The following is a 144,179-nucleotide window of genomic DNA, read 5'->3' as shown; positions in this document are numbered from 1 at the left end:
TCTTGTGTTTTAGGAAAAATTCAGCACAGCAAATATGTATTCTAGAGACATTCATGTCAAAGAGGATGCTCAGATAGTCATTTAGATTTACTTTTCTAAATGAGTTCATTAGATAAAAACAAATTATGGTACAGATTTTTACACACTCCTGGCAAAAAGTCTTGTAGAAGTTTGTTAGCTATACAGATAATACTAGAAATCATATATTTATACATGTTTAAGTAAATTAAACTCACTCTTTTAATTTGTTAAGTAGATAACTTTTCAACTGTCCTTCAGTAGCCCTTCATCTTAACCTATTTAAAATAAAGGTTTCTATTTGTCAGAACCACAGACAGATGAAGCCAACAGTCTCTATCAGGCGGCAGAAAGAGTCTATTACTGAGTAACTGCTGGGAGCCAGTCACTGGGCAGTTAAAAAGTACTTGCTGAGGACTCAGCCTTGGGCCGCTCGGTCCTGCATCTAATAGAGGGGGAGGCAGACGCAACCCCCGCCCTTGGGGAGCTGACAGTCAGGAGGGTAAGACAGACATTAACTGAATACTTACCCAAACAAATACGCAGTTATTGCAACTGAGGTAAACAGAAAAATAACGGGCAGCAAGCTGGGATCTGATGCACACGGGAAAATGTATCTTTATTTTCTGTAACAAGCCCTGGAGTTGGTGGGGTGGGCAGATGAGAGGATGTGCAGAAATAAATGTACAGCTTGCTCCTTAAGGTATCTCTGTCTCTTCTGGTTTAAATGCAGCCTCTTTGGGTTCAAAATAGTGTCTTTCAAGTGAACCTCAAAGACGTGTCTCTGAAGTAGAGATCCACACCGTGGGAATGAACTATAGCCCTGTCACGCCCTCACTGTGAGATTTGGGGCGAGTCATTCAGGCCCCCGAACCCCAGCTCCCAGTCTGTAAATGGGGCGTAGGGCTGGTGATGCCTGCTCCTCACTGCAGTGTGGGTGGTGAGAGGTATATTCTCTTTCCGTCAGAGCTCTTCAGCGGCAAGCAACAACAACCGTTAGGCCACCCTTGTTCGGCCAGCAAAAGCAAAAAGGAAACGCACTGGAAGGAGATCTGGGAGTCTCCAGAATTTATGGGGAGGCTACAGAAGCGGGCGCGAACAAAGGTCAGGACCCAGGCAGGAGCTCAAGCAGAACCTCAGACAGGGGTCATTGCCTTTGGACCCTCTTTGCATCTCTGAGTCACTTCGCTCACAATTCAAAGTCCAGGGTTAAGAGAGTCTGATTTACTGACCTTAGTTCACTTGTCCACCCTCGCCTGCCCTGGAATAATAAGAAGTTTCTACCTCTTTGGCCTCTATAGTGGGAAGTGTGAAGGCTTTGATTGACCATGCTCATGAGGGAAAGATAATTTCTAAAAATGAAAACAGGATCCTGTTGAAAGAGGGGAAAAGTACTGGGAAAGTACATAAAAGGTCACCGGAATGTAAAGTGGTGCTTATTCCATCTTTCTTAGCTTTAGTGGAAGCCTTGTCTGTCCACGCACTTGTGGCAGAGGGCGCTGGGGAGGGAGCATCTACTCCCCTCAAGGGCTTCTTCACACTCTTGTTCCCAGCGTTACAGCAAAAATATAGACACTTAATGGCAAACCTAGGTGCTGAGTTTCAATTTATACTAAATTCAAATTCTTCTCCCAAAAGCATCAACCATAAATAGCAAAAAGATAAATAAGAGTATGTGACGTGTGAGGAAATCCATGGGCTTCATGATTTGTGTATGAAATTACTGATGATAAAAACATGATCAGATTATCATGCATTTTCAAGGCAAAAATAGTAGGTCATGGGGCTAGGATAAATGTGAGGCATAACCATTTGGTTGGGAAAGAAATCTTTTTTAGGTTCAAAATAGAGTGAATCATGACTGGACAGTCCAAGAACATAAATTTTACCATCATCATTTACAAAATATTACTATTGAAACTAGGCCATTATGCAAAAAATACAGGTAGTTCCTCAAGAGAAAATACTTCAAACATTAATGTAAATAATAATGTTTTAAAGTTTAAAAAATATAACCACAAATGCAAGAGTTATAGACATAATATTTGACTCTCTTTTTGTTTAAATGCTGTTTCAGGAAAAAATATCTTCTCTTGGGCACATACATAAAGGTTAAGAAATATTAATATTAGCAGATCATTTGTATATACTAGTTTTGTTTTTCTACCATAAAACAAGGAAAAAAATGCAGGACAAATTTAAAAAATTTTAATGCTTCATCCAAATGATATGTTGAAATATGCCAGAAAGAAAATTTTTTTTCTTTTATTTCTTGGCCACACCATTAGGCATTTGGGATCTTAGTTCCCCTACCAGAGATGGAACCCACACCCCCTGCCTTGGAAGCTTGGAGTCTTAATCACTGAACCACCAGGGAAGTCCCCAAAATTTTTTTAAATAAGCAATAAAGTTAATATAGAAGTTCTCCTACTTCGTGAATTTGTTGAAGGAAGAAGAGGGAGGGGAAAACAAAAAAAGAAAGTGAAAAAGAACAAAAAGAACCCAGATTGGTAATGCTAAAAGAACAACTTTACAGCTCAGAAAACTCATGTTTGGTTACACCATAAGTGCAACACTAGAACCAAGCCGGAGCAAGTCACCTCTGAGAATTTTTTTTAATGTTTCCTTGACAGTATTTGAATGATCTATTTAACAAACACCAGTTGAATTTCAAAGTGATTCAACACTGCATGAGGCAAAACTGTAAGAGGGACTTACCATTTAAATTATCTGATATGTTACTGTCAACATAAGTGTATCCGACATGTGACTAAATTTTGCCTACACAGTTAGAAAATCACAGATAACAAAAGCTTCTAAGAAACACACATTTGTATAAGCTCCATTTTCTATTATCTGTTGATCCTGTATCTCATGTTCTAATACACTGGTTGTTTTGAAGACACAAATTACACAGAAGCTCACTATCCGCCCCCCCCCCCCAAATTTTACCCATCATTCAAATTCCAAGGCAGAGAAAAATTTCATCTAAATGAATTTGAGGACCCCCTTCTCCTTCTGTTAATTTTTTTAATGCATTAGGCACCTAACACACAAAAAAATACATTCTAAGCATTTTAGAGTTGTTTGCAAATATTATGCTAGTGGAAGAAGCCATACAGTACTATTTTTTAAGTCTATATCAATAAACATCACCCAGTGTAAAAACCACAGTGCTTTATCTATAATGCTTTGACGGGAGGAACTGGCATAAGATTTGTTGAGTAAAATCTCCACAAAGAATATTACTCTGGATAAGATTTGGTGTATATGAGTTAATAAATTTTTTGTCAGGCTGGCCCTTAGGATTACTCTTCTGTCTGAATTTTGGTTTTGTTTTCTCTCTTGTTCTTCCCTCATGGAGTTGAACCTGGAAATAGCATCACTCTTGAGCTCGTTAGTTTGATAAACTGGCCTAAGTGTACAGCGACAATGGGTACCTCCAGCACAGAAGCTTTTACAGGTCTCCAGGGAATTCTGAAAAACACCAGGAAGTGTTTAGGTACTGAATCACAGCCAAGTATTCTGAATCTTTAATTTTTTTTCCTATGAGGATGTCAGCATTAAAATATAGAACCTGCTTTTCCCACTTGGTTTCTATTACTTGTAAAGCATTCAAGAGCTCATAGGCTAGAATTACTTCCTTCCCAGACAAGAGAACAGGCAAAAATTTGAAAATGCGTTAACAGTTCCTCTGCTGGTCTTCTTTTACATTTTTGAGCCAACAATATAATAAAAATGACTAAATACTAAACCTGAGCATTGTGCTTCTAAATCCATCATGTTTATCCATGCAGTGTTCTCATCTTTGGTGGTTTAGATAATGCATGTTGAAATAAATTTCACACGATAACTAGTTTGTTTTCAGATATGACGCATCCATCATTTGAATAACCAGGCAATTATGACATGGCAAACCTGTGGGATTAATGATTTGTTTTAAAGGTTGTTTAGGTTACAGTTAAAAATTAAGCTTTACTACAAAGGCAGCAAGAAATAAGATAAAATTAATGCTTGTAAATAAGAATTTAAACTGAAATTTGGGTGGAAATAACTTGTTGTTTTTACTAATTAAGCACATGTATTATATTAGAATACCTCCGACAACCCCTTGTGGGGGGGGTGGGAACTAGAGGTAACTGCATTTCCTCAAATCTTAGCTTATTTATCTTTGCTTACTGACTGCTTTAGCATTTTAAAGAAATCATCCCAACCATTGAACATTGAGATATTTATCTACAAACAAACAAGCAAAAATATAGGTACAGAGATGCTGAATGCACCAAAATGTAATATTAACAAGTTGGAGACAAGTGTCCATCAATAGGGAATGACTAATAAATATTGATTAGAGTCATATAATTGGGATATAGAACGCTTTGCAGACATTTTGAAAAATTGAGGTGATCTGTGTACACCAGTGTGGAAGTTTATGCATGACTTAGTGTCGAAGGCAAAGAGTGTTCTACATTCAGTAAGAAGAGTAAGATGTCATTTTTAAATAAGCATTCATAAAAAAAAATAAATAAATAAGCATTCATAGATATATCTGAACATTGCTTGCATTTTTACAGCAAGAATATATTATTTGCTCTCTTTATTATTTTTCAAATGATTATTTAAAGGGTCCAGAAGATACTGAAAAGCCTGTTAACAGTTAGTGTAGTGAGCGAGCACTCACTTTTCACCTGTGTCCGTTTCACTCACTTTAAACAGAAGACCCCACATCGCTTTAAACAGTACTCACTTTGTCTGTGCACTGGTTCCGCAAACAATGAAAAAAAATTGTATTTTTGTGAGGTATAAGGGGATAATATTAAAATAAGTGCAAATGTCAGCAACTAGAGAAGGAAAAAGACATGAATGTCTAATGAAAGAAATGTAAACTAATAATAATCATAGTGTCCAACATGGCAAAAAGGATATTTAAAATATTTCAGCTGATGGTGGGAACAGAAATCGGCATCGCCTTTATAGAAAGCATGTCTGCATTATATAGCTTGGCTTCACAAATGTTTGCGTTCTTAAATCCAATATTTCAACTTGTAAAAATTTAACCTAAGAAAAGAGTTGATGCTAACAGCACCACTTGAAAAAGCAAAGAGCAGGAAACAGCCTAAACATCTGGTCAGAGAGGATTAGATGACTTATTATTTTTATTAATCTTACCTTGATGGATTAGAGCTAGGCATTAGGACTATGGATTAGAACTGGGCATTGTTCCATTATGTTCCAAGGGCTTAATAAACATTCTGTCCTGTACTCTTAGAACAACCCTATAAGATACACACAGTTTATTTCTACTTTTGCAGGTAAGAAAATGAAGAAAAGAGTTGTTTCATCACTTGTCTAAGATCTGCGACTAGTAAAGAGGAATGGAGGGATCAGTACAGATGGACAAGCTGCCAAAACCTGTGTTCCTAACCAGCACCTCAATCTGTGTTCATCCGATGGGACACAGGTAGCCATTAAAGATCACGGAATATCACCGACATAGAAAAATACTCGTGATTTCTTGTTCCCTAAAAATATATAATTCAACATAGGATTTATAGTATGATGGTTCTTCAGAAGCGCACATTCACATGCAAACATAGAATTTTCTAAAATTAACATGTTCTTTTTATATGAATAGAACATGTACACATAAAAGAGAATTAGACATAAAAGAGGTTAGTTTTAATCACTCTGTGAATGTTTAATGCCATAAATTGGTAAGCAAAAGTAGAAGGTGCTGGAATTCCCTGGCGGTCCAGTGATTAGGACTCCATGTTTTCACTGCCAAGGGTGTGGGTTCAGTTCCTGGTCAGGGAACAAGTCTCATGGTGTAGCAAAAAAAAAAAAAAAATGCTTTTTTTAATACTAAGAAAGTGCCCTGGGACTTCCCTGGTGATCCAGTCGCTAAGACTCTGTGCTCCTAATGCATGGGGCCTGGGTTTGATCTCTGGTCAAGAAACTAGATGCCCCATGCCACAGCTAAGACCCTGTATGGCCAAATAAATAAATAAACATTCTTTAAAAAAGAAAGGGCAGGGGAACCCCAGTGCTCACTGCAGCACTGTTTACAATAGCCAAGTCTTGGCAACAACCCACGTGTCCATCGACAGAGGAGTGGATAAAGAAGGTGTGGTGTATATTTATACACCTGGGAAGCCCCCCCACACACGTGCACAATATAGGACTGCAATATAGGAAAACATTGTCAGGGATCCTGAGAGATGAGATTTAATCTTTTTCATTATACTTGCAAAGATACTTTCCAAATTTTTACAATATAAATGTGGAACTTTAAGAAAAAATGTTATAATTAATGCTTAACATTTATATGCATGATAGCTTCCCTGCTGACTCAGATAGTAAAAAATTCACCTGCAATGTGGGAGACCTGGGTACGATCCCTGGGTTGGGAAGATCCCCTGGAGAAGGAAACGGCTACCCACTCCAGTATTCTTGCCTGGAGAATTCCACGGACAGAGGAGCCTGGCAGGCTACAGTCCATGGTGTTGTGAAGAGTCGGACATGACTGAGTGACTTTCACTTTTCACATACGTAATGTGTAAGTGAAGCGATACAGCAAAGCTTCTCTGTTGCACATATATTAGTATTTGTATTATGTTTGTAAAGTTGTGTGTTTTATTGGAAAATTCAAGATACACGATAGTCTGACATTCCGTAAACTCATTATCCAAATTCAAGAATTACCAAGAATCGGTAAGACTGTGCTGCCTTTACTACAAGTTATCAGGAGAGAGCTTGGAAGCAGGGCCAAGTCTAGAATGAGGCGAGACACTCATCTCAGGTAAAACATTTAAGGAGGCAACAAAAAGGTCAGTAATCAAGATAAGAAATATTTTAATGCAATATTTTGTGCCTTCAGGAAAATCGTGCCAAACATTGCAACCTTGTAATTTCTAGTAAGAAACTTTGCAATACTACCGTATCACAGGAGAGAGGAGTTTGAGACCTAACTTCAATCTGCCAGGGCCCTTGTTTACATCTACAGACCCCGTTGATATCCACAATGTTTTTCACCAAATCCACCTTCCATTAGGAAGTACTGTGGGGCCACATCTATCTACAGATAGATGCGGGGACCCAGGGGGCTGCAGGGCTCCGTGCTGTCTCTCTGGAGGCTCAGCCCGGAGTAATTAAGCCTGCGTTTGGCGCAGGGTGGCGGAGTAGAAGGACGTGCACTCATCTTCTCCTGTGAGGACTCCAAAACTGCAACTCGCTGCTGATCAACCGTCGACTGGAGAATGTTGGAGCCCACCAAAAAAGGGTATCCCACGTCCAAGGGCAAAGGAGAAGCCCCAGCAAGATGGGAGGAGGGGTGACATCGTGTTTAGAATCAAAGCCCTTCCCCACCAGAGACGCTCAGGGCGCTCAAACAGACCTGTGTGCACAGGGCCCGGGGACCCCGCAGAGACTGGGCCAGCGCCGTGTCTGAGCGTCTCCTGCGGAGGTCCGCGTCAGCAGTGGCCCGCCGCAGGGGCGGGGGCTCCGGGTGCAGCAGACCTGGGTGTGGCATGAGCCCTCCTGGAGGAGGTCGCCACTAACCCACCACAGAGCCGCCAGAACTTACCCAGGACCGGGAGACAGACCCCTGGAGGGGGCAGCAGAAATTTGTGCACCAGGACCCAGGGGAAAGGAGCAGTGACCCCACAAGAGACTGACCTGGACTTGCCCGGGAGTGTCCAGGAGTCTCCGGGGGAGGCGTGGGTCGGCGGGGGCCTGCTGCAGGGCCGGGGGCACTGAGCGTAGCAGTGCGTGCCTGGGACCTTTTGAAGGAGGTCGCCGTTATCATCACTGCCTGAGTGAAAAAGTTGACTTAAAGCTTAACATTCAGAAAACTAAGATCACGGCATCTGGTCCCATCACTTCATGGGAAATAGATGGGGAGACAGTGGAAACAGTGTCAGACTTTATTTTGGGGGGCTCCAAAATCACTGCAGATGGTGACTGTAGCCATGAAATTAAAAGACGCTTACTCCTTGGAAGGAAAGTTATGACCAACCTAGACAGCATATTAAAAGCAGAGACATTACTTTGCCAACAAAGGGCCATCTAGTCAAGGCTATGGTTTTTCCAGTGGTCATGTATGGATGTGAGAGATGGACTATGAAGAAAGCTGAGCACCAAAAAAATTGATGCTTTTGAAACTGTGGTGTTGGAGAAGACTCTTGAGAGTCCCTTGGATTGCAAGGAGATCCAACCAGTCCATCCTAAAGGAGATCAGTCCTGGGTGTTCATTGGAAGGACTGATGCTGAAGCTGAAACTCCAGTACTTTGGCCACCTCATGCGAAGAGTTGACTCGTTGGAAAAGACCTGATGCTGGGAGGGATTGGGGGCAGGAGGAGAAGGGGACGACAGAGGATGAGATGGCTGGATGGCATCACCGACTCGATGGGCATGAGTTTGAGTAAACTCCAGGAGTTGGTGATGGACAGGGAGGCCTGGTGTGCTGTGATTCATGGGGTTGCAAAGAGTCAGACACAACTGAGCGACTGAACTGAACTGAACTGAAATAGCAGGGAGGGAACACAGCCCCACCCTCAACAGAAAATCGGATTAAAGATCTACTGAGCATGGCTCCGCCCCTCAGAACAAGACCCAGTTTCCCCTCAGTCAGTCTCTCCCATCAGGAAGCTTCCATCAGCCTCTTACCCTTCTCCATTAGAGGGCAGACAGACTGAAAACCACAATCACAGAAAACTAACCAATCTAATCACATGGACCACAGCCTTGTATAACTCAGAGAAACTATGAGCCATGCCGTGTGGGGCCACCCAAGATGGACGGGTCGTAGTGGAGAGTTCTGACAGAATGTGGTCCATTGGAGAAGGGAATGGCAAACCACTTCGGTATTCTCGCCTTGAGAACCCAATGAACAGTATGAAAAGGCAAAAAGATAAGACACTGAAAGATGAACTCCCCAGGTCAGTAGGTGCCCAATATGCTACAGGAGATCATGTCCAAACTACTGCACAATTGTACTCATCTCACATGCTAGCAAAGTGATGCTCAAAATTCTCCAAGCCAGGCTTCAACAGTATATGAACCATGAACTTCCAGATGTTCAAGCTGGATTAAGAAAAGAGATCAAATTGCCAACATCCGTTGGATCATCAAAAAAGCAAGAGAGTTCCAGAAAAACATCTGCTTTATTGACTACGCCAAAGCCTCTGACTATGTGGATCACAACAAACTGTGGAAAATTCTTCAAGAGATGGGAATACCAGACCACCTGACCTACCTCCTGAGAAATCTGTATTTGGGTCAAGAGCCAGACACAGGACAACATGGTTCCAAATAGGAAAAGGAGTATGTCAAGGCTGTATATTGTCACCCTGCTTATTTAACTTATATGCAGAGTACATCATGCTAAATGCTGGGCTGGATGAAGCACAAGCTGGAATCAAGATTGCCAGGAGAAATATCAATAACCTCAGATGGGCAGATAATACCTCCCTTATGGCAGAAACCGAAGAGGAACTAAAATGCTTCTTGATGAAAGTAAAAGAGGAGAGTGAAAAAGCTGGCTTAAAACTCAACATTCAAAAAACTAAGATCATGGCATCTGGTCCCATCACTTCATGGCAAATAGACAGGGAAACAATGGAAACAGTGACAGACTTTATTTTCTTGGGCTCCAAAATCACTGCAAATGATGACTGCAGCCACGAAATTAACCCTTGCTCCTTGGAAGAAGAGCTATGACAAACCTAGATAGCATATTAAAAAGCAGTAACATTACTTTGCCAACAAAGGGCCATCTAGTCCAAGTCATGGTTTTTCCAGTGGTCATGTATGGATGTGAGAGTTAGACTATGAAGAAAGCTGAGCACTGAAGAATTGATGCTTTTGAACTGTGGTGTTGGAGAAGACTCTTGAGAGTACCTTGGACTGCAAGGAGATCCAACCAGTCCATCCTAAAGGAGATCAGTCCTGGGTGTTCATCGGAAGGACTGATGCTGAAGCTGAAACTCCAGTACTTTGGCCACCTCATGCGAAGAGCTGACTCATTGGAAAAGATCCTGATGCTGGGAGGGATTGTGGGCAGGAGGAGAAGGGGATGACAGAGGATGAGATGGCTGGATGGCATCACCGACTCGATGGACATGGGTTTGAGTAAACTCCGGGAGGTGGTCATGGGCAGGGAGGCCTGGCGTGCTGCAGTTCATGGGGTTGCAAAGAGTCAGACACGACTCAGTAACTGAACTGAACTGATAGGAATGCACACATGAAAAATTATTTGTGTATAAGTTATAAACTAAATATAATTACCAAAACAAGAGAGAGGTTCAGTTTATATCATTTTAGATGATGGCAACATACACTATCAAAAGTGTTAAGACCAAATTGGGAAGAATTCATTGAGGATAGACATTCAAGGTAATATTTAAAGAGTGAAGAGAAGCACATATGTTTTCTATGTTTAGCCCCATAGGTGTTCCGGCAAACAAACAAAATTAGAAGATGGTATAATTTTTATCATGACAGAAAAAAAAACCCTGCCTCTTCTCCCACTGAAAAAATACCACAAAGTTTTCATGAACAGAAAGTTCTGGTAATATTGCCATTGACATGTCCTAGCCACTGGTTTGAAACCTAAGGCATTGTCTGGAATTTCCCTAGAACTTATTGACCACCAAGTAACAGATTTGGACAAAAAGGAAGCTCCCACATAATACATTTCAGAAGAAAAAGTAAACACCACTTCAGAGGTTGATCCTCAGCTCTGACAATGTACTTAATATTTCCTTCACACTTCCCCCCAAATTAATAATTATACATATTAGAAAGGAAGCAGACAAATTGCTATTTTAACATAATTAATTTGACATTTATTCATTGTTGTGAAATTATTATTGTCACACAGTCATACTTTAATGTGCACATGTCAATAAGGCAGGCCAAGGATGAGGATTTTAAACAGTTTCAAGAAGGAAGAGAATTAATTTTTATGATTGTTTCATAAACACTGAGTTAAGTGTCAAAGTAGCACATTGGAAGAATTCAAATGGCTTTGTAAAATGGAAGAGAAGGAAAGCCATAATTAAACATATCAGAGAATGACTAACTATTCTTTCAAAAGAATTCCTTTGCTGAAGATTAGCAAACTTGGTTTCTGCCAGAATGTTCCAAAATGTGCACCTTCAGTGGGATGGGAGATAACTATGATTCTATTTTAATTGTTATTTTAATGTACCCTAGAAATGTCACTAACGTGACAAGCCTGTGATACCCCAGTAGTATTGCTCATGATGAACTTTTGTTTTAAAGGAAGTTCTTATAAATGAAAGTAAAACTAAGCCACAGTGTAAGTACTGCACAGATGAGAACAGGTGGTGTGAGTACGTCGTGTCCCTGAGCATCTTTTTCCCATTTTCCTGCACACAGACTCCCAGCAGGCACCTACTTCTAGCAGCCCCACACTTGGGCTCTTTCCATTTCAAGCTGCCCGAGCCAGTCTTGCCTGGGATTAGGCAGAGCTAGAAATGTCTTGGGCTTCTCTAGTGGGTGAGATGGTAAAGAATCCCCCTGCAATGCAGGAGACCAGGGTTCCATCCCTGGGTCAGGAAGATCCCCTGGAGAAGGGAATGGCTACCCACACCAGTATTTTTGCCTGGGCTACAATCCATGGGGTCGCAAAGAGCTGGACATGACTGAGGGACTAACACACACAGAAAAACGCCTTAACCAATCCCCTTCACTGATGACCAAGTGCAAGGATGTAAACCTGCTTCGTCCAATAGAAACATAATGCAATCCATCTCTGTCACTTGAAATTTTCTACTGGCTACTTTTTACAAAAGTAAAAATAAACAGGTGGAAATAATTTTGATTATGCATTTCATTTAGTCCATTACAGCAAAAATATACCATTTCATCATGTAGTCAATGTTAAAAATTACTAGTGAGGTATTTCACAATCTTTTTTTGGTACTAAGGGTTCAAAATTTAGTGTGCATTTCACACTTACAGTGTATTTCAATTTGGAGTCACCACATTTCAATGGCTCAATGGCCACATGTGGCTCGGGGCTGCCATCTTGAACAGAGCAGATCTAGACAGCCATTATGCGCTCAATGTTTCTGTCTTCCTGTTCTCTCTCTCTCTCTGCAATGTGAGAATTCAGCAAGAAGACATCTACTTATTTACGAACCAGACGGACAGCTCTCATGAGGAACCATATTGGCCAGCACCTTGATCTTGGATATCCCAACTTCTAAGAGTGTGAAGGACAAACTGATGTTGTTGAAGTCTCCCCAGGCTATAGCATTTTTATTATAGCAGCCCAACTGCCTTCAGTCAAACCAGTCCATCCTAAAGGAAATCAGCCCTGAATATTCATTGAAAGGACTGATGCTGAAGCTGAAACTCCAATACTTTGGCCACCTGACTCATTGGAAAAGACCCTGATGCTGGCAAAGGTTGAAGTCAGGGACGACAGAGGATGAGATGGTTGGATGGCACCATCAACTCAATGGGCATTAGTTTGAGCAAGCTCTGGGAGTTGGTGATGGACAGGGAAGCCTGGCGTGCTGCAGTCCATGGGGTCGCAAAGAGTTGGACATGACTGAGGGACTGAACTGTCTCCAGAGCTCCCTGGGGGACTCAACCAACATAACTTTTGGGGCGTACACATTCAACTCACAATGGAAATGGTGCCCTAAACGAAGTTCTCTGTGTGCCTCTTTAAGCGTTTCCCAGGTTGGAAGGCTTTAAGAAAAAAAAAATACATGAAATGTGTGCCAGAAATGAGCTGTTATGAGACCTTATTGAAATCTTCTTGGTCAGTTCTGCTCACTTTTCTTTTCCCTTTTTACTCTAGGCCTGGTCAGCCAAGTACACTCACCAAAGTCATCCTTTTTTAAAACTTGAGCCAAATATGCTAGGACGCAGGACTAAAGAATAACGACACCTTGAAGTGCTGAATAAGTTTCTTGGAAAAAATATGTCACATATCTGCCAACAAAAAAAAAATGAAGCGAACAATGAAATCGCTGGTAAAAATCAAAAAGGAAGTCAGTTGTGATGTTTCAACCATCAAGTCATCTTTGCAATGTGGTAAAAGAGATTAAAGTCAGTGGCCGTCCCTGTATAACTCTCTTCTGCCTCTGACACCTTCTGGACATGGCCTCATTAACACCAGCTTTGTTTCTTATGACCATAGGAGCTCTCCGGAACCTTTTATGTACTACGGTCAGACAGAAATGCTGACCCAAGGAGATCCTTGTTTCTCATTCTTTTAGTTGAATTTCTGTTACAGTAAGAGAAGTTTGGGGGCTTGAATGCCTTTTGAAAACCGCATGAGAGATCCTGATGCAGAAGCTTACTTTAATTCAGGCTGCAGGGTTCGCTTTAAGTTATTAGGTTGGTGAGCTGTGGACGCACTTCTCCACACCCACCTCTCCATCTCAGGCACTGACACTCATGTTCCCTCTGTGTCCTGAAGCAGAGGAAAGATTCCCCTCGCTGCTGTACCAAATTACCACAAACCCAGTGGCTGGAAGCATCACAAACATATTATCTCACAGCAAGAGAGGTCACAAGTCCAAACTCAGTCTCACCGGACTAAATTCAAGGTATTGGCAGGTCTGGCTCCTTGTGGAGGTATTAGAACCCGTTCAAAGGAGGATCCAAAGAAACCAGGAATATTGAATGAGTGTATGAATAGAGGGGTATCGGTTTCCTAATTCTGCTGTAACGAATCACCACCATCTAGTGGCTTTGGAACACTAAGTGGGGACTTCCCTGGTGGCCCAGTGGTTAAGAATCCGGTCCTGCAGGGGACAAGGGTTCAATCCCTGGTCCCAGAAGATCCCCATGCCACGGAGCAACTAAACCCGTGAGTTACAATGATACTGATCCCATGTACTGCGGTTCCTGAAGCCTGTGAATCTAGAGCCTGTGCTCCGAAACAAGAGAAGCCCCTGCAGTGGGGAACCCACGCACCACAACAGAGAGAGTAGACCCCACTCGCCACAACTGGAGAAGGCCCACACACAGCCAGCAAAGACCCAGCGCAGCCTTAAACAAGCAAATAAAAATATTTAAAAATCCGAAGTGGCTTGTTATCTTACAGTTCTGGAGATCAGAAATCCTAGAACCAAGGTGTCGGCAAGGCAGCGTTCTTTCTGAAGATTCAGTGGAAGAATCCATTTCCTAGGCTTTTCTAGTCTCTAGAGGCTGCCTGCACTCCTGGGCTCATGGCCCCTTCCTCCATCTTCAAATCCAGTAGTGTAGCATCTTCAAATCTCTCTCTTTCTCTACCTTTTCTTCTGTTACCATATCTTCTCCCACCTCCCTTATTTAAAGACCCTTGTGGTTACACTGGACCCACCCAGACAGTCCAGGGTCATCTCCCCAGCTCAAGATCCTTCATTTCATCGCACCTGCAAAGTCCCTTTTGCCAAGTAAGGTAACAGGTCCACAGTTTCCAGGAATCAGGACATCTCAGAAGGGTCCATTCTGAGCATTACTGTAGCATTACTCAGACTGCACAGGAGGAGAAACGGGAAATTAGAAACTGACTTGCCCCCAGTACAGTGTCAGAGAAGGAGGGGCGTATGGAAGCTCCATCAGCACACTCTCTCTGAACCTCAATCTCACCTCCACAGAGCCCAGTTCTAGGGGTTCAGATTATACACCTTTTAAGCCTTCCCTATAAAGAAAGCTGAGTGCTGAAGAATTGATGCTGTTGAACTGTGGTGTTGGGGGAGACTCTTGAGAGTCCCTTGGACTGCAAGGAGATCCAACCAGCCCATCCTAAAGGAGATCAGTCCTGAATATTCATTGGAAGGACTGATGCTGAAGCTGAAACTCCAGTACTTTGGCCACCTCATGCGAAGAACTGACTCACTGGAAAAGACCCTGATGCTGGGAGGGATTGAGGGCAGGAAGAGAAGGGGACAACAGAGGATGAAAGAGATGGTTAGATGGCATCACCAACTCGATGGGCATTAGTTTGAGTAAGCTCCGGGAGTTGGTGATGGGCAGGGAGGCCTGGCGTGCTGCAGTCCATGGGGTTGCAAAGAGTCAGACACAACTGAACAACTGAACTGAACTGAACTGAAGTCTTCCCTTAAATTATTCACTAATTCATTTTTTTAATGTAAAATACAGATAACTTGATGTTTTCTCATTAGATGTACAATCCTATAAATGTTATCTCACATATAAATTTGTATAACCTACACCACAATCAGGACACAGAAAGAGTCATGATTTTACCTTTTTAGAGGATTCTCTTCTGCGTGCGTGTGTGCAGAGTCACGTCCAACTCTTCACGACTCCATGGACTGTAGCCCACCAGGCTCCTCTGTCCATGGGATTTTCCAGGCAACAAAGCCACAGCAAAGCCAAATTTTAAAAATAAAGAAATAAATAATTTAAAATAAAACAGAAAAGGAGAAGTGCAGGACAGGAGTTCCAATGCCAAATGCTGGGAGTTCCAGGACGAGAACAGAGGAGACAGTGGGGACAGGAAAAATCCAGTAAAATATCCTGGAACCAGAGGACATGCATTACTCAATAATTAGACAGCCAAGATCCATGCAGTGAGTAGAAATAGACCCAAACAATAAATATCATCATTAAAATTCAGGTTACAAAGGGACAACGGAAGGTAGCTGAAAGCTGGTGGGAAAAAAATACGGACTTTTCATCTAAAAGTACAACAATCGTAATGGTATCAGACATGGGATCATCAGTGCGGGAAACCCAAGGACCGTGGAGCTGCCTTGCGCCTTGTGGCTGCCTTTGGCATGGTATGGAAACTTGGCTTAGGTCTAGGAGCTTGGTGGGCTGCAGTCCATGGGGTCGTGAAGAGTCGGACACGACTGAGCGACTTCACTTTCACTTTTCACTTTCATGCATTGGAGAAGGAAGTGGCAACCCACTCCAGTGTTCTCGCCTGGAGAATCCCAGGGACAGAGGAGCCTGGTGGGCTACAGTCCATAATATCACAAAGAGCTGGACTCGACTGAAGCGACTTAGCGCTCACACATGGACAGTTAACAGTTGGCAGAGTTCGGTGCTAATGCATTAACAGTATATAAGCTGTCTTTCGATAGAAACACATACACTACGGTTATGTGTCAATGTGTTGATGAAAACATCACGGCTAGGGGCTCAAAGGAACCCGACTCTGCGTTTCCCCTGGAAGCAGGGGTTCGGTATTCACGAATTTGGTGGTCATGGTGACTGCAGGACACACCACCTCCCACAAGAAGAATCAGTTAGAATTATAACTTAGAATGTTCCTGTTGTTTTTGTTTATAATAGAGATAATGACTGCTTTCTGTCCGTGTGCAGGCCTGTGAGTTTACTTATGCGTTGTCGGCTGCGCTGGGTCTGCGTTGCTTGGCGTGTGCTGTCCGCACTCGCGGGACCGACTCTGCTGTGTGCAGACTCCTCACCGCAGCGGCCTTCCTCGTCGTGGGGCACAGGCCCTGGAGTCAAGAGCGGCAGCTCACAGGCCCTGGAGTCGGGAGCGGCAGCTCACAGGCCCTGGAGTCAAGAGCGGCAGCTCACAGGCCCTGGAGTCAGGAGCGGCAGCTCACAGGCCCTAGCGCGCGGCCTCATTGCCCTGTGGCATGCGGGATCTTCCCAGACCTGGGACCAAACCCATCTGCCCTGCAGTGGCAGACAGATTCTTGGCCCCTGAACCGCCAGGAAAGTCCAGGCCTATGAATTTTAACACATGTATAGACTTCGGTGACCAGCGCCACAATCAGGACACCGAAGATTTCCATCCCCCTCTAAGTCTCCCTGGTGTTGCCCGTTTGTACTCACAGCTTCCCCTCACTCTTAAACCCTGGCACTCACTGAGCTGTTCTCCATCACTGCCGTTTTGTCTTTTAGAGAGTGTCATATAAATGGACTCCTACAACATGTAACATTTTGAGACTGGCTTCCCTCACTCACTCAACCTAGTGTCTTTGGGATTCACCCAAGTTTGTTTTTTGTTTTTTTTTTTTTCATTTAATATGCATTTACTTATTTGGTTGCACTGGTTCTTAGTTGTGGCCCACAGGATCTTTAGTTTGGGTGTACAGACTCTTAGTTGCGGCATGTGGGATCTAGTTCCCTGACCAGGCATGGGACTCACACCCTCTACTTTGGGAGTGTAGAGCCTTAGCCACTGGGCCAACAGGGAAGTCCCCAAAACTCCCCGCAGTTTTCACATGTATCCATCATTTGTTCCTTTTCCCTGCTGAGTCATAGTCTGCCCAGCCTAGAATTTTAAACTCAAATCAATAAAGTAGGAGGATACACAAATCTTAAAATGTACTTTCCTTCTACCTTGTCATAGGAATCTACTATACCAAAAAAAGTGGAAGGTGGGGAATAAACCAGGAAGTGAAGACATAAGATCTGTAAAACCAGGGGCTCTGCCATGAGGAAGAAACATAAGAAAGCCCCAGGATGGTGTGAAGACGTCTTCAGACAGGAGCTCCTCAGCGGCTCCAGTCTGCATTGAAGAACTTCTTCAGAGGGTAAAATCAATAGGACTTGTCAAGTGTTTGAATTCACTGAGGAGAGACTTACAGAACTGGTGGTAATTCATTCAGATGAATTAATACACAGATAAGTAAGTACACAGACAGAAAAGGAAAACTTTTAACTCTAATGAAAACAAAAGGTTGTGCAGAACAGGAACGGTAATCAGAATAGCCTATGGTGCAACAACGACTGCTAAATATTTGTCTAAACATAATTACACCGCAATTCCTTTGGGGTCTGGGAAATAGGAGTGGGGAGATCACTCTCATTGATAACAAGCCTTGCAGAATTATCTAGCTCTTTAATATATGTGCCTTAATAACACAGATAAAAAAAAGTTAAACTTAAAATGTTAGCTTGATGAAATAAATTTTTCCCTAAATCCGACCAGAGAGCGAGAGAGAGAGCCGTTCCTGGTAACACCATCCTTGAAGCGGAAGTCATTCGTTCCCTTCTTTGTTTAAAGCCCGTTCAAATTTGGATTTCTCTCTTTAACGACCAAGAGATGGCGGACAAATACCAGCGCCGTGGACCCTCCGCACCAGGAAGCGCCGGGTCCTCACTCTGTCCTCCGCTGAGCAGCCCGGACGGCGCGGGAGGTGCTGCGTGTGGTCAGGAAGGCGCCGCTCGCGGCTGCGGACAGTGACCAGGGCGTGCTGGATGCTGGCAGAGCCCGTGTCCCTGATGCCCGGGAACACCGTGCCCTGGCCGACCAGCGTGGAGCTGACGGGGGTCTGGCCAGAACTACTGGCGGGTCCGTTTCCAGGTACACAGCGGCCCTGACCTGCCCTTCTATAAGCTGGGTGCTTCACGTCATCCTCAGCTGTACCTTTTAGTGGGTGCAGACCACCTGCAGGGCACTGCTTGAACCACACCTCTGTGTTCTGCTGTGGGAGTTCATCATGATTATAAAATATATGATATTTTACCTCTAAGTCTGACTGGACGTGAAAGCCATTTGTACTACCACAAGAAATTCCAGCATTTACCAATGACAGGAAAGGATATGGACGCTGGCTGCTATACCCTTTTTAAAAAATGTTATTATTGGAAATTTCTGAAAGTTTGTTATAAAAATAGTATGTTAAGTTTGTTATAAAAAATAGTATGTTTTTACCCAGCTTCCTTGTGCTAACAGAGCTTTTCATGGATGGCTCTTCTCACATATGTAACAGAGTGCTAAGAACTGAACTGAACTGAACTGAAGTTGCTTCAGTCATGTCTGACTGTTTGCGACCCCGTGGACTATAGCCTGCCAGGCTCCTCTGTCCATAGAATTTTCCAAAGCAAGAATACCAGAGTGGATTGCCATTTCCTCCTTCAGGGAATCTTCCTAACCCAGGGATCAAAGCTGCGTCTCCTATATTGGCAGGCAGGTTCTTTACCACTAGGGCCAAAAGAGAAGTGACCATACGTAACATGTTGTTGTTCAGTCGCCCAGTCGTGTCCGACTCTTTGTGACCCCATGGACTGCAGCACACCAGGCCTCCCTGTCCCTCACCCTCTCCCGGAGTTTGCCCAAGCTTCCCTGCTCCCCTTGAATTCACGGCCAGATGTTCACCAGCCCAGACGCTGTCTGCAGCCTGTCCTTTTGGGTTTTCAAGGAGGCTCCCTTACCCTGGCAGTGTTGATTAAATCCCCGGCCATTGGTGGTAAAACCAATCTCTAGCCCCTCTCTCCTCCCTGGAAGTGGGGGGAGAAGGGCAAGGAGAGACTGAAGTTCCAACTAGGGCTAAACACAGCTGGGTTTCCCTGGCAACCAGCACCCGTGCTTAGGTGACTGGGGCCTTCCAAAAGTCACCTCATTAACATAACAAAAGACACTTTCATCACCATCATCTCCGAGGAAACGCCAAGGGGTTTTAGGAGCTTCAAGCCAAGAAAGGTGGAAAACCAGGCCCATGTGTCTCATTATTAATCAAAGCATCACACATGTCCACTGTGGACTTGTCACTAGAGAAAGGAAACGAGTCTTTTCACGTATAGCTTAGACTGAGGCTAGGCACCCAGACCAAAGCTGGTCTCGGCCACTGTAACCAGCCCAGGAGCTCCAGGAAACCCATTTCTGTCCATCTGCTGATAGGGTTGCAGTGACCTGTGTCTGAGGCATAACTGAGAAAGACTCCGTGTAAGACGCTGGCAGCCGGAGGCATCCTAGCTGAGACCGGCCAACGACCAACCAGCACAAAACGCTCCCGGGTGCCTCAGCTGGTAAAGGATCTGCCTGCAATGCAGGGGACCCTGCTTAGATTCCTGGGTCAGGAAGATCCCCTGGAGAAGGGACAGGCTACCCACGCCAGTATTCTTGGGCTTCCCTGGTGGCGCAGCTGGTAAAGAATCTCCCTGCAATGCGGGAGACCTGGCTTCGACCCCTGGGTTGGGACGATCCCCTGGAGGAGGGCATGGCAACCCTCTCCAGTATTCTGGCCTGAGAATCCCCATGGACAGAGGAGCCTGGCAGGCTGCAGTCCATGGACTTGCAAAGAGTCGGACGTGACTGAGCAACTAAGCACGTAAGTGCTAGGATACGGCCACACAGAGGGACCTGTAGGAGGAGGCTCCTAAATGAACTGAGATTTTAAAAGAGTTCCGTAGAAGAGGACCTTGAGCTCGAATCAAAGGAGGCATGATCCTGATAAAGTGAGAAACAGAATTTCAGATGGGAAACAGACAGAATGTATACAGTAGGGAAGCTTGGAGGAGCTTCAGATAATTCAGGATCACAGGAGACGCTGTCTCGGTCTGGATCACATGACCATTTTGGTTGACAACTGGGCTGGGGAGAGGGGGGGTGGCTGTGATTTCCTTTATGTGGAGTTAGGGCAATCATTCTCAAGGGAAGTCACAGAAAGAAGTAGTCCTATTATCAGAAGTAAGAAAGAGATACTAGGAAGACCAAAACGATAGCTCCTCCATCCATAGCGTTCTCCAGGCAAGAATACTGGAGTGATTTGCTGTTTCCTCCTCCAGGGGAGCTTCTCAACCCCGGGATCGAACCCAGGTCTCCTGCATTGCAGGTAGATTCTCTGCCATCTGAGCCACCGGGGAAGCCCCTAAATAACAACAGACTGAACTAAACCCTAGGTGCCCCAATCCCCTGGGTGATACACCATCTGAGAAAGAGCAGAATCCTTTCTGTGGTGGACAAGCTACTTGTACATCAAAAATACACCTCCTCCAGTCTAGAGGGTCCTCATTTCTTTAAAGGCGACCCCCTTCCATGGACGGGAACACCCATCTTAGACTGCAGAGAATGAGAAATTAGTTTCCATGTCTTTGAACCCTTGTATCTTGGGGACTATTGATTTCAACCACACATGTGGCCCTAACTAAAATATTAATACTTCCTGGGACATCTTAATGAAAATCTGGGTTATCAGTATAATTGTGATTTGACTACCTTCTGAATTGGCTGTGATCTTGGATGGGTAAAAAGCATTTAAAATTAATAAACATTTCAAGTGTTTTTGGGGGGGTAACTCAAAAAGAATGTGCTGCTGTCACTGGAGAGAGGGTAATAAAAGAATTATACTGTTTTCACAACTTTTTGTGAATCTTAAATGATTCCAAAATTAAAAGGTAATTTAAAAGATATTCAAAAAGGTAAAAAAAAAAAAGTTTTCTAATTTTCACCAACAGTTTTGGATTCCTACAAGGGAAGCGTCTCAGTTTTGCATTCTGTAAAATGAGGGTTTTTGTTGTTAAGTCCCGAAGTCATGTCTGACTTTTGCAATCCTGTAGACTATAGTCCACCAGGCTCCTCTGTCCATGGGATTTCCCAGGGCAGAACACTGGAATGGGTTGCCATTTCCTCCTCCAGGGGATCTTCCTGACCCAAGGATCAAACTCGCAGCCCCTGAGTGCATGTGGATTCTTTACCACTGAGCCACCTGGGAAGCCCAAAATGAGGACTAGCTCAGCGGTTTTCAAACCATACCATCATTTAGGGTTTCAAGATCTTAGCAAATAACTGATTGGAATTTTCTGTCACATATTAAAACCATTTGAAAACACACAAGCTAAAGTATTACCTGCTAATTTTTAACACCCTGGGGACCCCAGCAAGCTGAGAGCTAACCCCAGCAGGTTAGCTCTTCGACAGTCACATTCTGGGACAAAGTGTCTCCCTTGCATTGATGCATTATGTCTGAACCCGTCTGAACTCATACAGATTGTAGCTGCATTATTCTGTTTTGTTGGAGACAGGTGTTGAGTTTGCCTTCCTTTGATTAAATTCAGAAGTATATCATAATTAGAGAAATGCAAATTAAATCTTCGACACAGCATTTTTTTTACCCACCAGATTGACAGAGATCAGAAACCTGATTACTGTGTGAGTTAGAATGTAGGAAAGAGATGCCCTAACAAGTTATCGATGGGCATTCTAAGTCCCATTGGAGCATCAAAATTCGAAAGGCAGAGTTGTCCCTGGTGGTCCAGTGGTTAAGAGTTCCCCTTCCACAAAAAAAAAAAAGAGTTCCCCTTCCAATGTAGGGGATGTGGCTTCAATCTCTGGTCGGGGAGCAGAGATCATACATGCCTCCAGGCCAAAAAAACCGAAACATAAAAGAGAAACAGTATTGTGACAAATTCAGTAAAGACTTTAAAAATGGTCCATATCCCAAAAAAAAACAACCCCACTAAATGCCCATACCCACTGACTTAGCAATTCTATTTTAGGAAAGTATGCTACAGATATATACTCTCCCCTGTACAGACATAGATACAGCTATAGATACTCATTGCAGCTTTGTCTGTGGTAACAAAACCCTTGAAACAAACTAAGTGTTCATTAACAGGGATTGTTTAAGTAAATTTTAGTATATGTATATACATAATGAAAAACTGAACTCTTCCTAAGGCAAGGAGGAAAACCTAGGTTCACTTACAAGCAATATTTTCCAAGATACATTGTTATGCAAAAAAAGCAGGGTATAGAGTGTTGTTTACATTGTATTTTCATTTGGAAGAAAAAGAAATGGTGGGAGATATATATAGAGATATGTATAGATATACTGTTCTGAAGAACACCCCAGAAACTGGCAGTAATGACTGTTCCTTGGAAAGGAGACTGGGGGCTGTGAGAGGCTGAAGGGGCACGCCCTTTTTACTACACACCTTCTTAGTATTGAGCATTCTCGCATTCTCGCAGTTCAGACAGTAACTACCCAAAAGAGTGAAAAAAATCAGGCGTGTGTGTGCTTGCTCGTATGGAATTATCCACGTGCGGCTTCTCTGAAAGCACAGGTGTGCCACCCTCAGACGCCAGACAGGACTCAGAGCCAGCTCTCATCAAAATGACCGGTTGTATAATCACCACTTAATGCCCAACAGGTTGAGTCTTGACTATATCCTATTACAGAAGGTTTCAGTGGTTATTTTAACTTTCAAGTGTTTCTTCATTGACTTTTATGTTTATGTAAAGATTGCAGGCCGTCATCAAATACTGTTGGCAAATCAGTTCTGGAATATAAAAAATGCCCCCCTGGTCTGCTTCCAAGATTTTAGGTCAGGTTTCACTGAGAAAGTCAGGAGGGGCCAGCTCGTGTCACCCACGACGGTTCCCCAGGCTTGGCGCCTGGAGCTCCAGGCCTCCAGATTCTGTTCCCGTGCGGCTGGGCGTTGCCTGGGTGTGTGTGTTCTCGGCAAGCTCCCTTGGAGACTTTACGGCACTCTCCAATTGAGAATCACCTGCCGTGTCCAGAAAAGCCAGAAGAAAATTATAAGCCCCACACACCTTAATCCAAGCCTTAAATCAGAGCCCAACCAGGAAAAGAAAGCAAGTCTGAGGATTTCAGTTAAGCTGACACCAGGAATTGATAGCTGAAAGGCCAAATGGGAATGTGTAGGTAACCAGAGACTATAGCATCAGCTGGAAGTCACCGGCCGGTGCTCCCCAGGGAGGAGGCTGTTTTTTCAGAGACCAGGAACCATCTGGTCAGAGCCACCTGCCTGAGGCCACGGTGGGCCCATCTGGGATCTGAGGCCAGAGCAGAGATGCAGACCCTGCCACCCAGAGAGGAAGACCTGGGAAAAGACTCTGGCTGCTTCTCCCGCTTCCTTCCACCCATTAGCAAACTCGACAGGAAGCTAGAAGCCCCAGAAGCCTGGAAGACACAGACAGGGGTCAGCTCCCCTGCAGAGCTGAGCAGGGGATGCAGGGAAGGGATCAGATGACAAGAGGCTCAGAGCCAGCTCACCCACCTTGGGTAAGTTTATGGGTGGAACCTGAGACCAGAATTTTCTGTAGTACTTTTGAGAAATGGAGAAGTGGAGAGGTTGCTGACACAAGTACTTTTGAAAACCGCAAAACCCTGGGTTAGCCATTCTTGTTAGCCTTTATCTAGAAAAATAAGGAAGGCTAAAAGGAATTTGCATATCAGTGACCGTACAACTTAAATGAAATCTATAATTTTTCTAGATTCTGTCACTGTATCACACTTTTGTCTGTACATTTTACTGAAAAGAGAAGAATGCTTTCCTATGATTGTCAAAGATTTGCTTTAAAAGTTGTCTTCCAAAGTAACCATGATTCTTTGGAATCCATCCATCCATCCATCCATCCATCCTTCACCCATCCATCCATCTGTCTGTTCATCATCCATCTATCCATCCCTTTTTAGATGCCAGACACTATTATAGATACTGGTGAGCAGCAGGGAAGAAAATGAACAAAATTTTCTGCCCTGAGAACTTCAATTTTAGTGAACTGTGCATGGTTGCTATAGGAAACTAAATCTGTTAAAATGGTTACTGTCAAAAAAAATTTGATCACTTGAAATTATAAACTATTTTGTTAGGATAAGGATATCTTTGCTTGCAGAACCTACAACAATCAAGCCAGTGGCTGTGACCTCATTATTCTTGTTATAATTAATAAATACTACCAGCGTAAAAATAGTGTGTTTTCTTTTTTATTCCTTTTTGGCTGCACTGGCCCTCCGTCGCCGTGTTCAGGCTTTCTCTAGTTGCAGCAAGCAGGGGCTGCAGAAGGCTCAGTAGTTGTGGCACATGGGCTTTAGTTGCTCCAAGCATGCGGGATCTTAGTTCCCCAACCAGAGATCGAACTCATGTCCCCGGCATTGGCAGGTGGATTCTTAACCACTGGACCACCAGGAAGGGTCCTATGTATTTTCTTAACAATTGAAGAAATATCTGAAAATCTCCTGCCAGAAATCACTGAAAGAAGGATATAATTCTAATTGATTGACTGTAACACATGCAAGTCTCCATTCTTCTTACTGTTTCAGTTACTTGTCCTCAAGGATTCTTAACTTCACTGGTCCTTTATTGGCCTTCCGTGTGGATGAAATTTATTTAACTTTTAGGAGACTCAGTTTCTGCATCTATAAACTAGTATGATAGTGTCTACCTATGTGTTGTTCTAAGGATTAAATGACATAGCACAAGCAGTATAAGTAATTCCAGGCAAGAATCCTGGCGTGGGTTGCCCGGCCCTCCTCCAGGGGATCTTCCCACCTCAGGGATCGAAGGCGCTTCTCTTATGCCTCCTGCATCGACAGGCAGGTTCTTTACCACTAGCGCCACCTGGCAAGCCCACATACACATGCAAACATACACCAAAAGAAGACTTTAGGTATATTCATCAACCGAAAAGTTATTTCTGGGTAGTGAATTATATACGGGTTTTCTTTTCTTATATTATTGTGCTTTTTCTAAATTACTAACCAAGAACTTGTAATACTCTTATAATAAGAAGTACATGTATAGAAAGAAAAAAAAGAAATTAAAAAAGGATATTTTAAGACCTGAAAAAAAAAAAAAAACCACTGCAGTGACCTACATGTGAAGTAGAGAACGTCTGGCTGAGCACAGTAGCAAGTGGTTAATACGCAGCTGGTGGAAACATAAGTGAATTCATTCAGCAGCAAAAAAATGTACTGAGGTCCCATGTGCCAGGCCCTGTTGGAGGCTCCAGAGATGCAGGGTTAGTGAAAGAAATCAGGCCCATGCTCTCCAGGAGCTTACAGTCTGGAGAGGAGACGGCAACCAAGAACAGATAATAATAACAAGAACTAGGATTTGGACTTCCCTGGTGGTCCAGTGGTTGAGAATCTGCTTGCCAATGCACGGGTCACAGGTTTGATCCCTGGTCTGGGAAGATCCCACATGCCGCGGAGCAACGAAGTCCAGTGCCGTACCGAGGGAAGCCTGCGGGCCTAGAGCCTGCGCTCCACGGGATGGGAGGCCCCAGGGAGAGGCCGGGCGCCACGACCAGGGGGAGCCCCACACGCTGCAGCAAGGAAGAGCCTGCGCGCAGCAGGGGAGGCCCGGCACAACCAAAACTAAGTGATTTTTAGATATGTAAATATTAATTTCAGCTCAGTTCAGTTCAGTCACTCAGTCATCCGACTCTTTGCAAGCCCATGGAGTACAGCAGGCCAGGCCTCCCTGTCCTTCACCAACTCCCAGAGTCCACCCAAACTCATGTCTATTGAGTCGGTGATGCCATCCAGCCATCTCATCCTCTGTCGTCCCCTTCTCCTCCTGCCCTCAATCTTTCCCAGCATCAGGGTCTTTTCCAATGAGTAAGTTTCTTTGCATCAGGTGCCAAAGTGTTGGAGTTTCAGCTTCAGCATCAGTCCTTTCAATGAACACCCAGGACTGATCTCCTTCAGGATGGACTGGTTGGATCTCCTTGCAGACCAAGGGACTCTCAAGAGTCTTCTCCAACACCACAGTTCAAAAGCATCAATTCTTCTGTGCTCAACTTTCTTTATAGTCCAATTCTCACATCCATACATGACCACTGGAAAAACCATAGCCTTGACCAGATGGACCTTTGTTGGCAAAGTAACGTCTCTGCTTTTTAATAAACTGTCTAGGCTGGTCACAGCTTTTCTTCCAAGGAGTAAGCGTCTTTTAATTTCATGGCAGCAATCACCATCTTCAGTGATTTTGGAGCCCAGAAAAATAAAGTCAGTCACTGTTTCCACTGTATCTCCATCTATTTGCCATGAAGTGATGGGACCAGATGCCATAATCTTCGTTTTCTGAATATTGAGCTTTAAGCCAACTTTTTCACTCTCCTCTTTCACTTTCGTCAAGAGGCTCTTTAGTTCTTCTTCACTCTCTGCCATAAGGGTGGTGTCATCTGCATATCTGAGGTTATTGGTATTTCTCCTGGCAATCTTGATTCTGGCTTGTGCTTCTTCCAGCCTAGTGTTTCTCATGATGTACTCTGCATATAAGTTAAATAAGCAGGGTAACAATATACAGCCTTGACATACTCCTTTTCCTATTTGGAGCCAGTCTGTTGTTCCATGTCCAGTTCTAACTGTTGCTTCCTGACCTGCATACAGATTTCTCAAAAGGCAGATCACATGGTCTGGTATTCCCATCTCTTGAAGAATTTTCCACAGCTTATTGTGATCCACACAGTCAAAGTCTTTGGCATAGTCAATAAAGCAGAAATAGATTTTTTCCTGGAACTCTCTTGCTTTTTCGATGATCCAAAGGATGTTGGCAATTTGATCTCTGGGTCCTCTGCCTTTTCTAAAACCAGCTTGAACATCTGGAAGTTCACAGTTCACATATTGTTCAAGCCTAGCTTGAAGAATGTTGAGCATTACTTTACTAGTGTGTGAGATGAGTGCAATTGTGCGGTAGTTTGAGCATTCTTTGGCATTGCCTTTCTTTGGGATTGGAACGAAAACTGACCTTTTCCAGCCCTGTGGCCACTACTGAGTTTTCCAAATTTGCTGGCATATTGAGTGCAGCACTTTCACAGCATCATCTTTTAGGATTTGAAATAGCTCAACTGGAATTCCATCACCTCCACTTGCTTTGTTCATAGTGAAGCTTCCTAGGGCCCACTTGACCTCACATTTCAGGATGTCTGGCTCTAGGTGAGTGATCACACCATCATGATTATCTGGGTTGTGAAGATCTTTATTGTACAGTTCTTCTGTGTATTCTTGCCACCTCTTCTTAATATCTTCTGCTTCTGTTAGGTCCATACCATTTCTGTCCTTTATTGAGCCCATCTTTGCACGAAATGTTCCCTTGGTATCTCTGATTTTCTTGAAGAGATCTCTAGTCTTTCCCATTCTATTGTTTTCCTCTATTTCTTTGCACTGATCACTGAGGAAGGCTTTCTTATCTCTCCTTGCTATTCTTTGGAACTCTGCATTCAAATGGGAATATAATTCCTTTTCTCCTTTGCTTCTTGCTTCTCTTCTTTTCACAGCTATTTGTAAGGCCTCTTCAGCAGCCATTTTGCCTTTTTTGCATTTCTTTTTCTTGGGGATGGTCTTGCTCCCTGTCTCCTGTACAATGTCACGAACCTCTGTCCATAGCTCATCAGGCTCTCTGTCTATCAGATCTAGTCCCTTAAATCTATTTCTCACTTCCACTGTATAATTGTTAGGGATTTGATTTAGGTCATATCTGAATGGTCTAGTGGTTTTCCCTGCTTTCTTCAATTTTAGTCTGAATTTGGCAATAAGGAGTTCATGATCTGAGCCACAGTCAGTTCCCGGTCTTGTTTTTGCTGACTGTATAGAGCTTCTCCATCTTTGGCGAATAAGAATATAATCAATCTGATTTCAGTATTGACCATCTGGTGATGTCCATGTGTAGAGTCTTCTCTTATGTTGTTGGAAGAGGGTGTTTGCTATGACCAGTGCGTTCTCTTGGCAAAACTCTATTAGCCTTTGCCCTGCTTCATTCTGTACTCCAAGGCCAAATTTGCCTGTTACTCCAGGTGTTTCTTGACTTCCTACTTTTGCATTCCAGTCCCCTATGATGAAAAGGACATCTTTTTTGGGTGTTAGTTCTAGAAGGTCTTGTAGGTCTTCATAGAACCATACAACTTCAGCTTCTTCAGCATTACAGGTTGGGGCATAGACTTGGATTATCATGATATTGAATGCTTTGCTTTGGAAACGAACAGAGATCATTCTGTCATCTTTGAGATTGCATCCAAGTACTGAATTTCAGACTATTTTGTTGACCATGACGGCTACTCCATTTCTTCTAAGGGATTCTTGCCCATGGTAGTAGATATAATGGTCATTTGAGTTAAATACACCCATTCCAGTCCATTTTACTTCACTGATTCCTAAAATGTTGACTTTCACTCTTGCCATCTCCTGTTCGACCACTTCCAGTTTGCCTTGATTCGTGGACCTAACATTCCAGGTTCCTATGCATCACCAGTCACATCCATAACTGGGTGTTGTTTTGCTTTGGCTCAATCTCTTCATTCTTTCTGGAGTTATTTCTCCACTGATCTCCAGTAGCATATTGGGCACCTACCGAACTGGGGAGTTCATCTTTCAGTGTCCTATCTTTTTGCATTTTCATAGTGTTCATGAGGTTCTCAAGGCAAGAATACTGAAGTGGTTTGCCATTCCTTTCTCTAATGGACCACATTTGTCAGAACTCTCCACCACGACCCGTCCATCTTGGGTGGCCCCACACGGCATGGCTCATAGTTTCTCTGAGTTATACAAGGCTGTGGTCCATGTGATTAGATTGGTTAGTTTTCTGTGATTGTGGTTTTCAGTCTGTCTGCCCTCTAATGGAGAAGGGTAAGAGGCTGATGGAAGCTTCCTGATGGGAGAGACTGACTGAGGGGGAAACTGGGTCTTGTTCTGAGGGGCGTGGCCATGCTCAGTAGATCTTTAATCCGATTTTCTGTTTAAGGGTGGGGCTGTGTTCCCTCCCTGCTCCTTACCTGGGTCCAAACCATGGTGGAGGTGATGAAGATAACGGCGACCTCCTTCAAAAGGTCCCAGGCACGCACTGCTACGCTCAGTGCCCCCGGCCCTGCAGCAGGCCCTCGCCGACCCACCTCTCCCCTGGAGACTCCTGGACACTCCCGGGCAAGTCCAGGTCAGTCTCTTGTGGGGTCACTGCTCCTTCCCCCTGGGTCCTGGCTCACAAGTTTCTGCTGCGTCCTCCGGGGGTCTGTCTCCCCGTCCTGGGTAAGTTCTGGTGGCTCTGTGGCGGATGAATGGCGACCTCCTCCAGGAGGGCTCATGCCACACCCAGGTCTGCTGCACCCGGAGCCCCCGCCCCTGCGGCGGGCCACTGCTGACGGACCTCTGCAGGAGACGCTCAGACACGGCGCTGGCCCAGTCTCTGCGGGGTCCCTGGGCCCTGTGCACACAAGGTCTGTTTGAGCCCCCTGAGCGTCTCTGGTGGGGAAGGGCTTTGATTCTAAACACGATGTCACCCCTCCTCCCATCTTGCTGGGGCTTCTCCTTTGCCCTTGGACATGGGGTAAACATTTAAATTCTCTCAAGCATTCGTTGCCCAGTCATGCTAACATTGCCCTGGCAGTATTCTAAGCACTTTATATATACTGACTCCGAGGTGGCTCAGATGGTCAAGTGTCTGCCTGCAATGTGGGAGACCCGGGTTCAATCCCTGGTCGGGAGGATCCCGTGGAGAAGGAAATAGCAGTACTCCAGTACTCTAGCCTGGAAAACTCCATGGACTGAGGAGCCTGATAGGCTATAGTCCATGGGGTGGCAAACAGTCGGACCAACTGAAGGACTCCACTTTCACGTTCCTCTGAAAAGACCTTAGGGAAGTAGGTACCATTACTATCTCCAGATTATAGATAAGTGAGGCAGAAAGCAGTTGAATCTCCCATGCAGGTCACCTGACTAGTTACAGTGAAACAGCTCCAGGGTTTACATCACCTTGGAATAGTGTGTGTCCAGGCCGGGCTGACTTTTTTGATAGTGGAGTGCAGTTTATTACACCGGCGGGCCCAAGGCAGAGTCTCCTCTTAGCCAAGGACCCCGACCGGCATTTGTGAAAATCTTTTATATCCCATGTGTACGTGTCCAAACCCACCACCTCAAATCCCTTGAGGCTTACAAAGGAAGAGTAAATACAATCACAATAACCCCATCATTCACGTGTTATGTGTTCAAACAGTTAATAATCAATAAGCCCACGGTTACATTCCAACCAGTTAATAACCGATAAGCCTGTGGTTACATTCCGATAGATACTGTCTGGAGGCAGGGGTGATTAGTGCCTGTTTTCTCTTAGGTGATGAGTAATCTGGATATGACAGGTTCCCCTGTCTGGAGGGGTCTTATCCTTCCGTTGTCGTTCCCACAGGCACTAAGCAGAGAGTTCAGAGCCCACTGGAGAGGTGACCGAGCACGATCAGCTAGGACAGGCCTCAGATGGAGCCCAGGCCCTGTGAATTCCTTCTTCATTCCCCCCTTTTGATGCTCTTAATTCATATTATGAGCATTATTCATAGAGATATATTGCACCCTGGCTCTCCAACTGCCACTTAGGGAGAATGACATCAACCTTCGGGTTACAAAGTTCGTAATACATTGTAAAATTCAGGGTCCACAAAGCACTGATTCGTAAGGCCCCTAATTACATCGTGGTAAGAATTACCTGAAGCACTTGTGAAATACATGCAAATTACCAGGTCTTGCCTTAGGAAATTTGGGTGCAGTTGGGTCTGGATTGGAACTTTAGAATTTGTTCCTTAGCAAGCCCCCTTGGTATTTCTCCTCTTCCAACAAAAATAAAAAATACTGCTCTCAACAAAAGGAATCTGCAGCAACAGAATTCTGTATGGTGTGTACCTCTCTGGACTTGGGGAGCTGGGGTAACAGTGACTGGGAAGGGGCATGAGGCTGGAAATGTTCATCCAGGTGGGGATTCATTTATCAAGCGTTAAAAAAGTAAATATCGCCCTATGCTGCAGTGCCTTTCTGGATCATACTGACCAGGAGTAGGTGTGATGAAGCCGATGTACACAGTGTACCAAGCGGGGGGTAAGTACTTCAGATAAGAGAGAGAAAAGGCCTTCCCCACAAAGTGACCTTCTGTCTGGCCCTGGATGACAGAAAGAAGCTAGTCCTGCAAAGACCAGGGGAAGGCAATCCAGGCAGAAGGAGGAGGAAATGCAGAGCTGGGCGTGTCTGAGCAGCAGCAGTGAGGGGGTCTGGCCGACCTGAGCGGCTGGGGGAGAGCAGTGAGACTCGCGGTAGGACTGGTGGGCGGGGGGGCCTGTCCCCGTCTAGCGCATTGTCACGCAGGACTGTAGCACCTGCCAGTCCCCCAGGCTGGAACTGCCCCCGACGCCGCGGCCTCATTCAAACATTGCTTGCTCAGATAGGCCAAGAAGCCACTATCACAGCCTTGTTTCATGTCTTCTGAGATCATGTCACTCTCAAGAAACTACACTGCTGATCTAACTGTTTAGTGTGGACTGCATCGCTAGCCACCATCCAAGTTCTATCAGAGCAGGAAGTAAATAGTCAGGATCACCCTTGTACCTCCAGGGGCTAGCACGCTGCCCTGCAGGTGGCAGACGCTTGTAAGTAAATCGCTGCTGGAGGAATGAGCAAACCCTCAACGGAAACCGCAGGATAATTCCATCAGTCATACTCGCCCTATTTACTTGGGCCTACTATGTGCCGGGCACCAGGCCAAGTCACTGGGGCTAGATACATCAGCGAGGCAAAGAGGTTTTTATTAATTCCAGTTTCTCGAGGATTTATTGAATGTAAGGGGCAAGGGAAAACAGGTAATAAATGAATAAATCTGTATATCTGTCTGTGAAGTGAAGTGAAGTTGCTCAGTCCTGTCCGACTCTTTGCGACCCCATGGACTGTAGCCCACCAGGCTCCTCCGTCCATGGGATTCTCCAGGCAAGAATACTGGAGTGGGTTGCCATTTCCTTCTCCAGGGAATCTTCCCAACCCAGGGGTCAAACCCAGGTCTCCCGCATTGCAGGCAGGCGCTTTAACCTCTGAGCCACCAGGCAAGTGCTATATCTGTCTGTAGAGATAGACAAATTAGATAGATCTACAGATAGAAGGACAGACTGGTAGATACAGGTAGAGATACTCCAGATGACCATGTTAGATTTGATAAATTCTAAGAAGATAAAGCAGACCAGAAAGTAACAGGGGGAGCCACTGGATGGAGGGACAGCAGGATTAGAACAGGGGGGCTAGCCAAGAAGGGCCTCTCTGTGCATGGCATTTGAAATCAAGACCTGAGGGCGTTAGGCAGGGTGGCAGGTGGATACAGAGGGAACAGGAAGCACAAAAGCCTTGAGGCTGGAAAGAGCTTGGGGCTGGCGCCTGAGGGGAGAGGGAACAGCAGGTGAAGTCAGACGAGCGCGGGGTCAGATCGTGGGGAGCAGCGCCCACGGCATCAGGAACTTCACCTTGTCACTTAGAAGGCTGGTCCTCGGGCCTCCCCCCGGACCCACCGAGTCAGAAACTCTGGGCTGGCCCCGCGGCCTCCGTCCTAACAAGCTCTCCGGGTGGTTGTGACGCACACAAGAGTTGGCGGACCCCCGGGGCCAGGGGTCTTGCCCCAGAGACCGATCCCAGTTGCCACCCAAGCACGTGAGCACGGTCCTCTTTATTTCACTCCTGGGCAGGGGGCCCGCCCCACGCACCCAGCCAGCTGCTGCCGGCTCGGTCGTCTTCTGCAAACCACTGGGGCGACCCGGCTGCCCGGACTCGGCGGGGACCAGGCGCCCAGAGCGGCAGGTGCAAAGGCGCCAGAGCCGGGGTGGGGGTGCCAAACGCGCCGGCCCAGCCCTCCTGGGCGCGGACAGGGGGCCTGCTGCTGCAGCCCCGCGGGGTGGGGGGCGCATCCCTCGCTACCCGCGGCCGCCCCACCGCGTGAGCGCCTTCCGGACCCCGGGGGGACCCCGCGGCCCGGGGCGTCGGGATTGGCCGGCTGCTTCCCCCGGGAGCCGCAGCGGCGAAGCCAGGTTGGTGCGGCCGGGCCGGGCCAGCGCCCTCTAGGCAGCGGAAGTGGCGCTCGCTGTACATCCGTCCTCCCCGCCTCGCGGAGTTGGGAGAAGGAAGGCTGGGGGGGTGGAAAAATAAAAGGAAAAGTCCCTGCACCATGTAGACCCGCGCGCCCCGCGCCCTGGCACCCCGGCCGGCCGGGGACCCCCCTCGCCCCCCAGCCTGCGGCCATGAACGCGAGCAGCGAGGCCGAGAGCTTCCCGGGCTCGGTGCAAAGTAAGTGCTTTTCCGGGCGCAGTGCGCGCTCCGGGGCCCGGGCCCAAGCACGCCTGCGACGCAGCGGGCAGGCCCGGGGCCCCGAAATCGGGGTGACGGCCCGGAGCCGGCGTCTCGGGGACCGCGGCGGGCGCGCCGGGCTGGAGGCGCCGGGGTGGGCCGGGGGCGGGCGCTCCCGACCCGGCGCGAGGCGGGGGCGCTCGCCAGCCTCCAGAGAGCCCCCCGGCAGGGGGCGGTGGGGGAGGGCTGGCGGCTCCGACCATCGCCCACCCGCTCGCGGCTTTCCCCGCCCCCGGCGCAGCCTGGAGGTGGATTTGGGGTAACCGCGGCCACGCTGATGGGAAAACTTCTGTCTCGGTGGCCCCGAATCCTTGAAGTCTGGGGTTCGGAGGACTGCACGAGGTCTGGCTGGCTGGGCTTGCCGGCTTCCTGGAAAGCCTTGTCCACGTTCAAGGTGGAGATCTGAATGGGGAAAGGGGCCGTGGGCGTGTTCTTTGCGTTTTGAGTTTGGGGTTCGTTTTCATTATGATGACAGCCTTTTTCAAGCCCGTGGTGTCGCCGGGCTCCTTGATTCCTTAAGTGTAGACCAGGGGCTGAGCGCGAACCAGCCACCTGGGAGCTCCAGCGCTTATTTTTTAAAAAGGAGGCGGGGGGGGGGGGTGGTGAGGAAGCTCTCTGGGCCCCACCTACCAGGCGGTGGGGCCGGGGTTGAGCGGAGGAGGTTGGCCTTGCCCTGGGCGATTCGGAGGCACAGGAAGTTTGAGAACCCCTGGCACTTGTTAGATGTGACTGTTAACGACTTGGAAGACTCTGGCTCCCAAACTTGTCTATGTGTTCCCTGCATAACTTGGGAAAAGCGCAGATTTCCCTAAACCTCAGTCCCCATTCACCCCACCTCCAATAGACTCGGTATCTCCGAAGTGGGGCTCGGACGTGTCCGTGTTTAAACAACCCACCCCAGCCCTTATTCTGATGCCCAGACAGGTTTGGAGAACTTTGCAAGGATAAAGAGGCTCCTCAGGCGGCGCCAGGGGTAAAGAACCCGCCTCCCAATGCTGGAGACGGAAGAGTCACAGGTTCAATCCCTGGCTTGGGAAGACACCCTGGAGAAGGGCACAGCAACCCACTCCAGTGTCCTTGCCTGGAGACACCCATGGACAGAGGAGGCTGGCAAAGATAAAGGAATTCTTTTTGTTGATGATGCAAAAAAAAAAAAAAAATTAGACCCAGTGTTTTCTATTGGGTCTCAGTTCATTACAGATTTTCATAGGGGATATTTTCAAATTCAAATAGGACCCCTCAGTAATAACCCCATCACGTGACACGCTGGGGACCCCTGTGCTGGCCTTTTACAAGCACCATCTCATTTAATTCTCCTAACCATCCTATGAAGCAGAAACTTCACCACATCTCCTCCCGGATAGCAGTCCTCCCATTACGGAATCTCAGCGATGCAGGCATTACGTCTCTTGATTCCTTGTCTTCCTCTTAGCTTGGGCACCTCAGTAGCTACAGGAAGACAGTGTTCCAGAGAAGAGAAATGTCACATCCTTCTATCCATTGATTTCAGTGTTTGCAAGATGGCTTATAAAACCACCATGCTCAGTGCAAAGTATCTTTTCTTAGAAGTCAACCAAATTGTCTTTCTGCACAGAGATGTCTTGTCTTGGTTGTAATGGGACATTGGACATAATGCAAATATTTTATAATTTTTTTTAAAAATTATGAAGGAAGGATGTCAACTGTATATGCACAAAGGTAGTTTTCATACTATTTAGACTCAGGGAAAATTGGCAATACTATACAAACCTTATAGTTAGAAATTATGAGGCTTAGAAAATATGGAATAATGTGTTATCATTAAATAATTATATACATATATATATATAAAGAGATTTCAGTGATAGAGCACAATGCTTGTACCACAGTATTGGGGGAAAGATTAATTTACAATGCACTCTGATATAAACAATTTTTAATTGAAAATGAATGGAAGAAAATATTTTGTAATGTTCATGGTAGCCATAGGTGGGAAGACTGTAATTTTCCCTCCTTGCTTCCTCTCTCCCAAATTTTCTGTTATCAACATGAATTTCCTTGTAATAAGGCAAAGAAAACTTTTAATATAAAAATTCAGTTTGTCTTATTAGTTAGAGACTTAGTCATTGTATTTCTTTATTTAATAAACATTTATATAGCGGTTTCTAATATAGTGCCAGGACTATGGTAAGCACTTTGCAAGTGTTAAATACAGTATTAATTCTTGATATTGTTTACTATAGTGAAATAATGTCTGTCAGGAATTAATTTTGCTTACAAGTAACTAAACTGAACTATACTGGCCTAATTAGAAGTCTGGAATTGATTGATTCTAGGGTTGATTTAGGGGATCAGTGAAGTAAAGTTTTGTAGAGATCTTACTGTTTACCTCATGTTACAATATGGCTGCAGAAGCACCTGGCATCACATCTGCATTCAAGGCTGAAGGGAGATGAACAGTGCCAACCATGTCAGCTCCCTTTTTATCATGTTTTTCCCTGAAGCTCCTCCAGCACTGTGCTGGAGGGATTCCCAAGTTTGTCATGAACCAAAATTATTCAGGCTAGTGGTTCTCATGATGAGGGAGAGGGTTGGAATAGTGGGAGCATTAGTTTTCATAATGACTGAGAAGTACAATTACATTTTATCTGAGATAGGAGATGGTCCTTTGAAGTGCAAGGTAGCCTCTTGAAGTGCAGGGAAGAACCTTCTTGCATGAAATACCACTAGTGCCCCCACAGGGAATAATCAGGAGCATTACTTGGGTGGGTGTGTTGCTGCTGGGCAGAACTGAGGTTCTGTGTGCAAGAAGAGGAGAGTGGAATAGATATTGGGCCAGCAGCTAGCCACGTCTGCCACCGTGCCCGTTTTTCTTACGTGGGTCTGGTGTGTGTTGTCATTCCAAGCTGTCTGAAATTAACCTGTGGCTCCCCCTTTGTCCCATGGAGTTCCAGGTGGCACAACAGTGCTGGTGGAGCTGACTCCCGACATCCACATCTGTGGCATCTGCAAGCAGCAGTTTAACAATTTGGACGCCTTTGTAGCTCACAAGCAGAGTGGCTGCCAGCTGACCAGCACGTCTGGGGCGGCGCCCAGCACGGTCCAGTTTGTATCGGAGGAAACGGTGCCTGCCACCCAGACCCAGACCACCACTCGAACCATCACCTCCGAGACCCAGACGATCACAGGTATGGTTGGGGGGTGGGGTAGTCACTTAGGGTTGGCCTGGCTGTGTCCCAGACGCCTCTACAGATCTTGTTAAAAATATAGACATCCAGGGCCCACCCCCTAGGATTGCTGATTCATTATTTTTAACAAGCTCCATGGGGAAGCTAGCTGCCTGGCTAGGTTTGGGAACTGCTAGGTTAAAACATTAAGTGGTAGCAGTTATAAATTGTCACATGCTAAACAAAACTGCCAGACAAAAACCAGGTTTTTAAAACAAAACCAAAAAAAACCCCTATATACCAAGAAAAAAATACTTGCAGGAAATGGTAAAAAAGGAAAAAGTGGTTATTTGGGGTGGTGGAAATAAGTGTGTGATTCCTGAATTTGCATTATTTGTGTAAAGGACAAAAAAATGTTTAAGAAATTTTTTAAATCTATAAACAAGTATTGATGACTCCCCTTCCCTGTGCCGCCAACCAGAAAAACAGAAAAGTTCATCCAAGTTCTTGGTCGTGTCCAAAAGAAACCGCAGATGGATCCAAAAGTTAAATGTGCACAATGAAACCGTCAAAGTTGTAGGAAAAAAACTATACACACGCGGAGACACCCACTCACTCACACACCCCTATGCTTACTCCTTTCTAATCTGCCTTAAGGGACAAGACAGATCACTTTAAATATAGTAAGTCACCCATTTATGAGATAGTTGGTAGACACACTGTTGGATCCTGTGGGAAAATAGAGAATGTATTTGATAGCTAAAGGCATTCACATTTTTAAATCAAAAAATATATTTATTAGTACAGTGCCTTCCAAAGAAAGCAGATTATAGGATTGCCCCCCCCCAAAAGAAAAAGAATTGTTATGTAGTTGCAAATAAAGTTACCATTTTTCCAAAGTAAAAGCAATGTATAAAAAAAGCCTGAAGACAACTGGGGGGAAAAAAATGCAGTACATGTGACTACAGCCTAACATCCTTCATATATTAAAAAAAAAAAAAAAAAGTCCTAAAAATCAATCAAAGGACTAAGTGGAAAAGTCAGCAAAGAGCAGCAGTTGCTGCTCAAGAGCCAGTAAGTAGACAAGGATGCACCATTGCCTCATCATCACTCAATAATAAAGAAATGCAAATCAAATACTGCTTCCCTTTCCTTTCTGGAGATATTCATTCAAATAAGCCAGGAAATTTTGTGATATCTTTCAAACTTTAATTCTTACATTTAAAATCTTTCAAATTTTAAAATATACACATTTACCCAGTATGTGCGCTTTTATAGGTATTTATCCTATAAAACTTGACAAGTAAAAATGTACAAGGGTGTTTACGGATATACTGTAAAGAAAATGGAACCTTTGTAACATATATGTCAGGAGGAGATTAGATGAATAAATGCCACAGATAGATAATGAATAATAACCTAATAATTAATTCGATGAATAAATTCAGACAGTGGAATGTGACTTAGCTCTGAAAAGGAGAGCTAGATCTGTGTACCCACATAGAGTCTCAAGGTAAATATAAACAGGCATATATATGCACACATATTATATTCAAGGAAAGCTTCTAGAACAGAAATGAGGCAGGTAATGTTAAAGAGAGAAGTCACCTCTGCAAAAGTCGTTAGGGGATGGTGGGGACTCTGGTGAAACAGAGAAGGTTGCTCTTTGGATTCAATCAGTTAGATATTTGGGTTTTTCCGAGAAACTGAAAGATGTAAAATTTCGCAAATTTTAAAACTTTGTTAGGAAACTTCCCTGTCAGTTCAGTGGTTAAGACTGTGCTTTCACTTCAGGGAGTACAGATTTGATCCCCAGTCAGGGAACTAAGATCCCACATGCCAGGCGACGAGGGGGAAAAAAAAAACTTTGTTGGTCAAACAAAATACATCTGGAGCTTGATCGAGCCCATCAGCCACTTCTGACTTGTTTTCAATGTTTTGCAAACAGTTAATTGGGAGCTAAGATGTGGAGAACCTCCGAAGTGGGGGTACCAGCTTCTACCTTATCAGTTGTACGTTGATGCTGTGTCTGAATTTTTTGGCAGCAGGTGAAGTTTTGTGGTTGTTTGATTAATGCATTCAAAATCACGTTTCTGCTGAGATTTGTTAAGCATTAAAATATAATTGATCACCTCACAAACTTTAATCAGGTTACCTTGAGGTCTTCCCACTTTTTCCTGAGTTTCTCTTAATCTCATCTTAGAGGAAATCACCAAGAAAGTGTTCGAACTGAAACCCACCTTAGAGATGAGCCTGGTACCACCTTCTCATCTTACAGCTGGACAAAGTGAAGCTGCAAGTGGAGATGAGAGATGGTCAGGGTCCCAGCACAGGTCCAAGACAGTCCTGGGACTTACGTCCCTTGGCCTTTGCCCTCATGGTCTTCTCCCTGAAGATTTAGTGTTGGGTTATCTGTTCTCAGAAGCAAACTCCCAGTCACCCCGCACACCAGTGTGAAGCCTGGGACCCGAGGCCCCAGCGCAGGGAGGCCTCAAGGCCCTTCATCCGTGGCCATTGCATCTTCCTGGGCGCTGAGCCTTCGCTGATGCCGTTCCCTCTGCCTGAAACGCCTTTCCCGCCTTTGCCCGGCTGACGCCAGCTCAGGCAAGGCGGTTCAGGGCCATCTGCACACGGGACCTGGCTCCGTCTCGGGACACCCCCTGCGCTCTGAGCCACAGTAGCCGTGATGCTGTCCTTTCTGTTTTCCGAACGAGCCGCTTTACCCTGGGCCTTTCTGTGTGTTGCTCCCTCTGCCTTGAACTGACCTAACGCTGGGGCGTGTGTCAGAGCTGGGCTTAACTGCATTGCCTCGAAGAGCCCCCCCGAGACCACACACATGTGCGCTGTCCTCTCCGATCAGGTCCCCGTAACTAAATGATCGTTTGCAGAACAAACTTGAGGTCTGTCCCACTGCTGAACCGTAAGCGCCATGAGGTCAGGGGCTGCCTTTGGACCCCCAGCCTCATTCCCGGCACGGGTTCTGTGTGGATGAATGCACGGGGGCCCGCGTCTCACGTCCACTGGTGAAGCTGACCCCACACCACGTAACCGCCCCTTCCTCTGTCCTAGTTCTCGGCTCGGAGACCTTCACCCACCTCCTGGCATCTCCACGGCCCCGCCCTTGTTCACGGTAGCCGTGCCTGTTTTGCTGACCGCCCTATATCCCTAGGCACCCACTGCTGGAGGTTCCCCACCACACAGAGCTGACGGGGGCGCCGCGCACCGGAGACGGGCTGCTGGACCTTCATCCCGGCCCGCAGCCCTGGGCTCTGGGCATGTCGCTCACTCAGTATTCCTCGTCTGCAGAAAGGGATTATTAAAAAGGGTACCTAATACTAGTAGGTGCTTCCCAGGTGGCTCAGGGGTACAGAATCTGCCTGCAATGCAGCAGACGCAGGTTTGACCCCTGGGTTGGGAAGATGCCCTGAAGAAGGAAATGGCAACCCACTCCAGTATTCTTGCCGGGAAATCCCATGGACAGAGGAGCCTGGCGGGCTACACAAAGAGTTGGATGTGACTTAGTGAGTAGACAACAAACAAATACTATTGGGTTGTAGAATTAGGTGCCTAATATCATTGGGTTATTGTGAGACTCTGCAGTAATCCAAATAAAGGACCTGGGACAGTTGTTGGACTCAGTAAACGACCGCTTTTATTAACATGAAGGGCTTCCCTGGTGGCTCAGCTGATAAAGAATCCGTCCGCAATGCAGGAGACCTGGATTCGATCCCTGGGTGGGGAAGATCCCCTGAAGAAGGGAAAAGCTACCCACTCCAGGATTCTGGCCTGGAGAATTCCATGGACTGTATAGTCCATGGGGTTGCAAAGAGTCGGACACGACTGAGCGACTTTCACTTTCTTAGCATCAAGATGAGCGCACACCTGACGTTAGCAGGACGCTGGGTCTCTGCCTGACCCAGCTGCTCTCCCTGCGTGTGCCTGCAGCTCTGCCCCCAAACAAGCAGCATCTTGCTTCCCCCCGCCCCCATTCTTCTACAGTGGTTGTTTTGGTTTGCTGGGTCCAGCTTCCCCAGAGTTTGGGCTTCAACGTTGCAGCAGCAGCAGTTTGGACCGGGGTCCCTGGGGATCTTGTTAAAGGTGCTGGTGCCAGGGCTGCACCTCCGGATCCGCCTGGCTGAGGCGCGGGCATCTGCATGTTTAACAAGCTCCCCGGGGGTTCCAGGCCTCGACCCAGCTGGAAAGGTGCTCACCACCCGGCCCCCACCCTGGCAGATTCCTCTCGATACCCGCACCCAACCCTTGTCCAGGGCCCTTGGTCCCTCCTCAGTCCTTGATTAAACCAGACCCTTCCTCCTGCTCAGCCGCTTCGGTATTTGCGACCCCATGGACTGTAGCCCACCAGGCTCCCCTGTCCGTGGGATTTTCCAGGCAAGAATACTGGAGTGGGTTGCCATGTTGGGTATAAAGTAAAATTTATTCTCTGCCTGCTAGCTTTGAAAGCTGCCTATCATTTGGCGTTTGATTTGAGAACTTCTCTATAAAAGCAGTAAAATTAGATCTTGACGCTGGTGGAAAAAACTAGCATCCTGCATGCATTTTTCTGAGTTCCCCCGTTGAAGTCATGGGGCCTGGGGTCAGGCCCCCGTGTTAAAGTCTTGGCTGCAGAGGGCCTTAGGAGCTGTGTTATAAGAGCTTGTGTTGTCTCCTTTTTAAAGTGGGGACAAAAATACGTAGAAAGGCCATGGAACTTGGTAGTGGAGAGAGTCTGGGTTCCTGAGTCAGACTGCCTGTCTGGGTTCAAATCCCAGCTACATCACTTCCCATCCAGGTAACCTCGGGCAGGTGACTTAGAGTCTCGGGGTCTCCATTTGCCCAGCTGTAAAACAGGAGAGTGATGATGGTACTCACCTCAGAGGGTCGCTGCCAGAGGCTCCCACATGGTAGACACTCCAGCTGTCAGGGTTAGTTCTCATTACTTAATTACTGAACCAGAGGACTGTAGAAATTAAGTGAAACGGCACATGGAAAATTTTACGCAGGCCCTGACTCATGGCAAGCCTCCAGACAGTATTAGTTGAATTATCACTGACTTTTCCTGCCTCTTCTGGTTCATTCCTACTTTTTTAGGACCCAGGTTAAAAGTCACCTCCACCTAGAAGCTAGCCATGATTTCTCCCTCCCTTCCCCACCCCGAAGGTTAGGTTCTTCACCGCTTCCTCAACCAGCACTTATCACAGTTGCCATCAGTTTATTTGGTAACAAGCAGTCTTTAGTCAGAGAAGTGAATTTAGATGTTCCTGGGATCAGGCAGGGGCAGCAAATACGGCAGCAGGTCAGCTGTGAGCGGGAGCGGGCGTCGCTGGGAGCTGGGTTAACTCCCCGGGCGCGGGCCATGCTGTCCCCCTGCTGAAGAGAGTCCAGAACGTCCACGTGGGACAGGGCAGCTCTGACTGCAGGGACGGGCTGAGAACAGAACTCTGTTATCCTGCCTGAGCCTCAGCGCCCCGGGCGCCCCTCCTGCCCCGCCGCTCTGCTGCGCTACCGATTTTATCTGATGCTCCAGCCTTCTCTGCACCTCAGCACGGTCACTAAGACATCAAGTCATAGGCTTGTCCCCGCTTCCTGACAGCCTCCAGTGCAGGCTTCCTAGACGCCTCCTCGCGGAATCATCTACCACGAGCCCCAAACATCTAAAACTCTTATGTGCCTCCAGGCACCCTCTGACTGAGACCCTCCACAGCCCCCGTGGGGTGAGGGCTCCCCTACTGTAAGGAGTAATCAACTTATTCAACTACAGGTGTGTCCCTGGTGGTCTTTGGCCAGAGGTCATTGACCTGCGGAAGACCCAGCCCACCTAACTGATGTTGAAAGCCTAAAAAACAGAATTATCTGAAGGCTCAGTTTGGCCTGTGGGCCTCAAAGTAGTGGGTTGTTTTGTTTTCTTTTCTTAATTTTAAATGACCCTTATTCTGTATTTGCAAAACAACTAATTAATGGTAAGCAAGGTAGTGGTTTAACTTCTAGTTTACTAGACTATAATCTCCCTGGTTTAGTCACTAAGTCATGTCCAACTCTTGCGACCCCAGGGACTGTAGCCCGCCAGGCTCCTCTGTCCATGGGATTTTCCAGGCGAGAACACTGGAGTGGGTTGCCATGTCCTTCTCCAGGGGATCTTCCCGACCCAGGGATCGAACCTGGGTCTCCTGCACTGCAGGCTGACTCTACCGACTGAGCTACGAGGGAAGCCCCATAATCTCCCTGGAGCAGGGACTAATCAGTCTTGCTTTCCGGCCACCCAGCAGCAGGCCTGGCACATCCTAGGCGCTCAGTAAAAGTTACCAAGTAAATGCAGGAGGGGGCGCAGTTCGGATTCAACTCGTTCCAGTCCATGAGGTTCATGGCACGGCGCCGGCTCCATCATGAGGGCCCGGTGAGGGCAGCTCTGGGACTGGCGGGCGCCAGATGCTGGAGCCAAGATAATAGAGATGCTTCCCTTGGAGGATTCCAAGCTTGTCCGGGAGCAGAGGAGAACTTAGTTGTAAGATATACAAGCCCAGCCATGTGTGACAGTACCCCCTCGTGCAGAGAGTTCATGGAGTAGGCTGGTCTTGGCGGGGAAAGCCACGGGGAAAAATGATGAGTGATCACACGCATGATAGACCTTGAGAATCTCACCGGCCTTTGGGAGGAAGACAGCGGGAGCGGGGCATATCCTCCCGATGGTCTGGAGGTGGGGAAGCTGATCCCTGCTGCTGAAGGGGAGCTCTGACCACAGTGGCTGGAGATGATATAGGGTGTATGGGGTAGCAGCCCCTGCTTTGATCTGGCCTTTATTCTGAAGGAGCTAGGGAGCCACTGAAGGTTGTCGAGTGTGTGAGCAATTTAGTAAAACAAACTAGGTCGTGAGTTGCCTGGAGGATCCGGCAATAATAATAGTAACAGCTAATTCTTGTGTGTGTGTGTTAGTCGTTCAGTCGTGTCTGACTCTGTGACCCCAGGGGCTGCAGCCCGCCAGGCTCCTCTGTCCATGAGATTTCCCAGGCAAGAACGCCGGAGTGGGTGGCCATTTCCTCCTCCAGAGGATCTTGCCCACATCAGGGATGGAACCCACGTCTCCTGCACCGGCAGGCGGATCCTTTACTGCTCTGCCACCTGGGAAGCCCGGCTAATTCTTACGTGCTGCTTGTTATTGTGCCAAGCAGTTTTCTCACTGTGTGAAGCAGGTTTTCACAACTTCAGTTGTTAGCGAATTTAACGTTTAATTCAAAAAATTAAAATTTTGCAACATATATTAGATACTAATAATCATTACCCCGTTTTACCCATAATGAACTAAAGCACAAAGGCGTTAAATAACTTGATCTAGGTGACAGAGCCAGATAGGGGCTGGAAGCCAGACCTGGGGCTGGAAGCCAAGCTCTCAGACTGCAGAAGCTGTGCGTCTGGCCGCCCCTCAGCACCCTTGGTAAAGTCCTCATCGCAGTCTTTCTCGCAAGAACCCGCTGGAGCTTCAGTGAAAGACGGAGATCCCCAGCCTCCTCCTTAACAGCCCCATCTGGGTGGTTCTGAGCGGGGTCCTGGGAGTCTGGGCCAGTCAGTGAGGCTCAGGTTAGTTCAGATGCTTTTGGTTGCTCTTAACACTAAGCTTCAAGAGGGCTGGAGTGTGAGGTTCTGCTCATCCCAGGATAAGAGCTGGCCGGGCAGACCCAGGGTTTCTGCCTTGTCTTGCTCTCCCGGGCCGTAATGCTCCTCGTGGCCACAAGGTGGCTGCTTTCCTCCTCAAGTCTTCACTCAGCCCAGCTCAGGGATGCGGAAAGGGACCTTCTCTTTAACAGAGAGGAAATGCTTCCCTAGGAATCCCAGGTTCTATTGGCTAAGATGGGTAACAGGCCCAGTTCCACTGTCTCGCTGTAGCCAGGCCAGCAAGGGTCATGGAGAAGGGGCTTAGCTGTGGAATTCAAGCCCAGAGCCCTTCTGGCCACCCACTGTCCTGCCACTGCCCTCCTGGAATAGTCTCGGGCAGCAGTTCTCAAAGCTGGTATGCAAAAGAATGGAAAATGTGTGTAAATTACAGCTATAAATATCCCCAGACCTCGCATCAGAATCTCTGCTTCCTGATCAGTTTTGAGAACCACTGGGCCAGGAGAGAGGCAGGAAGGAACTCTATCCTGGCAGTGTCTAGAACTCTGGACACTATCGGTGGCGATGTCTGGCACATGGGTGCTTCTTTTTCCAAAATAGATGATATGTCCACAGCAAACCACAGTGTCTTTGTCCCGGTTCCGAACCGCAGGGCAGGCAGGTCTGATCGGTCCAGCTTCTGTGCCCGTGTCTGCCCCCAGACCAGCCGGCTGCCGCAGAGAGAGGGGCAGGGGCAGGAATCAGGAGCTGCCGTTGGCCTCAGCCCTTGGAACCGGGACCTGCAGATCAGGTGTGGATGACATGAGGGGAAACCCTTTAGAAGAGCGTGAGACCACCTTTCCTTACAGAATTCCTTACAGAATTCTCCCAGGAGTGAATGCTGAGTTTGATTCACTCGAATCACGACCCCTAAATGTGAGCCGTGAGCATGGACAGTATGGGGAAAAGCAAACAGTAGATTTAAGTATGTGACTGTGAAGGAGTAGCCTTGATTTGTAAAGATCATTTACAAGTAAATGAGAAAAAAGTCAAAATTTAATAACAAAAAATAAAAAGAGCTAATAGCCTGAATAGGCAGTTCATAAAGAACATATGTGAATGAATAAAATATAGTGAAAAGGGATTCTTTACCAATTATGAAAGAAATGCAGATTAAACTAAAATGATCTCATATTGTCCTGTCAGATAGTCTGTGTGATAGCCAAGGTGAAGGGGAGAATATATATTGATTTAGATTTCCCTGAAGGTCTTATAGTTATGAGTCACCAAGCCATAAAATGACCATTCCATTTTGACCCGGTTCTTCAGCTTACAGGAAGGTATCCCGAGAAACTAAAGAGATAAGTTAAAATTTTTGGATAGCTGTTATTTATAAAGGTAAGCCCCTAGAAACCAACGCAATGTCCAAAAAAGAGGAAAGGGTTCATTTAGCTGGGACGGCCAAAATGGTGGCACGTTACGTAGCCATGAGAAATGGTGTTTTGGATGAATTGATAACGTGGCAGCATGCTTTCATACAGCAAAACTGTTTAATAAAATTGTTTAATCGTTTAATAAGAAAGAAAAGAATACAAAATGATTGAAGCTGTGATCTCAGTTCTATATTTTTAAAATCTATGTAAAAAGAATCCATGAGCCATCTGATCCATCACTAACTCAACAGGTGTTCCTTGAGGCCCTGACCTGTGCCAGAATTCTGTGAGGCTCTAGGAGACAGTGATGGAGGGAAATACACGTCCTCACTGGGCTCATCCAAGCGAATGGCGGAGAGGAAGGTCATCAGATACGTCACCACGTAGCTAGTTAACAGCAGAGATGAGTGCTTCGGGGAGAGTACAGAATTCCGTAAGCGCGTCGTGCAGGGGGCACGTTGCCACGTGGGGACAGCGTTGCTCTGCTTTTCTTCTCCACGCTTTTCTGTGCTCCCTGGATATTCTCCAGTCTGCGTTTTCTTTTGTGTTGACAATATAATACACTTTTAATTTTAAAAAAGAGAAAAGGATTAAAACTGGAGTTTTTAACTTGAGGAAGAGAAAGAGAAGCCAAGGGACTTGGGAGACGTGGACGACCTCAGATACTCGTGGGAAGAGCTGCAGGGGGCCCCTGTGAGCTCAGCGGGCCTCAGACACCAGTGGGTCCTAAGCTCAGAGAGCGGTTTTGGCTCCCTATGAAATTCATGAGACAGTCTTACTTTTTAAGCAACATCATGAGTGAATAACTGAACACCCGAGGTACTCCTGCTACAAACCGAGACTGCATATAACAAGCTGTGTGTTTCAGAGGCGCAGCTGGGCACAGCGGCAAGCCAGGGAGAGCCCCAGAGTCAAACAGAACCAAAAGCAGGGGTGAGGCTGTGAGCTGCTGGGGCTGCAGGGAGGGCGTGGGGGCTGATCCAGAAACACTGCACTGGATTGTAAGGGCCACCCATGGGGGAGGCGAGGCCTTGAACTCTGGGAGAAAGTTAAAAATGAGACTCCCCCATCCCACCCACACCCCTAGAAAGCAGCAGCTCATGCTACAGATCACCCCAGTGGAAAGAAGGGTTGAGAACATTCTTCCCTGGGGGTGAGTTCACGCCTCTGCTAGAAGCGCTTCCCCCGCTCAGCAGATCTGGGTGCTTGGGGTTGTCCCTGCTGCCTTCACGTCTGCTGGACACTCAGATTCCACTATTTATGCCAAATCTGAAGACAGACAAGGGACCCCCCCCAAGTGACCCCTCCAGTTGGATGCCTCCCCCAAAGACACCAAAAGCACGTGCAGCAAAGGCAAAAATAGACCAGCAGGACTGCCCCAAACTTCTGTGCGCCTAAGGAAACAGCCAGCAGAATGTAAAGACAGCCTCCTGGGTGGGAGGAAATACTTGCAAACCAGACTTCTGAAAAGGAGCTGCCGCCCAGAATACTCTCACGGTTCCCCTTTGCTGGGACTCTCCACAGAAGAGATGCTGAGGCTTGTGGGGGCGGGGCAGGGGGCGGTCAGCAGACAGGCCGGCCGTCTCCAGATAGGGTGGGAATCCCAGGCTCAGGACCATCCCGAACCCCGGACTCACCTCCCGGAGGGTTACAGACTCCGCAGCCGGACTGTAGGGAGTGCCTGGCCACCCTCACAACCCCCCACCCCCCACCCCTGTGCCCCCAGTCTTCTTTCTGTCCCATTTACGTCGGGGTGGCATGACCAGCCGGGGGAGCCTGTGGGTCCTGTGACCGGGGAAGCCCCCCGGTCCCAGACAAGTGGTTGCTCCCCCTCAGCCTAGATCATTCCCGCTCAGAGTCTGGTGCCCAGTTCTGTTCAGCTGTGGGGATTAGTGTTTATTAAGACTCAGCTGAGGCCATATCCTGCACTACTGATGCTCTCATGTAGCTTCCCGATATCCTCGTGAAGCCGGCACAGTGATTATCCCCACTGACGGGCGAGGAAACTGAGGCCTAAAGGAGATCCTCGGCTGGCCTGAAGTCCCCCCCGTAGGAAGTGGCTGAGCCTGGACTCACGTCAGCTCAGAGACACGTGATAACACCTGAAGCGGGGCTGCAGCTGGGAATCAGCGAGATGGCTGCCGGCCCGGAGGCAGTCACCAAGGAATTGTCTCTGCACGTTTGTGAATGACCTGGATTATTATCAGGAATCACTGCTTTACTCACTTTGGCGGAGATGTGTGCATTTTTTGGGGGGGGAGCTATGTGTGTTCGGTTTAATTTTTGTTTGAAATGTCTCCTGAGATACTGCAGGATGATTCAGATTGAAAATGAAAAGTAACTGTGCCCAGAAATACCTAGAAATAGTAGTAGGGGGTCAGTTTGATATTGATGAAGCAAGTTTTGTTGCTGGAGAAACAACCATTGGTTTTTGCAAAGCAACAACTGAGAGAGATGGATTCCCTCAGTTAGACAAAGTTGGGTTAGGGTTCACTGCCGAGCTGCATGGAAAAGTACGGTCTGCACCATTAGTTCTCAGACTTGTGTTTATCAGAATCACATGGGCCACCTGTTAGACCAGATTGCTGGGCCCACCCTAGAGTTTCTGGTTCAGTAAGCTGGGGTGGGGCCCAAGAATTTGCCTCTGTAGCAGATTCCTAGGTAAGTCCAGTGCTGCTGCCTGGGGACCCAGCACTGCTGGCTGGGGGCCACACTTGGAGAACCAGTAGCTAAATCCCACAGATGAAGCATCTCAACAAGAGGCAGGTGTAGTTGATCAGGTCATCAGAGAGACTTGGCAAGAAGATGGAACTCCAGTTTGTCAGAATCTTTTGCCAGCTTTAAACAAAAGCCGCTGAACTCCCTGCTACATGTTTCAACTGAGAAGAATGGAAACCATGAGTTTGCTCAAACGCCAAACGCTGGTCCACCTGGTTGTTCTTTGACATACGTTGGGATGAAGTTGTCATTGCTCAAGTTGCCCAAGAGGTACATGCCAGGAACGTGGATTTCCTGTCAAATGTTCAATGAAGTCTCAAAGAACTCACTCAATACATATAAAATGTCTAAGGAATATCAATATATGTAAAATACCTAAAAGGAATATGAAAGCAATGCATTATCATGTGTTGAATTGACAGTTTTTAAAAATTTATTGTATATAAAATAATGTGACATCTTACGGTCTATAACATCTTAGCTTCAAAGAGAGAGAATGTTTAAGAGAAAATATAACTGGCACCTCAGACCTTTGGCATGAGTATTACTGCTTCAGCCAAAGCCGAAATAAGGAGTGATGTCAGGCCCGTGTTGATTTAAAGAAGTGTACTTTGTAAATACAGTGGAGAAGTGTCAAAGGTGGTGCCTCCGTGACTGAAGTTTGGGAAGCAGAACGTGACGTGGGCTCTCAAAATCATCAGGAGGGCCTCTCAGCCGGACAGGTTCACCAGAAGAAGTCCCAGAGGCTGTATTTACTCCTGTCTGCAGCCAGATCTCCATGTGACGATTACAGATACTACAGGAAGAGAGAAAACACATATTCCCAAACTGCAAACTATAAACTTAATTAACAAAGCAGTGAAAACAATTTTAAGAAAAGACATTTGGGACTGCCTGTTTTACCTGTTACAATGACAAGAGTGAAAGATGATAATGATGTTTGGTCTTCTTTTTATTCTTTTTCCCCCAAAACTTCAGTGAGAATATAAGGTTGTTTGGTGGGTTGGTTGGCTTCAGGAGTGCTTGAAGAGTATTTGTGTTTAGAGAGCATTCGTAGTTTGCCCAGAATTCCTTCAGTCAGTTCCTTTCTGGTTTTTGTAAGGATTTTGTGATAAAGCTTATGAAAGTACAGTACCTAATGCATTTGGGTGAAGTTAACAGAAAACCTACCTGGTATAAATGATACGACATTTCTTGTTTATTTAATGAGTGTAGATTTGAATGGGTTTCAGGACTCTGGCTCAACATCTCGCTTTATGGTTACAAAGGGGCTGCCTGAGATCCAGACATCACATCCTCATCAGACGTGTCCAAAGACAAATAGTAGGGCAACCAGGGCAGCAAGAATGAGTTTTCCTCAACGACCTCTCTTTCTGCCCCCACCTTTTTTTTAAATCAGGGAGAACATCTTTTCCAGAAACACCCCCAGCGGATGTTCTGTAGGGTCTCATTGGCTAGAACAGGGTCACGTGATCACCCCTAAGCAGCAAGAAACAGTGGGAAAACAATCTAACATATTTATTCTCACAAAGGGAAGTAGGCAAAGGGAGAGGCTACTGGGTATTCATATTATGAAAGTTAATAATCATCCTATCTTTCAGTTTCAGCTCCGGAATTTGTGTTTGAACATGGCTATCAAACGTATCTGCCCACGGAAAGCGACGAAAACCAGACAGACACTGTCATCTCTGTCCCTGCCAAGTCGCGTGCCAAAAAGCCCACCGCCCCACCTGCTCAGAAAAGGCTTAACTGCTGCTACCCAGGTAAAGGCGACGTTGAGTCCTGCTTGGGTAGAGAATTTGACATCTAACAGGTCCAGGGCTCGAACTCCTGAATTCCCGACAGCTGGGCAAAGATGTGCTCCAAACTGCCTGGCTTAGAAATCAACCCCACAGAATTTTCATCGTTACATATGACCCACCTCTCACTGTCTCTGGTCACCGTGCACTTGGACTCTAAGACGTTAACAGCCAAGGATCTCTGAATGGGACTAGTGAGAATTTCAGATTACTGTGAATTTTTCTTGGTGCCACAGCTTAGGACGATATCCAGAAAAACTGTCCCTTACTTACTTTAAAAAAGGGAAACAAAAAAACTTATTTGGAAATAATTTCAGACTTGGGGAAAAGTTGCAAAAAATAGTACAAAAAGTTTCTGAGCACCGTTTTGTTATTGTTCAGTCACTAAGTCGTGTCTGACTCTTTTCCACCCCATGGACTGCAGCATGCCGGGCTCCCCTATCCTTCACTGTCTCCTGGAGTTTGTTCAAATTCATGTCCATTGCAGTCGGTGAAGCTAGCTAACCATCTCATCCTCTCCCGGCCCCTTCTTTTCCCTTCAACCTTTACCTTTCATCTGGATTTCCCAAATATTAACATATTACATTTGCTTTGTTTTTTTTCTGGTGGTTGGTGGTTTAGTCGCTCAGTCGTGTCTAGCTCTTTGCGACCCCATGGATCACAGCCTGCCAGGCTCCTCTGTCCATGGGATTCTCCAGGCAAAAATACTGGACTGGGTTGCCATTTCCTCCTCCAGGGGATCTTCCCAACCGAGGAATCGAACCCAGGTCTCCTGCATTGCAGGCAGATTCTTTACCAACTGAGTTACAAGGGAAGCCCCTGTTTTTTTCTAAATATACATATATTTCCCCCAAAGTTGTAGACATGACTTTTACCTCTAAGTACCTCAATATATACTTCCTAGAAACAAGGAAATTCTTTTATAAATCCATAATCATCAAAATCAGGAAATTAACATTGATAAACGCTGTTATCAAACTGCTGACTTTATTAAGATTATGCCAACAGTCTCATTAACATCCTCTGTATCAAAAGAAAAATATTTTCCCCTTGGTCCAGGATCCAATTTGAGGTCACACATGGCATATAGTTCTCATGTGTCTTTGGTTTCCTTTAATGCTAAGCTTTTGTCTTTCATGAACTTGATATTTTTGCAAAGTAACCGGCCAGTTATTGCATCAAACGTTCATCACTTTGGGTTTGTCTGATTAGATTTCGGTGCAGCAGTTTGAGTAGGACACACAGAAGTGATGTTCTGTGCTTCTTGATACCTGGTATGAGGATTCACACTGATACCTGCTGGTCCTGTTACCATGGTATTGGTGTTCATCTGTGGGTTAGGGAGGTTGCTTCTCCATTCTAAAGTGACTGTTTCCCTCTGGCATTGATCTTTCCTTGCCTTTTTAAGGTTGCCAGTTCAAGACTGCCTATGGTATGAAGGACATGGAACGTCATTTAAAAATCCATACTGGTAAGTGGTCACACACATCCCCCCTCTGCTGGGAGGTGGGGGTCCAGACAGGTCAAACACATGATATGACACAGACCTCATTGGTCATCACAGGAATACAAATACAAATGAAATAAAAACAAGACGCTGTTTCTACACATGATTTTGTCAGAAAATGTTTAGAGCAAGAAAACTCAGTGCTAGAATCGATATGAGCAAACTTAGGAGTGGAAATGTGAACTGGTGTGGGCATTTTGAAAATTGATCTGCCAGAATTAATTACAATTTAAATGCACCTGCTCTTCTCATCTGGAGGAGAATATCCTATAAGCGTGTGTGTGTATGGTGTGTGTGTAATGACCGGTAAACAGAGCAAGAAGGGGGAGAATAGTAACTTTTCACTGAGGTATCTTTACACTGCATCATTGGATGGATACCTGAATGTGTTACTTTTGCAGTTTCCAAGGGGAAATTTAACAAAAACAATTTTAAAAGAAGAAAAAAAGATTGATGCATGGAAAAGAAAACCACGATGATTTCTTGTGATTTAACTTTCTTTAATGTATCATTTTTGTGTCTCCCAGACTTTACACATGGAGAAAGAATTGCTTTTAGGCTATTTTTAACAAAGTATTAGATGCTTATAAGTCAAATGATATAGTCATGTATAAATTCAATGAGTATCCATGTATATGAGGGAGGGACGCTGAAATTTGTCATGGGCATCACTAATTGCCCAAAATCTGCTCCTTAGCCTCAGATAAGTATCTATAAGATAAAATAAAGAAGACAGAATATCCAGCAGTTATCTCAGATATTCCTTGGCCAGGGCCAGTGATTGCTTTGTTGCACTGGGGTCACCATCAGGTCTAACCAGCCTCACAGCATCTTGTCATTTGAATTTCATCAAGTTATCAGACTCTGAAATTATTACGTTCCAGGTATTGGTAAGCATTCTCAATGTATCAAGCAATAAATCTCTCCTGGTGGGTTTCCTCTGTTGAAGTTCCATCAGTCACATAGAGCATATTCATCATTGCAAGTGTAAAGTGCTATCATGATTCATGAAACTTAGGGAAATATTATAAAAGTATCAGTGAGGACAGTGACCTGAAGTTCACTGCTGCAGACCCTCAGGGAGCTTCCTCTCCTCCCAGTTAACCAGGCTTGGATTTGTAAGGTGGTTTCTGCAACAGAGGTAACTGCAGCGCCTCCATTAACATCCTCAAGTCTGAGAGCTGACGGCGTGCCCTTGCCTTAGAAGGGGGTGTGGCCAGGACCAGCAGGAGCCAGACTCTTTGCCAGTAGCGCTGGCCAGAAGCCACCCGCCCAGCTCCCCCACTGTCCAGCATCCGTACACGGGCTGGCACCCACGGACGCTGCGTAGCAGCTGACAGTACTGAGAAGTGATGGTTGCTGGATTTTCTGACTATGAACATTTTTAATAATAAAATTGTAATCTTTAATACACTTCCGTAGATGTATTCTTAAATCCCAGATGTTTATTATCTGAAGATAGTGATGACCTTTGACTGACAATTGACTTTAGCACTTAGCTATTTAGGATTTGGTCAAACTATGTGTTTGGCATGTAAAAAGTGAAAATCCTAACTCATTGCCTACCTCCTTCGTATCTGATACCTGCCCAGAAGTCATCAGTCTTTAGAGTCCAGCGCGTCTCATCCTTAAATTTTGGCTGATACTAGGCTTGCTGTGCTTGTAACTCAGGCGTGTCTGGCTCTTTGCGACCCCACGGACTGCAGCCCCCAGGCTCCTCTGTCCATGGGATTCTCCGGGCAAGAACACTGGAGTGGGTTGCCATGCCCTCCTCCAGGGGATCTTCCCAACCCAGGGATCGAACCCGGGTCTCCCACATTGCAGGCAGATTCTTGACCATCTGAGCCACCAGGGAAGCCCATACTGGGCTTAAACAGACACAAAATGTACTTTTTCCATTTCTTATAAAATTAATATTGTATACACTGTCACTGCAGCTTGCTGTTTCTCACTTAATGCTGGAGGTCTTTCCACATCCCTATGTGTATGTATCTACCTCATTCTTTCAATGGCCAAGTAGGAAATTGGTTCATTAATTTACAGTATATCCATACAGTGAAATACTTCACCCTTAACAACTATGTTCTAGAAATTTAATGATATGAACATGTTTGAAATTATTTCAAGTATAAGAAAGTAGTCAATAATAGGGAGACAGTGTTGCATTTGGCTAAGAAGGCAAGGCCATCCTGGATTCTGATCCAAGTTGAGAGGGTTAAGTAAAATCATTGAGAGATACAGTACCATTCAAAAATAAGTGTTTAAATTGGTATTGGCCAGGAAGGCTTTTGTACCCCAAAATGTACACACACACATACAAAAGTCATCGGAAAAGTATACATCAGAAAATTGGCAGGTGTTCAAGGGTGGCAGGGCTTCCCTCATAGCTCAGTTGGTGAAGAATCCGCCTGCCATGCAGGAAACCCCAGTTCAATTCCGGGGTCGGGAAGATCTGCTGGAGAAGGGATAGGCTACCCACTCCAGTATTCTTGGGCTTCCCTTGTGGCTCAGCTGGTAAAGAATCCGCCTGCAATGCGGGAGACCTGGGTTTGATCCCTGGGTTAGGAAGATCCCCTGGAGAAGGAAAAGGCTACCCACTCCAGTATTCTGGCCTGGAGAATTCCATGGACTGTACAGTCCATGAGGTCGCAAAGAGTCGGACACAGCTGAGCGACTTTCACTTTCACTTCACTTTCACGGGTCGCAAGATGACAGGTGTGTCCGTGAATACAGATTAAGCTGCTGGGACAGAGAAGCTCAAATGCCAGCTCACACACGGCAGGGCTTATGTCTGTCTCCCATGACTGTCCAGAGGTAAGCAGGCGGTCTAGGCAGAGAGGCAGCTGTGTTCTGGGAGGTCGTCTGGGGACTGACGTTCCCTCTGGTGTTCCCGTGCGTTAGGTACACATCCACCCCCTGCAGCCGTGCTGTCCTCACATGTGCGTCCACCTCCCTGTCTTGGGAACAGCTGGCCAGACAGGTGCAAAGAGAGAAAGTAAAAGTCAAGCAATTTCCCTTTAGGAAAGGAGCACGTTCCCCTTCTTTGCTCTTTGATTGATGATGACTTTATCGCAGAATCAACCCTGGCTGCAAGTAAGGCTGAGAAATGCATTCTTAGGCTGGTCAGCCATGAGCTCAGAGACTCTGAGTTTTAGGCTGTGTCTGTTATGAAAAAGAAGAAACACAAATGGGTATAAAGGACAATGTTCCTCATTTTTACTTAGCTGCACTTTAAAAATTTGAGTTGCTTTCTATTTTTAATTGATAAGGAACTCATATTCGCTGTCAGAAAAATTAGAAAATACTAATAAACAAAATAGAAGAAGCAATTACCCCTCTCCCAAGATGTTAGCTCTTTGCCTGTTATCCATCTAGTTTTATTTATTATTATTATTTCTTTATTTGACTGCACTGGGTCTTAGCTGCAGCATGTGGGATCTAGTTCCTTCACCAAAGATTGAACCCTAGCCCCTTGCATTGGGAGTGCAGAGTCTTAGCCTCTGGACCACCAGGGAAGCCCCATCTAGTTTTATTTTTTAACTGGAGTATAATTGCTTTATAATGGTGTTATAGTTTCTGCTGTCCAACGAAGTGAATCAGCTATGTGTGTATGTATGTTTAAGTATATATATGTAATATACATATGTTACATATATGTCATATATGTGTGTGTGTGTATATCCCCCCCTACCACCCCACCCTCCGGGTCATCGCAGAGCACCAAGCCAGCTCCCTGGGCTGTCCAGCTGCCCGCACTCACTGTCTGTTGATGACTAAAACCCATCCAGCAGGTCTGGGGGGGAGTTTCAAAATATTCTCGGGTGACTCTGCCTTCCTCTTTTCTAAAGGCAGCGGGAAGTAAGCCTTTTTCCTTTTCCATCTTGTTCCCTGCTGCCGCATGTGCTTGTTTGAAGGCGACAAGCCCCACAAGTGTGACGTCTGCGGCAAGTGCTTCAGCCGGAAGGACAAGCTGAAGACCCACATGCGCTGCCACACGGGCGTGAAGCCCTACAAGTGCAAGAGCTGCGACTACGCGGCCGCCGACAGCAGCAGCCTCAACAAGCACCTGCGCATCCACTCGGACGAGCGGCCCTTCAAGTGCCAGATCTGCCCCTACGCCAGCCGCAACTCCAGCCAGCTCACCGTGCACCTGCGCTCCCACACCGGTGAGTCCTCCGGGCGGCCCTCGCCCTGCGCGCCCGCCGCTGCCGCGTCGATCGCCGGCACCTTCAGGCGCTGAGTCCCAGCCTCGGGAAAGGAACTGCGCACGTCAGTTCCTCCCCCGGTGGGCCGTCTTGCTCTTCATCTGCTCAGAAGCGTCTTTCTCTGTACAACAGGCGAGAACAGTAAAGTTACAACCTTAGGCCTATCTTTATGTAGCTCTGTAACTCACTCACTAGTATTTAATCTAGAAGTTGCTCTAAATGCATTTTTAGTAAACGCCTGCATAACACATGCTTAGACATTTCAGTGATTTTTTTAAAGAATACTCATCAGTTCAACATGGGACAGCTTGATGGAAAAACTCAGCAGAGTAGGTAACTTAACAAATTATGTGTGTTTTCCTTTTCGCAAGTGTGTGTTTGTTAGCTTTTGACTCATTGACGCTGTGTAACAACCACCACAAAAATCTCAGTGGCATATTATATTAGTAAAAGCATTTATTGCTCACATACTTCAGGTCAGCAGGGGGTTGGCTAGACATTCCATTGATCTTTGCAGGGCTTGATCATGCGTGTGGGAAAGGGCAGGTGTCCACTGACCTTGGCTGGGCATCTGCTGGCTGTCCCCCGGCTTTGGCCGGGGCAGTCTGACTGTGTCCACATATCTCATGGCCTCCTTCTGGGACCAGTGGGCTACTCCACACTTGTCCTTCCATGAGGATGGCAGACAAAACAAGCATGCCCCAATGTGTAAGCTCATTTCAAGCCTCTGCTTGCATCCCATTGGCTAAAGTCAGTTACCTGATTGGACCTGGTATCGAGGGGTGGGGCTGAGCTCACCCACAGTGGAGGGTCATCAAAGGTTACATAGTGGAGGCCGTGAACCAACCAGGGTTCACGCCACCCTCATCTACTTCCCTCTGACACGCACATGCATTCTTGCTCTCCCCAGACCCCCACAAATCACATCTAATCATAGAATCAGGTTTAAAGACCAGGATCCTATAATCTCCATCATGTACAGATATGGCCTCTCTTGACCTAGAGCCTTTTGAATTTGAAATAAAAAGACAAGTTGTCTGCCCCCACACTCCCAACACACAGCAGTGAAACACGGTCAGAATACGTACAATAATCCTGCCATTCCAAAGGGGGAGGACAGGAGGCACTTGGCCGTCACTGGCCCACAGATTTCTGAACTCTCTCTGGAAAGATGCTTCCAGGTCCCCCAACTCTGAGGACAGGGAATGTTTCTTGAATAAGCGTTGACCCAGCTGCCTGGTTTTCGGCTCTGTCCCCTGCAGCATCCTTTCCTCACCTTCCTTTACCACTTCTGAAAAGGAGTGGAAATGTGCTTTTGAGAAACTTTCTCCACCTGCTTCCTTCCTACAGAACCTTGGGATCTTTTTGGATTTTATTTTACTGTAGACTGGTGAGCTACCTTAAAAACGTTGTGCATTTCCTGGGTATCTGTGTCAGAAGCCACACCCATACTTATCTTGGAGACTTGCCTTTCTTCTAAACCTAATTATAGACACTTTTGGCATGTAACCTTCTGGAGGTTGAAACCAGTGAGGCTTTTAGGAATCCTTGTCCAGCTGAGAGGACTTAGCTGGCACCAACTTTATTCTTTTGGAGATTTTAGCAAGGAACCTTATGCTTATACCCCTCTTTCCTCATTTGTTCTTCCCTCTGAGATCAGTTCCCTGGATATGATCTTTGTCCCCAGGCTCTTGTCTTACTTTGAAAATCTTTCACTGGTTGGAGATGAGAAGCTTCATCCAGCCCAGCACTTCTTTGAATTTCTACATTGTCTCTAAATTCCATTTTGAAATGGCCTGTTCTTCTTTGAGTTTGTCTCTTTCTTATGGGACCTTATCAGATGCAGCTTGTAAGACACTTTCACTGTTCTACTTAGAACTAATCTCTTTGCTCAAATCCAAACTTCAGTGGGTACACTTTCTGTCTTCTGAGTTAGAACAGGCGACAGTTTTACCAAACTGTAAATACCGGCCGTTAATTAAATACTGGCCATTGCCACTGTTCCCCGCCTCTCCCTGCCACCCAGTCCCAGTCAGCGCTACGTATTTTAGTTTTCTGTTACAGCAGCACTAGTTTCTGGATGCTAACGTGTCTGTCAGTTATCTAATGTCACAATGATGCTGTGTAACAAAAGGCCCCAGAAAACCTCAGTGGATGTAAGACGCCTTCTCTGCTCGTGTTTGGGGATCAACTGAGTGTCACCTGGTCAACTCCGCTGGTCTTCGCTGGGCTCACTTACAAATCTGAGAGTCTGCCGGCTGTGGCTGGGTGTCCAGTGGCCTTGGCTGCAGCAGTCCAGCTCTGCCCCGCCTCTGTCACCTTCCTTCTAGGACCAGCGGGCAAGGACAGGATTGACCTTCTTGTGGCAATGGATGACAGAGGTACCCGTGGGCAAACCCTGATTCACAGACCCTGATTCAAGGCATTACTTGTACCAAGTCTAGTTAACATACCATCCGCCAAACCCAGTGACATGATTGAGGCTATTTGGGGGGTCATGGACGGTCACCCTGCCTCTGCCGGGAGAGCCTGCGTGATCACAAACCTGGAAGAGGCCGTGGCTGCAGAGAGGGCCAGGAGGTGGGGACGTCTGGGGACATCAAGATACTACAGCAAGCTAAGACGCTGGCACGACTGGTGTCCATTTGATTTTCTTCAGAAGTCTCTCCCACCTAAGTTAGGGGCACTGAAGTGTGCATTTAGCAAAGTGGGTCAGAATCACCTTAGGAGGGAAAACTTACCATTTATAGTAGCATATTTAAGTTGGTCTAGAAAAGGTATATTTTCTGAAAATTTAAATGTATGCCATCTATGCAGTGTCTCCATGGAACATTCATCCCTTTTATAAATCTGTGGCACTTGTAAATTTTTATAAATTATAAAATTAATAGAAGTTTGTTTTTACCTTTTTATCTCTTTGATCAACTACCTTGTCTTAGTAGCAACCTAAACTCAAGAAAGCCCTGTCAGCTTAAATATGGCAGTTGCTTATTCATTGAGCAACATTCATTGAGTCCCACCAGGTACCAGACAGTGTGGGGACCAGGTAATGGGCAGGAACGAACGTAGTCATTAGCTTTGGAGAATTTCTGGTCCTGTGTGACTGGTACTGACATTTCTGTCTCATTTAAGAAATTAATTTATGGTTAAAAGGAAAAGGACTTCCCTGGTAGCTCAGCTTGTAAAGAATCTGCCTGTAATTCAGGAGACCCTGATTCAATTCCTGGGTCAGGAAGATCCCCTGCAGAAGGGATAGGCTACCCACACCAGTATTCTTAGGCGTCCCTGGTGGCTCAGATTATCAAGAATCCGCCTGCAATGCGGGAGACTGGATTATATCCCTGGGTCAGGAAGATCCCCTGGAGGAGGGTATAGCTACCCACTCCAGTATTCTTGCCTGGAGAATTCCATGAACAGAGGATCCTGGCAGGCTTCAGTCCACGGGGTTGCAAAGAGTCGGACATGACTGAGCAACTTTCACTTTCACTTTAAAAGGAAAAAGAAAATATAAAAATTTTTTTAAAAAGGAAAAAGATGATGATGATGAAGAGATTTAAACCCTCTGCTTTCATGTCAGAAAGTGTTGTTAAGCTCTGCAACTCAGCTGTGAGATTTAGTTACCTGGTTTTTCCAGGTTTGACCTTTGCTGGTTGCTTTGAAAAAAAAAGGCAAACAGATGGTCACTAATTTGGGCAGTGATGTAATTGGAATACCTAGTAGAACATTCTGGAGCAGCAGTTCTTCCTCTGAATTCACAGACACCTCCACCAAGAGATCCATGGGTAGACTTTAGGAGGTCCATGAACTTGGATGAGGGGAAAAATGACATCTTCATTCTCACTGATTTTACTGGAATGTGATATGTCCTTCAGTTATGAAAATGGGCATCCGATCTGATTACAGTATGTGTGAAACCTTGCCATCCATAGAAGTCACAGATCTTTTTATAGCGAGTGTTTTTGATAGATCAAAATATAGTTTACTTTCTTCTCTATTTAGAAATTACTGTAGTCACTAGACCCGCCACTGGAGCTTGTCACTTCATGCACTAATGAAGCACACACATTGCCAAATCACAAGATTTTTTCCTTCAATTTTTAATAACTCCGGGTACAATCAGTTTCTCTTGTCTTCCCATTGATTTTTATTTTAGTTTACCTTGTGCATTTAAACATTCTCCTGAGAAAGGATCCACGGACTTCACTGCCAAAGGGGGGCCCCGTGGCATAGAAAAGGTTACGAGCAGCATTCTCAGGCAGAAGTCAGCAGGCTTTTTCTGCTTGAATAGTTTCCTCCGTGTATTCATGGCCGTGCTGGTCTCTGTTGCTGCACGTGGCCTTCCCCCGGTGCAGTCAGTGGGCCGCCCCACGGTCGGGGTGCCCTGGCTCCATCGCGGGGGCAGCTCCCAGTGTGGGGAACGGGCTATAGGGCGCAAGGGCTCAGCATCGCAGCGTGAGGGCTGAGCAGTTGCGGCTCCCCGGCTCCGGGGCGCAGGCTCGGCAGTCGCGGCTCACAGGCCTGGTTGTTCCGAGGCGTGTGGGAGCTCCTGGGCCAGGGATCGAACCAGCATCTCAGGGAAGCCCAGCGAACTTTTTCCATAAAGAGCCAGATAGTTAACACTGGAGGCTTTGCGGACCGTACAGTGTCTGTCACAGATACTCACCTCTGCTGATGCAGCATGAAAGCAGTCATCAGCGACACATGATCAGATGGACACGACTGTGTTACAGTAAAACTTTATTTACAGAAACGAACTGTGGGCCGGATTTGGCCCATAGTCTGTGTAGCTTACCATTCCTTGTTCGAGAGTTTTGTGTGAATGACCTTAGTGGCATTTTAGTCATGCAAAGCGTTGTTTGGTTTGGAGCATCTTCATTTTCTCAAAGCTTGTTTAATCTGCTCCCTGCCATCGTTAATTGCATTTATTGAACATCTCACAATGATGTTATAAGTCTTATACCAAAAAGCCGAAGCACAGTCCCACTCTTTTAGGTTTACAGTAAGAAAGCCTTGGTCATATGTACGGATAATGACCCAGCATCTAAAAATACCAGCTTTGGAATCAGCCTGGGTTGGAATCCGAGCTCTGCCGTGTACTACCTAGTGACTGTGAACGAGTGATGTAGTCCCTCTAGGCCTCAGTCTTCTCATTCATAAATAGTGCTGAGAATAATGTTGACATCGGTACCCACCTCATAGGAATGTCGGGATCTTCAAATGAGACCATTCTTGTGGAGTGCTCAGCAGGGCACCTGCCTTCCCAGAAGCCGCCGAAGCCTCTTAGCTGCTGTTTCTCTTGCTCAAACAGCATTGCAATGGGTGGGCTCACCAATTTGCTCCAATTATCAGACGATTGGGACTTGGCATTCACTGAGGAAATAAACTTGGAATATCCGTGTCCTTTCAGATGTTTGCAATTTCGCTTTTCCTGTTCATCTTTCACCGCACATGAATCTTAAAAAAAAAAATCAAGCAGCTGGATTTTGTAACTCCAAGAGTAAAGAACACAGCTGGCGATGTGGATAAATTAAGTTGCACGCAATAAACACATCTTTAATGATAAACATCTACATGAAGTATAAGCGGGGCGTCTCAATCACTGTAAAAAGGATATTCTGATGAGTGAGCATGGAGCTGACTGATTTGAAAATGTACCCTTGAATCTGTTACAACACATAACTCAATCAAAATCAACGGATTATGCAAAATTATACAACTGTGAACGGTTCCCTAGCAGAACGAGCACATTAATGGTAGGAAGAGCTAGCCTGATTGTTTTAAAGGATACAGTGAGCATATTCACAAATCTTATTTTACGGGGGACGATTAAGCAGCTTGATTTTCAGTCTCCATTTTCCTTCCGGGTATGATGATGGTGGTGGTGGGAAAGTTTGGGGAAAGGAAAGACGCCCGGGACCCCCCCTCTTTTTTTTCCTCCCAGGGGCTGCTAGGAGCTGCAGTTAGAAGGTCTCCACGCGCCCGCCTCGGTTTAAGCGGGTTTCTGGTGTGTGCTTCGGGGGGATCCGCTGTGATTGTTGCCTGCCTGTTCTTATCGAACCTCACCTTGTGTTGACAGGGGACGCCCCCTTCCAGTGCTGGCTCTGTAGCGCCAAGTTCAAAATCAGCTCGGACTTGAAAAGGCACATGCGCGTGCACTCGGGGGAGAAGCCTTTCAAGTGCGAATTCTGCAGCGTCCGCTGCACCATGAAGGGGAACCTCAAGTCGCACATCCGCATCAAGCACAGCGGGAACAGCTTCAAGTGTCCGCACTGCGACTTCCTGGGCGACAGCAAGGCCGCGCTCCGCAAGCACAGCCGGCTGCACCAGGCCGAGCACCCCGAGAAGTGCCCCGAGTGCAGCTACTCCTGCTCGAGCAAGGCCGCCCTGCGCGTCCACAGCCGCGTGCACTGCCCCGACCGGCCCTTCAAGTGCGGCCACTGCAGCTTCGACACCAAGCAGCCCAGCAACCTGGCCAAGCACGTGAAGAAGTTCCACGGCGACGCGCTCAAGAGCGAGGCGGCGGAGAGGAGAGACGCGGGCCGGCCGGGCGGCCGCCAGGCGGCCAGGCTGGACGCCAAGAAGACCTTCCACTGCGACCGCTGCGACGCCTCGTTCATGCGCGAGGACTCGCTCCGCAGCCACAGGCGGCAGCACAGTGAGTATGGGGACGGCAAGGGCGCCGACGTGACGGTGCTGCAGCTGCAGGTGGACGCCGGCAAGCCGCCCGCCGCGCCCCTGGCCGTGGGGCACCTGCCCCTGCCGCCCACCCCGGCCCCCCAGTTCAGCGAGGGCAGGGTCAAAATCATCGTGGGCCACCAAGTGCCCCCGGCCAGCGCCATCGTCCAGGCGGCGGCGGCCGCCGTGAACATCGTGCAGCCCGCCTTGGTGGCGCCGAACCCCGAGGAGCTGCGGGGCAACAGCCGGCTGCAGGTCCTCCGCCAGGTCAACCTGATCGCGCCCCCTGCGCCCCCGGGCTGCCCCGGCGAGGCCGCGGCGCTGCCCCAGCCGGCTGTCCTGCTGACCACCCACGACCAGACCCTCATCCCCGCCGCCCCGGGCGGCCCCCAGGAAGGCTCTGGCAACCAGACTTTCATCACCAGCTCGGGCATCACGTGCACCGACTTCGAAGGCCTGAACGCCCTGATCCAGGAGGGGACCGCTGAAGTGACGGTGGTCAGCGACGGAGGCCAGAGCATCGCGGTGGCCACCACGGCGCCGCCCATATTCTCCACGTCCCAGCAAGAGCTCCCCAAGCAGACTTACTCCATCATCCAAGGAGGGGCCCACCCAGCGCTGCTGTGTCCCGCGGATTCCATCCCGGACTAGTGCTTATAAAACAAGAGAAAGGGGGGGGAAAGGAGTGACACCCAAAAAGGACGTCAGAAAGAGAATTCTGTAAGAGAATTACTGTTTCCTTACTGTTTTCAAGGGCTGCTGTGAAAAACGCCTCGCCCCCATAATAAATTACAATTTTATACTGCTCACTGTAATTTTTGTACGCTGTGATGATTTTCAGACCTCTGAATCACCGTGTTGTAACTGCTGTAGAGTCTTCAGTGCTACCAACATGATGCCATTTAGGGTTTGGAATGAAATGAGTAGTGAATACATTTGTTTGCTTCCAACTTGATTTCCCAACTCTAATAAAGGATTTTTCCATCTCATTAAATTTGTGTAGTAGATGGTACTTCTCGGCCTGTTGTGAGCTTCCATTCTGAAATCCCCCCAGTGTTTGGGGTAATAGTGTTTTAATACATGGATACAAATCTATTGGCACGAAGGACCATTTTCTACATAATGTTACATGGATATGCGACTAAAAACAGTTTAGTGCAAATGAGGGGGCGGGGGAAGGAATGGTTTCCTAATAAGTTGATACATGATTCAAACATAACAAATGTTAATGATTCTTTAGAGTCACCGTATGATTTGGGTTATTGGGGGCTGAGTTATATAATTAAAGAGAACTTGAACAAGCAAAGGTTCTTAGTCCTCTCTCATAAATAGTATGTAAACGTCTTACCTTCTTCACAGTCAAATATGTGTGGTGCCTAAAGTGACCCAACTATCGTTTTTGTTTTAAAACTTCAGAGTGACGAACCTGACATTTCTGTTTAGATGCTAATATAATGCAAGTTCCTGTTAGCCTTTAGGACAATTTTCTAGGATACCGTTGTGTTAGATATTAATATACATGCAGTCCCAGGGATCAGACAAGCGAGACTGGAAAAGCATCTATGTTTTTCCAAAATGTGGGCTGTACAGAGAAGAAAATTCACATTTTACTGTTTTGAATTGAAATGCCGTGTGATCAGTAGGTGGCGCCAGAGAGTAGTCTCAAGTTTCCCGTACTTCAAAGACCTGAGGCTTCCCTGGGGCTCAGATGGTAAAGAATCCACCTGCAATACAGGAGACCCAGGTTCCATCCCTGGATGGGGAAGATCTCCTGGAGAAGGGAGTGGCTACCCACGCCAGTATTCTTGCTTGGAGAATTTCATAGACAAAGGAGCCTCGAGGGCTACATAGTTGATGGGATCGCAAAGAGTAGGACACAACTGAGCAAATAACACTTTCACTTTCAAAGACCTGAATTAGGGTCTTCGTCTCTGATTTCCAGCTTCTAGCATTATCTTCAGCTCAGGATGGGCTCTTAACACACTCTAAATGAATGAAACATGCTCTCACAGAGCATCAGCAAAGATTGGTCAGGAGGGGAGGTTACACTTGTGAGAGAAGCATGTTTAAAATGAGAGAACACTTTAGATACATTTTTACCAGAGTCATCAACACTTTAATTTCTGTAACACATGAACTTATTAAAATTCTCATGCATATCAACTCACTTTTACATAAAGATACTATCCCCCCTTTTTTGTAATAGCAAACTGAGAAACGATGCAAAATGGAGATGCCGGAAACCTTGAGAGTTGCCTGTTAGAAACAGAAAGCCAGCTTTCCATAGACACAGAGTTCAAGCTGCGTTTTGTCTTCTGTTTTTGGTCCCTTCCATTTGAACACAGTTTTGATAATTCACATATCTTCTTTGCCAGAATTTATTTTCAGCTATGGTAATATGGTATTTATTTATCAGCTATGGTAATAATGCATCATTAACTGTGGTTTGGTAAGAAATCAAAAAACTTGCAGTTTACTCTGTTAGTATTTTAGTTATTTTATCACTTTAGGATTATTGCCTGCCGCTCTTTGAGAAAATATTCAGCCACTAAATTCTAGCTGGGAAACTGTCATGAACCTATGTTCTATATGTTTCTTTTTTCCCAGTGTGCCCCTTGCTTGAACTTTTAAATGATATTTTCCTGCTTATGAATGTTATGTAGTCAAGATAGAAAATATGGGAACCATGTTACAACTCTTCCTCCAACATACGAATGGGTTATGTCCTGATAAAGCCATCATTAGGTTGAAAATATTACTAAGTCGAAAATATCATTAAGTCAAAAATGCATTTAATGCAGCTAATCTACTACTAAACATAGCTTAGCCTCACCCACCTTAAACATGCTCAGACCATTGAGTTTAGCCGACCGCTGGGCTGGTACAAAGCCCAACAAAGCCCATTCTGTGGCAGGATATGGAATATCTCATGTAATGTATTTTGACTGCAGAAAGTGGCGGTCATGGATTGTAGGGGTACGGAATGGCTGGGAATGGCTGTAGGTGTATCACTGGTTCATCTTTGGGATCCCACGGCGGAATCACTGCCACTGCCCAGCCTCGGGAGAGACGATCAGACTGCAGAGTGCTAGCCCAGGAAAAGATCGAAATTCAAAGTACAGTTCCATTGAATGCGTATTGCTTTTGTACCATCGAAAAGTTAAAAAATTGTAAGTTGAGCCATCGTATAAATTTGGGGCCATCTGCATATATATTAAGAAAAATTCAAAGACACTGATAGTTTTACTACCCAGATGTAAAAATTGTGACCATCTTGATGTACCTTCTTCTAATCATTATTCTCTGTGCTTGCGTATGTTTTCTACCCCAGTTACAGAGCTGGGGTTGAATTGAGCACACTGTTTTCTTTTTATATACTATATTTGTCTTTATACCATTACATCTCCACAGAGCTGCAGCTCTCCATTTATACATGTAAAGCACATACACATACATGCATATACACACACGTGCATATTTGGATTTTTTTTTAACAAACTACAACAGGAAAACTTGTTCTTCCTGATAAACTATATATAGAGCTGGACAAAAACCAAGACAATAATCTCCAGCCTATTCTTACCCCACCCAAGCTAAGTAAGGTCTCTGTGTTCATACCAACTCAAAAGATAACCTAGAAAAGGTTTGTCCTTATTTTTGTAGTATTGCACTATATACATTTCTCTCTGATGTGACAAATGAAAGTGTTAGTCGTTCAGTCGTATCCGACCCTTTGCGAGCCCATGGACTGTAGCCCACCGGGCTCCTCTGTCCATGGAATTCTCCAGGCAAGAATACTGAAGGGGGTAGCCATTCCCTTCTCCGGGGGATCTTCCCCACCCAGGGATCGAACCCGGAACTCCAGATTCTTTGCCGTCTGGGCCACCAGTCGAGGTTTTCCTTGTTTTTGTGGTATCACACCACGTCCATTTCTCTCTACTTGCCCTTATTGCTCCACACGCAGTACTCTGTGTCAGTACAGCAACGCCTAACTTTTTTTAAGCAAAAGGTAGAGTGTGAATTACCGTGTTATAAGCACCCACCTCCATATTCGTGGATATTTTGGTGGTTTGGGCGTTTGTTTGCCATTACAAACTGCCACAGTAAATGTCTTACATAATTCCTCGTATTCATTTGTGCTTTATTTGCTTTCTGTAGGTTAGACTTCTCAAAGTGAGTTTCAGTGAGCTTCTGCAGTTTGCACTTGCGTAGACTCAGATGACTTTTTCAAAATGATGGTCTCACTGGGGTATGAGCCCCAGCCATCACCAGTCTCGGGTGTTACTGATCTTTTGAGGTCTAGTCCATCTGATGTGTGAAAACGGTCATCCGGGCTCTGCGTTCCCGGAGCTCCTGCTTTGATCTGCATCTCCCTGACGCCTCTGCGTAGACTTCTGATTATTTGCACTTTTCTTGTCTATGAACTTTAAACTCATACTCTCATTTTTCTCCGTGGGTTGTTGGGCACACGGGACATGAACCCCATGTCTGTCACATGGATACCTTCTTCATTGTACATTCCTATGAAACTTGCCAATTTTTTTCTGTAATTAATGGTCTATTTGGATTTTATATCTCAACCTGATATATTTTGGTACTACAGACTTGGCAAAAGGAAAAAAAAAAAACCATTCATTTCACTCTAAATTTTCAAATCTGTAGTATGTAATTCCACTTAGTCTCTTAAAATTATTTCGAATCTTCAGTATTTTTTTGGTCTAACAGCTTTCTGATTACCTTTTTTTGTTTGTTTGGGGTTTTGTGAAAGGTTTTGGGGGTTTTTTGTTTGACTTTTGGTTTGGTTTTGTTGTCGTTGTTGGGTTTGGGTTTTTGGGGTTTTGTTTTGCTTTGTTTTTTGGTATTTTCAATTTTCTCCTTAGGTAGTCTGCCAAGAGTTTATCTTGTTGTTTATGTAAAAGTAATGCTTTTGCTTTTATTTATTCTTTCTCTGCTTCTCTTCCACTTTATTCACTTCAGCATTTATCTTTATTTCAGTGTTGTCTTTATTAATTCGTTCCCCTGTTTTTCTTTCAGTTTTTTTATTAGTCTAGTTTCCTGTATTAAGTTCACTTATTTTCAGCCTTTAATAGTAAAAGCATTTAAACCTATGTATTTTCCAGTATGACTTAAAGATCTTTTCTTTTTTTTTTTCAAAAAAAAGATCATTTTTTTCGAAGTTTCAAAATCATGACTGTCATACAAATATAAAGTGAACAGGCATTAGCAATTTCATTTAATTCAGTAAGTAATGAAGGAATCAGTAAGATGTTACAACAGGTTACAAGGAGAATTCAATGAATGAACACTTAAACAGGCAGTCAGGAATACTGAAGTGAGTTCACAGATGCAAAATTGGTTAGTGTCTACAGGGCAACCCTCAGTTGCATTCCACCCACAAAGTCTGTGTGCATTCTTACATGTTTTTTGCATTATCGTATGTTTCTATAACTCACAAAGTTGTAAAATATCTCAAAAACACTGACAGGCATTGACCCCTGTAGAATTAGGGGACCCAGGGCTGGGATCTCACAGACCAGCCAGTAATCTTTTTTGCCTGTTTCCAAGTCTTTCAGAAATTTTCTTGACATCCATATCTCTACAGATTTTTATATGAAGTGTCTTTTCAAAAATTTCTAGATTCTTTGTTATTCCAGTTTTAGGGTTGGTTGGTTGGTTTGGTGGGTCAGGGGGATAAAATCCAAGAGGTTTATTTCTTATTTTTTTAAGTAAGTACAATTTGTGAAACTACATTTTGGTTTTTGATATTAATGTTTTGATCTGAGAATATGACCTGTAAAATATGTGCTTTTGGTAATTTATTAGTTTTCTTTATGGCCATGCAATGACCAATTTTTGTAAATGTATGATGGAGATCTATGAATTAAGCATGTTGATTTTGTTATTCAGATTTTCTGAATCCCTCTTAGTTTTTGTCTATTTGCTAAATTTTGAAATAAGTATTTTTAAACCTTTCACTATCATCATGTTTTTTATCAAGCTTTTCTTGCATTACTGTGTTTCATTTTATTATATTTTGTCACAAGTTGTTTGATGCATATAATTTTGTGGCTGTGATGTGTTCTTTGTCAATGTCACAATTTATCCTTTATGCCTGATCTTTCCATTTAAAAGCTTTTGGCCTTAAATTATACTTTATTTTGTGACAATATTCTAAGACTTATTTTATATTTTACTATATTTTCTCAGTTTATCTTTGCCCACTCTGTGGTTTAATATCTTTCTTTAATAGCATCTCTTTGTCTTTGGTTGGAGAATTCAAACTGTTTGCATTTATCATAGTAACATACACTTAGTATTACTCATTTCTGTCTTATTTAATATTTACAACTTATTAAACTTTGTGATTTTCTTCTTTTCCCTTTCCAGCTTTTCACTTTGTTCTCAATGGTTCTTAAATATGTCTCCATTCTGCTAATAGTTACTTTCTAAACTTTAGTGATTGTTCTTAAATTGCTTCCTCTACTGTTATATCAAATATAAATATTAGCCAGGCGCCAGCCTTTCATTACGTCCTCCTAAGAGAAGGCTGTGGGACCACATCTCTTTCTACAACCCCCTTCCCAAATCCTGAGTTTTGCTGAGGTAGCTTCTAGATCATTCACTTCCAGACTTTTGTTAAATTTTACCCTGCAGAATGTCTCTTATGTTATAATTCCCAAATTGCCATCACCCACTGAGATATAATCAAAGTCACAACATTCATTATTCATCTTAGTGTCTTATACTCTTTTTCCTGTATTTGATATCTTTACTCTGATTTTTATCCTTATTCCATTAATCTCTTGAGTATATTCCTCAGAAAGGTCACATAGGTTGGTATTTCTTTTGTCCTGGAGAGGAATAATACCTTTGGACAGAGGGTTCTTTTAAGTCATCTTTAAAATCTGTTCTCATGGAGATGAAAAGTTTGATACTGATCTGATCCAGTGACTGGCAAAACTGAGATAGAATGGCAGTGTTGCCAGGGGGAAAAAGTTGGGAAGTCTCTCATCTCAGCCAATCAGATCGAAAGAACCGGTCTCTGAAACTTGCAGATCCGAAACTTAATCATTTCATCCTACTACTCAGCAACAAAATTATGGTTCTATAAATTGAAACACATTTTTTTATTCCCTTTGACCATAGGGCTCCAAGCTTTAAATACTTCTTTACATCAAATTATCATTAGAAACAACTTTTTGTTGTTATGTTGTAAACATGTTTTGATAATTAAAATTTTAAAAATTTACTGAGAGATAGGACTAGTTTTTAATCAGCTTATATATCTGTGATGAACAGTACTTAAAAGTTTGTATCAGATGTTAGAATGAGGGACAGATCATTTGCAGTTATATTCTCAGTTTTCTTTTTTATTGGTGTAAACCCTGAGAAGTCTCAGTCACATAAGTAAGGATGTGGACATAGAAAGTGTATTGTTTCAGCAATGCTTCTCAATTATTTACATTCCTTCTGAGTTAAATGCCAGATCATACAATGATCAATCATAATTAATTGGGTCAATTTTGTTAAAAGCAAAGAACTGAAAACCACCTGAGATTTCCTTCCCAGTCATGGAGCACTTACTTTCTCAACCTCAGCACCATAAGTCACCTCCTGGGTGTTTTCTTAGACGATCAGTTTTAGGGGAAAGTACACATAAAAGTGGAGGATCTGAGAACTGGTTTCCTCAATCATGCCCGTAAACCTCTTGAGAAATCTTTCTATATTCCCCAAACACAAGAACCCCAATTAAAGGCCCTCGCTATGGAGCAGGGTTTAGCAAACTTCTGTAAGCCAGAGACAATAGTGAAGGAGAGGGTATAGTTGTGTTCCAATAAAACTTTATTTATGGACATTGACAGCTGAACTTCATGTAGTTTTCAAGCGCCACAAACTATTCTTTTTCTCCAACCATTTTTTTAAAAATGTGAAAACCATTCCTGGCTTGCAGACCACACAAACACAGGTGTGTTGGGCCACAGTTTGCCAGCCCTTGCCCTAGTACAACTGCACAGAGTAGGTACATAACAGACTTTTATTAAATAAAGAGCAATAATGATTTTCAGTGATAAAAAGATAACATTTATTGACTCAGGATATGCTGTGCATGCGTGCGTGCTAAGTCACTTCAGTCGTGTCCGACTCTTTGCAACCCCATGAACCCGCCAGGCTCCTCTGTCCAACACAGTGCTAAATGCTGTACGTAGTTATCTCCTCCTCCTCACAGCCCACGAGGGAGGCACAATTATTACCCACATTGTGCAGAAAAAGATGTTTCCCAACTTGCCTGGTGTAAGATTCAGGCCTTTGTGACAAAGGCCCGCAGCCACAGCCCAGCTTTGGGAATACTGATACAGTGCGCCTGTGAGGGGGCCTGAGAACCTGTGTTTTAGAAATTGCACGGCTGACTATTTTTCTGGTCCAGACAACATGGGAAATACTAAAGAATCAAAGGCTCAGGAAGGGTAAGAAACCCACCCAAAGTCACAAAGCAAATTCCCTTGTAATGCTGCAGCCATCAGCCAGCATTCAAATCACCTGCCCCATCCTAACCGGCTTGTTTTCTGTCGTCACGGCCCTCATCCAGTTTGGTAAATCCGGGATTCTTCTCTGCTTCCACCCACCCCTGGACCCCCCTGGAATATCAAGTGGGACTGGGGAGCCGTTGCTGGCGTGCCTGCCACACCCACCCCCAGATGTGAGTGACAGATGTGTCTTGTTGTGTGTTGGTTTATAGCTATAGCTTGGGGAATTCAAAGGTAGACTCTTTGCCCTGAGCTTCTCATACACACTGAAATATTTGTTTTGTGTTTCATATTATTCTGTGTTTGATCTAAGAGAGTAAAATATAAGCCTGTTAGCATTCTTCCAAAAGGAAAAGGCCAAAAAAATAAATAAGTAAATGGGGCTCCTTGGGGAATGTTAGCTCCTGGGAGAGGTGTTTATTTCTAGAGAAGCAATACCACATGTATATCGTGTATATAAAGAGACCGTGTAGTCCATCATCCAGTCTGGGACAGAGAGTGAGGCAGCACTCTGATAATTAGGACGGGCGAGCAGGTGTAAGTAGCTTCCAATATGCCCTTAGCACCCATTCCAATGGAAGGCCGAGCCCAGAAGCCGTAAAATAATGCTTAATGCTTTGCCCTAGCAGTGGAAGGCAGCAACACAACATAAGGCAAAGGTCAGAGTTTCATATCCCACAGGTCAGTTTTACAAGAAAAATAACAAGTCACATGCCACAGAGTTGATGGAGTTTGAGTTTTGACCTAATGCTTTAGAGATAAATGTATTATTACTATAAATGTATCATCTTTCTCTGCTTATTCTTCGCTGTGTGATTGCATTCCTATTTCCAATGTTAGTAGGTATAGTGGATTAGATTTCTGTTTCCAACCCGGCACCCCCTCCCCAGGACTGAATCATCCTTACCCACCCTTGCGCATCAGTATCATGGTGGGTAGAGTGGCTTCCGGGCCCCGTTGACTCTGGGCGAAGCTTTGTGGTTTGCTGTGGCCAATGAAGCTGAAGGGAAGAGGGGTTTTAGCTGGGCCTGTGTAATTTGGCTCATCTCTCGCTCTCAGATGACCTGTCATGAGAAGCACATGCCCTGTGTAGATAAAGACCCAAGAAAAAATGAGCAGGCACATGGAGTTGGCCTGAACCCAACCCAACAGAGCCACAATGACTCCCAGATCCGTGAAAAAGAACATAAAGGTTTGTTGTCAAGAGCCATTGAGATTTTGAGGTTGTTACACAGCAAAAGCCAACACAGGAGACTATTAGTGAACGTACTCAATTTACGATTTTCTACTGAATTGCCGTATCCCATATTTAGCATTTACCTGAATAAGTAAAACAATGTTTCCCCTACAATACCACTTTAAAATCACTTTCAACACAAGTATGATGAAAAAAATATTTGTCCTTATAAACTTTGAATGCAAATCCAGCAGGTCTCTTCTTCACATCTTATCTTACCTCCTTTTCCTTCCTTTTTTTTTTTTTAATTTTTGGCCAGTTCCCTTTTTTCAGAAACGGAAAGAAAACTGCCCAGAGGCCTCCCCACTCGGTCTCCCCAAGGCCTGTTAGTCTCCCTGTGGGCATCTGTGGTTAGAGGCAGCGTTTTCCCTGCTGGCTCTGAGACTCAGCGCGTTCCAGAAGATACGTGAGAGTACCAAAGTTCTGGAGATGCTTCAGCTTTTGAGAGAGTTTACACCTTTTCTTAAAGAGGATTCCATTCGTTTCTACCTGACTCTAAGTTACTATGTGTCTTCAGAAAGATCAGCAGAGTTCAGGTTAATTTGAAAGATTTGTATGTTGAAGGATCCATGAGAACTTGGAATTTTTTCAGTATTAAAAGTTCTTGCAAGTTAGTAAGTTGGCAGTCAGTCATCTTTACAGAGCTTCTTTCCACCTAGTCCAGTGTAGACAGCGTGCGTGCGTGCTAAGTCACTCCAGTCATGTCTGACCCTCTGTGACCCCGTGGACTGTGGCCCGCCGGGCTCCTCTGTCCATGGAATTCTCCAGGCAAGAATACCGGAGTAGGGTGCCATTTTCTCCTGTAGGGGATCTTCCCAACCCAGGGATGAAACCCAGGTCTCCTGCATTGCAGGCAGATTCTTTACCAGCTGAGCCACCAGGGTGTCTAGGGTAAAAAAAACAAAGGGTTCTGTGACGCAGTTTGTTAGGGCTGGGCCTGTGAAGGACACGTGGCTGTCACCCAAAGCCCTCGCGAGCCTGGCTTGTACGCAGGCCCGTGGAGAAGTGGAGCAGGGATGGCAGCGGTTAGGAAGGAAGCCTCTGCAGTCAGATGAATGTGGGGTAGAATCCCAGCTCCGTATTATCCCAGAGAATGAAAATGACCCAGACAAGTGACCTAACCTCTCTGAACCTCTCAGTTTGGTCTTCTTTATAATGTGAGAGAATAACCGTGCCAGCCTTGTAGTACTATAAAGAAGAATTAAATAAAATAGTACATGTCAAATAAAATAATGCATGTTAAGATACAGAAAATTAGCAAAGGGGAGAAGAAAGGGAGAGGGGACAAATTAGGAGTGTGGGATTAACAGATACACATACTATGTGTAAAACAGATAAGCAACAAGGATAAACAGTATAACCATATCCATTTTCTTATAATAACCTATAGTGGAATATAATCTACAAGAATACTGGATCCCTATACTGTATACCTGAAACTCACATAATATTGTAAAGCAACCATACTTCCAATTTAAAAAGAAAAACAAAAAGAGTGATACATGTTAGGTACCTAACACATGTGAAAGTCGCTCAGTTCTGTCCAACTCTTTGCGGCCCCAGGGACTATACAGTCCATGGAGTTCTCCAGGGCAGGATACTGGGGTGGGCAGCCTTTCCCTTCTCCAGGGGATCTCCCCAACCCAGGACTGAACCCACGTCTCTTATGTCTCCTGCACTGGCAGGCGGGTTCTTTCCCACTCACCCCACCCGGGAAGGCCAGCGCGAACCAGAGGAGGTCTCAGAGCTCACTCACAAGAGCAGCGTTTCTGCCGAGGTTGCGACAGTGTGTGACGGCAGCAGGCAGTTTCTGGGTGCAGCGGGGCCCCACTGGGGAGTTTCCAGCTTCAGCACCACAGACACCCCTGCGGCATCCCGAGCGTGGCCTGTCTCCTGGTCCACCTGTCGCCTGAGCCGTGCTCTCAGCTCCCTCACTTGCCACCAGTCAATTCCTCATCTGGTGCAGTTGGCCAGCAGTTTCTGTTGCTTGTAATCAACGAACTCTAATTGATAAACTCCCAAAGAGAGGAGCTCTGGTGGGATCTATGGTCACTGGTCTTTACTGAGGACTCCCTCTGGGCAGAATTGGGAGCTGTATCAATGTACAAGTCATTGCTTAGACTCAGCCCTTGCACTCAGCTAAAAAGCCAGTTCAGATGTTTTTGGTCTAAGTGCAAACCTTGTTTCCTTTAAACAAAAAGATGCCCCTACCACCAGCAGGGGAATGCTCCTTCCTTCTGAGAGCTTAACGGGTTCCAGTGTGTGAGGGCCGGCCTTCTTGAGGGGAGGGCATGTGTCCCATGCCTGGCCAATCACAGCACCCTGTGACCTCGGTCAAAGGTATCAGTCCAAAAGCAAAGGTTAGCGAGATTATCCTATAAGGCAATGGAAAGAGTTGCTGGTTTCAACAGAAATAATTGACAGTAAATATTTATCATCTCTACGGCAGCTCCTCAGTTCTGTAGTTCTAGCGCAAGAGCAGCCGTGTGAAGGGAAAGTCGCTCAGTCGTGTCTGACTCTCTGCGGCCCCGCCAGGCTCCTGTGTCCATGGGATTCTCCAGGCAAGAATACTGGAGTGGGTTGCCATGCCCTCTTCCAGGGGATCTTCCCAACAGAGGGATCGAACCCATGTCTCCCACATTGCAGGAGAATTCTTTACCCTTTGAACTGCTCAGGAATCAGCCATAGATAAATATGGAAATGAGTGGAGCCATGTTCCAATAAAACCTGATTTACAGTAACACACAAATGGGCCAGATTTGGTCCATAGACCATAGCTTGCCAACCCCTGGGCTAAAGGATGGGTATATGACCCAAGACAAGCCAATCAGTCATTTTGTAGATACTCAATTAAATCAATAATTATAGAAATTTGTATTTTAAAGTATTTTATTTATTTTATTTAAAATATTTTATTGAAAGTATTTATTGCATTTTAAAGTAGTTTTTAAAGTTATTATAGTGTAAGGGTAGTAGGTAGATGGCTGCTGCTGATAATAATAAGAATAACTAATATACTTAATTCTTTACTGTCAGCCCCTTTACATATATTTCCCTTTTAATACTCAGAAAAACCATTCGAGTTAGGTAGACTTATCATCCTCATTTTACAGATGAGGAAACAGATGAGGCCTGAGGAGGTTAAGAGACTTGTTCAAAATCACACATCTCTGAAGAGCTGGACTCGGTGAGACAATGCGTGTGAGATGTGTTCACGGAGGCTCACACGGCGAGCCTCTGATCACTCTTCACTGACAGCATCGCAGCCATCACTGCCATCACCACTGATGCCTCCCAGCTGAGGGCAGGTTAGGTAGCCTTCCCAGACCAGGCCTCGGACCTGCTCTGGAAATGTCCAGGTTTAATAGGGAGAGAGGGGAAGCAGCAGCAGGAGCTGGCTTCCCTGCACCCTCTTGCCATCAAAGCCTTCGCGTCTCCTCCCTACCCACCTCCTGTCCCCAGCGATCCGCCCGCCTCCAGCCAGACTGCAGTTTCTCCAAAGTGCCACGTCTGTTCCCTCTTTGCCTCATTTCTCTGTCTGCCTAAGACCGACTCTTCCTGCACTTCTGGGGTTACGAGTCTGCCTCTTGCAGGAAGCTTTGCCTGACCACTGTGTGAGTCTTTATCATACTGTATGGAACTGTTTACTTATTTTTCCTCTTGACTACTCTGTGACTTCCTTAAAGGCTTACTGTGGCATTCCTAGAGGTTGATATAGCACCTCACACTCAGATGGAACCCAATTAATTTTTGTTAAACAAATGAATGGTTCTGGAACAAGTGCTAGTAGAGAATGTCAGAGTCAGGGAGACTGTGTACCATAATATCAGTTCAGTTCAGTTGCTTAGTCATGTCTGACTCTTTGAGACCCCATGTACTGTAGCCCACCAGGCCTCCCTGTCCATCACCAACTCTCAGAGTTTACCCAAGCTCATGTCCATTGAGTCGGTGACACCATCCAACCATCTTATCCTCTGTCGTCCCCTTCACCTACCGCCTTCAATCTTTCCCAGCATCAGGGTCTTTTCAAATAAGTCAGTTCTTCGCATCAGGTGGCCAAAGTATTGGAGTTTCAGCTTCAGCATCAGTCCTTCCAGTGAATATTCAGGACTGATTTTCTTTAGGACGGACTGGTTGGATCTCCTTGCAGTCCAAGGGACTCTCAAGAGTCTTCTCCAACACCACGGTTCAAAAGCATCAATGTTTCAGCACTCAGCTTTCTTTATGGTCCAACTCTCACATCCATACATGACCACTGGAAAAACCATAGCCTTGACTAGACGGACCTTTGTTGACAAAGTAATGTCTCTGCTTTCCAATATGCTGTCTAGGTTGGTCATAGCTTTTCTTCCAAGGAGCAAGCGTCTTTTAATTTCATGGCTGCAGTCACCATCTGCAGTGATTTTGGAGCCCAAGAAAATAAAGTCAGTCACTGTTTCCACTGTTTCCCCATCTATTTGCCATGAAGTGATGGGACCAGATGCCATGATCTTAGTTTTCTGAATACTGAGTTTTAAGCCAACTTTTTCACTCTCCTCTTTCACTTTCATTGAGAGGCTCTTTAGTTTCTTTGCTTTCTGCTATAAGGGTGGTGTCATCTGCATATCTGAGGTTACTGATATTTCTTCCAACAATCTTGATTCCAGCTTGTGCTTCATCTAGCCCAGCATTTCTCATGATGTAATCTGCATATAAGTTAAATAAGCAGGGTGACAATATACAGCCTAACGTACTCCTTTTCCTATTTGGAACCAGTCTGTTGTTCCATGTCCCGTTCTAACTGCCGCTTCCTGACCTGCATACAGATTTCTCAGGAGGCATCTCTTTAAGAATTTTCCACAGTTTGTTGTGATCCACACAGTCAAAGGCTTTGGCATATTCAATAAAGCATAAGTAGATGTTTTTCTGGAACTCTCTTGCTTCCTCGATGATCCAATGGATGTTGGCAATTTGATCTCTGATTCCTCTGCCTTTTCTAAAACCCTCTTGAACACCTGGAAGTTCACGGTTCATGTACTGTTGAAGCCTGGCTTGGAGAATTTTGAGCGTTACTTTGCTAGCGTGTAAGATGAGTGCAGCTGTGACATAATGCATGGACACCAACAGAACCTGAAAATGACAGTGGGCTGGGTGATTTCAATGTCACCAAAAAGGAATTGGAAACACATTTTTCTCAAGAGTAGGTAAGATAACGGAGCAGTCCAGGCCCGCCACCCCCAACCCTGCATCCTGAGGTTTAGAATGCTTATTCCGGGAAAACATTCCTTTACCATTCAGGAACTTCCATACCTGTGCGGGCCAGCCTGGGAATCGGAGGCTGTTTCCACCATACAGGTCCTGATCCACATTGTTGCCTACACCGTATCCTCCGCCAATACTTCATTCTCGTCATTTCGAATTCTGACCCGTGCAGGGGAGGGGCTGGAGTGTCGGAGGAGAAAGGAAAGGGGAGGAGGAACCGAGGCTCTATATCATGGTTATTTCCACTTTCAGCTAAGACTGTGTCCTAGTGGCTCTGGGCTGCCCAGGTGGCGCTAGAGGTAAAGACCTCACCTGCTGATGCAGGAGATGCCAGAGAGGTGGGCTCCATCCCTGGGTTGGGAGGATCCCCTGGAGGAGGAAATGGCAACCCACTCCAGTGCTCTTGCCTGGAGAATCCCATGGACAGAGGAGCCTGGCAGCCGATGGTCCATAGTGTCGCAAAGAGCTTGGAGTCAGACACAACTGAAGCAACTTAGCACTAGTGACTATTTAATGAGCTTCTTTTTTTTTTCATTTTAATTTAAAAAGTTATATATTCTGAGAAAGTGAAGTGAAGTTGCTCAGTCGTGTCTGGACTCTTTGCGACTCCATGGACTCTACAGTCCATTGAATTCTCCAGGCCAGAATCCTGGAGTGGGTAGCCTTTCCCTGCTCCAGGGGACCTTCCCAACCCAGGGATCAAACCCAGGTCTCCTGCATTGCAGGCGGATTCTTTACCAGCTGAGCCTCCAGGGAAGCCCAGTGGCTCAGCTGTATGTGCTATATATCCCTCATATGCTGATAGGGATGTAAATTAGTATGGCCACATGGAAGTAGAGTTTGGCATTTCCTAGGAAATTTTAACATAAGCATATGTTATGACCCAGGTATTCCTACCACACTGCATTTATCAAACTTACCACGCATGAGACTCACCAGGGGATCTTGCTATTAGTAAAATGCAGATTCTGGGCATAGAGACACTTATACATATGAATCAGGAAACCTGTGCCAGAACGTTCGTAGCTACATTGCTCGTGATTACAAATTGGAGACCACCCGTCGTGAAGGTGTGGATGAAGTGTGAATATATTCACGGGGCGACAGTGGACGAACCACAGCTGCCTGCAGTGACGTGTTGAATCTCAACGGCTTAAAGAGGCAAGGGAAGGAAAGTCAAGTCATACCATCCCACGAGTGGCAACACTAGGCAACATATTTAGGCGATGAAACGATGTCTAAATAACGCACAGAATGGGAGACTGTGGAAGCAGGTGGCTGAAGGAAGGAGAAGCTGATATAACGCGTGAAGGGCTCCTTCAGTGCTGAGAATCTTCCCTATCTCCCTATGTCGATGGTTATTCCTTAAATTGCACGTTTATGTTTTATACATTCTTGTACGTGTGCCAAATTTAAATTTTTCAGACTTAAAAGAGTGTGAAAAGGCATATAGCCAAGATGTCCGTCACTCGGACAACTGCGTCACAAATACTGCTGTCGTGTCCCGAGAGAGAACTCTTGTTACCCGCAACCTGGTCTCCTCTGCATTCACAAGTTTATGTGAGAATGTGCATATATGTACGTGTGTTAAATTTTATCATGATAGTATTGCGTGTGTGCATGCGTCTTGAAGAATATTCCATCTGTGCACAGAGAAATTATTTTTATGGTCACAAAGAATTTATTCCATTGTATGATATAACCATAACATAGTAATTTTAATTATTAACTTTTAACCATAAAGTAGTATGTGAACCTGCTCCCTATTTAAAAATATATGTATATTACTGAGTATAATGTTCTCTTAGGCACATCTGTGGATATTTCAGGCTCTCCAATCCTTCCCCTCCCAAACTACTCCCTGCCCACATCTTCCTTAACTCACGGCCGGTATGCATGTGTGCTGTCTCTCAGTCATGTCTGACTCTTTGCGACCCCATGGACTGTAGCCCATCAGGCCCCTCTGTCCATGAGATTTCCCAGACAAGAATACTGGAGTGGGCTGCCATGCCCGCCTCCAGAGGGTCTTCCCAATACAGGCATCAGACCTGCGTCTCCGCAGCAGCAGGTGGATTCTTCACCCGAGCCGCCTGTGGGAACCCATAGCCAGTGTGCATTCTGCCGAGACCTTTCTCCCCCAGACATTCATTTCTTACCCCTGGAAACATGTGGAATTGAATATGTGTTCATGTCTATGTGGGCTTCCCTGGTGGCTAAGTTGGTAAAGAATCTGCCTGCAGTGCAGCAGACCCAGGTTTGATCTGGATCTCAGGAAGATTCCCTGGGTCAGGAAGATTCCCTGGGTCAGGAAGATCCCCTGGAGAAGGAAATGGCAATCTAGTCCAGTATGCTCATCTCGGAAATCCCATAGACAGAGAAGCCTGGCAAGTTATAGTCCACGGGGTCTCGAAGACTCGGACACAACTTAGCAACTAAACCACCACCACCCTTATAATTAGTGATGCTGAACACCTCTTACACATACGTTGCCCAGAATCTGCACTTAGCCTGATCCCCAGGTCAGTCTTCTGCACGTTAAAGTTTGAGAAGCCCTAGAGTCAGAATCTGCTTCTTAACAAGGTCCCGCGGGATGCCCACGCACTGGGAGAGGGGAGCTGGACCACAGCATACACCCCTCTCCACTGACAGGGGGCGTGCGTGAGTTTGTCTTGTCTGTTCAGACAGGATATAAAATAGTACCTCAGTGTATTTTTAACTTGTATTTCTTTCATCGTAAGTAAGCTTGGACCTTCTTTTCAAATTCTTATGAGCTATGTTTTTCTCCCCTGGGAACAGTCAGAGAGAGAATTGTGTTTTTATTTATTTCTCTTAAAAAAGAAATTACTTGGCTAATTAAGTGAGTGCTAGTACTTATTTACTAGAGAGAGAAACTGGCATGAAGGCATGAGAATGTGCAACTCAGAAGGGTTGATAATGTCAGCACAGCTTGTTTGCTTCCTGTTTATTCCCACGTAAAACGAATATCTGTCTCGAGTTCACTGGAACCACCAATTCTGGGTTGTTTTTTTTTTTTTCTTTTTTTGGTTGGTCATACCACAAAGCTTGTGGGATCTTAGTTCTCCAACCAGGGATCAAACCCGGGTCCTCAACAGTGAAAGCGCAGAGTCCTAATCACTGAACTTCCAGGGAATTCCGGGAACCACCAGCTTAGATGAGCGTTAGCTACTATTATAGATAACTGTAACTCTTATCCCACTGTTATAAATAACTTAACATTCACAGGCCTGCCTCTGTAGCAGACACTGTTCCCTGTACTTTACATGCATGAAGTTCATTCACCCTCGCCCCCACCCTGGGTGTATTAGCATCCCCATTTTATTGGTGGGAAAACTGGGGCACAGGGCCGCTTTCTCAAGGTCACGTGGTCTCAGAGCCGGGATTCTCACCCCAGCTGGCCTGAGTACGCGTGCTTAGTAATGACAGGATACCCACTCTGGAACCTTTGCAATGCTTTGTAAGGAGATGCTGAGTGACCAGGAGAACTCTCCTGTATAATTCAGCAGTATGCATTATCTCTTGGCAAAATGCTTAAATTATCAAAATTACAGATACACTCCATTGTTCTTTTACAAAGTGACAAGCCTTAAAAACTAACTTTCTCTGTGAAGAAAGGGAACTACCTAACAACTATTTTTAAAAAATCAAGACAAAAGTAAAATATAAAGAATGAGGAAGTAACTAGGGACTTCCCTAGCAGTCCAGCAGATAAAACTCCACGCCCCCAGTGCAGGCAGCACAGGTTTGAACCCTGAGACGGGAACTTCCAGATGTTCAAGCTGGATTTAGAAAAGGCAGAGGAACCAGAGATCAAATTGCCAACATTCATTAGATCATTGAAAAAACAAGGGAGTTAAAAAAAAAAAAACATCTACTTCTGCTTTATTGACGACGCCAAAGCCTTTGTGTGGATCACAACAAACTGTGGAAAATTCTTCAAGAGATGGGAATACCAGACCACCTGATCTGCCTCCTGAGAAATCTGTATGCAGGTCAAGAAGCAACAGTTAGAACCAGACATGGAACAACAGACTGGTTCCAAACTGGGAAAGGAGTATATCAAGGCTGTATATTGTCACCCTGCTTATTTAACTTATATGCAGAATACATCATGAGAAATGCTGGGCTGGATGAAGCACAAGCTGGAATTAAGATTGCTGGGAGAAATACCAATAACCTCAAATACAAAGATGACACCACCCTTATGGCAGAAAATGAAGAAGATCTAAAGAGCCTCTTGATGAAAGTGAAAGAGGAGAGTGAAAAAGTTGGCTTAAAGCTCAACATTCAGAAAACTAAGATCATGGCATCCAGTCCCATCACTTCATGGCAAATAGATGGGGCAACAGTGGAAACAGTGAGAGACTTTATTTTTGAGGGCTTCAAAAATACTGCAGATGGTGACTGCTGCCATGAAATTAAAACACACATGCTCCTTGGAAGAAAAGTTATGACCAATCTAGACAGCATATTAAAAAGCAGAGACATTACTTTGTCAACAAAGGTCCATCTAGTCAAGGCTATGGTTTTTCCAGTGGTTGTGTATTGATGTGAGAGTTGGACTATAAAGAAAGCTGAGCGCCGAAGAATTGATGCTTTTGAACTGTGGTGATGGAGAAGACTCTTGAGAGTCCCTTGGACTGCAAGGAGATCCAACCAGTCCATCCTAAAGCAGATCAGTCCTGAGTGTTCATTGGAAGGACTGATGGTGAAGCTGAAAATCCAATACTTTGGCCAACTGATGCAAAGAACTGACTCCTTAGAAAAGATTCTGATGCTGGGAAAGACTGAAGACAGGAGGAGAAAGGGACGACAGAGGATGAGATGTTTGGATGGCATCACCAACTTGATGGACCTGAGTTTGGGTGGACTCCGGGAGTTGGTGATGGACAGGGAGGCCTGGCGTGCTACAGTCCATGGGGTCGCAAAGAGTCAGACAAGACTAAGCAACTGAAGTGAACTGAGGGTAACTAAGATCCTACATGCCCAGAGACAAGACCAAAGAAAAAAAAGTTCTAAAAAAGAAAGTAACTAGTTTCCAAGAGGAACATGATATGGTGTGAATATTTGAAATGCAGTGTTTGGCCAGGATTCCTTTGTTAGGTGATTTTGTTGCTGAAAATAAAGAAAAGTTGTCACCTATAAAAAACCTCTATCTGCATGTTTAAACTTGGCAACAGAATTTCCTAATCTTTTTAAATATCTTCCACCTAAAAAGCTTCAGTGGGTTTGAAATCCACTTGTTACACATATAGTGGTGCATCGTCTTTAGTTTGTAGAAGCCCCAGGTTGATTATCAGGGAAGTTGAAAATTTACGAGCTGGATTTCAAAGAAAATGAAGAGTCAGTTTGTATTAACTGGTGAATGGGATTAAAAAGGAAGAACCGAAACTTAAGCATACCTAATGGTACTTTGCTTTTTTCTATATATTCTGTGAGGTTTTCTCCTCTTCAGTTTTTCAGTGATGACCCTGAAATTAAGCCACTAAAACCAAACATGGTACAGAGCTTTATTTAGGATCATAACTATGAATGGATGTATCACAAAATACTAAAACAATGCCTTCAAAAAAGGAAATAAATTTTAATCTGTTGCTGTCATGATACTTATAGAAAACATTGCTAATTTTTCACTTTGTTTTTTGTAGAAATACATGCAAGGATAATGCAAGTCAAAACCATAGTGAAATATCTTTGCACATCAATTTGATTGGCAAAAATTAAGACATCTGATAATATGGAGTGTGGGAAAGAAGGTGGCTCCACGGTCCCTCCTACTTTGCTGAGAAAGTGAGGCTGATGCCTCCACTGTTTCATCATTTCTTAGTCTCTTACAGTCCAACCAATGTATGCGTTCATTTAAGAAACTGACACTTTTCAGAAAGATCCTAGCCACATTAGTCAGAAGGCAAAGACTGGTAAACAACCCAAGCGCCCATCAACAGGAAAGCAGACAATGAGACTGGAATATTACACATCAGTCAAAATGGTTGGACAACAGTAACAGTTTGGATGACCTTAGCAATATAATAAACGAGGGAGTAATTCCTGGGAGATGACATTCCCTTTTATTTTTTCTTTTTAGTACTTGTTGATGTGGGCCATTTTTTAAAGTCTTTGTTGAATTTGTTACAACATTGCTTCTGTTTTACACTTTGATTTTTTGGCCCCAAGGCATGTGGGAATCTTAGCTCCCTGACCAGGGATCAGAGACACGCACCCCCTGCATTGGAAGGCAGCACCAGTGGACCGCCAGGGAAGTCACCACGTTCCCTTTTAATGAAGTTCTTGAAAAATTAAGATTTAAGGAATATGTGTAGGTGCAAAAAAGAACAAAACTTGCCAAGGGGAAAAAAAGGCAAAGAAATGAAGAATGGAGGGTTTAGGTTGATGGCTATTAAATTGGGGGAGGGGTTAAGGAAGGTGTATGAGAAATGCAGGTCATGGTTAAGGTCCTGGCACGCCGGGGTTGCGGGTTCCCTGGTATTAATCATATCATAATAAGCCAAGGAACAAACAAGCAACCAAACAAATGCAGGCCAGCGACACATCACGGATGACAGCGGGACATGTATTGATACCAAAGATGCGTTAATCCAATTCTGTGACCTGAGCTGAAGAAATTATCTCCATCCAGAGCAAATACAAACACAGGCACACACCTCGAGTGGCAGAGCGCTGTCAGACCTCTCCCCACCTCCAGGCTGCATGCATTTCCTTTTTCAACTTCCCCAGAGGCAACCCTAATAGCAGAAAGCAGAGAGGAACCAAAGAGCCTCTTGATGAAGGTAAAAGAGGAGTGTAAAAAAGCTGGCTTAAACGTAACATTCAAAAAACTAAGATCATGGCATCTGGTCTCATCACTTCATGGCAAATAGATGGGGAAACAATGGAAAAGTGACAGACTTTATTTTCTTGGGCTCCAAAATCACTGTGGACAGTGACTGCAGTCATGAAATTAAAAGACACTTGCTCCTTGGAAGAAAAGCTGTAACAAACATAGCGTATTAAAAAGCAGAGACATCACTTTGCTGACAAACGACCATCTAGTCACAGCTATGATTTTTCCAGTGGTCATGTATGGATGTAAGAGTTGGACCATAAAGAAAGCTGAGCGCCAAAGAAAGGATGCTTTCGAACTGTGGTGGTGGAGAAGACTCTTGAGAGTCCCTTGGACTGCAAGGAGATCAAACCAGTTAATCATAAAGGAAACCAACATTGAACATTCACTGGAAGGACGGATGCTGAAGCTCCAATATTTAAGCTACCTAATGCAAAGAGCCGACTCATTGGAAACGACCCTGATGCTGGGAAAGATTGAGGGCAGGAGGGGACGACAGAAGGTGAGGTGGTTGGATGGCATCATTGACTCAATGGACATGAGTTTGAGCAAACTCTGGGAGGTAGTGAAAGACAGGGAGGCCTGGCGTGCTGCAGTCCACGGGGTCTCAAAGAGTGGGACACAACTGAGCGACTGAACAACAAGAGGCAACAAGTGCCACCTCATAACCCTTCTGAGACATTCCAAAAGGACACAGACAAAACACAAGCTCATATGGGTGTTCTGAAATGGCTTTCCCTGTGTGTGTGCCCGGGGCTTCCCTCGTAGCTCAGTCAGTAAAGTCTGCCTTCAGTGCTACGCAGGAGATGCGGGTTCGGCCCCTGGGCCGGGAAGATCCCCTGGAGAAGGAGAGGGCAGCCCGCACCGGTGTCCTTGCCTGGGAAATTCCGCTGACGGGGAGACTGGCGGGCTACAGCCCAGGGGGCCGAACGAGTCGGACACGACTGGCCACTGACCCGCCACGCCACCGTCTGTGCAGGTAGGCACACATGCCAGAGAAAGCTTTAAAAGTTGCTTTTAAAAACGTCGTGAAAATTTAATCTTGAGTGACTTCACCCGGCTTTACACAGACCTCTTGACAATCAATCTACAACTTGAAAATCAGCAGGAAATTTGAGAAAAATTGAGCTCTGTCTTTGAGAAATATAAAAATGTGCTTCTCGCAGGCAGCCCCCTAGGGTTTGTCAAGGGTAAACTTCACAAAAGGTGAATTACAGGATGACGCGGAAACCGCACGGGGCCGGACCAGCCGCAGAAGACAAACTCACCGGCGGCTGTGTTGGAAATAGGGATCCCCAGGCCCCGCCCCCACGGGTTCAGCGCCGAAGCTGAGTCTTTTTAACCACAGCCCCCACGTGACTCTCAGGTTCGGGCAAGCTCCGGGCACAGCCCCGCCTTAAGTGACTCCCCAACTGCAGAGCGCGAACACCTGGGGCTCGTAGGTGGCTTCCTGCTCCCGGTCGGATGTCGTTTACCTGGTCCCAGGAGGGGTCCCCTCGGGTCTCATCAAGACCCAGCCAGTCTGAGCGCGAACGCCAATTAGCTCAACCCCCCGCCCTCAGGACCACGCCTCGGTCACCTGCCGGGCGGGGTCCGCCAGCCTCTGGGCCCCAGGCTTCCTCCGTGTGGTCTCGGACCCCGGGCGCCGGAGTCCCGGGGCCGGGCGAGGAGCGGGGAGGATGGGAAAGACGCTGCGTAGAAATACAGATTCCTGGGCCCTGCTGCCTGAAGCGAAAACTTGCGGAATCGGCATTTTTACCCGGCTCTTCCAGGACCCGTGGGTTCACCCTTCAATTGTAGCCTAATTTAAATTTTAAATTCGAATACGCAGCCACGAGTGGAGGTCGTGCTTCCCAACCTTGACTGCACTTCAGAATAACCTGGGGAGTTTAAAAAAAAAAATTTTTTTTTTTTAAAATATATATACACACCAATGCCCAGGGTTCAGTCCAGGCCAATTAAGCCAGAATCTAACAGCGCTGCCTGGGCGGCAGCCGCCTCACCTGGGAGCTCGTTAGAAATACAGAAGCTCAGGCCCCACTCCAGACCCACTGAGTCAGAATCTGCATTTTAACGAGATCCCCAGTGATTCGCGCGCACATTAAGTTGCAGGAGCGCTGTGCTTCTAAAATTTTAATGGGCAAACGAATCACCTGGGGACCTCGTTAAAATGCAGACACGGTTTCTCAAACTTTAATGTGCATGCGAATCACCTGGGGAGCTTGTTAAAATGCAGATTCTGATTCCGCGGGTCTGGGGTGGAGCCCGAGAGTCTGCATTTCTAACAAGCTCCCAGCCGGTGCGGGCTGCCCGGGTGCGCCCCGCGCTTCCCCGAGAGTCCCGAGGTCTTGGCTGCGGGCCAGTCCGCCGCCGCGGCTCCTGATAAACCGTCCCGCTGGGTTGATAAGCAGGATTGCCAGGACGTGCGCGCTCCGGCCGAGCCGGGTTAATTCCCGAACTCCGGCAATTGGCTGTGTGAGGCTGGCCGCTCGCAGGGAGTCGCCGGAGCCCCGATCCTCACGCCATGTCGCGGCGCAAGCAGGCCAGGCCCCAGCATCTCAGCTCCGAGCAGCCGCAGCCGGCGATCCGGGAGTTCGCCGAGGCGGCCCGGGAGGCGGAGGGGGAGCCGGGTGAGTGGCGCCGCGGAATCCGGGGCTGGGGGCGGTTTTCTCGGACGTTCCGCAGACCCGCGCGGGTGCGAGGTCCTGGCCATCAGGCTCGGGGGGGTGTGGCGGTGGCGGTGAGGCTTCCAACTCGAGTTCTGGGGCTCAGACCTTGTTACCCTTGCCTTTGTAAGTTACACACACACACCCCCCTTGTAAGTTGACCCTTCTCGGGTAGATTATGTCGCTCCCCGAGTCGCTCTCTTGCAACCACTCCTGCTCCCCAGCCCCCCAAGCGCTATTCGATGACGGTTCATTCCTCGGACACCTTGGAAGGATGCTCTCAGATCCCTCCGGAGGCAGCCTTCGGCGTGCCGGGCCTCCTTGGCGCCGGGCTGGGGATGTGCGCCTCGGAGGTGGGCGTTCCGAGATCCCAGGCGTCTTGCTGGGTGTTGGGGGGAAATGTCCGAGCTTCTGCCGGGCCCTGGGGAGAGGTGCTGGAGCGGAGGCTCTGCGACCAACCGTCCTCCTGGAGCTCGAGGCCGCTGGGGACCGGAGCGGTGGCCCCCGAGATAAAGCGGTGGCGCGTGCAGCGTGTTAGGGGTGAGCGCTGGGAGGGGCCGGGGTGCTGCCCGGGGACGGACTCTCGGCGGAGGTGGCACCGTCGAGGAAAACTCCGGAGGCTTTGAGCCAGCGGTAGAGACGGCCGAGGGCGATAGCGAGGCTGGAGCTGGGGAGGGGGGGTCCGACGGAGGTCTGAGAAGGGACGGGGGTCCCGGGCTCCAGTAAGGATGTCGACTTTTACTCTGAGCGAAGTGGCGCCATGGTTTGGGGGCGGGAGCGGGGTCAGCGCGGTGGTGGGGTGTAGGGTTAGAGGGGTTCCGGGAGAAGCTTGGAGACCCTGGGCTACCCTGCGTGCCCCAAGGCAGCCTCTGCTTCCGAAGACCCAGCGGGTGGGGAGCTTTGAGAACTCGCTAGATTCCTCCGGCTTCCACCCCGCGCTCCTGGAATCCCAGGGGTGGAGTGGAGTCGGGGAATCTACATTTCTAAGGCGCTTCCCGTTGTGATTATCTTGTCCTCAGATAAGACCATGTAGGTTCCTATTTCAGGTCTCTCTTCCCCACCCCAACCCACCCACCCCCGCGGAGAGTTGCTGACTTTTGCTTAGCCTGGAGCTGGTGAGAGCCCTCACTGGAACTTTCTCCCCTTCTCCCTCCTTCCCTCCTGGTTTGTGTTTAGAAGTGAAGCTTGGCTGGGTGAAACTTCTGCAACCCAAACACCCCGTCTCTGTGCTCAAGGTCTAGAGTGCAGATAGGCAGGAAGAACCAGGGTCCTCTGTAAAAAAGAATTGTGGGGGTACTGGGGATGCTGAGTCTTGTGGGGGTAGCGATAACATAAGACTGTTCTTGAAGGAACACAGGCTGTTCAAAGTGAGTGCTATGGGCTACTTTTTACTCCTGCAAACAGCTCTTGGAGGGCAACCTCCTGGAGCCTTGCTCTGTGTTTGGAGGAGTTGGGGAGGCTGTTCTGTGTTGTGTGGCACTGGGGGGTGCCAGGGTCCCTCAACACCGGCCCCCGCTGCAGAGAAAAACAGCCCTGTAACCGACGTTCCCCTGCACTTGCCTCAGGTCTGTTATGATGTTGAGCTAGAGGCCCCCCCCTTTTTTAAGGTGGTGCGTGCGTGTGTGTGTGGTCAGTTGCTAAGTGTGTCTGACTTTCTTCGACCCCGTGGACTGTAGCCCACCAGGCTCCTCTGTCCCTGGCATCTTCCAGGCAAGAAGACTGGAGTGGGGTGCAGTTTCCTTCCATTTCCTCCTCCAGGGGATCGTCCCGACCTAGGGATCAAACCCACACCCCTGCATCTCCTGCATTGGCAGGTGGATCCTCTACTAGGAAGCCGTTTTTAAGGTTGGGCTGCTGTTAGTTTGCAGGTGTCATTGCAACTCATGTGGCTTCTGGAGGAGATAGAGTGACATGGGTCAGTTGGTAGACTTCAGTCACCACCAGAGAGAAACTGAGGCAGGAACACAGCCTTACCAAAAGGACACCTGCAGTTTCTCAAAAGGTCCGAAGGGCCACTCTGCTACCCTGAGTTCTCACCATCCTCCTCCAGTCTAGAAGGGTCTCTGCCCCAGCTGCGCCGGTCTCGGGAGAGCAGGCTTCCCACCTTCCTTCCTTTCCTGGAAGAAGGAAGCCACCTCTGAAGCTCTGCCGTTTTCTGCCTGGGTGACCCTTTGTAGCCTTGGGCACAGTTTTCTGAGAGCTTTAACCCCGAAAGTCTCCCTTCTGCCTGCCTTCACATTAGCACTGTGAGCTGTTTCCTTCTCCCCGGGAATTTGGTGGCTCATGTCTGCGCACATCAGTGGATACAACCAAGAGCATTTGTATAGTGCTGACTCAGAAGGTTCTTCTACGAAAGTATGTTAAGGAATTTAATATTCGTCTAAACCTGGGAAATGGGGACCAAAGTCCTCATTTTATAAATCTGGAAACTGAGGAACAGGAAAGTTGAGGAACTCCACCAGGATCAATAAAGAATAGAATTGGAATCTGGAACTTATCAGCTGGCTTCCCAGGCAGTTTCGTAAACCATTGTGCTTCACAGCCTCCTACTTAGCTTTCCAGCTTTCCAGTCTTCCTTGGTTTCAGTGGGACTAAAAACCCTCAGGAGCTTAATGGCTTGCTTTCTTTAACACGCAAATTGCTAAGCAATGCAAGGTTTCGTCTTCCTCTGAGAGGCACAGTGATGGACTTCAGACCTGCCAAATGTGGGTTCTGATTCGCTGAGAACTTCTGCCCAGCAGCCTTGAGCAGCATCTCTGAGCCCGGTTCCCTTCCCGCTGCTGCTGCTATAAGTCGCTTCAGTCATGTCTGACTCTGCGACCCCATAGACGGCAGCCCACCAGGCTCCCCCGTCCCTGGGATCCTCCAGGCAAGAACACTGGAGTGGGTTGCAATTTCCTTCTCCAATGCATGAAAGTGAAAAGTGAAAGGGAAGTCGCTCAGTTGTGCCTGACTCTTAGTGACCCCATGGACTGCAGCCTACCAGGCTCCTCCGTCCCTGGGGTTTTCCAGGCGAGAGGACCGGAGTGGGGTGCCAGTGCCTTCTCTGTCTCTTCCCACAGAAAGTCCCAAAGCGTGGCCCCTAGACCAGCAGCATCAGCTGGGAACTTGTTAGAAATGAAGCACTGCCAGCTCCACCTGGGACCTCCAGAGGGGGAGCCAGGCCGCCTGTACCTTAACAAGCCCTCCAGGTGACCGTGATGATGGGTAATTTGAGACGCCCTGGCTTGGAGCTGTGCTTCTGACTGGATGTGCGTGGGCCTCACCTGGGGATCTTATTAAAGCACAGACTCTACGTCTGAGAGCTGGGCTCTGCCTTTCTAACAGGCTCTTGGGTCACGCTGGTGTTAGTGCCCTGAGGGCCACCCTCTGAGTATCAAAGGCTTAGAGAGGAGGAGGAGGTTGGCGTGCTCTAAAATGCAGGTTCCTGGGCTCACCCCCTCCCCAGTTAAGGTGGATGAGGCTTTGGAGACTACATTTAACCCACAGTTCAGGTGATTCTGATGTTGCGTTTGGGGGGGTTCCGTGCATCTTTGGATGTTCAGCAGCGTCCCTGGCCTCTACCCACTAGACTCCACTGTCACAAACGTGTGCACACGATCGTGACAACCAAAAGTGTCCCCAGGTATTGCAAAATGACCCCCAGTTGAAAGGCAAAGGCCTATGCCCCTTGTTCAGTCCCCGTGAAGGGGCTTCAAGCATCGCAGCTCCTTGGATATGGCCCCTGCATCCTTTAACTGAAGCCCTGTGATAGCATTGACGCAATGGAGGCTGGACGCTGTGCCGGGAATTTACATAGTACATCTCTTCTTTCTTGGAGGCAGGTCAGTGATGCCTCTTTACAGATAAGTAAACCGAAGCTCAGAAAGGTTAAGTAAGCTGCCGGTAATCACACAGCTAGCATGTGACTACGCAAACCCTACGCCCTCATCAGCATGTTCTGCAGCTTCTATGGTAAGAAGGTTTGCTTTGACAAATCTGTCAAGGAACATGGAATCCACCTTCTGTGTTGTCCCTTGTGGCCCCCTCTCTGAGTCAGGTCTGACTCTTTGGAACCCCATGGTCTGTAGCCCACTAGGCTCCTCTGTTCGTGGGATTTCCCAGGCAAGGATACTGGATTGGATTGCCATTTCCTGCTCCAGGGGAGCTTCCCAACCCAGGGATCAAACCCGCATCTCCCGCTTGGCTGGCAGATTCTTTACCACTGAACCACCTGGGAAGCCTGGGATCAAAAGTCCCTGACCCTGGGCTGTAGTTCATAAACCAGTTAATACGTTTTTCTTTTCAGACTTAAAATACTGGCAGCACCTCCTTTTACCTGGGTCTTAAATCTATTTGGAGAGAAATCACTTTATAGTCTTTGAGGAGCACTTGGTCTTTGTTGTAGAAGTTTTTAAAGGTTCCTATTAGATTGAACCATATGAAATAATCTGGCCATTTTGACCGACAGAAACCGCAGTAACACCTGGGTTAGCCTTGCTAACAGAGGGTTATTCAATGAGCTTCATGAACCAGAGGCTCAGTTTCAATCACTGGTGGCCAATCTTGTTTCTTCCATACAGCCATTGCCCTGCCCTGGATTATTTTGATGCACATCAGACATGTGCAGTCTCCAGAGAGCCATCCCCAAACTGCTAGAACACAGCTTCCCATGTGTCTCAGTGGTAAAGAACCTGCCTGTCCATGCAGGAGAGTCCGGTCCAATCCCTGGGTTGGAAGATCCCCTGGAAGAGAGCGTGGCAACCCCACTCTAGTATCCTTGCCCAGAGAATCCCATGGACAGAGGAGCCTGGTGGGCTACAGTCCCTGGGGTTGTGAAGAGTTGGACGTGACTAGCATGAATGCATGCACACTACTAGAATACTCTTTAAAACTTTAATTTCATCTTCACAGCTTAAAAACTTCCCTTAAATGTTCATTTAGTGTTGGTGCATCCCAGGGTCTTAAATGGATTTTACAGTATGTTTAATCAGGATCCCAGAAAGTCCTGATACTGCAGACCATCTCAAGCCTTTTAGTCTCTAGTTTTTTTTTCCTTCATGTTTCAGGTTGAAACGGTGGCATTTTAACCTGGAGAGCAGTGACACTTGAAGTGTGGTCTGTGACTTGTCGCTGAGTTGAGTCAAAATAAGTTCAGAAACAGAGCATTTAAAAGTAACTCAACAAACATCCAGCTTTATGTCATATCTGAAACGTTTGGGCCTTTACTGTCTTATTCCACTTTTCTCATACTTTATTTTATTAAAAATGCTGGTCTGATGGATCAGAAGTTATTTTACAAACCAGGTCTTCCCCATGTCGTTTGAAAGGTGCGGTTGCAAAGTCTAGATCTTGACAGGCATGTCCCTGTCACATTCCATGTTCCTTGGTCCCCTCTGCTTCCTAGAAATTGGTGAAGAGGATGGTCAAGACCAGAGTGTGCATGGCTTCTAATCCGTAATGTCTGGGGTTTTTCTGGCAGGAGTGAGGATAGGTGGAATAAGCCCAGACCTGCTCTGTTATAAGACTTGTGTGCTCCGAAGACTCTGCGACCCCGTGGACTGAAGCCCGCCAGGCTCCTCTGTCCATGGGATTTCCCCGGCAAGAGTGTTGGAGTGGGTTGGCATTTCCTCCTCCAGGGGATCTTCCCGATCATGGTGCTTGTATTTGAGAAATCAAGTAATACTTTCCATTGTCTCAATTTCAGCTTCGGAACTAGATAATGATGCTCCCACACCACCTTGTCCCTCCGCTGACAGCAGTGATGTCCAGAAAGCCCCTGTTTCGGCTCTTCCCCCCGAGTCAAAGGAACCAACAGCGACCCTTGGGGAGAGGACCTTCAACTGCTGCTATCCAGGTAGAGGGTAGACTCAACGTGCTGAGCCCCTGTCTGCACCCGGCTCCGTCACACGCGCCTCGCCGGATTTCAGATTCTTCCTGACTTCCTCTGTGAGGTTCTGTTAAGGGAACCTGTTTTTCTTTTCTAGGTTGCCACTTCAAAACTGTCCATGGCATGAAAGATCTGGACCGCCACCTAAGAATCCACACGGGTAGGTACCCGTTTGTTTGTCCCAAACTTGCGTGTTGGAAAAAACCCCGAGAACAGGAATGTATGCTGGTGAGCCTGGCACAGAAGGTCCCTGCCTCAGGACGCGATCCCGTGGGAGGCGCTGGGGCCTGAAAAGTCACAAAGGCAGTGATGGTAACTGACGGGGGGAGACTGTCCTAAGCTGGTGATGGCAGGCTTTTTGGAAGAAGAGGCTCTTCGGGCAGGAAAGATGCCTGAGGAATCGGGCGAGGAGAAGGAAGGACTCCAGGCGGAGGGGATTGCTGTGCAGAGGCGTGGATGGAGCAGAACGGGGGTGGGATGTGGTTGGAGAGGCGGGCAGAGGGAAGGGTCAGCGCAGAGGCCCTGTGGCCGGCGGGGCCGTGGGTAAGAGCAGTGAGGCTGCTTCTGGACGGAAGGGGCCTTCTGAGCAACCACGCTGTTGGGAACGCAGAGAAACCAGATGTGCTGGAGCGAAGGACTGACCTAGAAGCAGGCTTTGCACACTGCGTGCGGCCTGGTGTCAGGCCCGGCCCATCTGTTACCTGTGGCTGCTGCTACAGATAGTATAAGAGGAAGCCCATCATGTATTAGCAGCTGCATGAAAAATCACTGTTTCCTGGCCCTGCAGTGAGGTTACTGAACCGCTGCTGAAGACCGCATGGTACGCAGAGCCGGACACACACTGTCCAGTTTGTTAGAGAAACTTTCCCCCCCGCTGGTGTCCAGTGTTGACCCTGCACTAGCCTGTAGGAGTTGAGAGACTGATCTCTTCACCCTCACAGACTAAACGACTTAAACACAATGAGGTTTCTCTCTCTCAAGTACAATTTAAGAAGCCAGGTAGTCCCCAGCTGGTGGGATGTAGCTGGCATCCTAACAACCAGCTTCGCCTCCTGGTCCGAGGCAGCTGCTCTGGACCTCGGTCCCTTAGCTGGTGGAAAACTGAAGCGGGAGGAAGGCTCGGAGCCTCCCCCAGGCCAGGCCCCTGAAGTGGCCTCCCCGGTGACTAGCCGGATAATGAGCAGGACTCGGTCATGATCGCGCCAGGCACGAAGCAGGGCTGGAAAATGCCTTCAAGAAGGGCAGCCACATGCCCAGCTGAAACCCTGAGGCTCCATCGTCAAGAGGACAGCTTTCTGGACCCCTAGTCTCTCTTGGAAATGGACAGTGGGCTGTGGAAGCTAGAGAGCAAAGGGCCGGCTTTGCCTGGGAAGGGTGGATCGTAAACGGCCTCCTTGTGAAGCCTCGGGAGATAGGGCTGCCAGGATGATGGCGGTGCGCCCGCAGACCGTGGGAGCCATTTGAACAAAGAGAGACTCCTCATCAAGGGGGGCCGGGTTAGGCAACTTCAAAGTGGGTGACTCGGTCCTGAGGATAATCAGGCAGTGCTCCTCCGCTGGGGCATGTGCCTCTCTGGTGGGTGGAGGCTGAAGGTGCTGCCCAAAACCTGCAGTGACCAGGACGGGCCCTGCAAAGGGTCGTCAGGCCCTATGGCCACGGTACCAGGAGGACCTCAAAAGACAGGTGTGAGCTAGAGTAATGTTTCACTGGAGTAATACAGAGCATGAGGGGGATACGGAAGTACAAGGTGAGGCCATGTCCTTGGTGGGGTCCCTGAGCCAGGGGTGGAGATGCTGGGCAGGCCCATGCTACCTCTGGAAAGCAGGAGTGGGCCCTGGGGCGCTCATAGCATCTTTCCCCACGGTTGCATAAAGCCACCATATTTCTGACCTGTTGGCGAGTGTGGTGGCCAGCCCCGTGGTTTCAGGGACTCGGGGTCCTATTTTGTTGCTTGGATATCCCAGAGATTGGTGTGGTCTCAAATGGCTTGTATTAGTTGATCAGTCGTGTCCTCATTCTTTGCGACCCCATGGACTGTGGCCCACCAGGCTCCTCTGTCCATGGGATTCTCCAGGCAAGAATACTGGAATGGGCTGCCTTCTCCAGGGGATCTTCCCAACCCAGGGATCAAACCTGGGTCTCCTGAATCGCAGGCAGACTCTTTACTGTCTGAGTCACTAGGACGCTCTACTCCCACCTTAAAGGCAGCATCCTAGAAGTTACACACGTCATTTCAGTCAATGCCCAGATCTGCCCAGTCGATGGCCAGAACTTAGTCGCGTGGCGATTCTTGGCTGTGGAAATGAAGTCCGGGAGCTTGAAGTCTTGAATCTGTGTGGTAAGTGCCCAGTTACAAAGAGAGAGTTCTATTACCAAGAAAAAGAGCTCAAGTGTAGGCCACATGGCCTCTCGGACGCAGCCGTAAGAGGGAGGTGGGGACGGCAGTGTGTGTGCAGGTGACCGCTTGAGGCTGAAGCTGGACCTTTGGCAAACGGGTAGAACACTGATTTCCCAAGCACCGTTTTGAGATCCTTTACTCTTCAAACCTGAAGATCCCCCGAAGTGTGTTTTAATTGACAGTCACTGCATTAGAAGTTAAAACCAAAACTTTAAATGTATTCATTTAAGAGTAACAGTAAGCCCGTTATATATAAACGCCTCTATGAAAAGTAACTGTTTTCCAAAACAAAGCAAGTAACGGTGCATATACACTTGCAAACGTGTCTTATTTCATGGTTTAGCTGAGCTCTCATCCCTGTATCCCAGTATCCAAATCTATTGCTGTGTGTTCCTTTGGTTGGAATGTAAGAGGAAAATCTGGCTGCTCATGTAATGTAATTGGAAATGGGGGAGTATTTCAATAGTCTTTTCAGTTAATACTATACCAAAATACACCAAATGGTGGTTTGTTAAATATTAGTTGCTGTATAGAATTGGCAGTCATATCCATAAATTTTTCAAACTTGTTAAATTCCATTTGTCTGTTTTCAACTTTGAATAGCCCTTACTCATGCTTGATTGGCTCTCAAACCATACTTGGTTTGACAGTCATACGCCAAATGTGGCCAACTTCTGTAATTCTTCCAAATGTTGATCCGTTTCACTGTACCATAGGAGAAAAATCATGTTTAATTATGAATCTCAGTAGAAATACCTAAAGCTAGGATGCTGCAGGCCTGGGGTAGTGAGGGATATATGTTTTGCAATCCAAACTTTCTAGAATCCAAAAGTTATCATCCCAGTATTGTCAGTAACTTTCCTTGACATGACTGGCTCACTCACTTCATATTTCAGGAAACATCTGCCAAATACCAAATCTGAAATAAGTGTGGTTTTTTTAGTTCTTTCAAGTCAACAGGGTACATCGTAGGGAAGGCACCCTGCCCAGTCACCCCTCACGCACTTGTTGTCAAGACAGCCAAGGATTTTGGTTTACAGAACACTTCTTGTAGTGTAATCGACATCTTTAATAGGGAGATTTATCATTCAAATTCCAACTGTCCTGAATAAGTTAAAGTCTATAACTTACTGGGAAATATAGGAGGACAAATTTATGGTGAAAATAGACGGGTAAACACAACTAGCAAAGTCCACCAAGAAGACAGATTAAATATGATTAAAGTTAAAACTTCCACTGAGACATCATTAAGAAGTGAAGAAATTTGCAACGTGAGGCAGAGGTCATCTTCAGAACACACAAGGATGCCTGCAAATCAGTGATGGCTCCAACTGAAAAAGAGCTGAACAAGCAGTCACTCAAACAGAAGTGCCCGTATTCAGGTGAAAAGCCCACAAGCATAAAGTCCAAAAGAAACACGAGAACTGTGTTTTCCCGAGAGTGGGCTAGCTGAAAAGTACTCAGTTAAGACTGCAAATCGCGGAACACGGCACTTAACAAGCCTCGCCGCACCGGGCCTCCCCACCGCCCAAGGCAGGATGTGGTTCTCTTCAGGGAGAAGACCGGGATGAAGGATGGGGTAGCAACGGGGTGTGTGGGAACCTAGAGGGCTGACAGCGGCAGAACTAGCTTCAGAGAAGTTTTGCATGTTCTCTCCAGGCCCTGGCTGCCTTCTGTACTCTAGTAGGTCAAGTTTATGCTTTGAATTGTCCTGGTAGATTATCATATGCAAATCATGTTTCTGTCTCTATTCCATCTCGAGTGCCTTGGTGCCCTGGGTCAGAGCTGAAGAGTAGTGGTGAAGGTAAACCTATCCGTATCTTACTCCTGACTCTGATGGAATATCTTGAGTTTTTTTTCCTTTGGTCGCTCTGCAAGAGCAGCTTTCAGGATCTTGGCCCTCCAACCAGGGATTGACCCCAGACCCTCAGCAGTGAAAGCCCCCAGCCTTAACCACTGGACTGCCAGGGAGTTACTTGGATTTTTTTTTTTTTTTTAACCATCATTTGTGGTTCAAGTCCTTAGGATCCTTGTGGAAATCATTGTCATGTTTGAGAAGTTTCTGTTTGTTTGATTTTATTTCAAGTCTGCAGAAGTGGGTTTGGGTCTTGGGATGTGTTCTGTTTGGCTTTGGGTTTTTCCATCAAGAATGACAGTTGACGGGCTTCCCTGTTGGTTCCGTGGTAAAGAATCCACCTGCCAATGAAAGACGTGGGTTTGATCCTTGGGTCAGGAAGATTCCCTGGAGAAGGAAATGGCAACTCGCCCCAGTATCCTTGCCTGGGAAATCCCATTTGCAGAGGAACCTGGTGGGTTGCAGTCCTTGGAATCGCAAAAAGTTGGACACAATTTAGCGACTAAATTATAAAAGAACTAGTGATGGTTGAATTTCAAATGTTTTGCACTTAAGATAATTGTCTGGCATTTAACCTCATAAAGGACATTGTCTTCCAATGTTTGTTTTATCCCACTCTGTATTTCTTCCCTTGGTATTGATATCAGGGTTAATCTATCCTGAAGTGAGTTGAGACATTTTTTTCTTTGCCTCTGCTGTTAAACAATTGAACATGCAAATGCTTTTGCTGGTAAATTGGGTAGAACGTGACCACAGTACTCCACTTGCAACTTTCTTTTCCCAGAGGCTGGAGAGTGCATGGACTAGGCTGTGATGACGGTGCCTGTCTCCGTGGCCGCGGAGGCCAGCTTCGCTCAGCCCCATGCCCTCAGAGTCACTGCCAGCTCCATGCCTGTGGTCTCCCCTCCAGGACCCAGCTGGTGGGGCGGCCCGTCTGAAACATGCCACCTAAAGGTGCTCTTAACCCTTTTTTCCTGCTGTGGACTCCTGGCAATTTTGTGAAGCTTACAGAGCCCTCCTAGAAAAACATTTTAATAACATAATAATATATATATAATATTAAACATAATTTAATAGCATAATAAAATCACATTAAACTATATTTAAATACAGCTGCTATCAAAGTGTTCATTGTGTAGTATTTTAATATACTACTCTTGCTTTCCTGAAGAGGGAAAGTGAAGTCACTCAGTCGTGTCTGACTCTGCGACCCCATGGACTGTAGCCCACCAGGCTCCTCCGTCCGTGGGGTTTTCCAGGCAAGGATACTGGAGTGGGTTGCCATTTCCTTCTCCAGGGGATCTTCCCAACCCAGGGATCAAACCCAGGTCTCCCGCGTGGTAGGCGGGCGCTTTGCCATCTGAGCCAGCAGGGAAGTCCTAAAGAGTGGTACAGACCGAAAAGGTCACCACCACCTGGGAGCTCGTTAGAAATACAGGATCTCAGACCCTCCCAGACCCACTGACCCCGAAACTGCATTTTCCTCCTTGTTTCTATGAGTTCGGTTTGAGAAATGGGGAGATAGTGGTCAAAGGTAAAACCTGCAGCTCTAGTAAGAGGAATGAATCCTCGGAATGTATGGGAATGGTAAATTCCAGTTAGAGGTAAAGGAGATAAAACTTAATCCCGTCTCACACAAGGTCTTAAAACTCCCTAAATTTTACCCACGGGGCCCAAATTAAGAATCCTTGCTCTTCCCAGGAAATAAATCCAATATTTTATAATAACTGTAAGTGTAATATAACTTTAAAAAACTGAATTTCTATGTTGTACACCTGAAACGGAGTTCAAAAAAACAACCCCTGATCTGGAATGTTACAAGTCATCCTGGACAAGAGAAGCAAGTGTAGCCAACCAGACACTGGCTCGTTTTGTTTTTAGTTTGGGGTCATTTTTGTTTTTTTGGGGGGGTCTTTTTGTTTTTTTCTTTCATTTTGGGGGGATCTTTTTGTTTCTGTTTGGGGCAGTACCACACCCCGTTTGCAGGATCTTAGTTCCCAGACCAGTGGTTGAACCTATGCCCCCTAGTGGAAGCGCAGAGTCCTGACCCTTTGACCACCTGGGGATTCCCAAGATACCGGCTCTTAAGACCGTTTGCCCCTCTCCATTGTGCAGAGCCTACAGTGATGGGATCAAGCAGCCTAATTCTCCTGAGAAGGACACCAAATATTTGAACACAAAACGGTTTACCTTGGGGCACATCTCTAACATAGAGGTTTTTCTAAATTTGTCATTGCTCTGTTTTCTTTCTTAATTCAGACTGTAGTTTTGTATCTTCCTGGACCATCACTGTTTTATTGAGTCATCTAAATTGATGGTGGCTCAGATGATAGAGAATTCACCTGCAAAGCAGGAAACACAAGTTCTTTCCCTGGGTGGGGGAGATTCCCTGGAGAAGGGAATTGCTAGCCACTCCAGTATCTTTGCCTGGAGAATTCCATGGACAGAGGAGCCTGGTGGGCTATAGTCCATGGGGTCACAGAGTTGGACATGTATGAATGACTGACACTTTCCCTTTTCAAGAGAATTAAACTGACTTGTAAAAAAAAAAAAACTAACATTTTTAACAGGAACTTTAATCCATTTGTACTAAATGTTTGACTTTTACCTTATTTTCTGTTCTGTTGTGCCCCTTGTTTTTTATCCTTCTCTTTTCCGGTTTGAAAGCAGTCCTTCCCATTTCATTACTTGTATCCCACATCTTGTCCACTTACCTTTTTGTTGTTGTTGTGATGTACACGGGTCAAGTGTGATGCCTGGTGTGATCTGTCAACTGGCTTTATTTTCTCTTTTCTTTATTTTCTCTTCCCACTCGAGTTGAGTGCTTAGTCGCTCAGTCGTGTCTGACTCTGCGACCCCATGGACTGTAGCCCACCAGGCTCCTCTCTCCATGGGGCTCTCCAGGCAAGAATACTGCAGTGGGTTGCCATGCCCTCCTCCAGGGGATCTCCCCAACCCAGGGATCAAACCCAGGTCTCCCGCCTTGCAGGCGGATTCTTTACCAGCTGTGCCACCGGGGAAGCGAGTTCAAGTACAGGGTTTTATTTCAGTAATTTCTGTGGAATTCTGCAGGTACTCTTCCCATCTTTTTATCATCCGGTGTTGTCTGAGGAGTTGTGTGCTCATCTGGGCCTTTTTTTTCCTGAAAGCTTTTTTTTTTTTCCCCCATTTATTTTTATTAGTTGGAGGCTAATTACTTTACAATATTGTAGTGGTTTTTGCCATACATTGACATGAATCAGCCATGGATTTACATGTGTTCCCCATCCTGAACCCCCCTCCCACCTCCCTCCCTATCCTGAAAGCTTTAGGATGTCGTCATTCTTCGGCTTTGGACACTGTCCCACTCTGCCTCTAATTGAGCCATCTTAAGACCCATGTCTGAGGAATCCCCCGGCAGTTCAATGGCCAGAACCCAGCACTGCCGCTGCCGGGGGCCTGAGTTCGATCCCTTGTCAAGGAACAACGATCCCCTGAGCCACGCACAACCCAAAACAATCTTTTAAAGACCCATGTTTGGTTTTGGTGTCAAATAGTTATCTTCTTTAAGTCCAGTTTCTTTAGTTGGGCATGCCTTCCCATTCTGGGTTTCCCTGATCAGTGGGTTCCGGGGGAGGTTTTTGCTTGGAGGTGATCCATCTGGAGTAGTTGTGGGAGGAGGAGGAACGCAGTTTGGTGCGATGTTCTGGGCATGGGGTTCTCTGCTCTCCGGGAACCTCCACATGCTTGGAGCCTTGGCGGTGCTTCTCCAGCCTAAGCAGCCTCCCTCCCTGACAGCCCGGAGGGTGGGTGCCTCTGCTGCTTGTGGTTTAGCCCAAGTCAGGGAAGAGTCACCCTGACCGCTCTCCAGGCGGCTCATCAGCTAGTGAGCCGGAGAGCCGTTCCAATATCCGCCACCTGCCGCCTCCGATCTCGACTGCTTCTAGGAGCGCTCTCATTTTCCCAAACAAGATTTGGCCTATGACCTCCTTTCAGCCTGATTTTATCTCTGCTCCTCGGGAGGCTTCACAAGCTCTGAGCCGTGAATGAAACAGCACCCCTTCTTGCGTCCCACGGTTCTCGTCTAGACCTTGGTGTCTTCCCGTCTCCGGGCATTTGGTCAGAAGGAAAAGGCAGAGCCGGGGCCCGGGCCGCCGCCTTGGTCGGCCCTCTCTGCCGGCGGGGCCCGGGCCGCCGCCTTGGTCGGCCCTCTCTGCCGGCGGGGCGCGGGCCGCCGCCTTGGTCGGCCCTCTCTGCCGGCGTCCTGACGGACAAAAGCCCTGAAGCCGCGACTCGGGTGTGTTTGCAGGAGACAAGCCGCACAAGTGTGAGTTCTGTGCCAAGTGCTTCAGCCGCAAGGACAACCTGACCATGCACATGCGCTGCCACACCAGCGTGAAGCCCCACAAGTGCCACCTCTGCGACTACGCGGCCGTGGACAGCAGCAGCCTCAAGAAGCACCTGCGCATCCACTCGGACGAGCGGCCCTACAAGTGCCAGCTCTGCCCCTACGCCAGCCGCAACTCCAGCCAGCTCACCGTGCACCTGCGCTCCCACACCGGTAAGTCCCCGCCTCAATGCATCTCTGGCCCCTCGGTGAGCTTAGCTGAAGCACAGGCAGCTTAAATGACTCCGGGGCGTGAGTAAAGGGATCTGGGGCTTCTCTGTTGACGGTGAAGCCTGTGGTTTCTCCCACCGGGACGGCAGCTTCTAGTAAAACACTGGACGTCTGACAGCTGAGTTTCCTAACTTGCCTGTGCAGAATACAGCTGGGGGCGATTATCCAATTCAACATGAAGGAAGCAAAGGGTGCATCTCAATAAAAGTCTGATGAATAAACTAGGTGTTTCTGTCATTCAACGTCAACTCTGATTGTGCGGCTTAATTCAGAAACATGTGGCCACGTGTAAAACGGCTGGCCAGCGGGAAGCTGGTGCTCCGTGCTGGCCTGGGGCGGCGGGAAGAGCAGGGTGGGATGGAGGCTGGAGGGGGGTGATATATGTGTACATACAGCTGATGCATTCTGTTGTACGTGACATTGTAAAGCAATTATACTCTAATTAAAAAAAGAAACATGTAGCAAAATTACCTGAATGTAATCACAAGCATCTAGAAATTAGGCTTTGCAGAAAAGCTTTTCCCTCTCTGTGTGAGACACTGTTGAAATAATGAGATAGAACCAACCAACCCATCACAGTGCAGAAAAAGGGGGATTGGAGAAGCTCATAAGAAGAGTCAGAAAATTAAAATTTCCAGTGAATGCCTGGCAAATGGCAAGCAGACCGGCATATACTGACATCCAAAATTGAGTCAAGAAACCTGTATCCCAGCAGACAAGTGGGAGGCAGCCAGAGAGCTGGGTGCTAATCTTTGCAGCCAGCGTCTGACGGCCTTGGGTGTTCTGGACTTGGAACTGGTGTAGGCTGCAGAGGCCAGAGGCCAGAGGAGCAGCTGAAGCCTCTTGGCATGATGGCCCAAACTGCTGAGTAACAGGTAAAACACACTGAATGTCTAGTCCTTAAACTGATCTCCTCTCCTAACTTTGAAGTGTCATCTGCAGATTATGAGTCATCTGCAGGAAATAAGTGGCATGAAATGTGCCAAGGCTAACAAATAACAAATCCTGGAGACGACAGAGTGCTTGCGTAACTTACCAGAATTTTTTAGTTCTCATTGGCATCCACCCACTGGCAGGAATGTTGCATCTAAGAAGAGTTCTGTTAGAAACAGTAGAACAAAGCAGTATGAATTGAAACTGGGGTTGCTGGCTGTAACCAACTTTTCAGAGAGCAGGAAAAAAGCTGGAGAACCGACAATCAGAAGATAGAAGTCTGGTTTCTGGCAAGGTCAGGAAGAAAAGAGGTGAGAAAATCAAGTGAAATAAAGCCATTTCTGAATCTAGGAGAGGTAGTGGCCAAGAGAAAGGCATCCTTAAACCTCTCAAGCTGATGGACTAAACACTGAAGCTAATACTCGCTTTAGAGAGTGATGCTAGATGAGTCAGAATCACAACCAACAGAACGTAGGAGAAGTCTGGGGAAAGGATGGTTGTGTAAGATGTGTAACAATCTCTTCTCTGCCTATAATCAACTGACAGTGATGTTTAAAGTAACAGCCTCCAAAGAACTAAACCCTTAGCCATCCCTCCAGGGGGTATAGAGGAGGCTATGGCATTTCATGATTTGTCTTCTGCTCCTGCTGCCATATTCATGGGTTAATTTCATGAAATTCAGTCTGTTGGTGTGAAACTGCAAACCTTTAATACAAGCCAGTTAACTGATGTGATAACACAACTTAAAGTGAAAAGTAAAAGTGTTAGCTGCTCAGTCGTGTCCGACTCTTTGCCACCCCATGGACTGTCCATGGAATTCTCAAGGCAAGAATACTGGAGTGGGTTGCCATTCCCTTCTCCAGGGGATCTTTCCAACCCAGGGATCGAACCCAGGTCTCCCACGTTGCAGGCAGATTCTTCCGTGTGTGAGCCATGGGGGAAGTCCAAACACCAAAGTGAGCATGTTTATAAACCTTGATTTGAAACAGTCTTGTATCGCATAACCACACCTCTTCCTTCTGTGTCCAAATCTGAGCTGTCAAGTGAGTTTAGATCTGAACCAGAAGTGTGGTGAAGAGGGTGGGCTTGGATGCCATGATGCTGCTTGGCCACGGTCAAATGACGTGACCTCTCTGAGCCTCAGTTACCCCATCTGTTAAAGTGCAGTAGCACTCACAGGTGGGATTGCTATGCGGATTAAGCAAGTTTTAATACACAGTGTTCTCCCGTGGTGCTGGTAGGAGGTGAGGAGTTACTGGAGTTTTAAGGACCCAGCTGTCTGCCAGCACTGTTGTGAGCGCATGTGGGGGCGGTGGGGGGCTCTGTTGCCTGCCTGCTCTAATGGAAACGCACCTTCCCGTTGCCAGGGGACACCCCCTTCCAGTGCTGGCTCTGTAGCGCCAAGTTCAAAATCAGCTCGGACTTGAAAAGGCACATGATCGTGCACTCGGGGGAGAAGCCGTTCAAGTGCGAATTCTGCGACGTCCGCTGCACCATGAAGGCGAACCTGAAGTCGCACGTGCGCATCAAGCACACCTTCAAGTGCCTCCACTGCGCCTTCCAGGGCCGGGACCGGGCCGACCTTCTGGAGCACAGCCGGCTGCACCGGGCCGACCACCCCGAGAAGTGCCCCGAGTGCAGCTACTCCTGCTCGAGCGCGGCCGCCCTGCGCGTCCACAGCCGCGTGCACTGCCCCGACCGGCCCTTCAAGTGCGGCCTCTGCAGCTTCGACACCAAGCGGCCCAGCAGCCTGGCCAAGCACGTCGACAAGGCGCACCGAGACGAGGCCCGGACGGAGAACCGCGCCCCGCCGGGGCGGGAGGCGCCGCCCGTGGCCAAGATCGTGACGCACAGGGCCTTCCGCTGCGAGACGTGCGGCGCCGCCTTCGTCAGGGACGACTCTCTGCGCTGCCACCGGAAGCAGCACAGCGACCCCGGCGAGCACCGGAGCGCGGGCCTGGTCACCTTCCCGCCCGAGAGCGGCGCCCCCGGGCAGCTGGGCGCGCTGGTCTCCGTCGGGCAGCTCGAGGCGCCCCTGGAGTCCAGCCAGTGCCTCTAGGAGCCCCGGAAAGGGTGGTCAGCCAGCCGGATCTCCGGACGCAACGCAGCCGCCCAGCCCTCGAGCCACGCTGGACTCACGCTCCGGGGATGCCTGCTTGCACCCTGAGGCCTGCAGAGGCCGCGGCCGCAGTCACCGGGGTGTGAGGGCAGGCGCCAAGGCAGCCCTGTGGAGACACATCCCCCAACCGCACCCCTCGTATCTGTCTTCCCTCCAAGCATCGCCTAAGCAAGTTTACTCGGTTCCAACATCGGGGGATCCACTGAGCACTGCTCTATCCAATAGGGATAGTTCCCTCACGATGGATTCCGGTTCTAAAACTGACCCACCCCCGATGGGATTATGAAACAAACGAGTTAGACCACGTGGAAAAACTACACTGATCCATACACACATAGAGCAGGTTTAAGGGGATGTCGGGGTATGTGGAGGGTCTGGGGTGGCCGGAGAAGTTCTACTACTTAACCTGGGTGGTGGTTTCTAAGAGTACCCGCCTTATATGTTTTCTGTGTGGTTCCTTTTATCTGTTGTCTTATAATAAAAAGGCAAGCTCGTCTGTAGAGTGGTGTCAGAGGGACACTCCATTTTTGTGGTCTATCACACTGTGGAGGTTCTCCAGTGCCCTCCAGCCGGTGGTAATTTCACTGCAAATGCACCTAGGATTTCTGAGTGTCCCAGGGCCGCAGTGAAGCAAAATGCAGTTTGATCTGTAGGTGGCGCCAGAGATCAAGCTAACGCTAGCTCAGCCAGTAACTGTTGTGAAATTCAAGATTTGTGTATTTGTATTCATAAAAAGAGAGTAGGGACCCAGTGGGTCCTGGGCTTCGCTGTGGGACATGGCGATGCGTGGAAAAGCCTGGGACTAGTGTCTTTCATCATAATAAGCACTTGGTGCTTGCTGAACCAACAAATAAGGGAAACCCAAAGCCTCTTGTAAATGGACATTTAACTTGACCGAAACTTAGGAGGTCTTGGAATGCCAGTGGATATATAATTTATCCAAAGCTGCTTTCATCTTTTCTTCAGATACAGTCTTTGTTTAATATTCTTGTGTGCCCTCATCAAGCTAAATATCTGGGCCTTTGAAACACTGAATAGATCCATTGTTTTTGATAAACTGGGAACAGGAATGTGAAAACAGATTACTTATAGATTGTAAAGGTGACTATTTCACTTATGAAATAGACATACAGAGCTTGTTTTAGAAGGTTTGTTTGAACAAATCTGATTCCATTTGGCTCAAGGCGAGCGATAACGACTGTAAGAAGAAAAGATAGAAACGATGGCAGAGAGAATTAATAACTTTTTTGTTTTATGGCTATTTTCAGTTGTTCAGAAGTGTTTCATTCCTGGTTGCTGGTGCATGGTACAGATTCTATTGTCACCTTTCGCCGTTTGTCATGAGTCTTATCTGTGTTTCTGTTCTGGTAGCAGAAGGGCTGTTGACCTTTCAAGTGGGAACACAAAGATTGAAATCATATAAACGTTCCTTGTACTTCTGGTGTCATAGCTCTTCAAAGAAACAGGGAAAATATCAGCCTCTTTAGAAGGCATTTTATCAAGGGCCTTGGACCCACACTGGTATCACCTAGCAAATTTGGATCCCCAGTAGAGTGGAGGTCAGCAAAAAGCTTGGAACCAGTTAGTAAATATTCAAGGCTTTATGGAGCCATAAGGGCTCTTCCGTGACTAAACTCTCTTCACAAAAGCAGCCAGACTGTCTGTATGCCAACAAAACTTTATGAAATGAGGATGAGACTTAAAATATACAGCTATCGCCAAATGAAACTGGAAATAGCCATAGTAGCTAAGAGGCCCTGAATTGGTTTCTGCACCCAGCTGTGTTTTGCAAGGTGCACATCGATCTCAAAGGGAACGTTGATTAATGAATGTTTGCCATGTGACATCACATGGACCAGTGTTGGTGAACTTTTTCAGTAAAAGGCCAGACAGTAAGCATTTTTGGCTTTGCTAGCCTCAGTCTCTATTCAACTCTGTTCACCTCTATAGCACAATCACTCAACTCTGCCAGTTATCAAACCCGCTGGAGACAACAGGTAAGTGAATGGATATAGCTGTGTGCCAATGAAACTTTATTTACAAAAAGCAGGCCATGATTTGGAGGGCTGTCTTTTGCTGATTCCTGACCTGGGCTATTGAGTGCAAGCAGTAAGGTAATTGATATGTCAAAACACAGGAGAAACACAAAGAATGCCAAATTTCCTGGGGTCCTTTTATGCCGGTACAGTTTCATGCAAGAGATAGGTTCAGTTCAATCACTCCGTCGTGTCCGACTCTTTGAGACCCCATGGACTGCAGCAAGCCAGGCTTCCCTGTCCATCACCAACTCCCAGAATCTGGTCAGACTCATGTCCATTGGTGATGGTTGGTGATGCCATCCAACCATCTCATCCTCTGTCGTCCCCTTCTCCTCCTGCCTTCAATCTTTCCCAGCATCAGGGTCTTTTCCAGTGAGTCAGTTCTTCGCATCAGGTAGCCAAAATATTGAAGCTTCAGCATCAGTCCTTCCAATGAATATTCAGGACTGATTTCCTTTAGGATTGACTGGTTTGATATCTTTGCAGAGATAGGTTAAATTCCAGGTTGTGTACATGCGTGCTAAGTTGCTTTAGTCATGTCCGACTCTTTCTAACCCCATGGACTGTAACCCACCAAGCACCTCTGTCCATGGGATTCTCCAGGCAAGAATACTGGAGTGGGTTGCCATTTCCTTCTCCAGGGGATCTTCCTGACCCAGGGATCAAGTTCCTTAGCACTAGCACCACCTGGGAAGCCCAAGTTCAGGTTGTAAGTGAAAGTCACTCAGTTGTATCCAACTCTGTACAGTCCATGGAATTCTCCAGGCCAGAATACTGGAGTGCGTAGCCCTTTCTTTCTCCAGGGGATCTTCCCAACCCAGAGATTGAACCCAGGTCTCCTGCGCTGCAGGCAGATTTTTTACCATCTGAGCCACCAGGAAAACCCAAGAATACTGGCATGGGTAGCCTGTCCCTTCTCCAGTATCTTCCCAACCCAGGAATCGAACCCAGGTGTCCCACATGGCAGGCAGATTCTTTATCAGCTGAGCTACCAGGGAGGTTGGGGACTGGGAGATGCTAAGTCCTTTGGACGTCTATTCAGTGCAGCTATAAAATGTCCAGTGAAGAATTAAAAAATCAAGGTGATGCCCTCTTGCTTTCCTCTGCTTAAGGCTTCCTGCCGCCTTCTAAACACTGTAGGACATGAGTTCATTTGTCCCTGTGTTTAATTTATTAAAAAGAATGAGCCTCAATTGCTGCTGCTATGTTGGTGTGAGTCCTTACTCTGAGCCAGGCACTGTGATAAGAACTTGACCTGTGTTGACTCATCTCCTTCTGTCAGGTGCTATCCAGAGCTGGAACTAGGTTGAGATGAGGAAGGCACTGGCCTAGGGCACGCAAAACTCAGCAATCACATGTTTTAAAGTGATATATTTAAAAAAAAAAAAAAGCGATATATTTTCTAAATTAGCAAACTATGGGCTACAGGTCAGCTGCTATTTTTGTTGTTTTTTTTAAAGTTTTTTTAGAAGTTAGCTTGGGAATTAAGGCAGGACTTGGTCCTGTCTTTTAAGATTGTGATGTTTTTGTTCATTGTGGATTTTCTGTGTTAAGTTTGGTCTTTAGAAAAATTGCATTAAAATACTCTCCTTGATCAGTGCGATTTGGGGCACCCCTTTCCGTTTGCACTGGAGGGGAGTGCCTCAACCACCTCACCCTCGTCCCTGCCTCTTGTCCAGATACAGAACCTGAAGCATGAGGGTGATGGACCTTCTAGAAGAGAGTTAGGTTTCCGTCTCAGGCAGAGTAGCTCCTGAGTCCACATTTTTAACCAAAGTACTGGGCCGGGTCTCCAATTCTAAAATATCTATCTTGTTAGAGTAACAAGCTGAGCTGAGTAGGATGATGACAGACTCATCCAAAAGGAGCCTTCACTTGTTGAAAGGTGTCGGGGTTGAGGAGGAAAGGGGTCTGAGCAGCCCTGCTTCTGGCATTACTGTGTGCGACGTCCAGCTGACGTCCAGCTGGGATTTGGACCTTGGGTTCTCCATTTGCTTCTCTGTCCATGGAGCGCTCAGTCACTTCAGTCGTGTCTGACTCTCTGCAACCCCATGGACTGTAGCCTGCCAGGCTCCTCTGCCCATGGGATTCTCCAGGCGAGAATACTGGAGTGGGTAGCCCTTCCCTTCTCCAGGGGATCTTCCCAACCCAGGGATCGAACCCCAGTCTTCTGTGTTGCAGAGTCTTTACCCGCTAAGCCACCTAAGGAAGACTTTCGCTCATCTGTAAAATGGGCCATTTCAGGCATTTGGCTTAATGATAACGTCAACAAGTTTAAAACAGCAAAGCAAAACCCGGCTCGCCTGTGTCTTTTTCTCATTTATTTTGTCGGAGCTGGGGCATGGGGATAACCAAGAACTAGTACTGTGACCTTATGACCTTGGGCATCAAAGTTTCTATCTTACTTCCCACCCCACCCCTTATCTGCAACACATGGTCCAAAATGGTGGCAACCGAAGCTCCAGCCAGGGTGGGAGGAGGCCTCCCCTTAGCACTGCGGGAGGGTTGCACGTAAGCTTCTGTTTCCAGCCCCTGCCACCTGGCTGGTCATACGCCATGGCCGTTGCAAAGGGTGCTGGGAAATGATGGCGCTAGAGTAGCTCTGCTGAGTTAAAACCTGGAGGGAGATGCTGGGTCACGTGTGTCCTCTCCCCCTGAGCAGTCATGCAGGGCTCTCGTGAAGGCTGGAGGTGACTTGCTATGAGACACCAGGCGTCGGCCTTGAACACCCACGGTATCCTACACAGGAATGTTTCTGCTTTATCAGGGCTTCGCCGGGGCTCCCTCCGCCTGCTTTTTGTGATATTGGCCCATGGTGTCCTTCCAAGGTTCTCTGTCACTCTGGCCTGGTGGGTGTCAACTGGCTCCGGGCTGAAGTATGTGGGAAGCTCTTGGTAATTGGAATCTGCCTCTGCAGGGAGGCCGTGGGCATTGGTACCTTCTGAGGCCGTGCAGGTGATCATAATGTGCAGCCAGGTGGGAACAGCTGCCCCAGTGAAGAAGCAGGGCTGTCTTCATGGATGTTTGCCGCCTATACTGTCCCGGAGGGCCCCACACTCGGGTACCTGCTCTGCTGACGATGTTTTGTAATTCTTAGTTTTTGAACCAGGGGTCCTGAGTTTGCATTTTGCATCAAGCCCAAATTACATAGCCAGTCCTGTGAGGAAAGAAAACGTGCCTAGGAAGGGAGCTAGTGTACGTTACTGGTACAGAAAAGGTCTCAACCTTTGCAACCAAGACTCTTGTCTGGAGTCAGCCAGCCTGGACTCTGGATAGGAGAGAGAAGCACCATGAATCGTGATGGTCTAGAATTCCCCTGCACGATTCCATTCAGACGTTACAATGAATACCATGTGCATTTGTTATTACAAACAAAGCTGATTTTCGGAAAAGTTAAACCTGCTCAGGGCAGCTAGGACAGGAAAGTCAAACCCATGTGTGCTGGACTCCTGTGCTGTGGGTTATTTGCAGCTTAGGCGGGGCTGTCCTCCACCAGCAGAAGCGGGGGAACTGGAGAGGGAGCCGTTTGAGTTCTAAGTGTCGAGGCCAGAAAAGGACATGATCTTTTGTAAGAATGGTTAGCTCTGTAGTTGGCTTGGAAAATATTTTGAATATGGGTATTGTTGGATGATTGGAAAATGTCCCTAGGCTATGTGTCCACGTGCTGCGGGTAAGTTATTGCAGGAATGACCGATGTTACATTCCCCCAGCTCAGGCAGGTTACAAGATGGTTGAGCTTTGATACTGATCTTGATGAGAACTACACTTGAACTCCCAGCAGTGTGACGGGCCCCCGGAGCCCACGCTCAGCCACCCTCAGAGGCCACTGAGACAGGATCTCGTGTATGTCTCACACCTTGAGACGCTTCTGTTTTAATAGAGAAGAAAATGAAGGTAAAGAATCCAAGTCCAGCACGTGGTCAGGATTAGAACCTGTGTTCGTGTCCTCTGAGTGGAACTCCTTTTATTACCTAACACCACCTGCTCGAGAGACCTAACGCCAGTTTTCTTCATTGCTTTTGGAGTCATGAGCCCCTGTGTCAGTCCAGACAAGTCTATAAATCCTCTCTTCAAAGAACGTTTAAGAGAATAAAGCAAAATATATAAGCTTGCGGAGGAAAACTATTGAAATCATTATCAAAATATTTCTTGGTTTAAGTGTACTTAATTAACATCATATTAAAGGTTGTAGCAGAAGACCTCTAGCATAACTATCATTTATAGCCAGCCTTGGGCTTTCCATGTCCACAGTTCCTCCATGGCCATGGATTCAACCAACTGCAAGGTGTAGTCCTGTAATATTTGTTATTGAAAAAAAAATCTGTGTATAAGTGATCCAGTGCATCTCAAACCTATGTTGTTCAAGGGTCAATCAACCACAATCTTATTTTGAAGTAGAGATGCTCATAAATGTTATTTCAAGATAGTTACAGCAACCAGGATGTTTTATGAAACTTGGAAGATGGGAAGTGTGTGAGTGTAGCTGTGTCCCACCTTTTGGCGACCTCACAGACTGTCGCCTGCCAGGTTCCTCTGTCTATGAGATTTCCCAGGCAAGAATACTGGAGTGGGTTGCCATTTCCTCCTCCAGGGGATCTTCCTGACCCAGGAATTGAACCCACATCTCCTCCATCTCCTACATTGCAGGCAGATTCTTTACCACTGAGACACCAGAGATATGTGAAAGTTACTGGTCTCTTTTGTTGACCCAGTCACTGGTCCTGTCAATGCTCCTGTGATCTGGTACCTACATCCCAAACTGACAGGTGCTCAATTTCAGTTAGAGGGAGTGGAATAAGATTCATCCTATTTCCCTTGCAAATTCCTGGACCTTATCAATTCTACCCATGGTCCCTTTACCCCTGTGTTAAGACCTCTGATGCCAATAGAATTTCTGGGGTCTGATTTTCTTGGTAAAATTTGAACTTGCAGTTATTTCCATCCTGACCAGGTCTAGTAGCGTCAGCATTTAAACATTTACCCCTGCCTCACCCCACCCTAAGAAAACCGTGCATTAGAAGGCATTCACCAAACAGGGCTCTTTGCAGTGTCTAGGTACAGCCCGTTTCCGACAAGGTCTTCTTAGGATGGCTCAGTCCTCACCTGTCAGTTTGAGGGACTTTGGCTTATAGAAAACAGACACTGATGTTCATCAAACAGCTCTGAAGTTCTCAAGGCATCACACACACCCAAGTGCGCTCATGTTGTACCCCTGTTTCCTGAAAGGTCACAGCAGACTGGCTTCAGCCTAACACGGAAGGGTTTTTACCCAAGGCTGAGAGCGTAACACATGAGTGACAACAGCAGATAATTCTAGTGCTCAGCCCAGGATCGTCTGTACTTACTCATCTTAGGAGTCCTAGGAGGGAAAGGGTTATCTCAGCTGTATTGGTGGTCACTTGTCCATCTGCAACAATCTACCTTCACTTTTTTTTTTTTATAGTTTCGATAAATGATCCCTTTGGATTTAAAAGACACTCATGTCCTGTGTGTAATTCTTTCCAAATGCATAGACATCTCTGGATTTGGAGACGAACTGGTCATCTCTGCCTCTTCTTCCGTTGTGCATTTGTCCCTTGTTTCAAGAAGACGTTTCTAACAGCAAGACCTGAGGGAATCAATGGTGCAGATATCATTTAGAAATGTTTGGTCTTTAAAAGAAAAATCTTGATTCCAGATACTCATTTCTCTCCTGACTCCAGCCTAGCCTCCAGCCCAGAGGCCGGCAGACTTTTTCTGTAAAGCTAGTAGGAAATATTTTAGGTTTTGCAGGCCGTACAGTCTCTTGCAACTGCTCAGCTCTGGCCTCACAATACAAAAGCAGCCAGGGATGGCACTTAAAGAAATGTGTGTACTTGTGTCCCTGGAGTGCTTTACAGACACCAGAATTTGGATTGCATGTGATTGTACATCACAACATATTTTTAAATTTCTCAACCATTTAAAAATCTAAGAGCTACTCTTAGCTCGTGGATTGTACAAAAACAGCTCATGGGTTACTATGAGAAACACTGGCCAAGGTACATAGGGATCCCTCACTGTCACCTTTACAACTATACATGGATCTACAATGATCTCAGTAAAAATTTCAGTGAAAAAGACTGACAGACAGTTGGCTGGATTTAGCACCCCCCGCCCCCAGGCTGTGGTTTACCACCCCTGCCAGTGAGAACAGCTTATGAAAATATGATGCATAATTTGAAACTGCTCTCCTATTTCTGAGATTGTTTTTGACATGAATGGAATGCTTGAATAGCATTTTTTTCTGACATGGTTTGTCTCCAAATATTGGCTTTATATTACAGTTCAAATACAGAAGCCTTAGCTGTTAGCTGTTAGAATTAAAGATTCTAGTATGGTTTGAGTAAGTTGATACAAGTAAATTTACATTTATGAAATGTTCACTTAATTAAAAAGCTCAGCATATCCTCTCTTGAAATATGAAAGTCATTTATAAGAAGTCCTGCAGTGCTCGCTTCGGCAGCACATATACTAAAATTGGAACGATACAGAGAAGATTAGCATGGCCCCTGCGCAAGGATGACACGCAAATTCGTGAAGCGTTCCATATTTAAAAAAAAAAAAAAAAGAAAAGAAGAAAATAAGAAGTCCTGTAGTCCTAAAGTGTTTTCTTTTAAAATAATAATCTATACATATTTTTTTTAATCAAGCAATACCAGGGGATGTACAGTGAAAAGTCTCTTTCCCATCACAGCCCCTCATTTTCCCTTTCAATAGGCAGTCACCATTAGCTGTGTCTGTAAATTCTTTGGTTTAAAATTTTGTCTTCGTGAGTTTCCTGGCAGTCCAATTGTTAGGACTTCACACTTTTCCTGCTGGGGGCCCGGGTTCAATCCCTGGTTGTGGAACTAAGATCCTAAAAGCTGCAGGAAGTGGCAAAAAAAATAAATGATGCATCATGGCTGTCTTTTGGCTGGCAAAATCATGATTATAGTAGCTACCGGGGCCAAATGTGCTCCGAACCTCACAAAGGTCTTGACCGCCTGCAGCAGCTCTCCATTGTGGGTGATGCTGGCCCCATGTTGCCCATTGAACTCTTGGAGGCAGAGTGATTGGTCAGAGGGGGTCATGGTGTCTGTGTGGTTTTGTGGTTTGATGAAATGAAACCCTCCTGATGCCGAGTGGCAGTTGGTACGGGGCTTGAATGAGACATTTGAAAGATGAGCCACTTTCTGGTATTGAAAGTGTTCTATTCTTAAGAACTGTCACTGGGGTTCTCCTAGTACAAAAGCAATATGTGGTCACTGGAGGAAATGGAGAAAAGTAAAATAAAAATTAACCTGTACTGCCAGGAGCTGCTGGAAACAGAAAGAAGCAAGGAGGAAAATTCCCCTCGAACCTCTAAGGGAGCTGGCTCTACCAGCACCTTAAGTTTGGACTTCTGGCCTCCAAGCCTCTGAAATAATACTTTTCTGTTGTTGTGAGCCAAAAAAATAAATAAATTAACCCGTGCTTCAGCCATTGCAACACCTTGCTATTGGGACACCTCCACCAAAGGCAGGTAAGGAAGTTTTCCGTTGTCAGTGCTATGATAAAAAGCTTTGTGGAGGACTGTGGAGCGCATCCTTATTTCTTGAAGATGAACTTTGAATAGAACATGGTCGTTAAGAGCCCAGAGGCTGCAGTCAGCGTGTCTGGTTTGAATTCTGGGTCTGTCATTTTATTAGCTGCATGACCTTGGTCATATTACTTAAGACCCTCTATGCCTCATTTTTCAAAATCTATAAAATAATAATTATAGTACCTACCTCATAGAGTTGTCATGAGAGCTAAATAAGTTAATCTACATAAAAGAGCTAAAACAGTGCCTGGCACATGCCAAGCCCCAGGTCAGACTAGCTAACTAGAATTTATACTTTTTAATGAGCCATTAATACCTGTCAACAATTCTCAAATATTCAGGAGTTTCCTTAATCCTCAAATCAATTATGTGTGACTTTGGAATTAATTCTATATGCATATTAGATTTACTTTGTTAATAGTAACTCCCGACGCACCGACTTGAATTAGAACAAAGCTACACAGACCTTCTCCTCATGCTCTTCTCTTTGGTCAAATACAAAACTCCTCTCCTTTGAAAATAAGTGGACAAGGGACTTCCCTGGTGATCCAGTGGCTGAGATTCCTCACTTCCAATTCGGGGGACCCAGGTTTGATCCCTGGTCAGGGAAGTGAATCCCATATGCCAAAGCAAGTATCAAAGATCTCACATGCCGCAGCTGAGATCTGACACAGTCAAATAAACAAAACAAAAAAATTTTTTAAAGAAAAGAAATGGACATAATAAGTTGAACACAGCAGGATAGAAATCACCTATTCATTTTAAACAAAATTCAACTGTAGGGCCAGTTAGTGAGGAAAGAGAATTCGTATGCCCTGCTAGGAGGAGATTGGGGTGGGGGGGACCAATTGGATGATATCTACCAAAATATTAAAATGTGAGTTCCCTTTGATCCAGCAATTACAGAAATTTCTCCTGTGGAATTAAGGAAGCAAATGAGCGTTTACAGAGTTGTTCAGAGCAGCGTTGTCCATAAGAGCAGTTAGAAGGATACAACTAAATGTCTTGAGGCTGTCAAAATATTGATATAGTCAGACAGTCATGACCATGCATCACTTTAAAAAAAAAAAACACAAACTTCCTGGTGGTCCAGTGGTTAAGAATCTGCCTGCCAATGCAGGGGACGTCGGTTCTATCCCTGGCCTGGGAAGATCCTACAAGCCATGAGCAATTAAATTAAGCCTGTGTGCTGAAACTACTGAACCCAAGCTCCCCAGCGAGAGGAACTGCCACCAGGAGAAGCCACAGCGAGAGAAAGCCTGGGCAGCAAACCTCCAGTGCAGCCAAAACGTTTTTTTAAGAAAAGGTGCAGTTGAAAAAAAAAAAGGTACAGTTGACCTATGTGTGTTGACAGGTAAGTAGCTGAAGGTCAATTTTTAAATGAAAAAAAAAAGTTGCAGTTTAATCCCCCTTGGTGTTTTAAATAAAGATTGTCTTAAAGGATATGAAATAACTTGAATGGTGGCCGTCTTCTGTAAGTGAAACATGAGGGAAAGAGGTTTTATGACTTTAATAAAATCTGTTCTGTTGGGCTTTTTACAGCAAGCGAGTATTAAATTAATGGAAAAAAATAGCTTTTATCTGCCAGATTCTCATCCACTTTGCCAGTTTATTGACTTTGATGTCCATGTTCTAAATATAAATATACACACTGATTTAAAAGTGTAAAATCCTTTGAAATTTTAAAAAATTCTGTGAGCACTTCATCCCTTGTGTTTTACACACTCTGCCTCCACATCCATCTCCTCCACTCTCCTACCTACCTTTGGACACTTTTTAATCTTATTTTCTGGAAAATACTTGGATAACCAAATAAAAAGTACTTTTTAATGCTGCTTATGAGTTGCACAGAACTTCTTTCAAAATGTGAGCCTGGAAAAATTTATCACCTTCATGGGTTTGTTACTTTCTGGCATTCTAACTTCAGGATAAAATAGGAATTTACCTAATTAGAGCAGTAATTTCAGCAACCGACCTTGTTTTTTGCCAAAAAGAATCCAATTACCAAGTAGATCTGTTCTTTTATTTCATCTGCAATTCGCTTTCTGGTCTTATGCTTTCCTTTAACAAAATATTCTCAAACACTACCACACCTCTGAAGAACAGGGAAATTGTGCTGGGGACAATGCAATGCGTGATTGATATTTCACACCAAAAAAAAAATAATGATCTTAATTTTTTTTTAATTTAAAACTGTTGTAATACATTCTATCCTTTTTATCATATAAATTAAATTCATGCTTATAGAAAATTTGGAAAGCACAGAATGATACACAAAAGTAAAATCACCTGTGTGTGAGTGCTCAGTCTTGTCTCTGCCGCCTGCCAGGCTGCTCTGCCCACGGGCTTTCCCAGGCAAGGATGCCGGAGTGGGTTGCCATGCCCTCCTCCAGCCCATCTTCTCAACCCAGGGATCAATCCCGGGTCTCTTGTGTCTCCTGTGTTTGGCAAGTAGATTCTTTACAACCAGCACCACCTGGGAAGCACTTTATTACCTATAATTTAGTTACAAACCCATAGGCATCAGTTGCTAACATTGCGCTCTATTTTCTTAGTCTTTACTCTGCTTAGTATGTTTTTACATCATTAATATAGTAAGTATACACACTAATATGTAATAAATCATGTATATATATGTGTGTGTATATAATATACACTTTGTATATAATATAAATATATTTTACTATATATTAATATATATATTAATGTCTGCACAATTTGAAATTTTTATTTTCCCCTCTTTGTAACCTAACATAGCATTTTTCCATGTTGTCAAAATGACATATAAATGTTACTTACCATTATTCCCTTGGTGGACATTTGGGTTTCTTTTCATTAAAAATAATGCACAAAGCTCTTTCCATATATAGGATTTTCTTCCATTCAGTTCAGTCGCTCAGTCATGTCTGACTCTTTGCAACCCCATGGACTGCAGCACGCCAGGCCTCCCTGTCCATCACCAACTCTGGGAGTTTATTCAAACTCATGTCCATTGCATCAGTGATGCCTTCCAACCATCTCATCCTCTGTCATCCCCTTCTCCTCCCACCTTCAATCTTTCCCAGCATCAGGGTCTTTTCCAATGAGCCAGTTCTTTGCATCAGGTGGCCAAAGTATTGAAGTATTCAGCTTCAGCATCAGTCCTTCCAATGAATATTCAGGACTGATTTCCTTTAGGATTGACTGGTTTTCTTCTGTTAGATTCCCAGAAATTGAATTACTAGGTCAAAGGTCATGAATATATTTAAGGCTTTTACTGAACGTTGCCAAATTGCTTTCTACAAAGATTGTACCAGTTTATCCTCATCAGTAATACTGAAAGGCCAAGTTGGCTTTCCCCTTCTCCAAAACTGGGCATTATTTTGTTAAGTACCGTGCTAATTTAGATAAGCTGATTATCATTATTGCATTAGTAACTTTTAATGGCATTAGTGGAGGACTTTTTAAAAAATCCATCCATGATCATATTTTTGCATAGTTAAGTGATGTGTATTAAATTTTTAAATAGCAAAAAAAAAAAAAATCACAAGTGTCCTGATGAAAGTGAAAGTATTAGTCACTCAGTCATGTCAGACTCCGAGACCCTATGGACTGTAGCGTGCCAGGCTCCTCTGTCCATGGGATTTTCCAGGCAAGAATACTGGAATGGGTTGCCATTTCCTCCTCCAGGGGATCTTCCCGACCCAGGGGTCAAACCCATGTCTCCCGCATTGCAGGCAAATTCTTTACCATATGAGTCACCAGGGAAGCCCCAATTAAATTTTAAATGGCAAAAAAAAATATCACAAATGTCCCGATGACCAGGTATCAATTTGCAAATATCAAATCCACCAACCCCTTGATCCAGCAACATCGTGGACACTATATAGAAATAAAATCATTGGAAATTTCTCATTTAGCACTTAATTACTATAGTAACCAGTAAAAGGAAGAATTATTAAAAATCTGGACTTTGCTAAAGAATGTTGGGAATTTATATGATGTGCCTTGATTTGTTTAATCAATATTAAATACTGCTTGTATATAAATCTTAGCTCTTAGCAAATGCTGTAACTTCTAACTGGACAAAGACTTTGATGATGACCAAGAGCTGCCAGCATAATTGGTTTTTTGGTGATGACTGCTTGAAAATTGCCAGGCAGGGAACCATTTCCAATTGATTATCTTTCATTGCTAATAGCTTCACAGGCTGTTTCTACTCCTATATTTAAATGTGACTCTTGAAAGCTGAACGTAACAGTGATCAAGGAAAGGGGATGGGATGGAGACCACAAAAAAAAACAAAAATGCAGAGCTTTGCCAGATTTTCAGTAACTGAGGACAACCTAAAAATTGGAAAAAAAAATGCAGTTGACAAAGGGGGGCAGATGGAAGGAAGCAATTCCTTAAATTTTGGCATATTTAAAAGGAAGGAAAGAAGAATGCCTATCTAGTATTTTAAGGGCTATTTCTTATGCTTTCATTTCTGTATCATTTAATTATTTGGGAAAAGATTCAGGACTGCTCTAAAAGTAGCTTAAGAATAGCTGAGAGAGGACCTCCCTGCTGGTCCAGTCATTCAGAATCCAGCTTTCAATGCAGGGGACATGGGTTCAATCCCTGGCCAGGGAACTAAGATCCCAGCTGCCGTGGAGCAAACTAGGCCCACGTGCTTCAACTACTGGGCCCACACACCCCAACTAGAGAGTCCATGTGCTGAAAGAGAAGAAACGAAGTCCCAACACAGCCAAGTAAATAAAATACGTTTTGTTTTGTTTTGTTTTAAATAGCTGAGGGACATCCTTGGTGGTCCAGAGATTAAGATTCCAAGCTCCGATTTGCCATACTGTGATTTTCAAATTCTGTCATTCTCTTCTCGTCTGTCAGTAGGGGTTTCTGTAAGGAAGCACTGTCCTTCCTCCCCATGTACTTATTGACTTGTATTGTGTGTTGCTCTCTTTGCTTGTTTGGTTTGTTCAAACCGCTCCAGGTTCGGCCACCTGGAGGTCTTTCAGTTTGGCTCCTGTGTGTTTGCACCATGGTCCCCTGGTCTTTAAGCACATCCTTACTTGCTGGCATCACATGTTCCAGGTGCCTCTTGAGCATCTCCTGCCCCAGCTCTGAGATGGACTATTTCTCAGAGGGACTCTGGTTCTTTTCAGTGGAGAAGGGTATTTAACCCTGACCTGCGCACTAGTGTGTCCATTGCTGCCGAGTTGTCTCTAGACTGTATCTTGCGTCTTCTGTCCGCTCCCCATCCCTCCCACCACCCCCTGGTACAAATCGTCACATTTCATCTGGATGACTGCCTCTTTATGGCCTCCCCACCCCAGTCCTGCCTTCCTCCAAGACCCTCCAAACAGTAGCAAAAATAGAATTTTAAAACATTAGCTAGAAGACAAAAGAGTAATACTTAAGCCATTAAACAAAGTCAAGGACTTTTAGTTCTTCCTCAAGGACTGTAGCTGATGTCCTGAGCCATGTCCTTTGAGCTGCTTTACAGGTACTGAACCCCACCCCGCCCCACCCAGGTGGAAGATGCTAACTGTATGCTGCCCACAAGCACATAGACCCCCCTCCCCAGACCTTCTTGGAACCAGAAGATTGATGGTTCTCCAGTTGGAACCAGAAGGTTGATGATGCTGACTCCCAATTACTTCACCATCAACCAATTAGAAGAAGGTCCACGAGCGATCACGCCCTCTATGAAGCTTTTCGATAAAACTCCTCACTACTCCCTCCAGGGCAGGACACAGTCTTATGGGCATTAGCCTGTTATGGCCTCCTTTGCCTGGCAAAACAATAAAGCTCTTCTACTTTGTCTGAACAACCAAGACATTAGCTGTACTCCATCATTTCCTTGCACAAAGCCTTTTGCTGGGTGTCAAGGGTAGGTCCAGATAACTGAAATCACTTGTAGACATATACAGATTCAGGGGTGTATCCGTAAGATATGCTCGCAGCCTGCCATATCTTAGTGTAGGATTGGCAAACTTCTTTTAAAAGGACCAGAGCGAAAGTGTTCTAAGTTTTGCAGGCCATTCAGATCTGCTGTTGCACCCCCAAAGCAGGCACAGACAATGTGCAAGCATATGAGTGGCTATGTTCCAATAAAACTTTATTTACAAAAACAGGCAGTGGACTGGATTGACCTGAGAGCCATAGACTGTCAACCATCAAGTAAAGAATCTGCCTGCAATGCAGGAGATGCAGGTTCAATCCCTGGGTCAGGAAGATCCCCTGGAGGAGGAAATGGCAGCCCAGGGCGGCATTTGTGCCTGGAAAATCCCATGCACAGAGGAGCCTGGTGCACTGCAGTCCAGAGTCGCAAAGAGTCAGACGGTTTTCTAAAGCTTGTCAGAAACTTCTGAGAACCTCTAGAAAGCTCTCAGTGGGCAGCTGCACAGCTGATCCACACAAAATTCTCCTGAAAGCTGCCACCAGCTAGCCTGTCTTCCTCTGTCTGCCAAGCCTGTTAAGGGTGCCCCCCCCCCCACTGGAAGAACCTAAAACCACAGGGAAGGGGGTTCTGGGAAATGTCAAAATGGCAACCAATTAGCCCGGTGGCTGTCCTGTCTCCATGGACTGAGATGCCTCCCTTGCTCACTGCACACTCTCCACTGTGTTCTCCCCTCGCAGTTCTTCAAACCTGCTGGTCTCTTCTCCTACTCAGGACCTTTGCACGTGCAACCCCATTTGCTTGGAATGCCCTTTCCACCCTCTTCCCTCTTTTTTATCTTTAAGATCCCAGATCAAAGCATACTTTCTTGGAAAGAACTTCCCTGACCCCGCTATTTAAAATTGCCTCCCCTTCTTCTAGAATCTGTCTTATCTCAAATCTAAGGAACTATTTTGTTCCTTGTCATATTTCCAGGATTTGCAATAAGCACCTGGCATGCAGAAGTGCTCAGTCACTAAATGGATCTAACCCCACAACTGGCTAACATGGTACTTACCTTATATACTGAAACATGTATGCAGGTCAGGAAGCAACAGTTAGAACTGGACGTGGAACAACAGACTGGTTCCAAATAGAAAAAGGAGTACATCAAGGCTGTATATTGTCACCCTGCTTATTTAACTTATATGCAGAGTACATCATGAGAAATGCTGGGATGGAAGAAGCACAAGCTGGAATCAAGATTGCCGGGAGAAATATCAATAACCTCAGATATGCAGATGACACCACCCTTATGGCAGAAAGTGAAGAGGAACTAAAAAGCCTCTTGATGAAAGTGAAAGAGGAGAGTGAAAAAGTTGGCTTAAAGCTCAACATTCAGAAAACTAAGATCATGGCATCTGGTCCCATCACCTCATGGGAAATAGATGGGGAGACAGTAGAAACAGTGTCAGACTTTATTTTTTGGGGGCTCCAAAATCACTGCAGATGGTGACTGCAGCCATGAAATTAAAAGATGCTTACTCCTTGGAAGGAAAGTTCTGACCAACCTAGACAGCATATTAAAAAGCAGTGATATTACTTTACCAACAAAGGTCCATCTAGTCAAAGCTATGGTTTTTCCAGTAGTCATGTATGGATGTGAGAGTTGGACTATAAAGAAAGCTGAGCGCCGAAGAATTGATGCTTTTGAACTGTGGTGATGGAGAAGACTCTTGAGAGTCCCTGGGACTGCAAGGAGATCCAACCAGTCCATCCTGAAGGAAATCAGTCCTGGGTGTTCATTGGAAGGACTGATGCTGAAGCTGAAACTCCAGTACTTTGGCCTCCTCATGCGATGAGCTGATTCATTGGAAAAGACCCTGATGCTGGGAAAGATTGAGGGCAGGAGGAGAAGGGGATGACAGAGGATGAGATGGCTGGATGGCATCACCGATTCAATGGACATGGATTTGGGTAAACTCCAGGCGTTGGTGATGGACAGGGAGGCCTGGTGTTCTGCGATTCATGGGGTCGCAAAGAGTTGGACACGACTGAGCGACTGAACTGACTGACTATATACTATGTTGGTTGATTGTTGGTCTGATTTCTATATCCATATAAAGTTGGGGGGCAGAAGTTAGGACTCTACCATTTATTCCCTGCACCTAGTCCCTAAAATAGTACCTGGAACATCGTCGGTATTCAGTATATATTTGTTAGGTGGATCAGTGATGAGCCTCACACATTTTAGGGACTTCCCTGGCGATCCAGGGATTAAAACTTCACGCTTCCACTGCAAATGGCACAGGTTTGATCCTTTCTTGGGGAACTAAGATCCCACCTGCTGCCTGTGTCCAAACAAACAAACAAAACCTCATACATTTAATAAAAACCTTACTGTGCCGCTTCCCTGGTGGTCCAGTGGCTAAGACAGTGCTGCCAACGCAGGGGGCCAGGTTCGATCTCTGATGGGGAACTACATCCCACCTGCTGCAACTAAGACCTGGCACCGCCCAATAAATATTTAAAAAAAAAAAAAAACAAAAAAAACACCTTACTGTGGACAGTAAATACTAGAAAATCAGGAGATCAAGTAGAATTACATAGCAAAGTGTGTTCTGATGTCCATTCAGTGTCTAGACTTTTCGTATTTCTGTGGGGCAGGCAACCCAACCAAGGGCAGGAACTCTGGCTTTGGAAAGGTCCCTCTGCGTGTGGACGGGGCGCCCTGTCAGCTCTCTCCTCTGAGTGTGGGGACCGGGCGCCCTGTCAGTTCTTTCCCTCACCTTAAGATGTCACTAAGTGACTTGGCCGTGGCTTCTGCTGGCTGTTGCTGCAAGAGCTGGGAGGTCAGGCCAGGAAGGGAGGAAATGACCTGGTGTTCTGAGCAAATCCCCCACTTCCTCCAGCGCCCGGCAGACGAGGTGCTGAAGTGAGCCCCCAGCTCTTGCTTTACGGGGCGGGCGGGGGGGCGTTCATTAGCACACCTGATATTCTGGAGCCTGGCAACTTCTGTGTTCTTCTACAGCCAGGAGCTTAATAAATCAGGCCAAACCAGATAAATCACGTCCTGTCGTGGGTCCAGCAGTGTTCCTAGGACACTGGAATGGAGTCAGATGTCCAGGAGTATTTCTGCTCTCAAGACGTCGTTGGGGAGCTGAGAAATATAGGAATTAAAGAACTAAATGTAGTAGGAAATCCTACAGTCAATATGGTTTTCTGGATTGGATCCCAAAGCCAAGAAAGAGGACATCAGTGGGCAAAATCAGTGAAGTACAAACAGAATGTCTAGTTTAGTTAATAGTGTTGAACCCAGTATTAATGTCTTAGTCTGTGAACTAGGAGAAGCTGGGTGACGCATATCTAGAAGGTTCTATCCTATCTTCGAAATATTTCCATGAATGTAAAAGTAGTTGTAAAAGTGTACAAGGCAGTGCTGGCTTGGGTAGCATGGGTGTGTATCATGGGCTCCCAAGGCAGCGAATGAGTTCCTGAAATGCAGCAGACCTGGGGTGAATCCCCGTTCCTCCCACTTGCCAGCCGTGACTCAGCCTCCCAGAGCGTTAGTTTTCGGATCTTTAAGGAGTGTCCTTGTCATCCGTTGTCGTGAGGGCTCCGTGAGACGACACCTCCTCGTGTGGGACCTGCACATGACCAATTCTCAATAAATGGTAGCCTTCCCTTCTCTGTCATTTCAGAAAAAGGGGCAAACAGCTGTGCTTAAGTATTTGGAAAATAAATAACAAAAGATGAGATTTGTATTCGTCACCAGGGGTGGCCCGTTTGTATTAGAGAACCAGGAAGGGAATAAAGTTCCCACCTGAATCTGAGCCAGAGAATCAATTCTGGTGAGTTTTTAAATCTATGAAAGGCATTTCTTAAGCTGTTGAAAGGAGGCATTTTTCTATTAAAATTGGACTTTAAAATTTGTGGGGTTTTTTCTAAGATAAAATCAGAGATGAGGAAAACAGTATTTTGTCAAGATTATTCACTGTAGCCCCTGTTATACAGGCATATCACCCCCCAAGTAGGGAAGAGTCTGTCTAAATAACATACTTTTGGACTCCCCCGGTGGTCCAGTGGCGGAGATTCCACATCCCAAGGCAGGGGGCCCAGGTTCCATCCTGGTCAAGGAACTAGATCCCACATGCTGCGAGGAAGATCGAGATCCGGCATGCCACAACTAAGACCCAGCACGGCCACATAAATAAGTGTTTCTCAAGTATTTTTTTTCATAATAGTAAATAAATAAATAAGTTTTGATTTATTCATCCCATGGAATTCTCTGAAGACATTTTTAAAAATGAAAAGCAAGTGTCTGTCTATATCCATATATATTTATATGACATAGTCACACACACAGACACATTGGCAAGAAATAGGGCACAGAATGTGCACACAAAGTTCTCCTTTTGTATTTTAGAGAGAGTACATATGAGTATTCATATATCCATCCAGTATCACTGGGAAGATACACAAGAACCTAGTAATCGTGATTGCTACTTGATCTGCACCAAGGAAAGGGACTGTCCACCTTGTTAAAAATCACATTCATCTTTATTTTTAGATGCACCACGTGGCATACGGTATCCACATTCCCCGAGCAGGGATCAAACTCATGCTCACGTTAAAAATGTTACTGCTGATAAAATTCTACATTTTTTGTTTAGGAGTGTTTAATCAGAGTTTGTGGCAAACTTATTTCTTCAATATATTTTTAACCTTTTTATAGTGGAAAATTTCAAACACATGCAGGGAGTGAAAATCATAACAAGCCTATCTTCGTCCATGGCCAAACTTCAACAGTGATGTAACTTCTGTTGTTCTGATTTTGTAGTATATCCAGCTTATTTTCATCAGTTGCACAAAAATTAATCATTGTAATAGTAACTCAATTCTGACCAGATAAAGTGAGCTTTTAAAAACTTATATGTAAATTTCCTTGCCCAGAAGTTTGATAAGGTGATCAGTAAAAGACTTCTAAGCCAGAAGTGTTTATAACATTAAAAAAATGTTTGTTACATTAATATAAAGTTCCATGGGGATGTGGAATTGAAGTGCAAATTTAAGAAAGAAAAACTTAAATACTGACATAAAATTTTGACTTTAAAGTACATGGTTTTTTTTTTTCAAACTTTAAACTTTTATTTTGTACTGGGGGTAGAGCAATGTTGTGGTAGTTTCGGGTGAGCAGCGAAGGTCCTCAGCCATACCTATGCATGTATTCATTCCCCTCCACACCCCCTCCCATCCAAGCTGGCACAGAACATTGAGTTCCATGTGCTATACAGTGGGTCCTTGTTGGTTCCATTTTGAATACAGCAGTGTGTCCACGACCCTCCCAAACTCCCTGACCATCCCCGCCCCCACCCCCCAACAGCGTTAAGTTTGTTTCCTAAGTCTGGAGTCTCTTTCTGTTTTGTAAGTTCATTTGTATCATTTCTTTCCAGATTCCACATGTAAGGGATGTCATATGCTGCGTCTCCTTCTCTGACTTACTTCACTCATTATGACACTTTTTAGGTCCACCAGTGTTGCTGCAGATAGCATTGTTTCGTGCTTTTTGATGGCTGAGTAATATTCCAGTGTGTGTGTATGTGCCCTGCATCTTCTTCACCCATTCCTCTGATGATGGACGTTCAGGTCGTTTCCATGTCTTGGCTACTGCAGACGGTGCCGCAGTGAGCACTGGGCTGCACGTATCCTTTCGGGTCATGCTTTTCTCCTGGATACGTGCCCAGGAGTGGGATTGCAGGGTCATACGGTAGCTCTATTTTCAGTTTTTTAAGGAACCTCCATACTGAAGAGCAGATTATTCATGCATGATTTAAGTGGATAATGGGAGGTCAAGCATATATGAGATTTAAATTATTTTCAAGGCATTTAACAAAATGATGTATTAATAACAAATCATTACAATGTCCCAGAATCCTCTTAAGCTACTTAAACATATGAAAATCTTGTAGCTATCAACTTTAAAACACATAAGAGTTTTAAAAAATATATTTTATAGAGTCTAAGAGGAAAACAGTTTGAAGATCACTGCCCTAGAATAACTGATGTTTATTTCCAAGTCTCAGGGAACTATTGTGTTGTTGAGAGAGAGAGAACGTCATGTCAGCCTGAACCCTGAGAGAAGAAAGGGAGCCTGGAACCTGAGATCGAAGCCTGATCAATGCATGTCTTTCCCACGATCCACAAAGATTAAGTTGGATTATTTCAGAAATGCAAGGTTGATTTAACACTTGAAAATCAACTTTAATTCATCCATCCAAACTTTGGGTCACAGATATTTGTGCTAAGTTGCTACAGTGGTGTCCAACCCTTTGCAACCCTGTGGACTGTAGCCTGGCAGGTTCCTCTGTCCATGGGATTCTCCAGGCAAGAATACTGGAATGGGTTGCCATGCCCTTCTCTGAGGGGTCTTCCTCACTCAGGGTTTGAACCCGTATTTCTTAGTATTCTGCACTGGCAGAGAGGTTCTTTACCACTGCTGCTCCCTTGGCCGTTAAAATAAAGAAATAAGCACCAGCAGCCACCATCCCTGCCTTTACCATCAAAGAACCTGTTGCAGACAACCTGTTTTCTCTTGGAAACTTTTTACTTTCTTCAACGCATGTGTGAAAGTGTTAGTCAGTGCATGGGTACTGGAGGGGAGACACATGTGTACTGTAACCAACCACCTTTAAACAGTGGGGGCCGCTCTATCTCTTCTCCCTGGCTGCATGTTCTGTCTTCACACAGTGTTCTTTCAAGAGTGGCTTGTTGCCTAACTGCAGCTGGAATCCCTGTAGATTCCTGGGCCCCCACCCAGAACCACTGAGTCAGGCTTTCTGAAAATCTGCACTTTAAACATCTCCCCTCTCCCTAGCACCCCAACATTTGTAAAATGTCATTCCAACTGATGCTTTTGAACTGTGATGTTGAAGAAGACTCTTGAGAGTCCCTTGGACAGCAAGGAGATCCAACCAGTCCATCCTGAAGGAAATCAGCCCTGAATATTCATTGGAAGGACTGATGGTGAAGCTGAAGCTCCAGAACTTTGGCCACCTGATGTGAAGAACGGACTCATTTGAAAAGACCCTGATGCTGGGAAAGATTGGAGGTGGGAGGAGAAGGGGACAACAGAGGATGAGATGGTTGGATGGCATCACCGACTCGATGGGCATGAGTTTGAGTAAACCCCGGGAGTTGGTGATGAACAGGAAGGCCTGGCGTGCTGCAGTCCACGGGGTCGCAAAGAGTCAGACACGACTGAGCGACTGAACTGAACTGAACTCACATTTACTCTCCACACTGCCCTGGAAATTAAATCTCCGTTTTATTCTCACACAGGGACCTTCCCCAGATCCTGCCTTGGCCTTTCTCCTACCTGACTTCCTCCTCTGACCCCTCTGAGGGTCTCACTTCCTCCCACTTCTCCCGCAAACCCACGCGGCTGTGGTTATGCTTGGTCGCTTCGGTCGTGTCCGACTCTGTGCGACCCCAGGGACAGTAGCCCGCGAGGCTCCTCTGTCCGTGGGGTTCTCCAGGCAAGAATACTGGAGTGGGTGCCACGCCCCCTCCAGGGGATCTTCCCCACCCACAGATGGAACCCACGACTCACATCTCCTGCATTCACAGGCAGGGTCTTGACCACTAGCACCACCATATGCTCCCCAGTACGTACGCCCCCCTTCCAAAGTGTGCTCGTCCACTTTCAGCTGCCTGCCTTTCTGCTGATGACTCCCAAGTTCCTATCACTGCTCCCAGTGATTCTTCTGACAATAGTCTGCTTGGTTGAGGACTTACTGAGGAACGTGCCCTAGACCTTGACTTTGAATAGCTCACTTATTTTCTCAGAGTAGCCCTTTGAGATCGGTCATCATTGTCACCCTCCTACAAATGATGAAACAGAACCTCAGAGGGAGAAGCAACTTCTCCCAGCTTGTGAGAATTAAAACTGGGTTTTGAACTTGGGACAGTCCGCCCTCTTCTCCTCTCTGTAGGTATCCCACCTGCTCTCCAAAAGGCCTGACCCGGCCCTCGATGCATTCCCTTCTCTCTCTCCCTCCCCCACTCTCAGGCCAGATACCCTCCGTTTGCCTCTCCAGAACCACGGGGTGTAACGCCACATCCCGAGTCTTCGCATCTCCTGGAAATATTCCCCGCAGATCTCTGACTTCATCCTTCCACCCTTTCATCTCACTTTTTTTGCCACTCACTCTCCTGTTACTGAAAATGAGTTGAAGTACAGTGCAGGTCTCTCAGAAGTTATCTGAACTTAGTGGCAGAGCCAGGAACAGCCTAATGTGCTCGATTATAGAAGCTTCTCCACCAGGAAACAGGACATTGCTGAGTCCATATTCTACTAAGTTCAAGTGACCGAACACAGGTCACCCTTGTGACACATCGGGGTAAACCTAACCTTTACTTTTCTTTTCTAACCTAATCACTTACTTCTTCTTTCACCACTTTTGGCTCTGTCATTACTTTAGTATTTATCCAAAATGAAGAATTAGTGATCATAAATGCTTCAAAAATAAGCACAAATAGGAAAATGTGGTAGACCAGAAGGCTGCTCATAGTGGCTTTGGTAATCAGTCCAGCCTAAAGGTGTGATACCACCAAATGTGCTTTTTGGTTTTTCAACCTGGGTTATCTATAATGTCAATTTTTAAATATACATCCCCAGAATTTAGCATTGTCTTGAGAAGTCAGAGAGTCCAGCAACACCAGGTCCACTTCCCTGACGTCAGTAACTGGTAAGGGCCCTTCCCTGATGTCAGTAACTGGTAAGGGCAGAACGTTGGCAGTTCTCTTTAGACAGGGCCTGGCCTCCCAGACCACTGCTTCTCCACCCATCTTCCCTCTCTCCGAGTCTGCCCCCAAGTGTCAGCAGCCCTTCACCTTCCACTTGGCCTTGTTTGTTTAATCTGGTTTGCAGTCTTCGTTTAGACCTGGGCAGGGAGGACCCCTGCCCTGGACGCTTCATGTCTGTGGTTCTGAATATGAAATATACACACAAGATATTTATTAAAAATCATGGTTAGGGACTTCCTTGGCTGTCCAGTGGTTAAGACTTCACCTTCTGGTGCAGGAAATGTAGGTTCAGTTCATGGTCAGGGAGCTAAGATTCTGCATGCCCTGTGGCCAAAAAACCAAAGCAAGACAGAAACAGTATTGTAACAAGTTCAATAAAGACTTTAAAAATGGTCCATGTTAAAAAAAAATCAAGGGCAAGTTGGCCCCCCCAGCACCTGGTCCTCAGTGACGGCATCGTGCAAGCCATGGCATTAAACATCCACACTCGTGACTGACGTCTTCACATCTCTGGTAATATTCTGCGAAGCAGAAGGCACTTGCTTCTGAACGCCTTGGAGGTCTGTGGTGGTCTTGCTGCAATATCCAACAACAGTCTCTACAGTGTATAGAGGATTTGAGCAGGGGAAGTACTTTAAGAAAGAGAAAAGATAACTGAATTGACTGTCAAGCCTTCCCCCGTGCCATAAATTAGTGAGATACTTGTATAGCCCATCACCCCAGCAATGCCAGAGCTTCCCCATTCTCGTTTCTATTGCCCCAGTTCATGATTCAGGAGGTGTTACAAAGAGCTCAGTATTGGTACCAGCTGCACACGGCAGCAGAGGACATTTTATAATATTAATTCATATTACTCTTCCGTTTGCGTATACATTGGTCTTGATGTAACAGGCTTAGGTTGTCAACACTGCCAGCTAGATGAACACGGACTGAATGCTGGAGTTGAAAATAGTTTTATTTTTGTAACATATTTAACGGGCTTTAACAAGTACTTTATATATATATTTCAGCTTTCTTTAAATAATTTTTACATAAAGCTTGATGTCAATTATCGTTTGTATTTTACTTTTCCATCTTAAATAATTTTGAATGTTTTGGAAGAAAAATATTTTAAAACATTTGTGAAGTATTTACTTTTCAGCATTTGATTTTTAAATGAGGATTCAAATCTTTTATACTTTGATTATTGTATTTTATTTTTAAAAACTTTTTAGATGATTATTGTCAAAATCAGGAGTCAACAAGTGACAGGATTTTATTTCAAACAGCCTCAGGGCTATATTTATCCCGTGAACTAAGAATGGTTTTTATATTTTTAAAGGTGTAAAATAAACCAAGACAAACATATGAAAGGGACCATATATAGACCACAAGGCCTAAAGCATTTACTATCAGGCTCTTTGCAAAAATATTTTATAGTCTTTGGTAAATAGAATATAAATTATGGAGAAACCTGACTAAAACTACACATTTTGTGATTTTATTGAAATGGAAGCAACAAAAAGAAAGGGGTAAATAATAATTTATGAATTACATTTGTTACTCATGTGACTATCAAGGCCCATCTTCAGAACACCCAGACATGTGCGTAGTAAGTAAATTCTCTCCTCTGGTGGTTTCTGGGATCATTTATGGAGAATCACTTGGGAGTTCCCCGGCAGTCCAATGGTCAGGACTTGGCTTGGGGCCCAATTCGATCCCTGGTTGGGAAACAAAGACTCTGCATGCCCCTCGGTGTCGCCAAATTTAAAAATAAGCCAAAAAAGCACAGTAACTTTGCCCGTATGCTTTGCTTTTGTCATTGTGAGTGGATGTGTGTCAAATGGAAGCTTAGGTGTTTGAAGATTTGCTTGGTGACTTTTATGCCTCCTGACGTACAGGACGCAGACCATGCCCACAAGTGCTGGAAGGCCTGCCACCTGTTTTCCTCTGCCCCTTGAGTGCATGCATCTGAGTTTCAGCCTTGCCTCGGCCTAAAAGTCTTGACCAGCCTGGAGTGACAGAGCCCAGAACCCATCACCGTCTGTTGGGGTCGAGCAGATTTTTGTCGCACTTTTGCTTCTGTGTGGAGTTTTGTTCAAATTCAGAAAAGCTCTGAGTTGAATGTGCGTGACTAGAGGAGTTTCTGTGCTTTTCATTAATACTCTGGATATATAACAACTGCAAAATACCTAAAGCAGCAAAGATGTTTTATGAGGCAACATTTTTTTTTTAACTTTTTATTTTGTTTCGGGGTAGAGCCGATTTACAGGCCTCCCTGGTGGCTGAGTGGTAAAGAATCTGTCTGTGATGCAGGAGACCGGGGTTCGATCCCTGAGTTGGGAAGACGCCCTGGAGGAGGGCACGGCATCCCACTTCAGTTCTCTTCCCTGCAGAATCCCGTGGACGGAGGAGCCTGGCGAGGTACAGTCTATAGCGTCGCACGGAGTCGGACACGACCGAAGCCAGTGAGCATCGGCAGCATGGCCGATGAGCAGTGCTGTGATAGCGTCAGGTGCAGTGAAGGGACTCGGCCACACGGAGCCATGTGTCCGTTCTCCCCCAGACCCCGCTCCCATCCAGGCCGCCACGGGACACTGGGCGGAGTCCCCTGTCCTTGGTGGCTGTCCATTTAAATGTAGCAGCGTGTCCCTGTCCATCCCAGGCTCCCTGACTGGCCCTGCTCTCATTCTGCCCCAAACTCCCCCTTCCCACACCTTCAGTTTGTTCTCTAAGAGAGTCTGCAGGTTTTGTAAGTCAGTTCATTTGTATCACTTCTTCTTAGATTCCACCTGTCATAGGATATTTCTCCTTCTCCCTCTGACTGACTTCATTCAGCATGACCCTCTTTAGGTGCATCCATGTGAAAGGCAACTTTTTTTTTTTTTTTTGAAGCAACATTTTATTCTTGGGGCAAGGGAGTCATTTTGGTCAAATCCTTTCTTTTTACTAATTGGTCATGTGTTGCCAGTGCTTTGGGCCAGTGTTTCCACTCAGTCTCCCAGACCTTTTTATTGATACTATTTCAACACCAGGAAAGATACACATCTAGTTACTTGATGGAAGAAGGATGGGAAAGAACTGATAATCCCACAGAAAAGTTTCAATCCCCTGGCCACTGGAGGCAAAATGAGACAGGAGAAGAGGAAGTGAGAGGTGGTGGGCAGGAGCTGGGGGGGGAGGGTGGCAGGGATGGGAGAGGATGCCCCCCACCCCACCCCCGGCTCTGACCCCCAGGGGGTCCTTATGAGCCTTAACAGCTGCCTCCTGGACTGGCTTTCACCAGCTACACCAGTTACTTTCTTTCAGGATGGGAAGAGGTCCGTTGTTCCTTTTAAGGCTGAGCCTTGGCGCATCAGAGCTCCAGGGTCTTTCTCCTGCCACCCGGCCCACCAGCCCCGAAGTGCAGGCTGTCAGTGGTCCCCCCACTCGGGAGGGCAATCAGACCACCCTGCCCGTGGTGGCCCTGGAAACATCTGTGATGCCTTCTGCTATGGGGTTGAGTCCCCAGAGGCTCCGAACGCGCAGAGAGTGACTGTCTCTACAGGCTGGAAAGGTGCCAGGCGCCCGCAGAACGGTATCTGGATCCTGTTCTTTAAAGGACTCAGGGGCGTTGCCCATCCCACATTTGAATTTGCATCTGACACTTATTCTGTCCCGCGCTGTCGCTATTCAAAGTTGCGGGATGTTTTCCTAGAGTTGCAGACGTTAGCTCTTGCCTGTGGCTTAAGTTTCACACCTTTGAGGGTCTTTACCATAATCTGAGAACTAATTTACACAACTCTAGGTTATCATACTTCTGAGTGTTCCTTTCATAGGGTTCAACCTGTAAAAGCCAGAAAGGGGGGAAATAGAAGTTTATTCTATGAAATTAAGAAAGATTTTCACTTTTGTTGTTTAACCCTGCAACTCACTTTTAAAAAATACTTTGAAGTGGTAACCCTAGCATACTTGCTATCTTTTCAACATTCCTTAAATTTCCCATAGTACTTTTTAAAATACTCTTTAATCACATTTCAAATTGACTTTCATTTCGTTGCTTTGAATTGGGGGAAAGTGTCTCAAGATCTTTTTCTCTTTTCTTGTTTTGAAAATAGTGATTCCAAAGGTGGGTCAGGGGCCTTTTTCACCGTTTAGGATTTTATTTTAAAATTCAGAGCCACCGTCCTGACATGCTGGACACTGAAGTCTTTTTGTGCCTAAAAATTTCCCTTAATTCCATCATTGACATATTTTGATGTTTGTAAACCCAACATAAGGCAGAGTCCTGAGTAACCAGACACAAGTCAGTAATAGAAAAGAGTTGGGAGTTCTTGAGGACTCTGACCGCTCTTCAGAACCGCCAGAAGAGAGATTGACCATTGACAATTTAAATCTTCAACGCTTTATCTCTTTGTCTGAATCTTGGAATGCCACTGATACCCTCTTTGTATTTATAATTGTTTTAATTAGCCACCCAGCAGGGGCGCCTCTCCCAGCTGGATTGTGGGAAGCACAGCAGGACCTTACAACCCAGTTAAAACAAAGCCTAGACTTTATGGCTTGCTTAATTTCTTTTATCTGTGTCAAATTTTTTTTCTTTTTTCTCTTACTCTCCTTCATTTTCACTGCTTTATTCCTCCTGCCTCCCCTTTGTGTTTGTGCGGGGGCAGGAGCAAAAAGCTTGGACTCCCAAAATGGTTTTGCTTTTGAAGACTCCAAGAATTATGGAAAAACCTCTACTGTGAATATTTATCAGCAGCTCACATCTCTGAGAGGAAAACAGCACAGATGTGCTTGTCCCCTGCCCTCCGCGGCGATTGTATCTTGAGCGATTACGCTGAAATTGATGTCGGTTTCTAAACTTTGGTGGGCGGAGGGGAGGGGAACGTTTGCAGAAAGGCTGCTCTGTTGTCCCTGGCGTTGTTTGTTCTGTTTGACCACATCCTTCTTTTGTGGATGGAAATCTGGAGGATCGATTATGATGCAGATCTGACACCATTTCCATTTGTGGGAGCTGCGTGGCCTGGGATGTTTGGACTTTGGGAAGTTCTTGCATTGTTAGGACTGTTTTTCCTCCACTTTGAACTGGATGCTGCTACTTTGGTGTGATCACGAGCACACTGCCCGATCTGGCACGTTTCATCAGAAGGAACAGAAACACACGGCTTGTTTGTGGCTTTTTAGAAATTACCAAGGCTCCTCCCTATTTGCGAATCTGTAGAACTCCTAATCTAGAAATTAAAACAGGGCTGATTCCTGTGGACACAGGCATCGATGCTAAAAGTCATCCTCCTGCATTCTGGTGCAAATAATCCAGTTCAATTTTTTTTCTAATCATGCCCCAAATCACTTATTTGCATTTAAAAAGAAATGATAGCTCCAGTTATCAGATATGGAAAAGGCTTTCAACTGGCTTCTGTATTCGTGTACAAAGATCTTAAATGTTGTTGAGCCTTACTTTCATTTCTAGAAATTTCCAACGATTAGCACTGTGTCTGTCCTCTGCCTGAGCAACCCGAGGACACTGGGGGGCGGGGGTGGGTATGGGTGTTGTTTGCATTTTGTGTACAGTTATTCAGTATTGGGGTGTCTTTAAAACCAAGGATGGTTATAATTAAAATTTCATCTTGCTATCTCGGAATTATTTTTGGCTTTGTAACCAATCAGAGCCCCTGACATTCACTTGCGTTGTAAAGCAGCAAATATCACAAAGACCATGCTTAAATAGCCACAGCAATTTGTTGAGTGCAATTGTAAGGCTTTGAAATTCAAAGACAGGATTGAGAAGAGGCAGGAAACCCTGTGTGGGCTAGAGGCCTAGGGGTTGGGAGACTTGCAGGAGCCTAGTGTCCGCGAGGGGCACTGAATGACTAGAGGATCGGAGACCAAGGAGGCCAGTCAGGTGCCCACGCTGTCACGGCTGACATATATGTGTGTGTATATGTGTATGTATGTTCATGAAAATACTATAACTTGATGGCTGCACAACATCACTAATAGGCTAAATGCCTCTTAATTATACACGTTAAAATAGTTAATTTCATGTGATGTGAATTGTATGTCCATCAAAAATAAAAATGAGATAATCCTACCCCCCCAAAAAAGATAATATAGTAATAAAGATTTGGGGAGCACTGTAAAATCTATGGATTTTCTTCTGTTGTGTTTTTAACGTGCAGCGTCTAGCTTCATCCTCATAGGCTAGGACCCCTTTAGTATCCATATTTTGAATATTTATCTCATTTCGCATTGAAGCCAGGGGGCCCAAGTCACCTACTGTCAGCCTCTAGTGACAACACAGAACTGGAGGCTTGGAAATTACTGTGCCTGCTCCATCAAATCCAGCAGCGGACAAGTGTCAGCCCAGGTTTCTACATGCCGATTTACAAGCTTTATGGATGCTTCTTATTTGCTCACCTGATATTAGAGTGGGAAATACTGTGCTTGAAAGCCAAACAGATCTGTGCTGGGATGGCTGAGGACTTGCCCTGAGCACCAGCCCCCCACCCCCTCCTGTACTGATCTCCCCGGGGCTGGGGAGGCAGGGAGGGTGGGTCTCACCCAACACCCCAGGGCTGCTGTGTGATTTCAGGAGCCAGCCGGAGTACTGGCACATGCTTGGGCCGTGTGTAAGCTTTACAGCAGTGTACGTGATTTACAGTGTACACATCCGGCGGCCAGACCTCAGTAACGAAGCGTTTTCATTTCTATGATTTTTACTATTATTGCCATCATTTTTGTCCCTGTAAATGTGGCAACACTGACCCGTGATCAAAGGCAGAGACCTCTTTTAAATGTAGAATATAGTTCAAAGTGTCCGCAGTTGTAATCCAGGTGAAGATTAGAGATAAAAAGGAATATTTTTAAAATATTTTTTAAATCTGGGAGGTTTTTATTCCCCTCACAGATGTTACTGTGACTCTCTGTATGTCTCTATAAGTATATGCCTATCCATACAAGAAACCCCCATCATTATAAAATACTATATGAATATACTGTATGTTATAAAATACTATGTGTTAGCAGAGGCCTGGAAAGGAAAAAAGATGGAGAAACCCATGGCCCCTGGCGTGGGTGCGCTCATCAGCTTGCCTTCTTCATCCTACGTCACCAGTCCCGGAAGCATGCCAACCACAAAGTAGACCCTCCACACGGTTTTGTGTGGTCAGTGGGCTTCCCCGGTGACACTGGTGGTCAAAAACCCAACTGCCAGTGCAGGAGACATAAGAGACGCAGGTTTGACCCCTGGGTCGGGGAGGATCCCCTGGAGGAGGGCATGGCAACCCACTCCAGTCCTCTTGCCCGGAGAATCCCGGGGACAGAGGAGCCTGGTGGGCTGCAGTCCGTGGACTCGCCAAGAGTTGGACATGAGAGAAACAGCTTAGCACAATGTATATAGTAAATGTGAAACCAGAAAAGCAGTAAAAGGAATTGCACAAAGTAAGTTTTATGAAATTACTGCTATTATTGGAGTATGGAAAATACCCTCTGATAATATACTGGTCAAATTTCCAACAAAAGATGCGTTTCCAACTTTATTCTTTACTGTCTTTTTTTCTTAAGCCCAAACTGAAACAACAAAAGGTTTGGGTTTTTTTTTCAGACTCTATTAGAGGCACTGAGCTCCTGCCAGAATCAGCTGGATGGTTCTGTGTTGGCTAAATGAATTAACACAGGGCCACTCCGTGGGTTTGCGTTGCATTGCCAGCTTCAGATGGTTTCAGCTGTGTCTCCTGAAGTCCCTCTAAATGACATCATTCACATCTGTGGCGACTTAAGCCTCCTGTTTCTTTGAAAACAGAATTTGAGAATATGAAGGGTTTACACTCTCTAAACTAATTAGCAGTGACCAGTAACTTGAGGAGGCCAGCGTGCCCTCTAGGACACTCGGTTTACCTGGGAGTCTCACCATGTCCATCCAGCCATTTCTATATAAGTTACCAAGCCCGGTGAGGGAGGGAAGGAAGGAGGCGTGCACTTTTCTGAAACTCCGGAGATTTCTTTCCATAGGATGTGACCTGGCAAACGAATGTAGCATGCAGTATCTGAGAAATGGATTTTCAAAGAAAAGATGGTGCTTTGCACAAAAATGTTTAATTATATAAAGCAATTAGTGAGACCCATGCTTTAAAAGAGAAGACAATAAGTGCATTTTCTTGCATAACTGTATCATATGAAATATCAAAACAACATATGTTTTGTTGTTGTTCAGTCACTAAGTCTTGTCCGACTCTTTGCGACCCCATGGACTGCAGCCCACCAGGCTCCTCTGTCCATGGGATTTCCCAGGCAAGAATACTGGAGTGGGTTGCCATTTCCTTCTCCAGGGGATCTTCCTGACCCAGGGATCAAACTCGCATCTCCAGAATTGGCAGGTGGATTCTCTACCACTGAGTCATGGGAAGCTATGTGTATAACATAAATAAATAATATACTGTGTTCCATTCTCATATGGAACAAGAATCTTAAAGACATAGTAAATGAAGTCAAGGTATGAAATGGTATACCTAGTATAACAAAAAGCATACAGGTAGGCAGTTGATCTATATATTATTTGCTTGTAATTACATAGACTCTCTCTGGAAGAATACACAAGAAAGCTATATAAGCCATGAATGTAACGGTGCTCTTCTGAGTTATAGTGGAGCTTGAGGCAAAAGGAAAAAAGTCTATAGTACTGACCTTGTTTTCATTTGAATTTTGATATTTTGTTCATCATGGAATTTTTTCCATTAATTTTTTTGTTTCTATCATTTCATTTTTAAGATACTACGTCTAAACTGTTATTTATCTCAATGACTGAGTTTCTTTAAACCCCTCCAGCATTTTGTGCCCAAGATGAGTGAGGGGCCCTGAGTCATGGTTCTCACTCCTCTTTCACACTGTTTAATTTTATTTTCACTGTATGCAAGTGTGGCTTATTCAAAAATAGGGGGTGAAATGCATTTAGCCACAACTGGTATTTAGGACCCTTTATAGTCATGGTTCTTAGTCTTTGGGGGTTTATAGATTCCACAGAGTATCTGATTAAAGTACACACTATACATGTACAGACTGTATTCTGCACTTAATTTCAAGGGGACCCACAGACCTTGAGCCCCATCCAAGATTTTTAAAGAATAAGACTCCAATTAGAGTGACTACCAAGAGGCCTAACTTCCTCTCTTAACTAGTATTCTGGTTTTCCCTACATTCTCCCTACTAAAGGAAAAAGCCAAATATCTTATTTCTATTTTCCACACCTTTTTAACTATTCCTTAAGTGACGGGGTCTACGTTGTCTATTGTTGGGACAAATGACAAACATACTCTCTGTTCCCCACCTGATCCCCGATGTTTCTGTTGTCACTGCAGTGTCTCCTGGGATCTGAATAATTCCCCCCAAAGTAAATGATACACTGTGGATGAGACCCCCTACTAAAAGGAGATTATTGTAAACTTCTATCACCTTCGAGGGACACCCTCCAACACATTACTCAGCAAACTCTAGACCTGATTCCTCCACTCTGGCACTTTTGGTCCTTTGAGCTCATTGTTGTGGGGGCTGTTTAGCAGGGATGTTTAATCCCTGGCCCATTAAATGCCAGTGATACCCCCCAGCTGTGATAACCAAAAGTATCTCCAGACAGCATGAAACATGCCCTGGATAAAAACCATCGCTGTCTAAGAACCACCGGCCTAGGGAATTCCCTGGCAGCACTGTGGTTAGGACTCCACGCTTTCACTGCCGAGGATGCAGGTTGCGGGTTTGATCCCCGGTCCGGGAACAAAGATCCCACAAGCTGCATGCTTGCCCCCCACAAAGAACCACTGGGCTAGACTGTGCAGCCATCTGGAGATTTGGTGGCTGCCTTCCGGCTTCTCTCTCCAGCTTTGGTGAGACGCACACGTTTCCTGTAGTCGCGATGAATGCACTGGGTAAACGAAACGAATGTTAACTTACAAATTTGTAGGAATGTTGATCCTGAAGTTTTGTCCTTTTTACAATCAGTACTGTCGTTATCTATGAATTCTCAGCCGTGGAAAAATTCATAAAGACCTCCCCCTCCTTCAGCTGGGCTCTGCTTCCTCCTCCTGAAACGCCCTCTTCTGCTTCTCCAGCCTTAAGTCCAGGAAGTTAAAGCACCACCACTTACCTGTTACAAATGACTGGCTAAACTAATCCCCAGTCTTTATGGCCCCCAAATTTACTTCCGAAGGGTGTTTTTACTCAGCCCGAGAAAGTATTACTTTCTGCTTGAGTGTAATTAAAATCTCAGTCACCTATTCAAGAATGCCTTTGCCGGTAAGATATTAATTGTGTCTTAGAGCTGGAACGTATTCTTCCTAACAGGACTTAACGGAGCGTACAGATCCCAGAGACATTCATGATCCCTGTCCCCTCCGGAAATATGACACTGGGGAGATGGATCATTCACTTTCACTGTTTTAGGATTTAATGGAGGGTAAAGTTTTTAATCTACTTGTTGGGAGCTTAATATTTTTAAGAAAGAAAAGACGCCTTACAGTCTCAAGGGTCAGACAAGTCTCTTTTTATTTTTTTCCATTGAGTTTAAAGACATTTGGGGAGTTTTCTTATGGGAATATACTTGTCATTATATTAATTCTAAGTAGCATTCATTTTTCCCACTTTTCATTACCAAATAGGCAGTGCACACACACACACACACACACACACACACATAAAATGTTTTTAAAGACGCAAAGGAGCGAAACAAACCATTGTGAATACCCACAACAGGGAAAGCCTCGGAGATGTTAGGATGTGTCTGTCTTTTGCACACCATTGCTGGTGTGTGTGTGCATGCTAAGTTGCTTCAGTCCTGTCTGACTCTGTGACCCCAGGGACTGTAGGCCCGCCAGGCTCCTCTGTCCATGGGATTCTCCAGGCAAAAACACTGGAGTGGGTTGCCATGCCCCCCTCCAGGGGACCTTCCCAACCGGGGATCAAACCGCATCTCTGACGTCTCCTACATGGGCAGGTGGGTTCTTTACCACTGCGCCGCCTGGGAAGCCCCTCTGAACACCACTATGATGGTGAAACTCAGTACAGATCTCAGCACTGTTCCTGAAACACTGGGGCCAACACCAGACCTGTGGAAGGCATTCCATTCCTTAAATGGCTTCTGTTAGGAGAGCCTCATTCCCTAATGTGACTTAGAGTTTCAGCCAAATTCCAAGCGAATCTTTTAATTTTGTTGGGTCAGAATACTGTAGATAATCCTATGTTGTTTTGGTGTTTATATTTGCTTGTCTTTTTTGTTTCATTGTTTGGGTGTGTGTGTGATTTATTTATTTAAAAGAGGCCATCCATTCATGAGATTCAATATTCAAAAGGTACAAAGTGCTGTGCAATAAAAACACTTGCTTTTCTTGTTCTGCAGTCACTAATTCCCATCCCCAAGGCAGCCACCCTTGTTTCTTGCTTATCTTTCTGGAGATTTGTATACATTCACAGGCACAGGTTTTTACACTGACTTTTATATTTGTTGCCACAAATGAAGCCTATCAGACACACTGTATCTGCTTTTTTCACTTGTATATGCATCTTGGACACTGGCCCATATCAATAGTATTAGAGAAAGCTACTCATACCTACCACATTTTAAAAAATATCTACATCATGTTTCAATATATGGCTGTACTTAGCGTTTTTAAACCATTGACTTACTTATTGCCATTTACATAGTTTTAATCTATTCTATGGGCTTCCCAGGTAGCTCAGTGGTAAAGAATCCACCTGCCAAACAGGAGATGCAGGCTCGATTCCTGGGTTAGGAAGATCCCCTGGAGAAGGAAACGGCAACCCATTCTATTATCCTTGCCTGGGAAACCCCGTGGACTGAGGAGCCTGGCAGGTTACAAACTATGAGGCTGCAAAGAGTCGAACACAGCTTGGCGACTAAACCACTACCACCACTCTTTTCTGTAACAAAAATCCACAGCAATTAGTTGTGAGTGCAAAAGCATAATGTAGCAACTACCTGAATATCCCCCACACCATCTGAATTAGGACTCCTCTGCATTGCACACCAGATAAAAAAAAAAACTGCTCAAGAATTTTTTTATTTGCTCTAGAATTTTTTAAAAATAATTTTAAACTAACTTTTGTAGAAGGCTTTGGATTTACTAAAATAAATCACTGTTATGAACTGCATGTTTGTGTCCCCCCCAGAATTCATATATTGAAACCCTAACCCCAGTGTGATTGTATTAGGAGGTAGGATAGGGCGTTCCCTGGCTGTCCGGTGGTTAGAACCTGGCGCTTTCACTGCCAAGGTCATGGATTCAACCCCTGGTAAGACGAGACCCCAGAGAGCCTGCTTCCTCACGCTCTGGCCCAAAGCAAGCATGTGAGGATGCAAAGAGAAGACAGCCGTCTGCAAACCAGGAAGCAGAAAGCGTCCGCCCGCGCCTGGACCACGTGCCCTTCACTCATCGGGCACCGCCTTCAGACCCTCCCCCTGCAGACCCAGGACCCACGGCTCGGGGGGTCCCAGCCCGGGGTCCCAGAGAGGGTGGGTGTGGCACGCGTATGCTAAGAGGAGCCTGTGCTTCAGGGTCACTGCAGACCCCTCTGCAGTGTGAGACGTGCTTGCTGTCACCCGCTCAGATCGTCCCAGCTTAGCAAGGCTGTGCCCTCCCATTTCATCTACTCTTCTCCCCGGAGTCCCTCCCCTCCGCCCCATCCTTGGGCCACTACCCAGCCCTGGTCTCCTGAAGGAGTCCCCTAAAGAGGCGAGGAAGTGGCGTTTAAGCTAATCCAAGGACTTTAGGCGGGAAGCAGGGGGTGCATTGGACACTAGTGAGGTGATTGTGGTTGTCACAGTAGCGAGAGACTGTTCCCTGCGAGCAGGGATGGCGGATGTCCTCAGCATGTGAGACGCCCCACACCACAGAGTTACAACCTTCTCCAGCTTTCTGTGTCTTGTGGGGCATTGATGTGGGACCTGTAAGAACGTCTGCCGCATGTTCGCCTGTAAGGACATCACTCGCGCCCATTTCGTCCTTGTGTTTGCCCACAATTGGCCTTAATGTTAACTAAGATGAACTTCCATTCTCTCTCGTCGATACGGTAAAATCTGGCCCGTACATTCTTGCTGTAATTATGTCCGAGCACGCCCTTTGCTTCCCCCTCTCCCCATTCTGATTGCCTCCTAAAACCAAACTTGGCTATTATTGGTTGGAATAATTATCAGACTTCTTTCAAATCTCTCCTAGCCTAGTATCCCAAGCACTTGCATATGGAAATAAGAAATAGCATTTTTATCTAGAAAACAAAACAGGTTGCTTCTCCTGGGAAGCCTTCACGGCCCACCCCATCCTCCTCAACCCTCTCCGGGTGCTGAGAATGTCTCTTTTCCTGCATTTGTCACCACGGTAGTTAAATCGTTTTTATCTGCACCTTGATTTAAGTCTGCCTGCTACCCTGCAAGCTTCCTGAGAGCAAGGACCCTGTCTTTCTTAGTTTTCACGATTCTGCACTACTTGGTGTATATTCTGGAACACAGGAGATGATGTTCCGTATATATTTGTTAGATTAAAAAAGAAGGGACAAGGGGAGGGAGAGAGGAAAAAATTATATCCAGAGCTTTGTTTTTTGAAAAGATATTTAATAATGCATCAAGGCCCCTTTTGGGGTTTGGAGGCACACCTGCTCAGCTCACTATAAAGCATCAGCTCTCATATTTTGCTCACTTGTTTATTATTTATTCCCTCTAGGGTTTTTTTTGAAAAGACTAAGCAGAATCGACAAAAGGGAGCTGCCACTTTACTTTCTGTGTAAGCAAATGTTGGAATCACTGTCCTTTTATATTTTTAAAATCATCTTACTTTTGGCCACGCTGGTCTTCATCGCTGCTCGAGTTTCCTCAGGCTGTGGCGTGTGGGCCTCTCATCGCAGCGGCTCCTTCTGCAGCAGAGCTCCGGCTCAAGGGCGCTCAGGCCTCAGTAGCTGGGGCTCGCAGGCTAGCCGCCTGCAGCACGTGGGATCTTCCCAGACCAAGGATCAAACCCATGTCCCCGGCACTGGCAGGTGGGTTCTTCACCACTGGACCACCGGGGAAGTCCTGGACTCATGCTCCTGAGAGGGGGCATCACACTTCCAACTTTGGGCCCCGCAAGCCCCCAGCCCTGCCCACAAGCAGCTCACCTGCTGGACGGTGACTTAGACCCCCAGACACGTGGTTACAGAGATGTCGGGGGTGGGGGGGGCGAGCACCCAGGAGCGCTGGACGGCGTGGTGAGGGCTGGCGTGTTATCCAAACATGTCAGTTTCCGGTGACAAATGGAACCACCGGGGGGGTGACAGCCTCCTCCAAGGCAAGCATGACATGTGATGACTAGGGGCTGGACGCAGCGTGTTCCAGCCGTGGCCGTAAATCGGACGACGTTCAAATGTGCCATCTTCGGGTCAGGTCAGCCTCCAAATCTGTCAAACCACTTACTCTTGGCCCCGGGTCAGCCTTTTTGGAAAGAATTGTTTTCCTGAACCACCCTCAGGCTTCCTCCCTTTACTGCCTGTGATCCCTTGGGTCTGGATGAGTCTAGATGGTTTTGTAAAGGTTTTTTCTTTCAATTACAAAAGTAGTAAGGGAACATTGAAAAAAAAACATAAAATACACACATGAGAAAAATTGTGTCCAATTTTTAAGATAAAGATTTTAGTGTTTGTCATTTCTTTGCATTTTTTTTTTAAACAACTGGGAGATTTTTCTATACGTACTCTTTTGGGGGAAATAATTCTGGACTCCCAGGACATTGCACAGAGCAGAGAGAAGCCCTGTATTCCTTTCACCCAGCTTCCCCCGTGGCCACGGCTCGCGTGACCATAGTACCACACCTGCACGCACTGCCGTGTGACTTTTTAAGAAAATTCCTGCTCTCATGGGAACATCCTTCCTTGCGTTAGTCTCTGTTCTTCCAGGTGCCACGCTTGCGTCCTGTGGTCTAGTTTTCACTCTGCAGCCAGAGGGATTCCGT

General features: G+C 46.0%; 1 protein-coding gene and 1 non-coding gene across 5 annotated transcripts; both read left to right on the top strand.

Moving 5' to 3' along the window:
* Positions 1-33,320: 33,320 nt before the first annotated feature.
* Positions 33,321-105,454, top strand: ZFP64 (ZFP64 zinc finger protein). 4 transcript variants are annotated; one of them, XM_043478951.1, is made up of 9 exons: positions 33,321-33,531; positions 36,519-36,758; positions 50,071-50,232; positions 51,677-51,739; positions 55,690-55,941; positions 92,870-93,019; positions 93,150-93,212; positions 101,594-101,845; positions 104,203-105,454. In XM_043478951.1, exons 1-9 carry the CDS (start codon positions 33,486-33,488, stop codon positions 104,892-104,894), a joined length of 1,920 nt encoding a protein of 639 aa, XP_043334886.1. In that variant the 5' UTR covers positions 33,321-33,485; the 3' UTR covers positions 104,895-105,454. The 4 variants fall into 4 exon arrangements, with proteins under 4 accessions (XP_043334886.1, XP_043334883.1, XP_043334882.1 ...); XM_043478948.1 differs by lacking the exons at positions 92,870-93,019; positions 93,150-93,212; positions 101,594-101,845; positions 104,203-105,454 and adding an exon at positions 62,057-63,961 and having other exon boundaries at positions 33,324-33,531; positions 36,525-36,758; XM_043478947.1 differs by lacking the exons at positions 92,870-93,019; positions 93,150-93,212; positions 101,594-101,845; positions 104,203-105,454 and adding an exon at positions 62,057-63,470 and having other exon boundaries at positions 33,324-33,531.
* Positions 105,455-113,461: 8,007 nt separating this feature from the next.
* On the top strand, positions 113,462-113,568 carry LOC122449112. The gene has a single exon (XR_006271914.1). It is a non-coding gene; the product is annotated as a U6 spliceosomal RNA (small nuclear RNA).
* The last annotated feature ends 30,611 nt before the right edge of the window (positions 113,569-144,179 follow it).

This window comes from Cervus canadensis, chromosome 10 (assembly GCF_019320065.1).
Source record: "Cervus canadensis isolate Bull #8, Minnesota chromosome 10, ASM1932006v1, whole genome shotgun sequence".
Classification (NCBI taxonomy): domain Eukaryota; kingdom Metazoa; phylum Chordata; class Mammalia; order Artiodactyla; family Cervidae; genus Cervus; species Cervus canadensis.
Note: the sequence above shows the minus strand (reverse complement) of the source record. Positions and strands in the feature narration are given on the sequence as shown.

What these genes read in the sequence shown, in the direction of transcription:
- ZFP64 (XM_043478947.1), top strand. Translation starts at nt 33,486, where the DNA reads ATGAACGCGAGCAGCGAGGCCGAGAGCTTCCCGGGCTCGGTGCAAA. An exon ending in CGAGACCCAGACGATCACAG is followed by an intron (nt 36,759 to 50,070) that starts GTATGGTTGGGG and finishes CCTATCTTTCAG; the next exon opens with TTTCAGCTCCGGAATTTGTG. An exon ending in TCATTTAAAAATCCATACTG is followed by an intron (nt 51,740 to 55,689) that starts GTAAGTGGTCAC and finishes GCTTGTTTGAAG; the next exon opens with GCGACAAGCCCCACAAGTGT.